Here is a 144,179-nt window from a genome sequence, read left to right as displayed (position 1 = left end):
GCAAACATATGTCAGATATTTTTTCTTGCATATTCTACCATATTCCATTATACTTTAAATTCTTTATCTTTATTTTCAATGAAAATTAATATCATTACAACCATAACTACTTTCTTACAACGGCGTATGAATTACAACTTCATTCATAACGGTAAAATGACGTCATCCTAATCCTGCCATTGTACAGCACGCGACTCATCTGGAACCCCCCATGCCAGATGAAATTTCCGGCATGGGTAAAACTCACGGAAACGCCAGTCTGATATGCAAGAAATATAGTTCTGCTGCACTACTTTCTTGGTCGCATTAACTACTTATTTTCTATTGAGCTTAAACAGAATTCAATTAGGTGTTGTTCGTTCTTTTTCAATATAGGCAGACCGATACTATAGAAAGGAAATTTTTTTTTGAAAAAATTTCCTTCCAATTATTGATAGGTATGCTTAGAGGGGTAAAAGTGTTTCTGTTAAGTTACAATTATAGGAGACATTGTCTTCTTTGTCTTTATCGAAAAGTATCTATAGTTGGGTGATAGTAACCTCTAATCTCACGAAAGCATTTCCTAATAAAAGATTAAAAAAATCAGACTGTGGCCTTAGGACGTATCCGTACAGAATTGAAAATAAAACGTACATCTTGATCAATTCATTTCAATCAACATTGTTCTTCCTATCTTACATCACAAGGCCACGGTTTGGAATTTATATGGTATTAAATTAGCGTTATATCTTACACAATTATTTTCCTCCCACGAAATACACAACTTTAAAAAATGGCTGCCGCTTACATTTTACAAAGCCAGGTCTAATATAAATTCGCAGTAAGTAACAGAAATATGGATGGATGGTTGGACTTTTTCTCCTACAAGAATTGTTTGTTTTTATTATTAAAACAAGCGATCATTCATATTTTTTTAATAAAAATGAATAAATATCACCGTCATTTAACCTTGATTGGCGGACTTATTTTTCAGCTCAAGACTTCTTGTTTTTAATGTGAAATTCCGTCTAAATGGGGCTCTCAATGGGGGAAACAAATTTTAATATTAACGTTAAAATTATTGAAATTTCGTTTTAACTTGTTTTTAAGCATAAAATAAAAAGAAATTTTGTCTGTTTGTTGTGTAAGATGTAATTTTATTTCATCTCGTGAGAATACTGTTTTTAAAGCCCACTCGATGAAAAAAAATTTCATCTTACACACAAACAAACAAATATCCTCTATAAATTGGCATTATAATGCGTTTTAATTTGCGTTAGTACGCCTTTTGGTTCGCGTAACTACGCCTTTAATCGCGTTACTACGCCTTTTGATTTGCGTTATTACGCCTTTTATTTCGCGTTATAACGCCTTTATTCGCGTTATTACGCCTTTTGATTCGCGTTATTACGCCTTTTGATTCGCGTTATTACGCCTTTTGATTCGCGTTATTTCGCCTTTTGATTCGCGTTACTTCGCCTTTATTTGCGTTGCTACGCCTTTTTTCGCGTTATTACGCCTTTTGATTTGCGTAATTACGCCTTTTGATTCGCGTTATAACGCCTTTATTCGCGTTATTACGCCTTTTGATTCGCGTAATAACGCCTTTATTCGCGTTATAACGCCTTTGTATTTTTATTTTTTATTTCATTTGACACTATAAGGCTTTCGTAGAATGGGATATGTATGCTATTTATTAACTCCCTGATTTAAGTCAATCGTTAACGATAATGAATTGTGGGTTTACATGTGTAAAGTTACGATGAATAAAACATAAAGGGAAAAAAGCGGAGAGATAAAAGGGAAGTATATTCTAATATATATTCTAATAAGGGCGATAACTTTTTGAAATATATATACATGTATCATATGCGATTATACAACATTAAATTGGCCAGAACTAGTAACGCATAATGCCTTTTGAAATGAAGTGATATACTTTACGGTTGTAACAACATTGTTATCTGCCAATTGCAGACATAGAAATAACAAACATATATATAATTGGTTGAGCTTTATTAAGCATTTGGTTGAACTAAATGTCAAAGAAAACAAAATATGATATAACTAGAAATGTGTCCATAGGACACAGATGTCCCAAACTCCACTGTCTACTGACGTACAGAAGAACAATATGACAGAGGTTGACAAAAGGAAATTATGCATGACTTTCCCTACCCCTAATTGGTTGTGGCATAAATTCAACATCCAATGTTAACATTCGCATTTTCTCAACAGTCGATGCAAAGCTACACATCACATGCTGACCAACAGTCCCGTAAACTTTTATGACTAAAGTAACATCGCACTTTGGGGTCCAACGCACTTTGGGTCCGACAGTAATGCAGTACCAGTTCAAATACCAGTGGTAGGAACATTTTGTAAGAGTAATTCAGTATCAGTACCATTACTTGCAAAATCCTTGCAGTACGTACTGCAGTACCAGTAATGCAGCTCTGATAAAAAATACTTTTGAGCAATGCACGACACAAGTATTAATTGCAAATTGTTGCTAAATAAAGGGCAATAACTCTGACAAAACTGAATTAGTCCACATGTACACAACTTCATTGCTGGCCAACACTTGTGTAGAGTTTCATGACTCTGGGTTAAATATTTTTTGAGCGATTTGTATTGCAAATTTTTAATATGTCAAGGGCAATAACCGTAATAAATATATCAACAAGCAAACGACCAAGTACACACTTACACATACTGACCAATATTCCTGTGAGGTTTCATGACTCAGGGTTAAATACTTTTGAGCTACGCACGACACAAATTAAAAATTGCCTATTTTTATTAAGTCGAGGGCAATAACTCTAACAAAACATGCAAATCCCAAGGTGCACAACTTCACATACTGATCATTATTCTTGTACATTTTGTTGACTCTAGCTCAAGCACTTTTAGAGCTACTTGCGACACAACAGGATAGCACACGGACAGACGGACAACGGCAAATCTTAATGACATCACCCAGTTGGGGCACAAAAGTGTAATGATAAAATATGAAAGACAGCTCCCATCGAAAATGTTTGAACATCTACATAGCAACGCAATGATGCTGTAAACTATGATAATAAGCATTGAATATACTGAATTATATTGGAGGAAATGTACAATACGGTCTGGGAAATGCAGTCGTATGGCATCGAAAATCCATTAGCAACATATTCAGAGTCAAAGAGAAAACGTCGCGAAGGAGTTTTCCAGTATACAATGAGATGATGTTGATGGACAGCATTAATTGCACCGAAATGCACATAACGTATGCATATTGTGGATAATTACACAAATACTACGAAAGTTTAGAAAGTCACTTATTACGATGCCTTTTTATAGTAATATTTAAATGTTATCGAATAAACAAAGGTAGTAAGCACAACAAAGAGACGGGCGGATTGGTAGTAGCCCCTCAGCTACTTTATTGTGTCGCCTTTAAAAGGCGACATATAGGGATTACTTTTGTCGGCGCGTCGGCGGTGTCGGCGTCGGTGTCGGCGTCGTTGTCGGCGTCGTTGTCGGCGTCGGCGTGCCCTAAAGCTTGTCCAGAGCATAACTCAGTCACTTTAAGTTGGATTGACTTCAAACTTGGTATGCATGCTTCTTTCAATAACATGAAGTGCAGTGCACAAGGACCGGTACTCTGCACTTTTTAATTTTTGAGTTATTGCCCTTTGTAAATTTTCATACTTTAATTTTGTCCGGACCATTTCTCTTCAACTATAAAAGCTATGGACATGAAACTTCATATGATGATAGATCTCATAAAGAAGAAGTGCAGTGCACAAGAATCGGTACTCTGCATTTCCTAATTTTTGAGTTATTTCCCTTTGTTAATTTTCGTACTTTATTTTTGTCCGGGCCATTTCTCCTAATGTATAACAGCTATGGACTTGAAACTTCATAGGATGATAGATCTCATTAAGAAGAAGTGCAGTGCACAGGAACAGGTACTCTGCATTTCTTATTTTTTGAGTTATTGCCCTTTGTTAATTTTCATACTTTATTTTTGTCCGGGCCATTTCTCCGAAAGTATATAAGCTATGGACTTAAAACTTCATAGGATGATAGATCTCATTAAGAAGAAGTGCAGTGCACAAGAACCGGTACTCTGTATTTCTTATTTTTTGAGTTATTGCCCTTTGTTAATTTTCATACTTTATTTTTGTCCGGGCCATTTCTCCGAAAGTATATAAGCTATGGACTTAAAACTTCATAGGATGATAGATCTCATTAAGAAAAAGTGCAGTGCACAAGAACCGGTACTCTGTATTTCTTATTTTTTGAGTTATTGCCCTTTGTTAATTTTCATACTTTATTTTTGTCCGGGCCATTTCTCCGAAAGTATATAAGCTATGGACTTAAAACTTCATAGGATGATAGATCTCATTAAGAAGAAGTGCAGTGCACAAGAACCGGTACTCTGTATTTCTTATTTTTTGAGTTATTGCCCTTTGTTAATTTTCATACTTTATTTTGTCCGGGCCATTTCTCCTAATGTATAACAGCTATGGACTTGAAACTTCATAGGATGATAGATCTCATTAAGAAGAAGTGCAGTGCACAAGAACCGGTACTCTGTATTTCTTATTTTTTGAGTTATTGCCCTTTGTTAATTTTCATACTTTATTTTTGTCCGGGCCATTTCTCCGAAAGTATATAAGCTATGGACTTAAAACTTCATAGGATGATAGATCTCATTAAGAAGAAGTGCAGTGCACAAGAACCGGTACTCTGTATTTCTTATTTTTTGAGTTATTGCCCTTTGTTAATTTTCATACTTTATTTTTGTCCGGGCCATTTCTCCGAAAGTATATAAGCTATGGACTTAAAACTTCATAGGATGATAGATCTCATTAAGAAGAAGTGCAGTGCACAAGAACCGGTACTCTGCATTTCTTATTTTTTGAGTTATTGCCCTTTGTTAATTTTCATACTTTATTTTTGTCCAGGTCATTTCTCCTCGAGTATGAAAGCTATGGATATGAAACTTCATAGGATGATAGATCTCATTAAAAAAGTGCAGTGTGCAAGAACCGGTACTCTGCATTTCTAATTTTTGAGTTATTACCCTTTATATATTTTCACATTTTATTCTGTCCAGGCCATTTCTCATAAATTATAAAAGATATGGACTTGAAACTTCATAGAATGATAGATCTTATTGATAAGAAGTGCAATGCATAGAAACTGCTGCTCTGCACTTATTATTTTTTGAGCTATTGCTCTTTGTTAGTTTTCGTATTTCATTTTTGTCCTGGCCATTTCTCCTAAACTATATTGTTCACAAGGCGACACATCCGACTCGCGGAGTTCTAGTTAAAATGTAACCATCCAAGAGAATGTCTGTTTCAACATACCCGTTTTGTTAGAGGTTTGTAGCAAGGGCATTTTTTATTATTATTTATTTATAGTCTTTTATATTCTATTACATGTATTATTATGATTATTATTATTATTATTAATAATAATTTAAATATGTACGAACCTACACGTACATACTTTTTCAGCTTTATATCCACATTTTTGAGCAAAGGATGAGCGTACTACATTTCATAAAGATTTACAACCTTATTGAATAATAAAAAACGCTAAAACGTGCCGTGATTTAGCGCAAGAAACACACTGGCAGTAAGAAAAGTTATAATAAGAACTCCAGGACATATGAAAAATCAGGCATAAATTTGTTAGCCCGTTCTTTGTTTTGCAATTTTACATTATAATAAGGTAATTCTGTATGGCAAGGATGAAGACCAGAAATAAACAGGTCAATACGTTCGAATTGGCAAATAATTTGGAAATTTTACTCAAAACTACCAGATTTTAAACAAGAGGCGATGAAAACAGGACTATGAATTAGTTTTGACACATTATACAAGATGTAAGACAAGCTAAATCATTAAAGTTTAACTTAGCACATAAAACTCACTTTTTAAAGATGAAAATTAGCATTTTTGACGAGTGTATCATAAGAACTCCATCCCTCGTGTAACTGTTCCTCCCCCGTGGATGGGAAGCGTGTTAGAACTAATAATGTATTTTTCGATGCTAAATTTCAAATCTTAACGAATGGATATTGGTTATCAGTAATTTTAATAAATATTGAAATTCACTAAGTGCTCCAAAGAAAGACACCTGTATGCTGCTGATAATTAATTCTACTGGTAAAAAATGAAAGCTTACAAGTTATCGTATGATTTATTAAAAAATATGTAGGCTTTTTTATTTTAGTAAATTTGAAGGACGTCGATTATTACAAACAACTTCAACAATTGAGATGATATGGGAGTATGACGATTATACTTGCAGACTATAGACATATTCCGATGAGCGTCGAATTCAAGTGTTCTTGTTAAAAATAACGCTTATACCTGATATGTATTACGTTCCAATTATGAGCATTCTGTAGCCAAAAGAGTTTCAGTAAATAGGACAAGAAATCCAGTCAGTAACGCACACATTCCCGCAATATTTGATCAAAACACTTTGAGTATGCTAGAACGACTATGAATGAGGCCAGTGACTATCTTTTTTCATTTAAGCAAATTGCTATTAACACATCTTATGGACAGTATTGGATATGACGAGTATAAAATGAGTGAAAAGTAATTAGAGTTCAAATAAACAATTTATATAACACCGGTCAACATGGTATCTCTCCCACGTGTAGAAATGTCCTTCAAGATGAAATTATAAGTATTTAGAGTACTGTGTGGTGTTTAGCCTGGACACTAAATTATAAAAATGACATCCTTATCACTGTGTATGTCCAGTAACGCCGGAATGTGAAAATAACGCACGATTCGTGCAATAAGTAACGCAGAATTGTGCAATAAATGGCGGATATCCAACGCGCCAAGAAAACGTGCCAATATATTTTTTATTTAACCGGACTGAAAAAAATCAATAGCCGCATACGGCTGCAAAGACATAACTCATCAAGATAATTTCCACGAAATTGTATACTTTTCAAGATCATTCGTGAAAATGACGGCTTGACCACCGTTTTGAGCGAGATTTTGGCTTTTTGTCGGCTCTCATAAGTACAACAATGCATATTATTCCGTATAATATAGATTTTCAGTAGGCAAGTGACATAAACTTGTCTGTATATTTATGCCTGAAATAATGCACCAGTAAAGCTTGAAAGTCTCCATATGTCCTTTATTGTTTCGGCGTGATGTGGAACCCAACCAAAACAAATATTTGGCTGTAGCAATTTGCCTGGTAACTTCTGTGAAAATGGATTATTTATTTATTTTTGATCTTATATAAGGAAGTAACCTGTATTCAAAAGATATTTTACTTAGAAACTATAATGACCAAAGCTTGTAAAAGCATAACCTTATTGTCCTCTAAAATTATAAATTATAACCTTTGGGGTAAAGTTTTACCCTACTCTTATGGTTTCTTATTATATGTTAACTTGTATGGAAAAATCATATGAATCTACAGTAAGAGTTTATGCTAGGCATTACTATAGACGTTTACAAAACTAAAAGGACTAATGACCCTAAAAAACACCAGTGCAGAGCCAGGTCACATCCATACAGGTAGTTCATTTCTACAAATACATTCAATATCTAATACCAATCTCTCAGACTTTAAATGAACTGTTCTAAATTCACAGCTGAGCAAAATCATTTCATAAATTTACCAGGTAATGGGTGACATAGACTAAAGATAGGTTGAATATATTTTGGTTTCTTAACTCAATGTTCATGTATATGAAGGCCTACTAGAGAAGTGTTTGTGGAAGATTTCATTTTCACGAATGATCTTGAAAAGTAATAGACAGGACTGATTTTGAGAATTTGTCTCCATATATAGATGCTAGAGGCATTAGTACAAGTGGTATCTTGGTGTATTTTAAGGTTTGCTGAATCCGATAAAGGTGGATACCAAATTGAAAAACTTGATCTTGACCATTGAAATGGCCATTTAAAATGACCACTAAAATGGCCGCCAAATTTCTTTATCATTAATGGATGATATAGCAAATAAAACTTTTAAGGAATGGAAAAGCCTGAAATTTGTCACAAAGCATGTTCAGGTAAAAGCAAATTAGACACCAAAGCATAATTAAAACAAACAATCCAATATTGCCGAAAAATCCAAGACATTTTTTATAGGCCAATATAATAGTAATAAAGATAGTACTGAAAAATTTAAGGCATTTACGCACTCTTCCCTGCCCTATCTGCTAGATATAGAGCTTTCATGTATTACTCTATGCAAGTATATAGAGTGGCTACTCAGATTCCTCTGATTACTCTTGGGTGTTGGTGTTCGTTTTCCTGTTATCGGTCGTCGTCTTCGTTCTTCTGTTATCGGTCCTCGTCGCAGTTCTTTTGTTGTGAGTCCTTCTGTTATTGGTCGTTATCTTCGTTCTTCTGTAATCGGTCCTGGTCTCAGGTCTTTTGTTGTCAGATGTTTTGTTATCGATCCTCGTTTCTGTTGTCTTGTTGTCAGTTCTTCTGTTATCGGTTCTCGTCTCTTTTCTTCTGTAAGAAGTCCTGGTCTCCATTTCCTTGTTGTCAATTCTTCTGTCATCTGTTCCCGTCTCTGTTATACTATTATCGGTCCTCGTCTCTATTTTTCTGTTATCAATCATTGTCTCAATTGTCTTGTTGTCAGTTCTGTTATCGGTCCGTCTCCTGTTCTTCTGTTAGCGGTCCTCGTCTCTGTTCGCTTGTTGTCAGTTCTTCTGTTATCGGTCCCTGTTTGTGTTGTCAGTTCTTCTGTTATCGGTCCCTGTCCTGTTCTTCTGTAAGCGGTGCTCGGCTCTGTTCGCTTGTTGTCAGTTTTTCTGTTCTTCTGTTAGCGATACTCGTGTCTGTACGTTTGTTGTCAGTGTTCGTGTTATCGGTCTCTGTCCTGTTCTTCTTTTATCGGTCGACGTTTCTGTTCGTTTATTGTCAGTTCTACTGTTATCGGTCCCTGTCTCTGTTCTTCTGTTATCGGTCATCGTCTCTGTTCGCTTGTTGTCAGTTCTTGTCTCCGTTCTTCCGTCTGTTATCGTTTGTCGTCTTGGGTCTTGTTTCCTGGTCCGTTAAGGTTTTCTCTTGTATCTATCGTTGACGTCATTCTGTGTCGATGTCCTGGTTTTGTCAGTCTTGTTATCATTTATTCGTTCAGTGGAGTAGCGGGGGATCGAACTCACGACCCCTTGATTTGTAGGCAGACAGTGTTACCACTGTACCATAGCGCCCGCTCTGAATAATAACCATTTTTGAAAGTCCTTTATACATTAAATACTATTTCAATGGCTAACAAAGGGTGTATTACAATTATATTTTAACACCTCTACTATGTAGCCAACCCACGTGACTTTTATATATGGTCAAAGAAAATATTACTCGATTTATTACAAGTAATATTTTTATAGATAACTTTCTGATTCTTTAAGATATACTGGAAATTTATTGGAGGGTACCCGGAATTCTAACATTTGTCTAATGTATATCAAATGATGTGATAATCTTCTTGTAGAATTTTCTCAAAACCGTGACTAAATTCCAAAATTTTCGAGAGCTGCCATGGTATAGCAAGCACACGTAGCAATCTCCCGGTTTCAGACATTTTATGACTTGATGGAAATATGGTGTTGTTGTTGTTGTTTTTGACTTTAACTTTAAATTTCAAATTAAATCGCCACTTATTTTTAAACAAGATTGTAAACATTTGTTGTTTTCTGTATTTTAGTTAAGAATGTGATAAAGTATACACTTTTAAGTTTAAGACGACATTTTAATATCATCGATTATCCATCGTATACCTAATTGCAGTTATAGAACAGAACAGAACAGATACTTTATTTTTGACTTGTACAATTATACATCGTCATACATAAATAAACAATTTTACAATACATACTAACATAAATCACAAGATCGGATCTAAACATGTCTCTTTCATATCAATATAGAGGATGAATTATTAATATATTAAGTTGTATCTACTATATCTAAATTATTTCTATGAGACATCGCATCTCGTACATACAAGGATAAATTTAAAAGTATACTTCTATTGTTTGATTTTAACATATCAGTGAATTTAAGCATACTAGGTCTTATATAATAGTATCTTTTTATATATTTTTTCTTATATCAATATAACAAGGACAAATTAGAATGAAATGGTATTCATCTTCGACGTCATGTAGATTACAATATAAACAATATCTTTCATTTCTAACAATTCTATTTCTATGAAACCTACCAGTTTGCACATGTAATGAATGCGAAGATATTCTAATTCTTTAAAGTACTTGGTATATATCAAGATAATTTCCATATACAAAAGAATCTTTAACATGATTATACAGATACAAAACAGGACTGCTCTCTTTACCAGAAAGCCAACTTTGTAAAAAAACAATCAATTAACCTTTGCTTAAATATTGGTAAAAATATTTTACTATTTACGGAATCTGGAAAATCCCAAATATCACTAAAACCATGATTACATAATAACAATTTAAGATTTGATAACGCTATCAAGTACATAATTAAAAATATCACAAATATGCGAGGATAAAATATCAATACATTCAATAAAATATTCATTTAACAGGCAATCAATACCAGGTGATTTATTTGTTTTTAAAGTTTTGATTGCTTCCAAAATTTCATTTACAGTAATACGTTTATCTAAAATATCATCCGATCCATTTAAATTTTCAAAATCATTGTTGCGTGAAAAATCTTCGGACTCCGTGTTACTTGCTTGGAATATATCATTACCTAATTCTGAGAAATACTTAAAAAATTCATCTAATGAAATGTCATGATTTACCTTATTATTACATTTAAATAATTTCCAAAAGTCTTTCGGCTTAGAAAATCGTAAGCTCTCAATTTTTTCAACTTTTTTCAATTTAAACAAACGTCTCTTTTTCTTAACCAAATTCTTATATTTAGCTTTATAAAAACACAACTGCTCCCTATTTACAACACTATTATCTACTTTAAAATTATTTAATGCGTTTATATACAACTTTTTAGCTTGTAAACAATCATTATCAAACCACTCCTTATCCTTAACAATACATTTATCAATAAATGTAGGCTGATTATGTATACTATAATTCTTACAAAATAACGGTTTCGCAATTTCTTGTATCACATTGTTAAAGCCTAATAAAAGAGAGTCTATCGCAGAACGATCAGTTAAATCTACATTATGACATAATTCGTTTAATACTGGTAATTTTCCAATAAGATTCGATCTGGTTCGGGGGACCATACATATGGGACCATAAAAATTAATTGAATAAAAAAATGAATTATGCAGATATTATTTTCGGCAGAAAACAGCAAATACAAACAAAACAATACACAAAAAACTTACATGCAGCATACATGTGTAATGTTCACAGTGTGCTGAAAAACGGCTCTTTATTAATTTCAACATTTCAGCAAGTGACACATTTTATAAAAGAATGGGACAGAAATGTTGTTGTAACCATTTAAAAAGTAGGATTTGTAAATTTGTAAGTTGGATATTTTTTACCTAGTTTGCTCAACACTCAATTAATACATTTTTATATATAAACCTGAGGTACAGAAAATAGACAGAAAACAACTTTCATAGATTGAGATAGAGCCATAATGTCTTAGATATTTGGGTTACAAAAGGAGTTTTTGATCCTGATAATGTTTTAAGTAGGATAAACATAATACAAGCTTATATTCTTAAAATTTTGTACTGCCTTAATTCAATTTTTTTAAATACGTGCAATTATGTAATTATTATGTTTTAAGTTAGTTTCTGGAGAAAAGGCTTTACAAAGGTGCTATCTATATATGTCATCTATGCAAATGTCATCAAGAGATGTTTTGCATGTGGAAGAAATGTATTTTTCAGACTGTAAAAATGAAACAAAAAATTAAGAGACGATTTTTGCTGATTGGTAGTTTGGATATAGTAAGTTTTCTTCTTTTTATTACTTTTGACATTTAAGTTATTTATCAATTTCAGCTTTACTTTTCTCTAAACAGCCTCACATTTTCAGAATTGTCAGCAAAAATAAAATTGAGGTACCACATGGGGAAAATCTTAAGAAAGTAGTTTCGTCATTGAAAAATGTGAAATTATATTTTGATAATTTTCACTGTGAAATTATCGAATATAATTTTCACGGATAAATCAGTAATCCACTGAAATGCATAAAATAAAAACTATAAAACTAATATCATAGATAGAAAGATAGAAAGTCATATCTGCTAAAAATGTAAACGCTATCGTTACTTCGGCAGTAGCACAGTCGGTTAAGTGATTGAATGATGTGTTAGAGGTCTATGGTTCGATTCCTACTTTTGCCTATTTTTAAGACCTACTGTTGTTTCTTGTTGTTTTTTTTGGGGGGGCGGGGGGAGGGTTTGCAATATATATTTTAAAACACTTTTTGTCTCGGTTTCTGTAGTATTTATGGCATTGAAATGACATTTTTTGACATTTCAAAATAATTTTTTAATATTTATTTAAACCATAAATACCATAATAAGTGCAAAATATATGAAAACAAAATGAACAACTTAAAAAAAAATCATAGCATCAAATAATGTTGAAAATTACTGAATTCGTTTTTACGAGATAATAATTCCCAATTAGAAATATTATTTTTTAACGAAATATAAAATCTAAATTACGAAATATTGATTTGTTATTAGGAAATATTATTCCGTAATTACGAAATATTAGTTTGTTATTTCGAAATATTTATTATTTCATTATATTTATAAAGACGGATTTAAAACTAAGTTTATTGTTAAATATAAGTCAAGTAAACAAAACATAAATTTAAAATGATTTTTGTCAATCTAAGTCATATACCTTAACGCGCTAGTAAAACAGTACTGTAAATAACTGTTAATTGAGCCATTAGGCTTATAATCGTTATATTTGGTGGCCAATCTCATTAAAATCTGATCATATTGAATAATCATTTGATTTTGACAAGAATAATTAATTGCACCATACTGTATCATAGTTTTAATGACCTATTTTAGTATTATTAAGCGGCCATTTTGAATTGACATTTTGAAGTCAAGGTCAATTTTATTTTCTTGGTATCCTCAGCATACCCATATTAGGTTAAAACACTCAAGATATTACTTGTACTATAAAATGCCTCTAGCATTCATATTTTCTTAAAATCAGTCCTGTCTATAAACAATTTCGTTGAAATAATCTTGATGAGGGATGAAGAGTAATGTCTTTGCAGCCGTATGCATTTTTTTTCAGTTCGATTAAATAAATAAATATATTGGCCAGTTTACTTTCCGCGTTGGAAATCCTGTCAGGTATCCGCCATTAATTGCACAATTCTGGGTTACTTATTGCACGAATCGTGCGTGAAATTCACATTCCGGCGTTACTGGATATACACGGTGCTTTTGTGAACAAATTAATCAAATGTATCCAACAATGGATATTTCTTACAGGTTTCCAAAGAAGATATTTTTTTATTATTATCGTTATTATTTGTGTGTGTGTGTGTTTAATGGTGGGAGGGGTTGTAAATATCCAGGATCTGCACTCTAACATAACAAAACATGTCGTTTTGAAATTAAAAGCCGAGTTTTAAAAGAAATTAAGAAAAGCAATTTTAGCTATGCAATTGGAAGATTGATGTGTTGTTCAAATGTTTTTATTCAAATAATGGTTATGCATAAAAATGTTACTAAAATCACATTTGCGTTAAAAAAAATTATTATTTACATATAACGACCATTAAATTATTTATCAAATATGTTAATGAGCTATTTATAAGTTAATTATGATAAATTGACTGAGACATATACATGTATTGCCTTGATGTTTAAGTCAGTGTGTTTTTGTGTATGCGTGTGTTTGTGTGAAATCAAAACAAACAAGTATTTTAATAATGACGTTTTAAATAAAATATCGCTAAAGAAAAAAAGAACAAATGATTTTTAAAGGATATTATTTAAGTAATTATTTAACATATTATATTGACGATATGATTTAGCACGAATTCATGTTGATACATGCAAATAAAATTAACAAATATATAAATATGGATTTACATAATAAATACAAGTCAAAAATGAAATGCATACCTTGACTAAATACTTGCACTAGCAGTGTCAGTCCTTTAGTCTATTTTTTGTATAGACAGTAATGATTTAATACATGATAATTGAGCCGTGTCACGACAAAACCAAATAATGGGTTTGCGACCAGCATGGATCCAGACCAGCCTGCGCATCCGCGCAGTCTGATCAGGATCCATGCTGTTCGCTATCAGTTTCTTTACTTGGTATAGGGTCTGTAATACCCCGGTCACATATTCACGGAATACGCCCACGGAAGAGCCACGGATTAATTCCGGCATCGTCCGTAGCTACCCGTACTGGTCAGTAGCTCTCCGTATTGTAACCGTAATCAATCGTAGTAGTCCTTGTATATCCGTAGCGATCCTTGACAATTTTTGAACATGCACAAAAATTTGCTACGGAAAAATCAACCGTAGCGTATCCCTACTAGTCCGTATTAATCCGTACTGATACGCACTGGTCCGTACGAAATCCGTAATTGTCCGTACTGGTTCGTAGTCCACAAACTTGTCAAGGATTTCCACGGTTTGGTACGGAGAACTACGTATTTGTACGGTTACCCTACGTATAAGCTACGGTTTTAATACGGATTAATACGGCATTGTCACGGAAAGCCACGATCGTAATACGTTGTACTACGGAGAGGCAAGGATTAGCACGGTCTTATACGGTTTATTGCGTTGCAACACGAAACGGTACGGAGTGGTACGGCCCACCACTGTTTAGTACGGATGAATTAAGTATCATTTACTTTTTCAAGGGTATTAATACTACCTTCTTGTTAAAAACAGACATAATATATTTGCAGGAACATTTAATAAATGATAATTGCCATTTACTGGCTGCAACTTTATATTGAAATGGCTCAGAATGCGAAGGAAATGGTCGAGCTGCTTGATGCCATGCATAGAAGTAAATTTATATCAATATCGTACTACAATTCATAAGAAATAGAATAACATTTAATGTTACATATTTTACAAACATTGGATCGTGAAAATGGAGTAAATATGTACATAAAACGAAGTGTCTCATAAGCCTCGGACACTGGCCCTTGAGTGATAATAAGATTAATTAACAAGCTTTTTACGTATTTTTAAAACATAAACATCACGATAATTAATGAAATTGTAAGATGAACAGCAAATCTTAAAATTAAAAGAGAAGCAGTATTTATCAACATTAGTCCATATCTAATCAGGTGAGAGAAGGCAGACGAGATAGTGGACCAGAGATGGGCTTTTACGAAGACCGCTTCATGTTTAGTATGAGGCTCTCATGGCCGAACTTGTTGAGGATCCAGCGTCACTCAAGAAATTTACTTTAATTGGACCTGATGTGTCTCGGGGTTCGGACGCGATTAGGCTGAATCCTCTCCGCCAAAACCATTGAATTTGAAATTCGTTTTCTAGGTGTTCTTTTCTTTTAAGGCATTTTGAAAATGAGCAAGCAAGAGGTTGTGGACGGATGTATTAGGTCCGTATAGATCCGTGGCAATTCGTTCTTCTCCGTATCAAAACGTTCTTCTCCGTATCAGACCGTACTCATTCGTATTAACCCGTGCTTATACCGTAGCAGACCGTAGTGTATCCGTAGTGCGTCCGTCCTGATTCGTGTCGCTCCGTATCAAACCGTGTCGGTCCGTAATAATCCGTGTCTCTCCGGGGGCTTTTGGCGGTAAATCCGTCGGACTCCGTACTCATACCGTTGTGAGTCCGTACTGGAACCGTAGCGGACTACGGAATTTCACATTTCCGTAGTAATCCGTGAACGATCTAACCGTAGCTCTTCCGTGGCATTATCCGTGAATATGTGACCGGGGCATAAGCGAACAGCATGGATCCTGATCAGACTGCGCGGATGCGCAGGCTGGTCTGGATCCATGCTGGTCGCAAACACATTATGTTGGTTTTGTCGTGACACGGCTTATATTATAATTGGTATAGTTGAATTAAGGCACCTCTTACACATCTGATCTGATTATTATTCGTTAAAATCGCTTTTATTCTTATTTGCATTTTAAACAATGTAACATAATTAAAATGACGTAGCAATTTCTTCAACTGATACCTATATCACTACCAGATTATTAAATAACGTAGACAATCAACACGTGTCTAGATTATTAGTAGATTAGTCTATGAGGAACCATACATATGATGTTTTTGGTATCAATAATTAATGTTTAGAACTGTGTCCAATGGCTTACATCTGTATATTGATATCTGAAACATAAAAGAAATAAACAAATATTTTATATAATTTTCATAGATGTGTTTGTGTGTTTAGAACAAAATATATGTTGATTGTCACTACATGTCAAATATAAATGGTAATAGTTTTGGACTATAGTAGTATATTGATATAATAAACGCGCTCGGTATGTCTTGTTAAAAAATACGACCATGGCACACTTTTTAACTTCCTGAAAACAAAGTTTTTTTGTACCTAAATACGATCTTTTCATACTGAAAGAAATAATAATTTTAAACTTCATTATTATTTTCTAAGATGATTTTAAAATACATACATCATCAATAAGACCGACAAAACCAGCAAGTCCAGGTGCAGCTCCAATCTGGAATCCACAATTAGTCTCCTTTAACTTTCCAGTACACCAGTCATTAAAACCAGCCCCACATACTCGTCCGTGAAGTTTGAAATCATCTTTGATATAAACGACCTCTTTCCACGGCTTGTTCTAAACAAAGAGCACGTATAGTTTACTTATTTATATTTATTCAGGAAAAGTTAACATCAATAAAATTATTTGTATATATACATGAAGTATCCATATATATATTCATGAATATTTTTCAAATTTTCAAAGTATGTGTCTATAAACACATGTCAAACTTTTTAAATGATTATATTGCTATTAAGTATTGTTGTCAATAACATAAAAACATCAGAAGCTGTATATAACATGCGTGTGAACATATTTTAAAGGTTGTAGCGTGATAGCTTGATTATATATAACTATTTTAAAACATTACTCCGGAACTTACCACAATAGGAAGGGGAAAAGAACGGGATATATTGGCTTCTGCACCAAGGAGGATTGAGTTCGGTAACTTGGCTATGACAACGGAAGGTTGTTTCCCACAATGACCATTTGTTACCAGGCCTTGAAGTCCACGAGAGCGCCTTCTTCTGTTATCCTCGCTGTAAGTAAACTCACAATCATAATCAAAGTATTCCTTATAAAGCTTTAAATGACCAGGAGTGACAGTTAAATTTGTTTCTGCCTATAAAAAAAATAACCGTTTCACTCGATCGTTCTTTTCTTGACAAACCAGATGCATTGAAATTTACACTATTTTGCTAAAAGGAGATGTTTTCCATGAAGTAAACTGACAGATCTAGTTAAAACTAGAATCTCTAAAATCAAATCATTTTGTCTACATGATAAAGTGCGTCGCAGAGGTTTCCTGGCCACATCAATTAATCTTTCGAACAGACATTGAAACACTATATAAAACATTTATTGCTCTTACAATGAGTTATATACTGATTTTGTCTGAAGAACATGCGCGATGTTCGATAAATAATCATTCAGTCAGACAAAGCCGGCGGTTACGAAATATGAATTCATAGCATTTTAATATATGATCTTACCTGAACTTTAGCTTTATGATAAGTACACCCTCGTCATATTTACTAGGTCGGAGTCGGTCTATGACAAGACGGGAATGTCCCCGGAAATAAGCAGCCCCACGGTACATGCTCACTCCTTCAGCGTGAATTTTGTTGTTATTCCCCGAAACATCTTCAGGAACACCTTTGTCAAAATTGATGACAACATCCGGTTTGCACCCTATAAATAATAAACATTGAGCCCTATAATTATATAGACATACTTTCAAATAGAGCACTAATTTGTTGTCGTATCTCCTCGCGGATCTCTATCCGAATAGTGCTTAAAATTTGACAAAGAACTGTATTCGTAGCAACTGTTGCTTTTTACACCCCAATTTATGGGGAGCAAGTCACCAAAAAGAGCCCAACTTCTATCTACTCTATTCGAAAGGTGTGACAGTGCTTTATGGTGTGATAGTGTTAATATCTCCTCGGCGTACAGCAACAACAGACAGCGGATAAATGGATCGTTTGTGTTCAGCTGCCACTTATTAGATCATTTGAAATATAGTGTCAAAACAGGAAGATATGTACATATTTGGCTAACAAAGGGCCTTCTACATGTTCTATGCCTTTATTAATTTTAGAATAGAAACATAATGATCAAAACAAAATGTTAAAAATGTAGTGTAAACATAAAAAAAATGTATTATGTTTAAAGCTAAAAATGAGTAAGACAGATAAGTGACTTATATAGAAAAAACAACAACGTAAAGATACATGTTTATCCTTACATTGACTTTTGCTAGTAGTTTTATATGCAAATAAAAAAATCACAGAGCACATGTCTTTCTTACTGGTATATCATTGCTATATCATGAATTTGATAAACATATTTTTTGCTATAGTGGACCTCAAAAGTGCATAACGCACTATTGGGTCGGACCCTAAAGTGCGTTGATCCCCAAAGTAAGAGGTTACATAGCATATCTACTTTGTGTGAAGTCAAAACATGTTTATTTTATACTTACAAAGGGACAACTGTGTAACAATTATCAATATTTTCTCATATAAAATTTGAGCATAGTATATCTTTAAAAGATCAGATTTGTTATAGATGGTATTTTTAGACTGCTGCATTAAATGTGTTATTTTAGTGATGGAATGTAAAATTGTTAATGAGACCCCAATTTAAATCTTAAATTGATTTTCAATTCAATGTCCTTATTTTGTAAAAACTAGAAACTGAAAAAAAGGTTGATAGAAACATGATGTACAATTATGTTTGTTGACGTATCTTACTGCACAATATTTACGGAAACGCTCGATGTATTCTTAACTTTATATAAAGCTACTAAGATTATACTTGTACTTACTTCTACCTGGTACAATAAGACCTTCTAGCGAACAACGACAGTCAGCTGGGTCATAGGCGGCACCGGGCGGGCACTCCTCTCTCTGCCATATACCGTTGTCGGTATACTGCTCATACTTTGTCGGCGCTCCAGATATTGGTCTCCTAGGACACCCTATTGGTAAACAAACAAAGCCATTTCTTTTTCATGTCAAATCAGAAATTTTAGAATTTGATTAAATACATACTTTCAAATATTGACTTTTACCTGAATTCTTATATCTTTTTTTATTATATAACATTGCACATTATGATTACAAACTGACTGACGTTATCTTGTGGTTAAGAGTTGAGACTGACACCTGGTCTTGTTAAAACTAGCAAATGTATAATAAATTTTCTAATAGTCTACTCTAGTAGGCCCTCTAATAACTCATTGTACACATCATAAATGTTGGAAAGAGACCTGAATTGTATAATAATGTAGAAATCATTGTTCAATTTTTTAATTCAAAGTACGATTTTTGATGTGGCAGCTTTCTAAAACATAGGACTGCAACTCATTTCTATATAAGAATATTCCTGCCAACATTAGTGTACGAGATAGGAACTTTAACCGTGCAGGAGGCAAAAATATGTACAGTTGTCGTGATTACTTATTGACGAAAATGAAGAAAGATATATATTTTTTTACCTGGAACACGATCTTTGAGTGGACACATGTCTGTACAAGATGGATCCGGTACACAGCCAAGCTCCTGGACAAACCTTTCACCTTGTGGACAACATTGACCAAATGCCTTGCCATTCACACATTTCCAATACGCATTACATTTGTTTGTATCTGTATGTTTGTAAAACTTTGATCCTGGTATTTGACACTTGTCTGTAGATAAATACAGGCAAAAATCACAATCAACCAATGTCACCGACTAACAATTGATAAAAAGGTCGAACATTTATTTTTACAGGTTGCTCATTTATTAATTATACAAAGTATATGTAGTGTTAGAAATACATTTAATTTTCAGATCTGTGTATCTAATTGACTTTCTTATAAATTTAGAATTAATTCTACATTGATCACTACTTAGCTCCGCAACTGTAATGGATGCAAATAATGTCATTACATATATTCATAATTGTCTACAACTGTACATTGCAAAATTTTGAGAGAAAGATAAAACAAGGATACCATATACCAGAATTAACCTGTTTGACAGCAAGTATTAATGGAACTAAATATAATTGTTATGCCCCAGTTTTTAGCATATGTAAGTCACGATTACATTAATCGGTCGTACCATTATGATAGAATGGGTTGCTCAAGTTCTTCAATTATTACATTTTGCATTTTTATTGCAATATAGAAGTGGAAAGTGGAAATAAAGTAGCGTAGTGGTTAGAGAGTTCAGATAGATAATGAAGATCTTAGGTTATGAACATGTTTTTTTTTCGAGTTCAAATCTGCAACTGTGCACATTTCTTGAGTATGCTTTTTTTTACTTTCAGAATATATTTTTATAGTGTGTCACATACTTTTTCATTTTCTCTATTATAATGTCTTGCATAATTTAAAGTTAAACTTATGACTTTTCAGCATAACTGAATGTATTTGATTTTTAATTGTCAATAAACAGCTTAAATAGTATTATCAATTTTATTTTATAAATGAGAATATATGTATACCTAAATGCTCTCATATTATATAGCATTGAGTGAATGAAATTCACGTGAAACTAAAATACAGTTCTTTGTTAAAAAATGTACTAAAAACAAAAAAAAGAAGGAATTTTAAGAAAAAAAATGTCTTTTCCAGGACTCGAACCAGGGTCTCTACACTCACAGAACGAACACTCTACCACTACACTATTATGCTAAACGCATGAGTGGTTGATTAGGTGGTAAACGATCTAGGCGATAAATAGTATGCTTTAATAAAAAATTATCGACACCCCTATTTGTCAATGTTGATGTTAACAGATAATGAAAGGAATATCGAATTCGATCTGTACCAATGTAGGCAGCAGCGGAGAAGAAAAAAACATTAAACATAGTATTGTCTACCACGAAAGAAAAATTATGTGCAAAATAAAGATTTTATAAGCCTAACGTTATATCTAGTAAGCATATCACCGCAAAAGATGCTATTAAATACTACCTGTATGTAAAATAAAAACATTTCTTACCAAATGGACAGCTGACATATTTTGCCGGGAAACATCCAATTTTTGATTGGTCCCAAAATTGTCCAAATTCACAGTTTCTGTAAACGGGTTCCACACGCCGGCCAGGGAGGTAAAAGCATTGCACAAACTGTGTACAGTCAAATGGATGCGGGTTATAACCAAATCCGTGTCTCTTAACGGCGTTATCGCAAACACCTGTTAATAAATTTTAAATTGAATTTAATGAAAAAATTGTAATAATGCATTAATTGGAACTACATGTAAATTTGATATGTTAGTAGAGTTTTAGTTTACAAGTGAGCGGCATCCTCGTATTTAAGATGTTGTCGCTTGATCCAGGTATCGCCTGTTGTCGCTTGATCCAGGTATCGCCTGTTGTCGCTTGATCCAGGTATCGCCTGTTGTCGCTTGATCCAGTTATTGCCTGTTGTCGCTTGACCCAGGTATCGCCCTGTTGTCGTTTGTTCCAGGTATTGTCTGTAGTCGCTTGTTCCAGTAATCGCCTGTTGTCGCTTGTTCCAGGTATTGCTTGTTTGTCGCTTGTTCCAGGTATCGCCTGTTGTCGTTTGTTCCAGGTATTGCCTGTTGTCGTTTGTTCCAGGTATTGCCTGTTGTCGTTTGTTCCAGGTATTGCCTGTTGTCGCTTGTTCCAGGTATCGCCTGTTGTCGTTTGTTCCAGTTATTGCCTGTTGTCGTTTGTTCCAGGTATTGCCTGTTGTCGTTTGTGTTCCAGGTTTTGCCTGTTGTCGCTTGTTCCAGGTATCGCCTGTTGTCGCTTGTTCCAGGTATTGCCTGTTGTCGTTTGTTCCAGGTATTGCCTGTTGTCGTTTGTTTTGTCGCTTGTTCCAGGTATCGCCTGTTGTCGCTTGTTCCAGGTATCGCCTGTTGTCGTTTGTTCCAGGTATTGCCTGTTGTCGTTTGTTCCAGGTATTGCTTGTTGTCGCTTGTTTTGTCGCTTGTTCCAGGGATCGCCTCCAGTAATCGTGGGTTGTAGCTTTATCAAGAGGTCGTATGTTGTAGTTTTACCTGAGGATCGCGGGTTGTAACTTTATCTAGTAATCTAGGGTTGTAGGTTTATTCAGTGACTGTGTGTAATAGCCTTATCCGTAAATCATGGGTTGTAGTTTTATTCGTAAATCTCATGGATTGTAGCTTTATCAGTAAATCATTGATTGTAGCTTTTTCCGTAAATCATGGATTGTAGCTTTATCCGAAAAGCTCATGGATTGTAGCTGTATATCCGGAATCATGGATTGTAGTTGTATCCGGAAATCATGGATTGTAGCTTTATCAGTTAATCTCGTGGATTGAAGCTTTATCCGTAAATCATGGATTGAAGCTTTATCCGTAAATCATGGATTGTAGTTTTATCCGGAAATCATGGATTGTAGATTTATCCGGAAATCATGGATTGTAGAGTTATCCGTAAATCATGGATTGAAGCTTTATCCGTAAATCATGGATTGTAGCTTTATTCGCAAATCATTGATTGTAGCTTTATCTGGATTCGTGGATTGTAGTTCTTTCCATAAATCATGGGTGGTAGCTTTATCCGTAAATCTCATGGGTTGTAGCTTTATCCGTAAATCATTGATTGTAGCTTTATTCGTAAATCTCATGGATTGTACATAGCTTGATCCGTAAATCATGGATTGTACCTTTATTCGTAAATCTCATGGATTGTAGCTTTATCCGGAATCGTGGATTGTAGTTTTATCCGGAAATCATGAATTGTATCTTTATCCAGAAATCATGGATGTAGCTTTATCTGTAAATCTCATGGATTGTAGCTTTATCCAGAAACGTGGATTGAAGTTTTATCCGTAAATCATGGATTGTAGCTTTATCCAGAAATCATGGATGTAGCTTTAATCCGTAAATCTCATGGATTGTAAGCTTTATCCAGAAACGTGGATTGAAGTTTTATCCGGAAATCATGGATTGTAGCTTTATCCAGAAATCATGGATGTAGCTTTATCCGTAAATCTCATGGATTGTAGCTTTATCCAGAATCGTGGCTTGAAGTTTTATCCGGAAATGATGGATTGTAGCTTTATCCAGAAATCATGGATGTAGCTTTATCCGTAAATCTCATGGATTGTAGCTTTATCCGGAATCATGGATTGTAGTTTTATCCGGAAATCGTTAATTGAAGCTTTATCCTGAAATCATGGATGTAGCTATATCGTAAATCTCATGGATTGTAGCTTTATCCGGAATCGTAAATTGTAGTTTTATCAGAAAATCATGGATTGTAGCTTTATCCGTAAATTTCATCGATTGTAGCTTTATCCATAAATCATGGATTGTATCTTTATCCGTAAATCTAATGGATTTTGTAGCTTTATCCGGAATCGTGGATTGTAGTTTTATCCGGAAATCGTGGATTGTAGCTTTATCCGGAAATCATGGATTGTACCCTTATCCATAAATCATGGATTGTAGCTTTATCCGTAAATTATATGGATTGTAGATTTATTCTGAATCATGAGTTGTAGCTTTATCCGTAAATCTCCTGGATTTTAGCTTTATCCGTAAATCATGGATTGTTGTTTTATCCGGAAATCATGGATTGTAGTTTTATCCGGAAATCATGGATTGTAGTTTTATCCGGAAATCATGGATTGTAGTTTTATCCGGAAATCATGGATTGTAGTTTTATCCGGAAATCATGGATTGTAGATTTATCCGGAAATCATGGATTGTAGTTTTATCCGGAAATCATGGATTGTAGATTTATTCGGAAATCATGGATTGTAGTTTTATTCGTAAATCATGAATTGTAGATTTTATCCGGAAATCATGGATTGTAGCTTTATCCGGAATCGTGGATTGTAGCTTCATTCGTAAATCTCATGGATTGTAGGTTTATCCATAAATCTCATGAATTGTAGTTCTATCCGGCAATCATGGATTGTAGTTTTTCCGGAAATCATGGATTGTAGCTTTATCCGTAAATCATGGATTGTAGCCTTATCCATAAATCATGGATTGTAGCTTTATCCGTAAATCATGGATTGTAGCTTTATCCGTAAATCATGGATTGTAGCTTTATCCGTAAATCATGGATTGTAGCTTTATCCGTAAATCATGGATTGTAGCTTTATCCGGAAATCATGGATTGTAGCTTTATCCTGAAATCATGGATTGTAGCTTTATCCGTAAATCATGGATTGTAGTTTTATCCGGAAATCATGGATTGTAGTTTTATCCGGAAATCATGGATTGTAGATTTATCCGGAAATCATGGATTGTAGTTTTATCCGGAAATCATGGATTGTAGATTTATTCGGAAATCATGGATTGTAGTTTTATTCGTAAATCATGAATTGTAGATTTATCCGGAAATCATGGATTGTAGTTTTATCCGGAAATCATGGATTGTAGTTTTATCCGGAAATCATGGATTGTAGTTTTATCCGGAAATCATGGATTGTAGTTTTATCCGGAAATCATGGATTGTAGATTTATCCGGAAATCATGGATTGTAGATTTATCCGGAAATCATGGATTGAACCTTTATCCTGAAATCATGGATTGTAGCTTTATCCGGAAATCATGGATTGTAGTTTTATCCGGAAATCATGGATTGTAGATTTATCCGGAAATCATGGATTGTAGATTTATCCGGAAATCATGGATTGAAGCTTTATTCGTAAATCATGTTATGTTGTTTTATCCGGAAATCATGGATTGTAGTTTTATCCGGAAATCATGGATTGTAGATTTATCCGGAAATCAAATGGATTGTAGTTTTATCCGGAAATCATGGATTGTAGATTTATTCGGAAATCATGGATTGTAGTTTTATTCGTAAATCATGAAATTGTAGATTTATCCGGAAATCATGGATTGTAGTTTTATCCGGAAATCATGGATTGTAGATTTATCCGGAAATCATGGATTGGTAGCTTTATTCGTAAATCATGTTATGTTGTTTTATCCGAAAATCATGGATTGTAGATTTATTCGTGAATTATGGACTATAGCTTTATCCGTAAATCATGAATTGTAGCTTTATCAAGGGTCGTTGGTTGTAGCTTGATTATATTAATTTTTTTACAAATGTCAGTTTTGGTTAATACCTAAATAATATACATGTATACATAAATAATGACAAAGCCGTTAATGGAAGAACAGAACTATATCAATTTGATTCCTGGTAAATTTTCCTTTGATTTGCTTTAATGTATTTTAATATATCTTTATAAATTCGGTGGAAACATAAGTTATTACTTTATCTAATTAAACACAAAATGTGTTATCAATGGTAATCAAACAAACAAACAAAAACACAAGATATTTATGATATATACGAGAAAATAATATTCTTACTAGGTTCGTTTACTTGTCGCCCTCTCTGTGTGTAGACAAGCTCCAAAAATTGTACAGAAATCACGAGTATCAGTACAGTCCTCATCTCCTTAAAACACATTAAAATATATTCATTATAAAATCAAAAACAAAAATCCATTCTCATATGATGTATGTCTGCTTTATAAAATATTCAATGAATATTGTGAGAAAACACATAAGTAAAAAGTTGATTTATCAATATTCATTTTTAACTCGGGAAAGAGTGGTGACATATTATATTTAAAGTATCAAGTATCAAATCTCTAATAAAGGCCCCGAACTGCATGTAGTTTTATTTTATAGCGGATTGGACATATCCGCCAAAGGAACTGGACATGAAGGTACAAATAAGACATATTTCACGCTTGTCTCCACTACTATCCGTATATTGTTGTTCATACAAGACTTAAATAATAATTGACAGAAACACAATGCTGACTATCCACACAAAAACTATGTTAATTAAATTCTAACACATCATATTTTAAATTATACATCTTCTTTTTTCTATATTTTTTCAAATCATTGCTATGAGTTGTATAATATGATCTGAAAATTATAAAGTTTAGATTGAAGTATATGCATGTACTTGTTTGTTATAATCAAATGCTAAAATATTTTAATATAATGTCTTAAGTTCACAAAATATTAAAGAATAAGAATTAGCATTAGCAAAACATACGATTAAAATCCAAACGTGTAATATCACAAAATACCAGTTAAGTAATTAAACTCACAACAAAAGTAACTAAATATATATGTTAGTAAATTTATTCATGATTGACTACAATCGTACATAATGATGTAAAAACCCATCCGGTCGAGACCATTAACGTTAACAACGTTACGTCAAACAAGATTATACGTTCAATCATTTCTGTGCACAACAACGGAAATAAAATTTGCATTATTAATTGGTTTTAATAAACGGAGATTGTGGTTGATACACGTCCAAATGACTTCGCAGCAAATGAACTGTATTTCTATTTCTGGAGTTCATGTCACTATAAACAAAAGTACATCAACCAGGGTGTGGTAAAGCAAGTATAGAGGATTTTCAAAATTAACAAAATCATGACTGTTGGTTAACTACAAGTCTTAAACTAAGTTAACAGAACATAAGGCATATACAATGAGTTATGTGCACATGTAATATATTTCAAAAGAATATCATTCTTGCCTGCCATTATCACATTAGATAAAAAAAATTATAGAATGCATGTACTCATACAAACATAATTTAAACGAAATTCAGTGAAACCTTTCTAACTTATAATCCAGTTATTCAATTTATTTATTTATTAAACAATTCCACACATTTGACAAAGAAGCCACTTAAAAACGAGATACCATAACACCAGCGACAGACATTGTTGCGAACATTGGCTTATTAAAGATTTACAGAATTTGCTCATGGTTTATATAGAATTTATTCTTGTTTGATTTTGTGTAAGCTTATATCCATTCTTCGGACCAAGCAGAACTTAGCAATGAGTGTAAAGTTTCAATGTCTTATACTTACACCAGACTGAGGTCAGCTATCCTATAATGTTCAAGTTTCAATGTCTTATACTTACACCAGACTGAGGTCAGCTATCCTATAATGTTCAAGTTTCAATGTCTTATACTTACACCAGACTGAGGTCAGCTATCCTATAATGTTCACATGTATATTACTAGTTGGATTATGACACGCCTCCACTTATTTTCTCATGCATTGTTCTACAAACTTAAATGTTCATCTCTATGCATTTAAGATCGGGTATTTTAGATAAATTCATTATTTACCAATTACAGAGAAAGTAACGCTATTTTTTCACAATTCACAATATGATTACAATTTACATTTGAATAAAATGTTTCCACTTTGAGTGTCATTTGAGTAGCTAATTAATGCGTGTTATTTGCATAATTTACTGTTAAAAAAGAAATAATATTTTTTTAAGTAAAGTCATTTAGACATTTTACCGACTGAAAAATCTTATATTTTGCTAGTTTGAAAGAATGCATTAGTCCGTGTGAAATCCCTAAAACCGAACAAAAAGCTTGTGTTGAGAGAAGTTTCACTGTAATTTAGATAAATTCTGAAAAGAAATTCGGGGATGTTCCACTGAAGATGTGTGGGAGGTTTTACTGTAGATTTACAAAGATGATGTTTATTCCAAGAAAACAAGGTGAGTCTTTGAAAGAGAATATAGAATCTAGTAACAAATTATAAGGTAATAATGTAATTAGGGAAAAGTTTATGTTAACTAATAACTTATATACAATCATACAGCGGCCAGAAGTAAACTGTATAAGAAGGAAAATATCTGCTATATAGCTCTGTAAATATAACCGTAGATATGTTTAATCGCTGTATGAAACATATTACAAATCAAGTATTAAAATTGAGTCAGTGTCTTTTTTTAAATTTAAAACAAAAATGCCTATTCATTACATTTGTTAATAATTAAACATGTATACACTCAACATGTTCAGTGAGCCGTGAGTTTAATATGTACGTCATTTAAAACGTCTGACAGTTGAACTTACGTACAGTTATTTTTCAACAATAAAAGGAAACACCAATGGGATGACAAAGATTTCGCGGTTCTATTATATCATGATTATATATAAGAGCACCAAGCTGTGTAGACCACAAATAATTTTCCTTGTAGTTTTGTAACATCTATTTTTCTTTCACTATTCATTATCATTGTTTTAAATATTTTTGAAACTTTATACATATATATTTGCAAGACTGGTCTTCACTAGGTACGTTTACAAAGTTATATTTCTATCTTCTTTTAAAACTGGTTCTTTCTTGAGATTTGAATATATTTATAAAACATACATGTTATAAATAATATTAATATATATAATTGAGTATATAAGCATTTTACTGCGTTCACTATAGCTAAAATTGTTAAACAATGTTTTACGTGCGATAATAATATTCAATATCTTTTTAAATGATGTAATTTGTTAAATACTAGTATTTCATTCTTACTTTGGTTAAATTAAATTTCTTTTTCTTTTAATCAGTTTTTCGCCAATCTCGTAATTTTTAACATGTTGTTCCTTTTCAGGTTGTAATGTTGCTAAAACAAAGCGTGTTTACCATCACGTGCGCGTTCATATTACACGTGACACTCTGTATTCATACTCCAGCAGCGAGAATCAACCCAGCAGGTAGAAACAGGGAAACAATTAATGTGATTTTGATCATTTGTTAAATAAGTACAGTAAAAAGGAGCTATTTCTATTTTAAAAAATTTTGGTAACTAAGAATACCGGTACTAGAAACAGATGTTTGTAGAACTTGCAAATTTGAAAAATTATGTCTTGTAGATATCCGAGAACTGCTATTGTAAAAACTGTTATGTTAGTTTGTATGCAACAATTTTGATATTGGTATGATACTTATACACGATACCTAATTATTTCAGAATGTCGTTCATTAATTGACCTATATGTTGTGATAGATGGATCAGATAGTATTTCATATCATGATTTCGGACTGTTGAAGACCGCTGTTGAAAATCTGATCCCGGAAATAGATCTTGGACACAATAAAGCTCGAATTGGCATGTTAGTGTACAGTTCACATGTGCCTGTAATGAGTGAACATGATTTTTCCTACAACCAGCACTACCTCATAAATGCCGCGAAAACTTTACAACACCCACGTGATGGGACAGATACAGCACTTGGTATCAAGGTCAGTAATATATCCTATATTAAACATAACCTGCTAGCAATACCTACTTTAACCATCTTCTTGAACCTATTCTCAATTTGACTTTAGATATACATTATTGTAAAGGCAATATAAAGTTTTTTTCAATACCAAGTCACTTCACTTTCTCATTACAGCATATGAAAAAATTCTTCAAGAAAAATGGTCGTAAAAATGTTCCTTGGGTTTGTGTTGTTATCACAGACGGAATCAGCAAAAATGCGACGGAAACTATAAAACAAGCAAAGCAGGCAGATAAAATGGGTATAAGCATGTTTGCTGTTGGTATTGGACACAGGATCGCACTACGAGAGTTGGAAAACATAGCATCAACACCGAATCAAGTTATGGCAATCGACGATTTTAGTCAACTCCAAAATATGCTCAAACAAATGATGTTTACAATTTGCCGTAAGTAATTGATTTCTAAGCAGTTGAACAGTTATATAATACACCAGAATTCAGATATTTGCCACAAGTTACGTATGGTTAAATTTTGTTTAAATACAAATGACTCTATTCACTGCTTATATAATTATCCTTTCTACAATAGTGACTTCTCATTCATTAATTAACAACTACAATACATTAATTACCATATTTCACTAACTGTATAACAAAACATATGCTTTATGGGAATTTATTGGAACTGCATATGAAGCGTCGAATTATAAAAATGCCTTTTATAATCCGCTTTACGTATAAACGATTAGAATTTATTAGTGCTGAAATACTAACATATTTGAAAGTCAGTCAATCAACCAAGACTATCAAATATGTTATAAGATAAGAATTTTATTTCATTAATAAGTCATGAAACCTTGGACAATTTCAGAAGTGTTGTAACTATCAAAATTAATGCTTAGTTTAATCATTCGTCATACAGCTTGTCCGGTACCACCGACTGTACCACACGCAAAGTGCAACGATGGTGCTCGAGCCATTGGAACTGTTCGTACATACACATGTGAAAGTGGTTATTTACAGCGTGGAAAGTCAACCATTCAGTGTCAAAGGGACTTCACATGGACACCGTTGTCTCTAGATTTTGAATGTGTTTGTAAGTATACTAGATTTTATGATTTACTTTACTAGAGTAACATATATTTTATATATAAATTGATATCAAATTTTAATAAGAAATTTTGTCAATTAAAACATAAAAAGAACCTGAAGAACTATTGTCATAATTGGGAATTTTATCATCTTTACTTGAAGCTTGTAGAAAGGAGACCCCAGTTGTGAAAAACGGCATATGCAGCGGAGGGGAATTCACAATAGGAACAACGCGTACATATACTTGCAAAAAGGGTTACCGTCCTGTTGGGGACCAGAGTATCAAATGTCTGAACGATGCCACGTGGAGCAAACCGAATTTTGAATGTGTTCCATGTGGACCAACTCCCGTCATTGAGAATGGGCTTTGTGGCGAGGGAAAATTTACAATTGGAACCCACAGAAAACTTTCATGTCTTCCCGGATATCGTGCTATCGGTACAGCAGATATAGAATGCCTTGATAATATGTCATGGGCAAGTCCTCAGTGGAGTCAACCTGACTTCCAGTGTGTTCCATGTGGTCCAACACCGGTAATTGAGAATGGACTTTGTGGTGACGGAAAATTTACAATTGGAACCCACAGAAAACTTTCATGTCTTCCTGGATATCGTGCTATCGGCACAGCAGATATAGAATGCCTTGATAATATGGCATGGGCGAGTCCTCAGTGGAGCCAACCTGATTTCCAGTGTGTTCCATGTGGTCAAACACCGGTAATTGAGAATGGACTTTGTGGTGACGGAAAGTTTACAATTGGAACCCACAGAAAACTGTCATGTCTTCCTGGATATCGTGCTATCGGCACAGCAGATATAGAATGCCTTGATAATGTGTCATGGGCCAGTCCTCAGTGGAGTCAACCTGACTTCCAGTGTGTTCCATGCGGTCCAACACCGGTGATTGAGAATGGACTTTGTGGTGACGGAAAGTTTACAATTGGAACCCACAGAAAACTTTCATGTCTTTCTGGATATCGTGCTATCGGCACAGCAGATATAGAATGCCTTGATAATGTGTCATGGGCCAGTCCTCAGTGGAGTCAACCTGACTTCCAGTGTGTTCCATGCGGTCCAACACCGGTAATTGAGAATGGAATTTGTGGTGACGGAAAATTTACAATTGGAACCAACAGAAAACTTTCATGTCTTCCTGGATATCGTGCTATCGGTACAGCAGATATAGAATGCATTGATAATGTGTCATGGGCCAGTCCTCAGTGGAGTCAACCTGACTTCCAGTGTGTTCCATGTGGTCCAACACCGGTAATTGAAAATGGACTTTGTGGTGACGGAAAATTTACAATTGGAACCCACAGAAAACTTTCATGTCTTCCCGGATATCGTGCTATCGGTACAGCAGATATAGAATGCCTTGATAATGTGTCATGGGCCAGTCCTCAGTGGAGTCAACCTGACTTCCAGTGTGTTCCATGTGGTCAAACACCGGTAATTGAGAATGGACTTTGTGGCAAGGGAAAATTTACAATTGGAACCCACAGAAAACTTTCATGTCTTCCCGGATATCGTGCTATCGGCACAGCAGATATAGAATGCCTTGATAATGTGTCATGGGCCAGTCCTCAGTGGAGTCAACCTGACTTCCAGTGTGTTCCATGCGGTCCAACACCGGTAATTGAGAATGGACTTTGTGGTGACGGAAAATTTACAATTGGAACCCACAGAAAACTTTCATGTCTTCCTGGATATCGTGCTATCGGCACAGCAGATATAGAATGCCTTGATAATATGGCATGGACGAGTCCCCAGTGGAGCAAATCTGATTTCCAGTGTGTACCATGTGGTCAAACACCGGTAATTGAGAATGGACTTTGTGGTGACGGAAAATATACAATTGGAACCCACAGAAAACTTTCATGTCTTCCCGGATATCGTGCTATCGGTACAGCAGATATAGAATGCCTTGATAATATGTCATGGGCCAGTCCTCAGTGGAGTCAACCTGACTTCCAGTGTGTTCCATGCGGTTCAACACCGGTAATTGAGAATGGACTTTGTGGTGACGGAAAATTTACAATTGGAACCCACAGAAAACTTTCATGTCTTCCCGGATATCGTGCTATCGGCACAGCAGATATAGAATGCATTGATAATGTGTCATGGGCAAGTCCTCAGTGGAGTCAACCTGACTTCCAGTGTGTTCCATGCGGTCCAACACCGGTAATTGAGAATGGACTTTGTGGTGACGGAAAATTTACAATTGGAACCCACAGAAAACTTTCATGTCTTCCTGGATATCGTGCTATCGGCACAGCAGATATAGAATGCCTTGATAATATGTCATGGGCCAGTCCTCAGTGGAGTCAACCTGACTTCCAGTGTGTTCCATGCGGTCCAACACCGGTAATTGAGAATGGACTTTGTGGTGACGGAAAGTTTACAATTGGAACCCACAGAAAACTGTCATGTCTTCCCGGATATCGTGCTATCGGCACAGCAGATATAGAATGCCTTGATAATATGTCATGGGCCAGTCCTCAGTGGAGTCAACCTGACTTCCAGTGTGTTTCATGTGGTCCGACACCGGTAATTGAGAATGGACTTTGTGGTGACGGAAAATTTACAATTGGAACCCACAGAAAACTTTCATGTCTTCCTGGATATCGTGCTATCGGCACAGCAGATATAGAATGCCTTGATAATATGTCATGGGCCAGTCCTCAGTGGAGTCAACCTGACTTCCAGTGTGTTCCATGTGGTCCGACACCAGTTATTGAGAATGCAATTTGTAAAGATGGTGTGAGCATTTTAGGCACACAAAGAACCTACACATGCATGATTGGTTATGTGTTAAAAGGAAATCCCACTACGACCTGCCAAGATGATGCCACTTGGTCGAATCCTTCTTTTACTTGTCATGGTAAGTTTTCAAATTTGATATATAACTACATTAGCCCTTTCGCTGCCAGAGGGTTATTGTTTTATTGTTCACCTATTTGCCAGAGGATTTTCTAAGAAATTACTATATTATTAATTAATATAATTATTATTATTTGTTATTAGTATTATAATAATTATATATGTTTCCAAATCTGTTAGTATAATAATAATTATTGTCAATGGTATAATTTTCTTTATATTTATTATTATCTTTATTATTATTATTATAAATATATTATTATTACTATTATTATTATTATAGAAACGGCTAAAGCCGTCCATATGGCAAATACGCCGAAAATAACAGGGACGGCTTAAGCCGTCCCTATGGCAGTGAAAGGGTTAAAAAAGTGATAAGAAATTATTAAAAGTAGAATTATAAATTAAGAAGTTGTAAGTAAGAAATTATAGAACTATAATAATTATATTCTTAATTTATTAATATAAACCTTAAAATGCATAAGAATTAATGAAAATATAAATAGTTATCATTATCTTATGTCTTATGTCAGTACAAGAAAATTTTACATTTGCGCTTGTTATTCCATGGATCTCATATGAACATTTTGGGAAAATTTTCCTTGTAGTTATCTAACTTTGTAAGTTTCTTTTTATTATTTCTATGAAGTACTTTAATATCTTATGTAAATTCCTGCGTGCAGTGACTGACAACTTGCAGAATAAGTTGGTAAAATTATTTTGTAAATAAGAAAATAAGAAGATAAATACCTGACATAGGGCAATGCACCTTTCGAAACATAGCAATTGATTTATCTGCATGAAGTCATGGAAGAAATATTACGTGATTCATTTATAGATTGTGGAGATCCCCCTATGGTAGCAAACGCGTACACCGGGACGGGACCCAGTACTGTAGGTGCTAAACGTGTATATTTCTGTGAGGACGGATTTAAGATGGTTGGTAAAGGTGTGGTCAAGTGTAAGGGGAGCGGTAAATGGGAAAAACCAAAGTTTTCTTGTGAGGGCATTACAACCAACATGACAACGGGAGAGCCAAGTGAGTTAAAAATATTAAAATATTAAATTCCATTTGTAAAATTATAGTTTGCCTCAAACATTAAATAGATTATATCTATTGAAAACATTTCATAAAAATAAAGCTATGTGTACTTGGTATGGAAATCTATTGTGGCCGATTTTCGTCATATCGCACTTTTGTATTTTTAAACTTTTCGCCATTTTTGCACTCTGTAGACGAAAAGTGTAAGGGCGACAAGAGAAATGTGACAATATGACAATTAAAATGTGTACATCTTTCGAGACGAAATTACATTGGTGCATTTTCGCTTTGTCGCATTCTCGCGTTCCACTTGTACAAGCGCATGTGCACATCAAATGCAACGGAGGGAGTTTACAAAATCTTTTGTAAGATGCGAAAAAGCATCAATGCGACAAAGCTAAAATGCAACGATGCAAAAATGTGACAGTGCAACAATGCAATAAAATATACAATATATTAATGTGAAAAATCGAAAATACAATATATATAAATATATAAGATACATGTATATGAAAATCAAATACAAAGCAAATAACAGGCGTAAACACTACACATTTCATATATGCCTTATTTTGGCTAATTGTGTCTTCTTTTCGCTTGTTTCGCCTTTAAGAATGCGAAAATACAAATATACGTTGTCGTATCTTCGCGTTTTTGCATATATTTTTTTTTTTTGCATTTACGTGGCGAAAAGGGGGGAAACGGATGTGGGGGCATACTACAGAAATTAGTACACAATTAATGATGCCAGTGAAATTTGTGGGTTTTTTTTAGGTGTATGCGACAGTTGCAGATTTATAAATGGTGTAGGATACAACAATCATCCATATGACTGCAATCAGTTTGTCCAATGTTTTAAAGGAAATAGAGGCTTGGAACCAGCCTATCGGAAGTGTCCATTTGGTTTGTTTTGGGATCAGAACGCTCTAACATGCAAACCATCGCATGAAGTGGACTGCCCAAATGGTATGTCTATTTAATAAGTTCTTACTATTTCCCCTCAAGTTTTACTTTAAAGTGATGTAATATAAAAAAATCTTAACGAAGTAAATTTAAACAACCGAATGTAGTCTACAACACATTCAAGTTCAAATAGTGGAAAGAAAGCAGATCAGCTACATGTATAAAACACAGACACTTGTGATGCATTAGAATCCAAATAAAATATATATTTGTTTATCTAATCACATACACTTACTTTAAGCTGTTTGGGGAAAAATCCTATTACAACGTCTATCTAAGTAAACGTCTATGCATTTTGTTTGGATTTTAAGGCGTTTGGAGCTCCTCACCCAAAGTGACTTTGTATAAAATATATTAATTTTACATATATTTGAGAGACCATTATAAAATTTTAAACATACATTTTACCCACTTTTGCCTGAACTATGTTAATCGTTTTTATTTAATTATAGATCAGTGCAAAAATCCTTTAGTTCAGTCTTATCAGCACAAAGATCCAAACAAATGCTGTGCCTACTGGAAATGCAAGAATGGGCGTGCATATGGAGAGTGTTGTGGTGAGGGTTCGTCATTTAGCCGCCTTCAAAACCAATGTGTTCCTGACGCCGAATGTTTAGATACTTGTCCCTTCCATGATGAAATACCAGGTGACCACTTTATTGTGTTGCAGAAAATGTATTATAAAATAATATCTTAAAATAAACCAAAAAGAAATCGTATGATCAACTTTAATATACTTTTATTAAAACTGACTTGAGCAGTTCAATTGAATCTTAAACTTTTTTTTATATTTTTAGTTTGTGATAAGAGACCGACTGGGAAAGACACAATGTTCGAGCAGCATATAGGCAACAATCATTGGGTCACTATGCATTGTGCTCCAGGTACAGCATTTAATCCTGTGGATTGCAAATGTTCACTTTTCATCATGAACGTACCCGGAAGAAATAGACAACAACTGTGCAAACCTGAGATATTCCTCCCTTTTACAAATAGCTTTCAAGATCGGTCTGGAAAAAATGTTTTCGTTAAACCAGAAAACGTGACAATACATAGAGGGGCAGCTCTTTTCAACGGGAATTCCCGAATCATAATAAATCGCTTTGCTAACACGGAATTTTACGGCGATCTTGTGATCAAGTTCCGTTATAATGAGTTTAAACGTGGTTCATATTTCAACAAGTTACAAGCTCTCGTTACCAATGGTGATTGTGGTTCAGATCCTTCTATATTATAGCTAAGATGCCCGGCTATGTTTTACTTGGAGCAAAGACAGATACATCGAGGAGCTTTGCATTGCCCACCCTGGTAATATGCTTTTTTATATGTTACCTACCTTTCTTGAAAAGAAACCTTAAACCGTTTTTAAAAAGAAATTATGATAATATCGAAAAAGGTATCAGCAATTTTAGTAACACAAAAATGTAATATTTTAGCAAAGACTTCTGTAAAGTAAATACCTATACTCTCACATGTATCGAATATCCGTCCCTGTTCGTTATAAACTTCACTCATACTAACATTTTTAACATTTTTAATGCATTACTATACACTTTACTTCAGGATAAAGATTGGAAGGAGGTCATTTACATACACAATATGAAAAAGTTAGAGGGTAGAGTTTGTGGTGCCTCGAAAGCGAGATGGTCGTATGGACATATACAAGCAAATCATTGCGCCTTACAAGTTGGCTATGGCAGTGGACTACAGTCATATGTTGGACTGATAGATGATGTAAGTACAATTATTATCCTTCATTTATTTAAATGATCATTATCGAAAAAATATTCATGGTTATCTTTGTTAGTATCATATAATGAAGTATAATGAAGTATCTGTTTCTCATTCTTCAATATAAGAATATGATTGTTTGACCCAGCAAACTGTGCCGTCTTATACGTACGTTATTTTTTCGTGTTAAAATGAAACGCATGTGTTTGGTTTGTAATGCATTTAATTATTCCATCATGTTAATTGATACACACATATTGTTCACTTAAATGTTTTGCCAATAATATTAACTGGCATAGGTGTTCGAGTATGAAGTAACAGAATTGACGTGCTGAACTCATTTGAACGAGTAGTACAAATGCATTACCGTTTATAAATCATACGTACGATATGATCACATTAAATTACAGCCATGGTTTTCTAATTTTATTTCAGTTGTACGTGTACCAGTGCCGACCACGAAACGGAGAACTGAACATTGGCTACTAGATACAGTCATCAGTGCCGACCACGAAACAGTAGCTACATGTAACTGTATTGCTGTGATATCTAATCGAAACATGTCAATTTTACATTATGTATTCAAACAAAAAGTGCAGTTTATTTCGCAGGAATTTATTTTTGAAATACATATTAATTCCATGTTTTGGTGAATACTATCAAGTGTCTACATTAAATGAGACGATAAACCAGCAACAAGTCGGATATTTCAATGTTACATTCATCATCTACGGGAAAGCCAAAACAATATTTAATCTTTATGTGACCATTTATCTACTTGCATTTATTTATTTATTTGTTTATTTATTTCATAGATATTCATTATTTCATTCATGTCATTTTGAGTCGAAATGTATTTCCAACTGGGAAGAACATCTGCTCTTGTTTCCATTGTAAATTGGACATATGTTAGGTATTTTTACACAAGTCAAATGTATAGAAAATGTCCTATTAAAACGTCACAAAAATAATACTACCCGTATTCATAAAAAATCACAAAAATAATATGTATCCAAAAAACTCCAAAAAAAAACCCGTTACATAAACTCACAATAAACATCGTGTTTACATAAAATCACAAAAAATAAAGTATCACATAACATCAAATAATAAATGTATAATAAAAGTCACAAAAATACATTGTATCAATAAAATCCATAAAGACCCTGTTCACATAACGTAAAAAAAATACATTCTGTATACTAAAATACAATAATGCACCTGTAAAATAAAGTCACAAAAAAGAAACTTTTATATAAAGTACAAAAATAAACCTGTAAAATTTAAAAAACTCACAAAATAGAAAATGATATATAAACCCAAAAATATAAATGTATAATAAAACCAAATGTAATACCCGTATACATAATCACAATTATAAACCGTATTCATAAACGTCCATATTAACCTGATTACAAAATCAAATAAAAAGACCCTTATTACATAAACGTTACAATAATGCGTATGTATACATAAAGTAAATTAACTACTATATTAATAAAAAGCATTTTGTAACTTTTATCACAAATCAACAATTTTTTAGTTTATTTATAAGGTATTTATTAATTTGAGTGATTAACAATTATTATTGTGACGGATGCGAACGGTAACATTTTTTTTCAAATTCAAGAGAAAAATTTGGGAAAAAATTTAAAGAATTAAATTCTGTTTTTGTGTTTTTAATTAATTTGAGTTGATGTAAAAACCATTGGGGTGATGAAAAAGGAAACGGAACAATTTTATTTTTTCAAATTAAAATAAATTTGGGGGAAATAACGGAAATGAAAACTGTTTTTTTTTTGTTTTTTTTCAAATGAAAAAAATCTTGAACCCCTGACAAAAATTAAAAAAGACCCTTTTGCATTCTTTACGTTTTGAGTTAAAAGTTGGGAGATAAGAATAAAAAATTTCCTTTTTAAGTTAAAGGAGACTCGGAAAAATCATCAAAAAATACCAATTTTTTATTGACCCATTCTTACATATCATAAAATTAATTTGAGTTGAATGTGTATGTTGGAAAATGAACGAAAATGATTTTTTTTTTAAATTAAGGGATCCTGTAAAAAACATCGAACCTAGAAATTGAACTTAACACATTTTTATGATATCAAATTAAAAAAATTGAATTGTAAACGTTTAGATAATGAAGAAACTGATTTTTTTTTTCGGAAAGGGGCAAAAGTTTTAAAAAGGTTTCCTGCGGGGAAAATTTTTGAATAAAATTTTCATTTAACTTTTTAAAAAATTTTTTTTTTTTTGGGGGGGGGGGGGTAAATAAACGTTGTTATCAAGAAAATTAGTGACAATAATAAACGTCAATATAGAAGAACTGGTCGGAAAATAACCCCTTAAGAAGGAGAAGGCCCAACATAAAACAATTATTTCTTTTTAAAAAATTTAAAAAAGACCCCAAAAAAAAAAATCTATAGGGGTCATCTACTAGTTATGACCAATCAATATGTGAAATATGAAGACTTTGTGTTGAATATTTTTCAAGATAATCAGCGGAAACCATTCTGACATTTAAGGCCCCTGTGACCTAGACCTTTGACCTAGTGACCCCAAAGTCAATAGGGATCATCTACTAGTTATGACCAATCACTATATGAAACATGTAGACTTTGTGATGAATACTTTTCAAGATAATCAGCTGAAACCATTCAGACATTTAAGGCCCCTCTGATCTTGACCTTTGACCTAGTGAACCTTTAATCAGTAGGGGTTATCTACTAGTTATGACCAATCAATATGTGAACTATGAAGACTTTGAGATACTAGTAAACAGTTTTCAAGAAAATAATGCGAAACCATATTACCATTCAAGGCCCCTCTGACCCTGACCTTTGACCTAGTGACAGCAAAATTGATAGGAGTCATCTACTAGTTATGACCAATCAATATGTGAAATATGAAGACTTTTCAATGAATTGTAACCAAGATAATGAGCAGAAACCATTCTGACATTTGAGGCTCCTGTGACCTTGACCTTTAACCCCAATATCAATAGGGGTCATCTACTGGTTATGACCATTTAACATGTGAAATATGAAGACTTTGTGATGAATACTTTTCAAGATAACAAGCTGAAACCCTTCTGACATTTAAGGCCCCTATGACCATGACCTTTGACCCTAAAATCAATAGCGGTTATTTACTAGTTATGCCAAATCACTATGTGAAATATGAAGTCTGTGATAAATAGTTTTCAAGATAATCAGTGGAAACCATGTGGTCTATCGACGGACAGACCGACAGACAGACCGACATTAGCAAAACAATATACCCCTTCTTCTAATAATAATTTGACCTTGACAGTCAAGGTCAATTAAAGTTCAATGTCATATCAGAATAATTAAACATGTCTGTTTTGTCTTATGTGCTCCTTTGTCCAAGTATGTTTTTAAAAAAAGTTATGACAATTTAAAGGGACATAATAATGCCCATCCGAGGATATATATAGTGAGTGAACTGGTGAAAGTGAAAATAAGTTTACACTTTCCAATAATTCCTTTCGATTATATAATTAAGAAAAAACTCTCATGACTTTAGGAAATTTCTGTAAATATCCATTTACCTGTAACATTCAAGTTATCAAAAAAAGTCACAGGGGCAATCTTTTTATATTTAAGGCAGATTTACATCTTATCCCTAACATTTTCCGTCATTCACCATACACCATAATAATGGTAAATCTTTTGAAATATATAGTCAATTCGACTAAACTTGACACAAACTAAATGAGCACAACATAACTGTAAGCAAATTTCAATAATTTGACCTTGATGGTCAAGGTCAAATAAAGGTCAAGGTCACACTTAAAATATTCAACATATTGGTTTTGTCATAAGTGTTCTTGTCCAAGTACGATTCAAATCTGTTAAAACATAACAAACAAAGTTGTGACAATTTAATCAGAATTTATACATTTATATGGCTTATACAGAATTTATTTTCGTTTGATTGTGTAGCAAGCTATAAGCTTATAGACACATTTTCGAATCCATTCCTGGAACTAACCAGTACTGAGCAATGAGTGTAGTTTCTTGCTCAAGAAAACAACAACTTGCTCGGGACGTCATTGATCAGCAAAGGTTATATACAATTTGATGTACTTAAAGATTTTGTTAAAAAGGATCATTGTGTCCATTAGTATGAAGACATTCTGTTTATAAATAACAAAATTATACCTAGTTATAACAAAAATCAAGCAAATTTCATTAATTTGACCTTCAAGGTTTTTGATGAGTGATGGCCATAATCAATTTGGTTTACTTGAAAGTCTTGTCCAATTAAAAAATTGTAGTAATGAAGTATGAACACAATCAATTTTATAAATAACAAGCAAATTCGTTGAATTTATATCCCCCGCCGAGTACTGGTTATTACTAACACAACAACTGAAGACATAAGGCTTTATTTATACATTTATCATGGCATAAACAGTAATATTCTTTGAACTTGATAAATATTCAGGGCAATAACAGAGCCATAACTCTGTGTTAAATAGTAATATTTGGAAATGCCTATGAGATGTATGCATACTGCACAACTAATCAAGGGCCATAAATCTGAGTTATAAGTGTCTGACCGGAACAAGGCGACTATATGCACATCTCCTCTTCGTATCCCATAAAGTTTCATTGAATTCCAGCCAGTAGTTACAGAGAAGTAGCATGGAAACGATTATTGCTCTGGTTGTATACTGCATAAGTTATCAAGGGCCAAAACTCTAAGTTAAAATGTCTGACCCGAACAAGGCGATGATATGCCCATCTCCTCTTGGTATTGAAGGTTCCAATAAAGTTTCATTGAATTCCAGCCAGTAGTTGCAGAGAAGTAGCGCAGAAACGAATATTTTTCTATATGCATACTGCATAACTAATCAAGGGCCATAACTCTGAGTTAAAGTGTCTGACCATAACAAGGCAATGATATGCGCATCTTCTCTTGGTATTGAAGGTTCCCATAAAGTTTTGTTGAATTCCAGCCAGTAGTTGCAGAGAAGTAGCACAGAAACGATTTTTGCTCTATATGCATACTGAATAACTAATCAAGAGCCATAACTCTGAGTTAAAGTGTCTGACCCTAACAAGGTGACGATATGCGCATCTCCTCTTAGTATTGAAGGTACCCATAAAGTTTTGTTGAATTCCAGCCAGTAGTTGCAGAGAAGTAGTGAGGAAACGATTTTTGCTCTATATGCATACTGCATAACTAATCAAGAGCCATAACTCTGAGTTAAAGTGTCTGACCCGAACAAGGTGACGATATGCACATCTCTTCTTGGTATTGAAGGTTCCCATAAAGTTTTGTTGAATTCCAACCAGTAGTTGCAGAGAAGTAGCGTGAAAATGATTTTTGCTCTATATGCATACTGCATATCTAATCAAGGGCCATAACTCTGAGTTAAAGTGTCTGACCCGAACAAGCCGACGATATGCGCATCCCCTCTTGATATTGAAGGTTCCCATAAAGTTTCGTTGAATTCCAGCCAGTAGTTGCAGAGAAGTAGTGCGGAAACGATTTTTTCTCTATATGCATACTGCATATCTAATCAAGGGCCATAACTCTGAGTTAAAGTGTCTGACCCGAACAAGCAGACGATATGCGCATCCCCTCTTGATATTGAAGGTTCCCATAAAGTTTCGTTGAATTCCAGCCAGTAGTTGCAGAGAGGTAGTGCCGAAACGATTTTTTCTCTATATGCATACTGCATAACTAATCAAGGGCCATAACTCTGAGTTAAAGTGTCGGACCGGAACAAGCCGAGGATATGCCCATCTCCTAACGCCAAAACTATATCCCCCTCCCGATTCCATCGGCGGGGGATAACAAAGTAATAGCCAATTATGGCAAAAATATGCAAAGTTCAAACATTTGACCTTGAAGGTCAAGGTCATTTATGAGTCAAGGTCAAGTTCAGTTTGGTATTCAGAAAAGGGTTGTTGTGATGAAGACTTTCCATTACGAAATAAAAAATAATGGTCAGTTTCTGATGGCAACGGGAATGACAAACTGATTGTACAACAGCTCGAAATTCTCTTCAAAAATGTTGAGCTAATAATGGTATTCTTGGCTTAATAAGTTAGTTTATAATTTTAGTAGTGTTGGCTTTATAACTTTTGTGTTATAATGATAGTATTTGCTTAATTACTTAACGAGTTATATAGTATCTCTTGGCTAAATAACTTTGAGTTATAATGATAGTCTCATCTTAATTACTTTACGAGTCATATGGCTTCTTACCTATTCGCAATAATGCCTAATTAATTTCAGCAGTTTCAATGGAAAGGGAGTTAATCAAAATTTTGAGGGTGGAATTTTTTTTAATGCTTTGTCCTTTGCAAATCTTGGACAGGATGTAAATTCAAACTTATTTGATTCCATACCATTCAGAGAAATACATATTCTTGAAATAATGGTATTTTTGGCTTGATAACTTATAGGTTATATATTTGTATTTTTGACTGAATAACTTATGAGTTATAATGGTTGTCTTTGCTAAATTACTTTATATATTATATTGGTAGTCTTGGCTTAATTACTTAATGTCATCAGATTAAATGGGTTTTTTTACCGTTTTATTTGGCTTAATTACTTATAGATATATAGTTGTATTCTTGGTTTAATAACTTAATATATATTATAATGGAAGTCTTGCTTAATTACTTTATGACTTTTATGTTTATATTTTATTATCTTTGAATTTTCATATTTTGTCATCACTTTTATATGTTAAATAATAATGATGTTTCCTTTATATGTAGGAAAAGTAATCAGATGTGTGAAACTTTAAACGTTTGCGAAAGTCAATTTATCCACTAAACCACTAAAATCCATCCAGCTTCATCATTCGAAGTTCGGAAATTGGATTTAAATAAACTAAATAGTTGTATTTATTTTTCAACTCTTGATTCCAGGTATGTACAAGTATGTACAATTACTTACATATATTTCTTTCTTGTTACATTATAAACATTGTGTTTTTCATTTTCATATAGAATTTGTAAATTGTATTTTTGAAAATATTGTGTAAAGCATTCTTAAAATTTTTAGTAGCAAATGTCATTGCAAGTCATTTTTATAATGATTTTAAAGTCAAACATGAACTTTTAATTTATGTCATTCATTTTAATATTTTATATTTTCAAGACAAATTATGTTGTACATAAATTTCATTTACTGTACATTAATTTTTTTATTTATAAAGTAAATTTTTTCATAGGCAAAGTCTAGTAAAAGTAACCTTTGTTATAATTATAATTTGAATACTTAAATGATCAACTGTACATGTTTAATGATCAAGTATTAATGATTGTGTACTTTGTAGTTTCATTTCATTCTATAGTTTAACTCCCTTTAAAGCGTTAGTTCTAAAGTAATTTTAATGTTTATATCATACACTATTTTGAATAATTAAATGATTTACTGTACATGTATAACTAGAACTGCCACTGTCATGGTGTGAATACCCCCGCAATTACCAACTTTGTCAGAATCAACAGTGGCCATTTAGAAAATTACTTTACGAGTTAAAAATTAAATGGTAACTACTTTACAAAATAAAATGGTATTTTTGGCTTAATTACTTTACAAAATATAATGGTATTCTTGGTTTAATAACTTATTGGTTATATTTGTATTTTTGGCTTAATAATTTATGTATTATAATGGTATTCTTGGCTTATTAACATAGAGGGTAATATTTGCATCATCATTTGGTCTTACTACCATTACATAGACAACCTGATTCATTAGCCTTTAAATGTTTTATATTAAAGTATCATCTGTTTTCCCACTGTTCAAAAATGTTCAAGCCCCTTATTACATATTATATAGTCTACAAGGTTTTCAAACATAACAACATATCTTAATTTGACAATTTTAATTTGCATAATACTTGTGACTTCATAGTAGGAACTATGTACATTAAATCAAACAGCAATTAATTTATATGCATGACTAGCTTTAGGATTTCCATAAAAATTAAAAATATTTCACATATTGCTAAGCTATTATACAATCTATAATATATGCAAACACAAAGGTTCAACATTTTGGGAATTATCTTTAAAAATAGGCCATATTTTAAGAAAATAACCATAGCTTAGAAAAAAACAAAACAAACTTCTTACCAATTCCTTAAATTTTGTACAATCAGAAAAGGTAAGGTCTTGTTAACCTTGATTATGAATGACCTGCCCTTGAATAAAGCAAAATGATCAAATATGAATATATATCCAACATGACAGCATAACAACTATGATAAACATTCAATATTCATGATAATGCTACCTTAAAAGGTCAGAAGTTGAAAGAAGACAACCCAGAATTTGCTCATCTAAATATAACAAGAGCTATCGGAGGACAGCAAGGCTAGACAACTAGGAAAGTTGTCACAAGGGTGTTTCATTGAGTATAATAATGCTTACCTATATGAACACATAAAATTGTCCAAAAAGGTACAAAGGCTTGTTCTTCAGATGTTTTATCGGGTTTGATAATTATGAATGCATAAATTTGTCACAAAAAAATGACACAAACCCTTCAGTAGTTATGGAAATACCAACTTACATGCAAAAAACTAATTTCTAAGTTGAAAAAGGGGCTTAATGATGCAAACAAATGGCCCTGAAGGCCCTTATATTGATCATGAAGGTCGAGTCCCAATTACCAGGATATTTGGACTGGGACAGTGTCCCCAAAAGTGTTAACAAGGGTTTTCCATATTGGGGCTGTGTGATCTTTTTGACCCCAGGTAAGCCATATTCAAACGTGACCTAGAAATCATCAATACTACCTTTCTGGCCAATTTCCATATTTGGATCAAAGCAGTAGCCTCTGGAGTGTAAACAAGGTTTATTCCCTAATTTGGCTGTGTGACCTAGTTTTTGACCCCAAGTTCAACCCATATTTGAACTTGACTTAGAAATCATGAAAACAACCTTTCTGACCAATTTCCAGGACATCTGGACTGAAAATAAATCCTTAGAGTTCTAACAAAGATTTACAATATTTGGACTGTGTGACCTAGTTTCTGATCCAAGGTGACCCATACTTAAACTTGATCTTGAAATCATCATAATCTTTCTGACCAATTTCCAGGAAATTTGGACTGAAACAATAGTTCCAAGGTGACCCATATTCAAAGTTGACCTAGAAAATCACACAAACAACTTTTCTGACCAATTTCCAGGATATTTGGATCAAAACAGTAGCCCCTTGATTGTAAACAAGGATTTTCCATATTTGGACTGTGTGACTTAGTTTTTGACCCCATGTGATCCATATTCAAACTTGATCTAGAAATCATCAAAACAGCCCTCCTCACCAATTTCCAGGATATTTGGATCAAAACACCTGTGACCTACTTTTTGACCACAGATAACCATTGTATTCGAACTTGACCTGTATTTCATTTAAACAAACATTCTGACAAAGCTTGATTCTGATCCAACAAAAGCTGTGACTGCTAGAGTGTTAACAACATATAAATGTTGAATATAGCCCCATCACTATACTTCACCTTGACCAAATCAGAGTTATGGTACTTGTACCAATCATGCAAGATAATCACAGAGAAGGAACATAAAAAGTTTCAATTCATTCCCTTCTGTAGTTATAGAGATACCAACTTACATGCAAAAACTTGACCAAGAATTTCTAAGTCAAAAAAGGGGCATAAATATGCAAACTAGAAATCCGCAAGTTGGATGTGTCACCTTGTGAACAGCATAGCTTCTTAAATATAGGTTATTTATAAAAACTGCTCTTACAATGTACATGTACCTTTAACTTAAGTTGAATCTGAACTGATTGCAACAATGTGACATCAGGATTAATGAAATTGTTTTATCAAAAATAAAAATACCATGGAAAAGTTTTACATTGACAGATCAAATGGAGGACTCTGTGATGGATTCTTAAGCACTGCACTTCAGGTCAATAAAGAAAGCTTACATTATCAAATTTGGAGTCAATCAAACTTAAAGTGACCAAGTTATGCTTTGGACAAGCCTATTAAGTAAGAAAATTAACAAGAGGCCCTGAAATTGCTCACCTGTATATTTAAACCCAGGGGCTTTTATTTAAACAAACTTGGCAGCAAACTATTTTTCACACAATAAGGTGTGTTTCTTTTGTAAATTTTTTGGAATATATGGTGAAAAAAGTCCTACTGACACAAATATTGGAGCACTGCACAACACTGTATTCTAACCCAGCATTTTTATTCCGTAAGACAGCATTTTTATTCTGTAAGACTGATAATTACTGGCATTGAATTTTTGCACCATACTTTATAAGTTACTGTGGAATTATAGATCTACTTACAAATATGGTTTATTTGATGGAAGACTGTCCACTTTCTTTTTTATTAATTTAATGCTACTTTATGGCAGACTTGAAGATCAAATCTAAGTCAAAAATACTAGTTAGATAAGTGCAATGGTCTCAAAAGATAAGTTAATTTTTTTTTTTTGAATTTCTTCAAAAGACTAAACTCCACATGGAAAGATTTTTTTTTGACCAATAAACAACAAAATAAATGCAGTGACTTAAGGACAAATAACATGGTGTCCACATGCTATTATTGAGCAAGTTGTAGTGTCGAAAGTACACACATGAAAACATGATAATCATATCAAATATAACAAGAGCTACATAGTTTCATGTTGATACCTCTTGTTGATTCAAAGTTCTGTCCCAGACAAGAATAGCGGACTGACAGATAGACCACTTAAATGGACTAAGGGGCCATTTCTTTTGTTATTTTCTTTTGTTTAATAGAGGGCCATGGCCCCTTATTCTATTGTAACAGAATGAACTTCACTGTTCTCTTTTGTTCTGTTTACAGTTACATGGCCCCCAACTTTTTTTAAATAGCACAGACTGACAAAGCAGCGACTATACGCTCACCCTTCAGGGAGCATAAAAACAAACAGGTTATTAAAATGGTGTAACTTGTTAAAATGTCAATAATGTAAATACTTATATTGCATTTCGATCAGTCGTATGAACTAAACGGACTAGAAAGTTGTTATATTTCGTAGTCAAAGCAATGTTTTCACAGTATGCCCAAACTGTTTTCACTATCTTGAATTAGTGAAACATTTTGCATGAAGTAAAAAGTAGTAAGCTTCAAATTAAACTAGAACTATCATTAAATGTGATAAATACCCCCACAAGACTGCTTTAGAGATGAGGAATGTACTATTAACAGAATACCTTGTAAAAGAATTGAACTGGAGTTATGGTTTTGGGCAATTAAAGATACATGTAGTTGTAGTTCTTGTATGTTGCATTTTCTTTAATTGTGGTTGATCATTGATGAAGTTTTTTTTTGAATTACTCTGTAATAAGTCCAGAAAAAGTTGCACTTCTTGAGCACTGCAATTCCTCTCATTGTGCTTGACCATTGTATGAAGTTGCACTGAATTCCAAACATCCGTTTTTAAGTTATGCACCGGACAAGGAAAAGGAACAAAGGGCAATTACTCTGCAAATACTGAAGATGGAGTTATGGTTTCTGTGCAATGCGCTTCCTCTCCATATACTTGACCATTGTATGAAATTGTATTGAATTCCAACCAGTAGATTTCATGTTACACTTTGCAACAAGGAAAAGTGACAAAGGGCAATCACTCTTTAATTACTCTGTATAGAGTTATGGTTCTTGTGCACTGCACTTCCTCTTACTGTGCTTGACCATTATATAAAGTTGTTTTGAATTTAAACCATTAATTTTCAAGTTATGCTCCGGACAAGGAAAAATATCAAAGGGCAATAACTCTGTAATTAGTCAAGATGGAGTTATGGTTCTTGTGCAATGCACTTCCTCTCAATGTGCTTGAACATTGTATTAAGTTGTATTGAATTCCAACAAGTGGTTTTTCAAGTTATGCTCTGGACAAGAAAAAAGAAATGGAAAAGTAACAAAGGGCTATAACTCTATAATTAATCTGAATAGAGTTATGGTTATTGTGCACTGCACTTCCTCTTATTGTGCTTGACCATTGTATGAAGTTGTTTTGAATTCCAAGCAGTATGTTTTAAGTTATGCTCAGAGCAAGGAAAAGTATCAAAGGGCAATAACTCTATAATTAATCTGAATAGAGTTATGGTTATTGTGCACTGCACTTCCTCTTATTGTACTTGACCACTGTATGAAGTTGTTTTGAATTCCAACCTGTACTTTTCAGTTATGCTCCAGACAAGGAAAAGTATCAAAGGGCAATAATTTTGTAATTTGTCAAAATGGAAATATGGTTCATGTGCCCTGCACTTCCACTTAATGTACTTGACCATTGTATGAAGTTGTTTTGAATTCCAACCAGTACTTTTCAAGTTATGCTCCAGACAAGGAAAAGTAACAAAGGGCAATAAGTCTGTAATAAGTCAAGATAGAGTTACAGTTTTTGTGCACTGCACTTCCTTTCAATGTGCTTGACCATTGTATAAAGTTGTATTGAATTCCAAATAGTAGTTTTCAAGATATGGACATGGAAACAGTAACAAAGGGCAATAACTCTGTCAAAGGAACATTCCTGTGAAGTTTGGATGACATTGACTTAGCAGTTATGAGGAGGTTTTTTAAAGTAAAAGAACGCTGGACAAAAAGCAATCACAAAAGCTTTCCCATGTCACTTTGTGACAGGTGAGCTAAAAAGAAATATCATCAAGAAATAAACTTAAAATACAGAACATTTATTCTCATTCTGCGTTCACTATAAAATGGAATGTTTAAAGAAATGGCACTTTATGAATATAATTAAAAATAAAAGCATCTTTTCTCTAAAATTTTATCAACATACAACTTATCATAACAGGAGCTGTCAGACAGCAAGCTCTACTTATTTAACAAACAGTAAAGAAAGACAAATCTATGAAACATAAAATTAATTACAAAATAAACATATTTATTTATCAATACAAAGACAGCACTCAAATGTTCATTTTTTTCATTACATTACATGCAACTGACCAGTATAAACAGAAATGTCTATACTATAATGGAAAAGACAACAATCTAAAATCATTAACCCCTTCAGTACCAACAATGGTAAGAGTAAAATGAAATCTATTCAAAGTAAAACATCAACAAGAACAGATAACACTCACGCACACACATACAGAGGTGAATTGCTATATAAAACAAGAGCTGTCGGTAGGACAGCACGCTCGACTATTCTAAGTCCTTGATAGTAAAAGAGCCTTGATAATGTTAAATTTTTTAAGTTCTCAAAAGGGCTAATTTTTTTTTATAAATTCATGTTATAGGCCTTAGAGAGAGTTTAATTATACAGTATTGGCTTGGTTATTCGGAAGGTAATGTCACAAGGGTGTTTTATTGAGTATAATAATACTAATTACCTATGAATACATAAATTTGACAGAAAAGGTACAAAGGCTTGTTATTAAGATGTTTTATCAAGTAAATCACTGCTTTAATAAAATTGTTCCAAAAAAGGCACAAACCCTTCAGTAGTTATTGAGATAACAGCTTACAAGCAAAACTTTACCATGAATTTCTAAGTTGAAAAAGGGAAGAAAAATCAGCCTAAATGCAAGATAGAATTATGGATCTTTGTGAGTGACCCACAATTATGACCCTAAATGCATATGTGAAGTTTTAAATAAGTATCTTTAATAGTTATTGAGATATGTAAAACTTGCATGCAAACATTAACCAAGAGACTTAAAGTAGAAAAGGGGATATAGAATCAGCCTTAATGCAAGATAGAGTTGTGGAACTTGGTCAGTGACATACAATTATGACCCTCCAATTATGACCCTAAGTGCAAGTGTAAAGTTTCAAGTAAATATCTTTGAAGACCTTTAACCTTTAACCAAAATTTCTAAGTTTCAAAGGGGCAAATAATTCTGCAAATATTGCAGGCAGAGTTATGCAATTTTGCAAACTGATGTACATTGTTACTATAAAAAAGTATTTTAAATTTCAATTGAATATCTCAAGCAATAATTGAGATATTTGACTTTACAAAAAACTTTAACCAAAATTTCTAAAATAAAAAAGAGGCATAATTCTGTCAATATTGTAGGCAGAGTTATCCAACTTGTGAATCTGATGTACCTTGTTACTATAAATAAGTATTGCAAGTTTCAATTGAATATCTCAAGCAATAATTGAGATATTTGACTTTACAAAAAACTTTAACCAAAATTTCTAAAATAAAAAGGGGCATAATTCTGTCAATATTGTAGGCAGAGTTATCCAACTTGTGAATCTGATGTACCTTGTTACTATAAATAAGTATTGTAAGTTTCAATTGAATATCTCAAGCAATATTGAGATATTTGACTTTACAAAAAACTTTAACCAAAATTTCTAAGTTAAAAAGGGGCATAATTCTGTCAATATTGTAGGCAGAGTTATCCAACTTGTGAATCTGATGTACCTTGTTACTATAAATAAGTATTGTAAGTTTCAATTGAATATCTCAAGCAATAATTGAGATATTTGACTTTACAAAAAACTTTAACCAACGCAGACGCCGACGCGGACGCTGACGCCGAGGCGACTACAATAGCTCTCATATTCTTCGAATAGTCGAGCTAACAAAAGCTGTCACCCAAGTGACGAATGCCCTCAAAAAAGGTTTCTCAAGCATGCAGGTATAATGAAAAGAAAAGAGAATGAAAGTAACTAATTGCTCAATATTGACCTTTGTATTAGTGTACCTGTAATGTCTAACAAAAATGAAAATAGAAACACTGCAATGTACCTGTTCTACGCATTAGATAAAAGACAAAGTTACTTAGATATTTTTTCAATGAATACTGAAATACTGTTATTTTTGTATGTAATCATGTCTGTATCACTCACTGTCTATGTACTTATATCATATATATGTTGTAAATGTTTATGGGCGGGAGGCCTAAAGACTTTTCAATAAAATGTTGAAAATCTTGAATTCTCTAATTGTGATAGCGTGAACCTTCAAAAAAATATAAGTGTGACCTTGACCTTTGAAAAAGGCAAGTGGTTCCTGGACGCGACACATTGTCTTGATGTGGTAGACATTTGTGCCAAGTTACTTTAAAATCCTTCCATGCATGACAAAGTTACAGTCCGGACATGAATATGTATCTTCAAACTCTTCTTGAGAGAATGAGTACCTTCAAACTAAAAGTGTGACCTTGACCTTGAAGGAAGGGACATGGGTTTTAGTCGCCACATGTCGTCTTGATGTGGTAGACATTTATTCTTAGTTATATTGGAATGTGCCAGTGATGTCCACAACTAGGGATGGTACTGATCACTCCTGTAATTTAGTTTGGTTGAAATCCCATTAGTGGTTTGACCTGTGAAGGCCGGACAAGATCTTCCTATTTTTAGCTCTGGCGGCTATTTTGTGCAGCGAAGTGAAACGTGCCAGTGATGTGCACAACTAGGGTCGGTACTGATCACTCCTGTAAAGGTTGGTTGAAATCCAGTAGTTTGACCTGTGAAGGTCGGACAAGATTTTTCTATTTTTAGCGCTGGCTGCCATTTTGTACAGCAAAGCAGAACGTGCTGGTGATGTGCACAACTAGGGATGGTGCTGATCACTTCTGTAAAGTTTGGTTGAAATTCCACCAGCAGTTTGACCTGTGAAGAGCGGACAAGCTTAATGCAGGCGGATGGACAGGGGCCATTTCTAAATCTAATTTTAAATCATATTCTTGTTAATGTATTATCTTATCAACAGTATAATACAAACTTGGGTTAAAAAAACATGTTTTGTCACATAATAATTAATAGCAATGGTAGAGTTATATAAAACAAACAAAATTCAAAAGATAAATAGTAAAACATCAAAACTATTTACAGTAAATTTCAAAACTATTTACTTCATTTTTTATAATAAATTCTATCAAAAACAAAAGTAACAAAAACAGTCATAATAAATGACATCTGAATAATAATAATAACAATAATAAAGTAACATATTATAATTTACTAGCTATAAACTGCTAAAATATTTTAGATACTCAGATTCTAAATGGGAGTATCTCCTGAAGCAAAAAAATTAAAAAACATGATATTTTTTCCCTAATGTTTAATCACCTATGTTTTTACTGTTTAGTCTAAAAATGACATCTAGGATATATTGCATCTAAGACCATGGTTAATTCAAGAAAGATTTTGCACATTGCATGTTTTCATGGAATATGTATACAGCATGTTATATATATCATTTGGAGTGTTTACATTTTGAGAAAAATGCAATTCCTCATATACTCATAACAAGATCTGCCCATGTAGTATTCACATTTTTGTTCTTATAATATTACATTGTAATTAAGGTGGTAGCTAAAATAACATGAAAGATATATTGTCAACTTTAAGGCCGATTGCTGCCTAGCTGGAAATGTCAATGTCCTCTTTGGGTGACCCTGACAAACACATTCAATACAAGAGTTTAGGATATTTTAGCTAAATAAGCATATAAATCTGTTACTGTTACATAATATATACTAACAATGAATATTTATATAAGCAGATTTTAAACAAGGATCTCTGGTTTTGATACATATCATTGATGTTTTATCCCAAGTAGTGATAAATAAATGTATACTGATGGTTATGTCTTGAGTGGAAATAAAATTCTTGTTGTTTTGGTCGACAAAAAAAATCTTTATTTAATAATACATAAGGATGAATTGGTCAAGCAACATTTTATATTTCATTAGGGGTGTCAAGGTTAGCAAAAATGATAAACATTTGAAAGACCTCCTAATCACCGTGTTAAACATCATAACGACTAGTAATATAATTTTTAGATTTTCAATATTAACTTTTTTTAGATTTTCAATATTAACTTTGTTTCTTTAATGACAAGATACAACATTTTGTTTTTATTTTGGTCTCAACAATGATTACAAAAGAAGTCCGATTATAAAGTGACAACTTTCCGTTAGGACAGGTAACCGTACTCTATCAAATAGCAATCTGAGAAAACAACTGAAATACAAATCAAATGTCATATCTTGTTATTAAAAACTTAGGTAATGTTTAGAATTTTAATTTTTTTTTTAAATCGGCACTTTGTCTTATACTTACTACGATTACCTAATTGTTTGTTTCATTTTACGCCTTTTCCCCAACAGTATTTCAGTCATATAGGCGGACGATTACCTGTTTGTTTGTTTGTTTGTTTCATTTTACGCCTTTTCTCAACAGTATTTCAGTCATATAGGCGGGTAGTTTCCTAACCATCGTTCCTGGAGAGTTACACCAGTACTAGACTACCTTCCTCCGTGCTAAACTACCAAAGCATCTCCCAGGGATCAAACCCACGCCAGAGAGGTAACTGGATTAGAAGTCATCGACTCTAACCCCTCAACCATAGAGGCGGTGCACTTCAGTTACCAGTTATAGTTTTCTTACAGTGTTTACATAAAAAATAAATAATCTCATCATGCCACGGATGCCCCCGCATGCAGCCAAAATTTCAGATGGTGCAATAATTATTTTTTTCATTTTAAGTTCAAAGCCCTTAAAACTTTTCAATGTTAACACAAACCATTTCCATACAATGTTCAAGGCACTGAAATTATTCAGTCTTAACCTTTTAGAAATAGCATATTGCATATTTGTAGCCAAAATAATGGCTAAAAGAATGAGTGGTGAAACTGAAAGTTCAAAATTTTTCCAACATTCAGGAAAGATAAGTTTGTCTAAAATCATTGAACCATGACCAAATTCCAACTTAAACTGCTTATTCCTAAGATGTATCTATATTATTTTCAAAGTGAAAGGGACATAACTCTGCCAAAAAATCATCAAACCATGACCAAATTCCAACTTGACCTGCCCATTCCTTTGACATATCCATATGTCAAATTAAAGTTGAATATGTGACACTGTTGGGTAGATAATGAACAGAAACTGTAAATTTCATATTATTTTCAAAGTGAAAGGGGCATTAGTCTGCCAAAAATCATTAAACCATGACCAAATATGAACTTGACCTGCGCATTCCAAAATCATATCCATGTGTCAAATTTGAGTTGAATGTGTTGTACCATTGGGGAGATAATAAACGGAAACTGAAAATTTCATATTACTTTCAAAGTGAAAGGGGCATAACTCTGCCAAAAATCATTAAACCATGACCAAATATGAACTTGACCTGCGCATTCCTTTGACGCATCCATATGTCACGTTTGAGTTGAATGTGTTGTACCTTAAGGGAGATAATGAACGGAAACTGAAAATTTCATATTATTTTCAAAGTAAAAGGGGCATAACTCTGCCAAAAATCATCGAACCATGACCAAATTCGAGCTTGACCTGTATTTTTTCATGACATATCAATATGTCAAGTTTGAGTTGATTGTGTTGTACCATTGGGGAGATAATGAACGGAAACTGAAAATTTCATATTTTTTCAAAGTAAAAGGGGCATAACTCTGCCAAAAATCATCGAACCATAACCAAATTCGAACTTGACCTGTATTTTCCCATGACATATCCATATGTCAAGTTTGAATTGAATGTGTCCAACCGTTCTTAAGATAATGAACGGAAACTGAAATTTCATATTTTTTCAAAGTAAAAGGGGCATAACTCTGCCAAAAATCATCGAACCATGACCAAATTCGAACTTGACTTGTATTTTCTCATGACATATCCATAAGTGAAATTTGAGTTGAATATGTCCAACCGTTCTTAAGATAATGAATGGAAACTGATGATGACGGAATGACAGAATGACGGAAGGACGGAAGGATGGAAGGACCGAAGGACGGAAGGACGGAATGACGGAACAGGGTAACACTATATGCCCAGGCCATTACATGGCGGGGGCATAAAAATTGGATAAATGTGACACCCCTATATTTCATTATTCTTACTACCTTCAAAGAACTAACTGTATCATAATAATTCTATAATATGTGGATATTAAATGAACTGGTATTAATTGGAAAATGAATGTTCTTCAGTAAAAACAGTTTATTAAATCTATAAAAGCTTCTAACAATAGCCCTACGAGCAGTGTTATCTTTCTTCTGTTGAAATAATCACTTTTCACAAAAAATAATCATTAGGGGCATTACTCCAAAAATACAGCTTTCAGAATTATGCCCCTTGTCTAACAACTACACATTGTCAAGATAAACAAGTACTCCAAGATTCATGTTAATAACTTTTAAAATGTTTGAATAATGGGCTACATTGGTTTTTGCATGACAATAATGCAGCAATCATTATTGCTTGACTTTTTTTCAAAACAGACAAACTGAAAATGAACATGTCCAAGTGGCCTTGACCTAGTGATCTTGACCTGTGACCCTGTGACCATTAAGGGTGTCATGCAGGAAGATTCTAGCCACCTATGTAGGTGAAAGGATTTCTGTGTTATGGTCAAGACAAACACAAAGATCACAACAATATGCTTTCCCAATCTGGAGGCATAAAACAGGAAACAGTGAAGTAAAATACTTATTTATGACAAAGAGTTGTTCTAACATTTCTAACACAAAACAGGTATGAGGTAGCAATCACTGCATTAATGCCAAATAAATTAAAAACCAAGGAAAAAATTATATCACAATGATTTATGTCAATGTATTTTAACGTGAGCTTAAGTAAATATTGGTCTCTGTTTATAACAACTGGTTACAAAATATACTAGTCAATAATTTTCCTCAGTAATATTATTGTAATATTCAATGTAATATAGAATTGGCATGTAATCAAAATTTATTAATACAGTTGTATATAATCATCATGTGACCAATATAAGTTAACAGCCAAGAACCAAAAAAGTCCAAAATCATAACCCCTAGCAGAACACAAGAATGTGCAAAAGCTGATCAGTTATGACTTCACATTTCATGTTATCAAAACAAGGTAGCTGGAAGCAGAAAATCGGAGGATTAATACAGAACTACAAATAGCTTTCTCTGCCTATAATTAATATCAGGTAACTCTTCATTTTAATGGTATTATGGAAAGTACCATAAACATTCTATTTCAGATGGAGAAATTACATTTTGTTTTCCATTTCCATCAAATCATTTGGGTGAATTTCTGTTGGGTCATACTTTGGTTTGGGTCCATTCAATCCCCAATCATATTCGTTATACTTAATGTCAATTGGTTTGATTTTGTCTAATTTGAACAAGAGTATTTCTGCACGTTCCTGCACTTTTTTGTCGAGGTATGGCACTATCCACCTGCAATGTATAAAAATGTTTTAGTTACACCAATAACAAAATAACATGCCTGCAATCTCATCATTACATACTTAATGACCAAGAATGTCTATAACTTTGTCCACAGTAATTGTAACTAGAAATGTGTCCATAGGACACTGAGGTGCCCCAACATTCCACTGCTTTGTCAATATTATGACTCTAGGTCAAATATATTTTGGGGTACATGTTGAAAACTAAAAATCTTTTACAAAGTAAAGGGCAAGAACTTTTCAAATACTGAATAAATCCACAAGCGAACCCCAAGATGCAAAAGTACACATGCTGACCAAAATTCTTGTAAACTTTCAGGCCTACAAGTAAAATACTTTTAGAGCTATGCATGAACAGGTTGAAAATTGCAAATGTATACAAAGTTAAGGGCGATAACTCTGACAAAACAGAATAAATCCACAAGCAAAACCCCTAGGTGCACAACTTTAAATGTTGACCTACATTCCTGTTAAGTTTCAATGACTCTAGGTTAAATATATTTTCAGCTATGCACAACACAAATTGAAAATTGCAAATTTTCAGTAAGGCAAGGGTAATAACTCAGACAAAACAGAATAAATCCACAAGCAAAACCCCTAGGTGCACAACTTTAAATGTTGACCTACATTCCTGTTAAGTTTCAATGACTCTAGGTTAAATATATTTTCAACTATGCACAACACAAATTGAAAATTGCAAATTTTCAGTAAGGCAAGGGTAATAACTCAGACAAAACAGTATAAATCCACAAGCAAAACCCCAAAAGCACAACTTCACATGCTGAGCAACATTCCTGTAAAGTTTCATGACTCTAGGTCGAAATACTTTTTGAGCTAAATGCGACACAAGTTGAAAATTGTGAAATTTTAAGTCAAGGGCAATAACTCAAAAGTACTAAAAAATCCACATAAAAATACCCACATGCACAACTACAGATACTGATCAACATTCCTGTAAAGTTTCATGATTCTAGGTCAAATACTTTATGAGCTACATGTGACACAAAATGAGGACAGACAGATGGACGGACAAGGGCTAATCTAATGCCCCCCCCCCCCCCCCCAAAGTGGGGGCACAAAAATAGATGAGGACTTTTCTTATTACTGAGCCTTAATTCAAGTTGTACAGGCCTTCAAGACAATGATATATATAACAAGAGGGCCATGATGGCCCTAGATCGCTCATCTGACCCATCAAACTCAACCAAATAATAACCTAGACAAGCATTCTGACCAAGTTTCATGACAGGTGAGTCAAAAATGTGACCACTAGAGTGTTAACAAGGATTATCCATATTTGAGCAGTGTGACGTAGTTTTTAAGCCGAGGTGACCCATATTCAAACTTGACCTAGAAATCATAAAAACAAACTTTCAGACCAATTTCAAGGATACTTGGATCAAAACAGTAGCCACTAGAGTGTTAACAAGATTTTTCTATTTTTAGCTCCTGTGACCTAATTTTTTATATCTGAGATGACCCATGTTTGAACTTATCCCAGCAATTACCTAGACAAGCATCCTGACCAAGTTTGATAATAATTGAGTCAAAAATGTGACCACTAGAGTGTTAAGGTTTTTCCATATTTGGGCGGTGTGACCTAGTTTTTGACCTCACTGACCCATATTAAACCTTGACCTAGAAATCATAAAAACAAACGTTCAGAACAATTTCCAGAATAGTTGGATCAAAACAGTAGCCACTAGAATGTTAACAAGATTTTTCTTTTTTTAGCAGCTCCTGTGACCTATTTTTTCATCTGAATTGACCCATGTTTGAACTCATTCGAGCAATTACCTAGACAAGCATCCTGACTAAGTTTGATGATGATCGAGTCAAAAATGTGACCACTTGAGTGTTAACAAGGTTTTTCTATTTTTAGCTCCTGTGACCTAAATTTTCATCCGAGATGACCCATGATGATGACGCTATTACCTCGACACTAAGCATCCTGACAAAGTTTGATGATGATCGAGTCAACAAGAGCCACCGCCGGGCGGGGGCAACGCTCGACTTTTTACTTTTTCTAAACGCAAACATAGAAAGGTTTGAACATATCTTCACGTTTCCTTTTTATAAATTTAGTTGGTCTGTCTTGTCACATTAGTTTTGTTTATATATTTTGTATATGAATATGAATAGAAACATTACGCAATTTCTAAAAATAGCAACATGACGCAATTTCTAAAAAAAGCAACAATGACGCAATTTCTAACAAGAGCACCGCTAGGCGGAGCATTATATGCCGGAAAGTGTTTTGTTTTTTTTTTCAGTAAAGATGAAGCATTTGTAAGACATGGGACTAAAATAAAGTATTACCTCCTTCAAATAACAATCCTCCTTTGAAGTTTCAATATTGTGGTCCAAATGGAACTTTAAGTTCTGCCCCAGAAACTCTTTTCAATTCTAAGGTAAAAGTGACCTTGACCTTTGACCTTGTGACCCCAAAATCATTAGGGGTCTTTTACCCAATATGGACAATCATACTATGAAGCTTATACACAGTAGGCCAAATGATACTTAAGTTATATTCCGAAAACTGTTTTCAGTTTTAAGGTAATAGTGACCTTGACCTTGTGACCCCAAAATCAATAGGGGTCATCTACCCAATATGGACAATCATCCTATGAAGTTTGAATATTGTGGGCTAAATGGAACTAAAGTCATGCTCAAGAAACTGTTTTCAATTTCTAAGTAATAGTGACCTTGACCTTTGACCTTGTGACCCCAAAATCAATAGGGGTCTTCTACCCAATATGGACAATCATCCTATGAAGTTTGAACACTGTGGGCCAAATAGAACTTAAGTTATGCTCCGGAAACTGTTTTCAGTTCTAAGGTAATAGTGACCTTGACCTTTGACCTTGTGACCCCAAAATCAATAGGGGTCTTCTACCCAATATGGACAATCCTCCTATGAAGTTTGAACACTGTGGGCCAAATGGAACTAAAGTTATGCTCCGGAAACTGTTTTCAGTTTTAAGGTCATAGTGACCTTGACCTTTGACCTGTGACCCCAAAATATATCAGGGTCTTCTACCAAATAAGGACAATCATCCTATGAAGTTTGAACACTGTAGGACAAATGGAACTTAAGTTATGCTCCGGAAACTGTTTTCAGTTTTAAGGTCATAGTGACCTTGACCTATTGACCTTGTGACCCCAAAATCAATAGGGGTCTTTTACCCAATATGGACAATCATTCTATGAAGTTTGAACACTGTAGGCCAAATGGAACTTTAGTTATGCTCCGGAAACCAAATTGCTAACCTTTTCAGTTTTAAGGTCATAGTGACCTTGACCTTTGACCTTATGACCCCAAAATCAATAGGGGTCTTCTACCCAATATGGACAATCATCCTATGAAGTTTGAATATTATGGGCCAAATGGAACTTAAGTTATACTCCGGAAACCAAATTGCTAACGGACGGACGGACAGACGGACGGACGGACAGACGGACGCCAGGGGGTATAACTTAATATGTCCGAAATTCTTTCGGGCATATAAAAAAATAGAAACAATGACGCAATTTCTAAAAATAAAACAATGACGCAATTTCTAAAAATAGCAACAATGACGCAATTTCTAAAAATAGCAACAATGACGCAATTTCTAAAAATAGAAACTATGATGCAATTTCTAAAAATAGCAACAATGACGCAATTTCTAAAAATAGCAACAATGACGCAATTTCTAAAAATAGCAACTATGACCTAATTTCTAAAAATAGCAACAATGATGCAATTTCTAAAAATAGAAACTATTACGCATTTTCAAAAAAGCAACAATGACGCAATTTCAAAAAAGCAACAATGACGCAATTTCTAAAAATAGCAACAATGACGCAATTTCTAAAAATAGAAACAATGACACAATTTCTAAAAATAGCAACAATGACGCAATTTCTAAAAATAGAAACAATGACGCAATTTCTAAAAATAGAAACTATGACGCAATTTCTAAAAATAGCAACAATGACGCAATTTCTAAAAATAGCAACTATGATGCAATTTCTAAAAATAGAAACTATGACCAATTTAAAAAAAGCAACAATGACGCAATTTCTAAAAGTAGCAGCAATGACGCAATTTCTAAAAATAGCAACAATGACGCAATTTCTAAAAATAGAAACTATGACGCAATTTCTAAAAATAGAAACAATGACGCAATTTCTAAAAATAGAAACAATGACACAATTTCTAAAAATAGCAACAATGACGCAATTTCTAAAAATAAGCAATTTCTAAAAATAGAAACTATGACGCAATTTCTAAAAATAGCAACAATGATGCAATTTCTGAAAATAGAAACTATGACGCAATTTCTAAAAATAGAAACAATGATGCAATTTCTAAAAATAGAAACAATGACGCAATTCTGTTATTGTTGTTGTTGTAAATATATTCATATACACACACACACCCCAATAAATATATAATTATGGTCATTTAATGCACAAATCTGAGAAAATTCAGTAATTTAACCTTCAAGGTCAAGGTCATTAAAGAGCCCAAGCAAATTTGGGTTTGATAAACAACGAGGTCTGGTCCTTAAGAATGTTCTGTTATAATATGAAGTTGATCCCTTCAATAATAGCAAAGTTACAGTCAGTTACCGCCAAAACAATGAAAATTTCAATAATTTGACCTTCAAAGACAATGTCATTAATGAGTGAAGGTCAAGGTCTTTCGGTATATTTTTAACAGTTATCGTTGAAGATTATTATGTTCAAATTTCAAGACAATCCATTCAAAAATAACAAAGTTACAGCCAATAATAGCCAAAAAAATGAAAATTTCAATAATTTGACCTTCAAAGTCAAGGTCATTTATGAGTGAAGGTCAAGGTCTGTCTAGTTATTTTTAAGGGATATCCCTGAAGATAATTATGTTCAAGTTTGAAGACAATCCATTCAAAAATAACAAAGTTACAGCCAATAATAGCCAAAAAAATGAAAATTTCAATAATTTGACCTTCAAAGTCAAGGTCATTTATGAGTGAAGGTCAAGGTCTGGCAGGTTATTTTTAAGGGATATCCTTGAAGATTATTATGTTCAAGTTTGAAGACAATCCATTCAAAAATAACAAAGTTACAGCCAATAACAGCATGAACAAGCAAAAATTGGACTTTCAACCTTGAAGGTCAAGGTCATTTATGGATGAAAGTCAAGGTTAGTGGGGTCTACTGAAAGGTCTTGTCCCAAGGGTTGTTGTGGCCAAGTATGAAGACAATACACCAAGAAATAAACAAGAGGGCCATGATGGCCCTAGATCGCTCACCTGAATTATCAAACTCATCCAAACAATTACCTAGACAAGCATTCTGACCAAGTCTCATGACAGGTGAGTCAAAAATGTGACCACTACAGTGTTAACAAGGATTATCCATATTTGAGCAGTGCGACCTAGTTTTTTACCCAGGTGACACATATTCAAACTTGACCTAGAAATCATCAAAACAAACTTTCAGACCAATTTCCAGGATACTTGGATCAAAACAGTAGCAACTAGAGTGTTAACAAGATTTTTCTATTTTTAGCTCCGGTGACCTAGTTTCACATGCGATTTCGAACTCATCCAAGCAATTACCTAGACAAACATCCTGACCAAGTTTGATGATAATTGAGTCGAAAATGTGACCACTAGAATGTTAACAAGGTTTTTCCATATTTGGGCGGTGTGACCTAGTTTTTCATCCAAGATGACCCATGTTCGATCTTGACTTAGAAATCATCAAAACAAACTTTCAGACCAATTAACAGAATATTTGGATCACAACAGTAGCCACTAGAGTGTTAACAAGATTTTTTCTATTTTTAGCTCCTGTGACCTAGTTTTTCATCCGAAATGTCCCATGTTGGATTTATTCCCAGCAATGACCTAGACAAGTTTCCTGACCAAGTTTGATGACAATTGAGTCAAAATTGTGACCACTAGAGTGTTAACAAGGTTTTTCTATTTTTAGCTCCTGTGACCTAGTTTTTCATCCGAGATGACCCATGTTCGAACTCATCCGAGCTATCACCTAGACAAGCATCTTGATCAAGTTTGATGATGATTGATGCAAAAATGTGACCGCTAAAGTGTTAACAAGGTTTTTCTATTTTTAGCTCTGGTGACCTACTTTTTCATCCGAGATGACCCATGTTCGAACTCATCCAAGCTATCAACTAGATAAGCATCCTGACCAAGTTTGATGATGATTGATGCAAAAATGTGACCACTAGAGTGTTCACAAGGTTTTTCTATTTATAGCTCCGGTGACCTAGTTTTTCATCCGAGATGACCCATATTCGAACTCATCCGAGCTATTATCTAAACAAGCATCCTGACAAAGTTTGATGATGATTGGGTCAAAAATGTGACCACTAGAGTGTTCACAAGGTTTTTCTATTTTTAGCTCCTGTGACCTAGTTTTTCATCAGAGATGACCCATGTTCGAACTCATCCAAGCAATTGACTAGACAAGCATTCTGACCAAGTTTGATGATGATTGGTTCAAAAATGTGACCACTAGAGTGTTCACAAGGTTTTTCTATTTATAGCTCCTGTGACCTACTTTTTCATCCGAGATGACCCATGTTCGAACTCATCCAAGCTATCACCTAGACAAACATCCTGACCAAGTTTGATGATGATTGGGTCAAAAATGTGACCTCTAGAGTGTTCACAAGGTTTTTCTATTTTTAGCTCTTGTGACCTAGTTTTTCATCAGAGATGACCCATGTTCGAACTCATCCGAGCTTTCAACTAGATAAGCATCCTGACCAAGTTTGATGATGATTGAGGCAAAAATGCGACCGCTAGAGTGTTCACAAGCAATTGTGGACGGCCGGACGGACGACGGAGGACAGACATTCACCGATCCTAAAAGCTCACCCTGAGCAAGCTCAGGTGAGCTAAAAAGTTATGATCCAGGTACAAGTTTGCGGACGGCAACGGCAACGCCGACCTGACTATAACAATACCTCTACTTTTTTTTTCAAAAAAAAAAAAGTTGAGCTAAAAATGTGACCGCTAGAGTGTTAACAAGGTTTTTCTACTTTAAGCTCCTGTGACCTAAATTTTCATCTGAGATGACCCATGTTTGAACTCATCCAAGCTTTTACCTAGACACTAAGCATCCTGACCAAGTTTGATGATGATTGAAGCAAAAATGTGATCCCTAGAGTGTGAACAAAGTTTTTCTAGTTTTAGCTCCTGTGACTTAGTTTTTAATCCAAGATGACCCATGTTCGAACTCATCCGAGCTATTACCTAGATAAGCATCCTGACCAAGTTTGATAATGATTGAGTCAAAAATGTGACCGCTAGAGTGTTAAGAAGGCTTTTCCATTTTTAGCTCATGTTACCTAATTTTTCATCTGAGATGACCCATGTTTGAACTCATCCGAGCTATTACCTAGATAAACATCCTGACCAAGTTTGATAATGATTGAGTCAAAAATGTAACCCCTAGAGTGTTAAGAAGGTTTCTCCATTTTTAGCTCATGTGACCTAGTTTTTCATCTGAGATGACCCATGATCGAACTCATCAGATGAGAAATCCCGACAAAGTTTAATGATGACTGAGTAAAAAGTGTGACCGCTAGAGTGTTAAAAAGGTTTTTCTTTTTTTAGCTCCTGTGACCTAGTTTTTCATCTGAGATGACCCATGTTCCAACTGATCCGAGCTATTATCTAGATAAGCATCCTGACCAAGTTTGATGATGATTGAGGCAAAAATGTGACCTTTAGAGTGTTAACATGGTTTTTCTATTTTTAGCTCCTGTTACCTAGTTTTTCATCCGAGATGATCCATGTTTGAACTCATCCGAGCTATCAACTAGATAAGCATCCTGACAAAGTTTGGTGATGATTGAGGCAAAAATGTGACTGTTAAAGTGTTAACAAACAAGTGTGGACAGACAACGGACATTCAACGATCCTAAAAGTTCACGGATATATGGAACTTCCGATTACCCTCATTGATGCCTAAACAGGGGGTGAAGCGTCATCGATAATTGACAGGTTACGCTCATAGCAGATGAAAATTGTATAGGTACCATTTTAAAACGTTTAAAAACATAGTTTCTTGCCTAACTACTTCCAAAATTAAATCACGAATGTGTTCAGAAAAGATTGATATATATATACTAAGCTAAAAATCTCATTTTTGGTATTTTTAGTGATAATTGACTATGTTGTCACCTTAAACTAATATAACAAAGTTCATATTTTAATCTGAAATAGTGCATGTGTAAAAACATTACTGGTTGCTATTGCTAAGGGAAAACAACAGTTCCAAAAGATTGTACATATAAAGATGAACAAACTTGGTCGACACTCACTAGAAGATGTTTAATGCTAAATATCTAAGCGCTATCTATTTGGATTTTTCAAAAGAAGACTTCTAAGTTTTTACAACATATACATATTATGAATCTGTGCCAATGTTAGCCATTGTCTGATTGCAGGATGACCTACTCACTTGATGACATCCAGGTCTGTGTTACCAAAGTCTTGAGAATACCATTGAAAAATTCTTGACAACCAGATTTCATCTACCTCAGTGAACATGGACACTTCCTGTGCACAGAAACTACGGGTAGCTCCATCTAGTGCTTTATCTATATTTCCGCCAGAATAAACATTTATTGCTGGACAAGACTGAAAAAGAAATTGACAAGTTAAAATGGATTCCTGCGGGGGAAATTTTTTAATAATTTACAGATATTTCATGTAACTCTTTTCTAATTTGTTTGAAAACAAAACAACGGAAAAAAATAAACAAGAACCGGTTGAACCAGGTGATGCTCCCCGAGAAAGTTTTGGACACAAGAAAGTATAAAACAAGAGGGCCGACATTGCACACCTGTATATAGGCCCTTGGGGCGAGGCTAATTTTAACCCAGGGGCTTTTTTTTTTTAACCAACTTGGTAGACACCGGCATTAGAAGATGATTTATGATAAATATCTAAGCTGTAGCTCTTTTAGGTTTTTAAAAGAAGATCTTTCAAGTTTTTACTATAGACATATAAGGAAAATCAGACCCCCGGGGCTTTTATTTGAACAAATTTGGTAGACACTCATTAAAAGATGTTTCATGCTTAAGATATGGGTTATTTAAAAGAAGATTTTTGATGTTTTTACTACAGACATATATGGAAAATCAGTACCCCTGGGGGTCAATTTTGATCCCAGGGTTTTTATTTGAACAAACTTGATAGACATTCACTAGAAGATGTTACATGCCAAATGTTTAAGCTCTAGCTCTTTCGTGTTTTTAAAGAAGATTTTTTAAGTTTTTACTATATACATATAAGGAAAATCAATGACCCCTACTTGGGCTGGGCCAATTTTGACCCCAGGGTTTTTATTTTAACAAACTTGGTAGACACTCATCAGACAATGTTTCATGCCAAATATTAAAGCTCTAGCTCTTTCAGGTTTTTTAAAAGAAGATTTTTTAAGTTTTTACTATATACATATAAGGAAAAGCAATGACCCCCCGGGGCATGGCCAATTTTCACCCAAGGGCTTTTATTTTAACAAACTTGATAGACACTCACTAGCAGATATTTCATGCCAATATCTAAGCTCTACCTCTTTTGGTTTTTTGAAAGAAGATTTTTTAAGTTTTTTCTTTTGGCAACCAGAGGTCTGCATGGAATTAAATTCTTTGAACAATTTTTAAGATGACCACCAAAGGACCATTCCTGTGAAGTTTGGATGAACTGGCTAAGCAGTTTATGAGGAGATGTCGTTTGAAGTAAAAGTTTAAGGATGCTGGAGGGAAGACAGATGGACCGGGGACGAAAAGTGATCCCAAAAGCTCACCATGTCACTTTGTGTCATGAACAAAGGGCAAAAACTCCAAAATTAGACAAGGCAGATTTATGTTTTTTTTGCACTGCACTTCTATTCAATTAGATCTATCTATCTATAAAGTTTCGTGATGATATCTCTTATAGTTTCAGAGTTATGTCCCGGGTAAAATTCAAAATGTAGAAATGAACCAAGAGCAATAACTCTAAAATTAGACAAGGCTGTGTTTAAATTCTTTAGCATTGCAGTTCTATCCAATGAGATCCATCTACCTACAAAGTTTCATGTTGATATCTCTAATAATTTAAGAACTATGTCCCGGACAAAAGTCAAAAAGTAAAAATAAACAAAGGGCAATAACTTCAAAATGAGGCAAGGCAGAGTTATGGTTCTTTAGCACACTGCATTTCTACCCAACGAGACTTATCTACCTACAAAGTTTCATGTTGATATCTCTTATAATTTTAGAGTAATGTCCCGGACAAAGTTCAAAGTGTCAAAATGAACAAAGGGCAATTACTCCAAAATTAGGCAAGACAGAGTTATGGTTCTTCAACAATGCACTTTTAATCAATGAGATCTATCTACCTACAAAGTTTCATGTTGATATCTCTAATAATTTAAGAGTTATGTCCCATTCAAAGTGTAAAATAAACAAAGGGCAATAATTCAAAAATTAGGCAAGGCAGAGTTACAGTTCTTGTGCACAGCACACCTACTTAATGAGATCTATCTATCTACAAAGTTTCATGTTGATACCTCTTGTTGTTTCAAAGTTATCTCCCAGACAAGAAAAGCGGACGGATGGACATACATACGAAATGGTACTTATGTGACTTTTCCTTTGATCTTTTAAACCGATTTTAGTCACACAAGACTTTAAAAAAGACACACAAGCAAAAACAGAATGAATAGGATCAAAGACAATTTACTGTTACCTATTGTTCTCCAAATCACACAAGTACCTCTGGGTTTGTATGAATGGGCATAGACTAATGGACAGACGGACGGACAGAAGTTCTAACGGGAGAGTAATAATGTGGCTACTCTATTGTTCTCTCTATTGTTCTTTTTAGCCACATAAAAGAAAATAGCCATTTAAAAGCATTATGGAATGAATGACATCTAAGAGAAAGAACAGTTACCTATTGTCTCTCTAGCCACATTATAACTGTCCCATGAGAGCGTCAATTTAATGGACTAAGGGGCCATTTTTTTGGTTATTTTCTTTTGTTTAATAGCCCCTTTTTCTATTGTTATGGAATGAACTCTTTTGTTCTCTTTTGTTCTGTTTACAGTTAGATGACCCCCTTCTCGTCTTAAATAGCCCAGACAGATGGATGGACTGAGAGATAAAGCGGCGACTATATGCTCACTCTTCGGGAAGCATAATAAATAAAATAAAAACCTAAAAAATAAATATATAAATAAGATAAATTTAAAAAAAAGAAAACATGTTTTTATTGAAAATACAGTTGACAAGGATAGATCAACAAAAGAAAGTTTTTGGAGACCTGTCACCGAGTATTGTCACCTGTATGTATTATTCATTTATGGTGTGTTCTTTGGTATTTTTTGGATTTAAGTGAAATAAAACAATTATTTCTTTTTAAGAAAATGATAAAATACCTGAATAATTCTGTGCAAGAAATAAAGTAAACACATAAATTTAGGCAGAAAATATCTCTCTTTACCAAGGCTGGCAGATGCCACTATGAGTGTTTTAATTTTATAGAAAATCATTATAAACAATTCATTTTTTGTAAAATTTGAGAAAGATATTAAAGGAACATTGAAAATTATCAAACACAGCGAGCTATTTCACTTCAAACAGTAAAATAATAATAGAAAACTAGAAATATTAAGTAATAGTGTTTTGTACTTAATTAGGTGTAATGCCCCAGAGCTAAATCTGTAACATGCCGGAAAATGGTGTTCTAAGCTAGGTTTTTCGCAAAGGTCAATTAACCAATCATGTACAACTTACAGATCACTTGCTCCTCCATGTACCGAAAGCAGGTCACATGCTCCTCCATGCCTCAAACATTAATCGCGTACCAATACCCTGCGGGCTGGAGCCCAAAGGGAATTATTTGCTTTTCAAACACTGCAATTTCTTGAGCTTTAAATTTCATTAAAAATTTAGTTAAAATTCTTAGGTACTATAATCCTGCAACAATCAGCATTAAATTATGTAGACATAATTATGTTATTTCTACAAATGATTCATTTGCTTAAAAGTAGGAAGAAAATGTTAGAGGGAGATGTTTTTTATTCTTTTTTACTTAAAAAAAAATGCATAAATGATCTGATACTTCTCCAAAGGAACTTACGGCTATTTAATTCAAGTCACACTTATAGTTGTCCAAATTGCCAATTATCAAACAAAAGGGCCATCATGACAATAATTGTACACATTAATTATTGGAAAACATTGTTAAGCAAGATTGCATTTGTGAAAAATGCTATGCCACCGCATTATTAATATACTCAATACGGAAGACGGACAAAACCCCACCAGTTAAAACCCCACCACTAAATTTTATAGAGTGGACAAAACCCAACCACTAAATTTTACAGAGTGGACAAAACCCCACCGCTTCAGTTTATAGAGTGGACAAAACACCACCAACTTTATTTTTTTTAGACTGACTTTCATGAAATGTATTTAAATTTATTTGACACGAACTTAATTTGAATTAATGTTTTTTCATTTGAATGATTTATTTATTAATTTATTTTTTATGTTCATATACATGTATGTACATTTATTTAAAAGGAATATTCCTTAATAGTGCCAGATATCCTTGTTTAAAAATGTATAATTGAAATCAAAGAGTTTTCTTGTCTTGTTTTCTTTATTATTAATGTATCTGCTTAATAAATATATATATTTTAATTCATAAAATCTTGCCCAATAATTGGTAAGTGTGGGGTTTTGTCCACTCTATAAAACTGCAGTGGTGGGGTTTTGTCCACTCTGTAAAATTTAGTGGTGGGGTTTTGTCCACTGTATAAAATTTAGTGGTGGGGTTTTGTCCACTCTATAAAATTTTGAGTGGTGGGGTTTTAACTGGTGGGGTTTTGTCCTACATTCACTAAATACTAGTGTCGGAACAGAAATGTTTGTTTTTTTCTATACAATTGAACATTGCCATAATGCACTGATCCCTGACCTATCTAATACTGATTATCAGATTAGGAGATACAATAACAATTTCACCACAACCTATTTGTTAACAAAAGAGCACATGTCAATGTTTGTAGTTAAATCTATTGTTATTCAAATAAAAGATCAGAGTAGAGATCTATCAATGCAGTTGAGTCTAGTGAATTTGGTGGTAAAAGGTTATATTTCAGATGGCCTAAATTTCATGACTATACATCAAAGTACAACACAGTAAGACACTTTGTCAAAATCTAGGTCAGTTGATATTGAAGTTAAATTTACATTTTAATCAGAGCACATGGTTCAAATTTCATAGTTGCACATCACAGGACAAAAAAGTAGGTCATATCATCAAAATCTAGGTCACCTGATATCAAAGATCAATTTTACAACTAAAACTGTGCACAAGGTCCAAATTTTATGCCTGTACATCAAAGGACAAGACAGTATGTCAATTGGGCAGGGCAAAATTTTGACACAAGGGTTTAATTGAAACAATCTTGATACAGGTCCACCACACAATGTTTCATGTCAAATTTAGCTGCAGCTTTCGCCTATTCAGAAAACATTTGTTTTAGTTTCTGTTTTTACAATGTGTACAAAATGAAAATCAATGCCCCTTGGGTAGGGCCAATTTTGACACAAGGGGCAACATTTGACAAACTCTGGTAGAGGACCTATAGATGATATTATATAGCAAATATCAAAGCTCTAAGCATTGTACCTTCAGACAAGAAGGCCACTGTCAATTCGGGAAGATTTTTCAAGTTTTTACTATATTCATATTGGGAAAACCTATCGCCCTTAGAGCAGGGCAATTTTGACACTATGGGCCAAATTTAAACAACTTTGGTAGAGGACCTATTGATGATATTATATACCAAATATCAAAGCTCAAAGCCTTGAACCTTCAGACAAGAACATTTTTTAATTTTTTACTTTATGTACATAGTAAAAATCAATGACCCCTGGGGTGGGGCAAATTTGACCCCAGGGCTTTAATTTGAACAATCATGGTAGAGGTTCACTACATAATGTTTCATGCAAAATATCTAACTTGTAGCCTTTGTCAATTTAGAAAAGATTTTTTTACTATATACATACAAGGAAAACCTATGAGCACTGGGATGGAGTTAACTTTGACACTAGAGGCAAAATTTGAACAATTTTGATTGAGTACCTATAGATGATATCATATACCAAATATCAAAACTCTTAGCTTTGTACATTCAGGCAAGTGATATTTTAAGTTTTTACTATATGTCCATAGTGAAAATCAATGACCCTGGGGCAGGGCCAATTCTGACCCCAGGTCTATAATTTGAACAATCCTGGTAGAGGTCTACTAGACAATGCCTTAGGAAAAATATCTTACGCTCTAGGCCTTGTGGATCTTTACAAGAAGATTTTTTTTAATTTATTCTTATTATTCCTTTTGGTTGCCATGGCAACCAGATTTTTGCATGGAATGAAATTCTTTAAACAACTTTGGAAGCTCCAAGGATCAATCCTGACAAGTTTGGTTGAAATTGGACACGTGGTTTTTCACAAGAAAATTTTTAAGTTCACTATAGAATCTATATAACACACATACATGTACACACAAACACAAAGGTGAATCTCTATATGCCACTGCATCGCAGATGCTGCAGTTGCATAAAAAGTTTCTAATTTGGAAGTGATAGCTTTAAATTTCAAAAGTAGGTTACTTGGTCAAAGTCTTCCAATTATCATAAAGACATTCTTCCACAAGTGGTTTAAATCTATAGCTTGAAAAGTACAAAAGTAAGTCATTATGTCATAGACATTTAATGATATTTACATCTGTGTAGCTTTGTATGAACCATCTGTTCTCGATAATTTAGCAATTTGTATTATACAATAATTTAGATCCCCACCTGGTCAACAATGCCACATTTATATATCAAACCACATTTATATATCAAACCTTTAAGCCAAATAACTTTTGAAAGGTATTTTGATTGATGATTTTTTAATACATCATTATTCACGCATGACTTTGGCTACCTACGTTTGCTTTAAATTTCTTACCATAGAGACTAGACGAATTTTGACACCAAAATCATACTTCGAACTAACTTTGTAGAGGTCCATTTGACAATGCTACACTAGAAATACCGGCATGCTAGCTTGCAGTTTCTGAGAAGTTTTTTTCTCCATTTATAAGCTCCTATAAACATGATTAGCAACTCACCAAAACCATTTATAACATTTCCAGTGGAGTTTCATATAAGGAACATCCTGCCATAATTCCAGGCATGTTTCATAAAAGTGTGATGATTGGTTTTAGAGGAGACATCATCATTGAAATAACTGTGGCCAAAGCAACAAAGAATAATCAATTTAAAGACAATTTGAATCACTAAAAACCACAGAATGCCCTAGCATTACTGTTCAATGACCTAAAATAAAGACCCAAAAGAAATGTTTATAGATTTTCTTAAAATGCTCAAGACATAGAACAAAACTTTAAACATTAACTGTTTCACTTCAGGAAGGGAAACAATTCACTAAATATCCAAGCCTTGGAGAGTGACCTACAATAATGATCTAAAAGACATATGTAATTTGAATACCAATGCAATTAAGACTTACATCAACAGTCTGAACAACTCACCTTGGCACCACAAACAAGAGCAAAATGTATCCTTGGATCCAGTTCATTGACAACATACTTGAGTCTTGGATCACCAGCTTTAAATTGCGGGTTTATTGAAGCAGGATGACCTCTATTACCTAAATCATAATAAGAAGGCCATATTGAACATTTATCACTCACCTGAATGAAGATTGACTCTTATATCTCAGGTAGATATTCTCTTAAAATTTTATTTGACTGTTCATACCTACATATCAAGTATATCTTAAATATCGGTAAATAACAAAACGTTCTATATAATGATTTCTGCATAAAATGCTATTCTTTTAGGACTCCATGTTATTGCCTTAGTGGTAACATCGATTTACTGTTTTCAATATACAGTAAGTAGTTTTACAGGTCACTCTGGCACTTTCTGAAATATATCCCATTAACAAGATTGCATTTGTGAAAAAAAAGCTAATTTTGACACCAAAGCTATAATTTGAATAATATTGATAGAGGTTCACTAGACAATGTTTTATGCTAATTATCTAAGCCCTAGCCATTGTAGATTTGAAGAAAAAGATTTTTAAATTTTTTACTATATACATATTTGGAAAACACAGTACTGGTGGAAACACCAGCAATTATGTTGAAACATCTTAGAGTAGACTGATAATTTAGTAATAAACAAATCAAAATAAGATTCCTATAGAAATAATGAATACATAATGAATAATGCTGCTCAAACACTTAAAAAGTATAGAGTATCGGTATCGATAAAATATACAACTTACAAAATTCCTAAGTACTAAAAGTAGACAAAAGCTCCGAAAAGAGCAATACTCACCTCTAAGTATACCATGTTCTATGTCATCTAGACTGTAATTTAATCCTCCAATGTTGTACTGCGTAGTTTTCCAAAAATGTTGAACTTTAAGTACTGACTGTGGTAACTCAGACTGTTCAACAAGGCCATGGATAGTTAAAGCATTGTACACATCTTATGTCAGTGAAGGATAAAAATAAATAAGTTTTAACAACCCACATATTGCATGTTTTCAGTGCTTCATAGTGAACTAAGACTTGTGCAGGAAATTCCTCAGTGCTTGATAGTAAAAATAGAGTCATGCAGGATAATTCCTTGACCTTAACCATTAACCTAGAGACTTGGTTCATGTACTTGACACTTATGACCTCTATGTGTGACCTTGAACTTAGCCGCAGGGACCAAACTTTAGCATGCAACACTCCGCCTCACAATGGTGAGCATTTGTGCCAAAGTTATATTGAAATCCCTCTTTTTTCTGTAGAAGTTTTGCTCCGGACAAGCTTTGTCAATTACCTTTAAGTGTGACCTTGACCTTTGACCTGGAGACCTCCTTCAAAAAGCAATCCTCCTTTATAGCTGAAGAACATTCATGTATATATATACAGTTGCTGTTTTCAATGCAACCACCATCAAGTTGTTATCTTGTAAGTAAAAATGCTACAACTGATGGACGGAAAGACGTCAGGGGTATAAAGCTGTTAATCCTATAAAATTTTAACCGCTGTAGGTTGATTAATACTTGAGTTATTGAACGAAAACTGTTTCCTGGAGTTTAAAGGTGATAGTAACCTTGATCTTTGACCTTGTGACCCAAAAGTCAATAGGGGTCTTCTACCCAATATGGACAATCATCCTATGAAGTTTGAATATTGTGGGCCAAATGGAACTTAAGTCATGCTCCGGAAACTGTTTTCAGTTTTAAAAGATAATAGTGACCTTGACCTTTGACCTTGTGACCCAAAAGTCAATAGGGGTCTTCTACCCAATATGGACAATCATCCTATGAAGTTTGAATATTGTGGGACAAATGGAACTTAAGTTATGGTCCGAAAACCAAATTGCTAACGAACAGATGGACGTCCGTTCCAATTAAATGGACAAGGGGGCCATTTCTTTTGTTATTTTCTTTTGTTTAATAGAGGGCCATGGCACCATATTCTATTGTTATGGAATGAACTCTATTGTTTTCTTATGTTCTGTTTACAGTTACTTGGCCCCCTACTTCTATCAAATGCACAGACAGACGGACAGGCATATAAAAAGAAAATCAAAATCAAATGAGACATGCTTTTAAATTTATCATTTCTTACAGGAATAATTGGAATGTCATTAACTGTATTTAATTTAAATACGCAATACAGTTAAATACTTTTATTAGTGTGATTACACTGTGCTTGTTATACTCGTGTATAAAAATCACTGATGTGCTATCTTCGTCTTCATCCAATTTTTCAAAATATCAAAATTGAAACTTTTCAATATACATCAAAACAAAACTTGACAAACATCAAAATTGCTACTTTGAATAGCTTTATATACTTTTTCTATCTTATACTGGTTATATAAAAGGATAGGTTAGAGTGTTGAGAAAAATCAATAGACATTTTGCCCTGTTTACTCTGTTGCCCCAAAAATCTCTGTTGCGTATTTTAGACAAACCCCATGAATTGTGGGTAACTTCTGTACATGTGTGGGAAAACCAACTTTCATTTTTGCATCAAAACCTAACGTGATAAGTGCATTTACGCGCATAATTGTTTTTAAAGGGGTGGTTAAAATGTAAGTTATTGTTATCTTAGTTATAATATTGTGTGGAAATTTGTTACACCAAATTACCTGTCAGACCTCAGTGGATCTCCTTTAAGTCCTCATTAACTTTAAACAAGAAGGATACTTATAAAGAAAGCCTTTTTCTCATCCCCAGAGATGTCATCAAGAGAAACATTTTGAAGCTGGGGAGCCAAACTATCCTTATAATCATGAAACAGTTGACTCCCTTTCATCCTCACATAGTCAACACCTTTCCCATCTTCCAGTATAAACTCGCCTTTCAATCTGAAAATAAATAAGATGGCATTTGTTACAAGATGCTATGTCACTGCATTATACAACATTAAACAGTAATAACAGAACTTACAGAAGTAGTACATTTCTTCTTTCTAAACAATCAAACTTTGTTATAATGCAGTAGATTGTACTGAATTTGGAAGTAGGTCACTGGGTCAAAATACACAACAACTATTATAGCAATATATTCTTTATCTGAAACTGTACACATGTTTAAATATACTAGCTGAATATAACTAGAAATGTGTCCACACGCCACGGATGCCCCCACATGCAGCCAAATTTTCAAATGATATAATAATATTTAGGTCCAAGTTTGTTTGCACAAACTATTTTTTTATTCATTCCAAGTTTTTATTTTTCAATGTTAACGCAAAGCATTTTTCTACAAAGTTCAAGGTCATGAAAGTATTCAGTGTTAACATTTTGTGCATATTTGAAGCCAAGATCATTTGACTACATACATTTCCGCAAATTAAGAGTGCGAAAACTGAAAAATTTAAAACATATTCCAACATTCAAATGAGATAACTTTGTCCAAAATCATTGAAACATGACTAAATTCAAACTTGGCTTGCTGATTCCTATGATGTGTCTATATGTCAAATTTGAGTTGAAAGTGTATAACTGTTGGGGGGGATAATGAATGGAAACTAAATATTTCAATTTTTTTCAAAGTTCTAGAGGGATAACTCTGTCAGAGATCATCAAATAGGGCTGGGGTGAGTATCCGAGTACTCAGATAATCATGAACCAAAATGAAAAATCAGGTATGAATATTCATCAGTCCACAGATCATGGATCTTGATTTTATTTGAACGATAAAGTGATTCCTTTTTTCGAAACCAATTACTTCCTAGCTCAGCATCCTCAGGTACCTGTTTAATTCCCGTCTTTAATCGACTTATTTGTATTTAAGTATAATTTATACTCAAATTGTAAATACTTTTAGAGTGTGAGAAACACTGAATGTATATAAACAAATAACTAACACTTTAGTTTATGCTTTTTTCAAGGTTTAACAAAAAAATTATTTATAGCGTATATTGCTAATAGCCGTAAGTAATATCAAAGATTTTTCAACTTATGGTTTGATATTAATTTCTTGATAATATATATGCTCTGATTGAAAATCTATCTCTTTTATTGTAAAAATGTTTGTTTTATATATTAAAAATGTCTGTTTACAAAGTATTGTTTGTTTTATCTTATAATTCTTTAACTGTTATGACTGATGTATTGTATTGATAAAAACTCGTCACTTACTATATTAATTTAATAGTGGTTAATAATAAATGTTTGTTGTTCTGTGTCTTGCTTTTTAATCATTCAAATTTGAAAAAGAACTTGTTGATAATAACCAGATAAAATATGTTTCAGTGTTCGTGTACTAGGTTTTGTTTAATAAAGTTATGTTCTGTTCAGTTTGTATTATAATTTATTGCGGACTAAACAGTTCTCAAACCTCTAAGCATTCAAGAGGTTTTTTAATGTAGATAAAATATATCTTTATATAAATTCTTTACATAATATGTACACATTAATCTTTATGTAAAATTTCTGTAAAATTTGACTGAAATTCAACTATTAAACAAGAGGGCCATGATGGCCCTGAAGTCGCTCACCTGTATATAGGCCCCCGGAGCGGGGCCAGTTTAAACCCCAGGGCTTTTATTTGAACAAACTTGGTAGACACCCATTAGAAGATATTTCATGCTTAACATCTAAGGTCTTGCTGGTCAAGTTTTTTTCTTTACACATATAGTTAAAAACAAGGACACACCTGGGGCAGGGCCAGTTTTGACCCAAGGGCTTTTATTTGAACAATCTTTGTAGACACTTACTAGAAAATGTTTCATGCTTAATATCTAAACTCTAGCTATTTGGGTTTTTTCAAAGAAGACTTTTAAGTTTTTGCTATACACATATAAGGGAAATCAATGTCAGCCCGGGCGGGGCAATTTTGACCCCAGGGCTTTTATTTGAACAAACTTGGTAGACATACATTGAACATGACATACATTAGAAGAAGAGACATTTTTCTATATGTTAGGGAAAATCATGCTAAATTTGACCATCTTGTAAGATTAGAAGATTTTCTCTAGCTCTTTTTGGGTTTTTTAAAAGAAATTTTTTTAAGTTTTTACTACTTTATGCATATAGGGAAAATCAATGACCCCCTGGGGCGGGGCCAATTTTGACCCCAGGGCTTTTATTTGAACAAACTTGGTAGACACGATTTTTAAGATGTTTACAAATGCTAAAAATCTTACCTCTGGGAGCTTTTTGGGGATTTTATTTGACTTTGGTAAAACTAGAAATTTTTTTTAAGCTTTTTTTGGGTAAGAAGATGTTTAAAGTTTTTTCTTTTGGTTGCCATGGCAACCAGAGTTCTGCATGGAATGGAATTCTTTGAACAACTTTGTTAAGGCTTCACACAAGGAACATCCCTGTGAAGTTTCATTATGATTTGCCTTATGGTTTCAGAAGAGATGTCGTTTGAAAAGTGTGAACGGACAACGTACGACAGACGACGGACGAAGAGTGATCCTAATAGCTCAACCTGAGCATATGCTCAGGTGAGCTAAAAAGGTCTATTTCCATCTTGGAAAAGCACAACCCTCTGTTTTAAAACTAACATGGCCTCTTAAAATAAAGAACCTAATCTCAAACCCCTTCAAGTATCTCTAAAATTCCACAGACGCTTGGGGGTCAGATCCTGCCCCCCCCCCCCCAACGTGATACGCCCCTGTAAACACTCTACCAAAACTATTTTAATATTTAAACATGAATTGTACATCTGTTACAACGATAAAAATGGTTTTCAAACAATTTTTACGTATATGAAAAAATACCGTATACCATCAAGTCTCAAAAAAGTACTTTAGTACTGAGTCACGTACGACTAGCCAGGACACACTGTATTGGCTAGCCGTACGGCACTTTTCAAAATTATATGGAAGTCGAAAATGTATATGTTATTTTATGACTTTAAGTGAGGATTTTAAACAAGAAACAGCAAATGTCTTCGTATGTTTACTCTAACATATGGCACCAAAATTTACTCTTGAGGAATTAATCACATTGTTGGCTATTGATCTTTGTCATCTGGTTGCATGTAAACAATTGAAATAGTTTACAAAGTTTTGATAATAATCCTTTTTTGTTTCATTAAGTTTAATTTTTGACACCTTTAAAATGGAAAAAAAGAAAAATAACACTGAAAATAATTGTTGTTGGGCTCTGATAATTGCGTCTATTAAGTATTTCTGACGGTTTAGAAGCTTGTCAATCATTAAGGAATTAAAGTTTGCATGTTCCGTGAAACGCATTGACACTTTTATCAAGATAGATTATACAATGCTTGTTCGTATTCATTTTTTACAAAATGACGTATCATCTTTTTTAAAGTGAACACACGAGGACAAATGCAGGGACTAGTGATTAAAATCCTCGTTTAACGACACTAAATAACATATGCATATAATTTTGAAAAGTGCCGTACGGCTACACAATATAGTGCGTCCTGGCTAGTCGTACGTGACTCACGTACCGCTAGAACTTTTGTCTAGCCGTACGGGTCCGTACAGCTAGCCGTTTCCTTGAGAATAGGTTGCGTGTGAGATTACGTACTTATACGATATAATTATTCAATTAACTCTCTCATTCCTATAATTCTTTCATTTATTTACACTATCAAAATTCTGGTAAAAAGTACGACTACGTTTAAGGTATTGTAAGACGTATTCTTAACTAAATATGTGGCCGATTTGGTAAAGGGCCGAAACGTCCTGGGTAATTAGCGGCCGATACGTCTTAGGGCCGAAATGACTCGAAATCTTTAAAAATTGTGCCGAGTCCCTGTGGGGATACTCACTGTAGCATAGTTTTCTGCATTTTCTTTGACAATTCAACAGCCGGTATTCTCGACGTATCTGCTAATTGCTTAATGTTTAAAATTCGAACGTTTTCTTCGGATGCCATCTCACTGGTATTTTTTAAACGGTGAATTTCTGTCACGATGAATCCGGATAAATCCTGTGGAGTGAGACTAGTACATAGTCACGTGAGAATCCGGGTCAGCTCGGCCCTAAAACGTACTCGGCCCCCGAGTCAGCTCGGCCCTATTCCAACTCGGCACGGGTCAACTCGGCCCACTTTTCAATTAATAATATTTAGGTTTGTGTTATCACTATTTATTGTAATTATTGTAATAATTTATAATCCATGGATTGACAGTTTCCGAACTAGCAGCAGACAGGCTTTCTTATCAGTAGAATAGTGATTAAAGATAACTGTACCTCACTGTATTTCTGACTCGTGGTAGGTTTAACCGTAAATTTAAATACCTTCAGTGTCCAAATTTTCAAAGCCATTTTTGCTCACACTGCTTTAATTGGCTTAATATTTAAAATTGAACATTTTTTGGTTCTATTTTTCATAGGGATTTTTAAAACATGATTGGGAAAATTTTCATTAATCTATTTTTGAATCCAGAAAAAAATAACTTTTTTATAGATATACATGTCACGTGAGAAGCTGTCTACAAATGAAAATAATAATAACAAGCATATTTTCACATGTTTGTACCTTAACCATGCTTTAGCAAAGTTAACAGTTAAACTATTTTGTAATGGGCAATTCGGCGAGTTGACCGGCCGGTTTATGGCATATTTTCGTAGTGTACAGATGCCATAATGCGGAACAACAACTATTAATTCATGTCGGAAATTTTTAGTCTTGCCTAATTAGACTTGTCAAAGAACAGAGAAGTTTTGACGGGAATGTATTTCGCAATATTTGAAAAGGTTTGACAGTAATTTTATAATAGTGCAATGGGTCAAACGTTCACGCCAAATTAATTAGGCTAGATTAAATTTATCTACTGTATTTTATAATTTTTAGGTCTAATTTTTAATTCATCTTTCATACAAATCAATTAACAAATTATAAGCATGAAAAACAATGACGTTATTATATAACATAAACTATTTATTATTTCATCATAAATATAACTTTGCATACACATAATGATATACAATGAACTTTGTATAATGCGTCATGTAGCTGTGATACTTCAAGACAGTGATTTTTGTGCCCCCACTTTGGGATGGGGGGGGCATTTAGATTTACCCTTGTCTGTCCATCCTTTCTCATTTTGTGTCGCACATAGTTCAAAAAGTATTAGAGTTATTACCCTTGACTTAGTAAAAATTTGCAATTTTCAACTTGTGTCACAGGTTTAGCATGTGTAGTTGTACACCTGGGAATTTGACTTGACTTAGAAAACTTTTGCAATTTTCAACTTATGTTGCATGTCACTCAAAAGGACTTGACATAGAGTCATGAAACCTTAAGGGAATGTTGCTCAGTATATGTAGTTGTGAACATTGGGTTTCGCTTGTAGATTTATCAAGCATTTGTAGAGTTATTGCCCTTGACTTAGTAAAAACTGTTTCATAATGCTGTGTTATTTGTTCCGTGAGTCATACATGCCATATCCCCCGCCGGGGGACAAAAAACCCCGATTTTCGACCATGTCTCCCGATCTCCCGCCGTGGGATCGAAATCCCCCGATTTTCAAAAATTCAACCAACAAAAAAATTAAAGCATCATTTTTACCAATAAACATAATTAAACAATAGACTTAAACAACTTTTACCTGCCTGATATATATGCCTGAAGTAATATTTCCCCATTAAACAGCACGGGTCTAACGGATAACTGTATTGTTAGTTACTCCGACACTCTTCAGATGTCAAGGAATAACAAATCTATGTATGACAATTCTCCTTTGATAAACCTGTCAATCAGTGTCAGTATTGCAGGTGCTTAACCAATGACAGCGTCCGATACTGAATGTGTGACGTATCAATTTTTGTTGGGATATGTAACCCCGCCTTGAGTTTGTTGTCGGCATTGGGTCTTTGAAGTTGATAAGTGCAGATAAAAAAATAATGATCAGGCAATAGAAACTCAAAGAATCACAGATTAGCACCGTGCTTGAGTTAGAATCAACCAACTTTACAGGAATAATGATCAACATCACTAAATTACAGTAAAAATTATCAACATCACTGTAAAGCTATGCACCTGGGACTTTGCATTGGATTTCTTCAGTTTTTTTAGAATTATTGCTCTTGACTTACAGTCGCATAAATTTGCAATTTTCAACTTGTTCATGTATAGCTGAAAAAGTATTTCTTGTAGGCCTGAAAGTTTACAAGAATGTTGGTCAGCATGTGTACTTATGCACCTTGGTGTTTGCTTGTGGATTTATGCAGTATTTGTAAAGTTCTTTCCCTTTACTTAGTAAAAGATTTACAACTTGTGGCACATGTAGTCCAAAATATATTTGACCTACAGTTATGAGATTGACAAGTCAATGGCGTCCTATGGACACATTTCTAGTTTTTTCTCATTTTCAATTTGTATATTATTTTTATGGCCATAGCAACCCTATGCCATACGAACGCTGCAGCTTAATAAAGTTATACTTACAATTTTAAAATATTTAAAAATTGTCCTTATTTTCGCAGCACTCTTTATAATATGTAAATGACATCAACTTTCTTTCATAACGTTTATAGAACATTTTAAAAACAAGCGTTGCTACGATTCATTTAGTTTGTTAGAGATGTCAATGGAGACAGGAATGTGTACGCCAGAGAGGAATGCGACATTGTTTGAGCAGAGGGCAGTAATTTAAAGTTCTGTGTAAATCTTGGTATGACGCCACAGCAGACTTAAAAGAAAACGTGGAAATTGCATCTGGAACAAAACACTTGTCTCGTTCGTTAGTTTATATGTGGGCACAAAAGCTTCCTTGAGGGTAGAGAAGAACTTCAGGATGATAAGAGATGCAACAGACCAACTAAAACTTGTTGTGATGCAAACACTTTGTGAGTAAGATAGAAGGAGAACAATACCAGAAATGAGCAATATGCTGTGTTTAAGTTATGGATCTGCTCAGAAGATATTGACTGTGTAGCTATGCGACAACTGAGTGTGAGATGGGTACCGCGTTTATTAACGGAGAACTAGATGGCAACAAGAGTTGCTCACAGCAAGTGGTTCTTGAAACGGTACAGACGGCAAGGACAGCAATTCCTTGATAGAATAATAACGACAAGGGCTACAGATAACATTTTGTGTATATTGAGTCATTACCCTTTGTTTTGTGATCTATTGGGTTTTTTTTATTTTCATAGGGTTATTTCTGTATTTTTTTACCCTACCCTCTCTAACCAATTTGGGTTATAAAGCATGAGTTCATGTATTCTACCCAAAATTTCTGACCTTCATTGTAGACTGTTGTAGGTTTTGTATGGTAATAAAAAAGCTACTTACTTCGATGCTTTATGGTTTATTGGCCTTGGAGATTTCCAAGCTGCCTGATACAATTTAAAGGTTAAAACAGTCTGAAACAGTATGATCTGCCTGATGTAGTGTTACGTATAATTTACATCATTACGCACCAGTTCAAATATAGTTTGCATAAATAAGAATTTATTTACTTTTTCTTACCCTTAGTTATTATTTCTATTGCGTTTTTTGACATTTTAATTGGGTAATAACGCAAATACACTTGTTATCTGCAGCCCAGTGAACGACTGAAGAAACTTGGCTTTATTACTACGATCCAGAAACGAAACAACAGAGTAGCCAGTGGAAGAACACAGATTTCCCACCGCTGAAGAAAGCTCCTGCCAGTAGATAGATGGGCAAACACATGTTTATTGCGTTTTTTGACAGCAAGGTCTTCTGCTGTGCCTTGCTGTACCTTTAGAAGTGACGGTCAATGCAAATTATTACTCGAAGGTAAGAAGAAAAAATAAATATATTTTTATAAAATATAACATAATAATAACAATATAAATGTTATATATAATGTATATGAATAATGAAATAAATATTAAAGTAGTAATGCAAATCACACAACATTTGTGTAAACAATTGGTCTTTGCTATTTCAGATTATCCGCCGGAACCTACTCAAGGCGATACGGAAAAAAGGCCCGGATGTGTACGTGAACTTGGAAAATATAATTCTTCACCAAAATAATGTTCCAAGCCATGGAGACCCAGATCCCCATCACCATCCAGCTAGGGGCCGAGGTCTTGAACATCTGCCTTACTTTCAGGATCTTGCCACTTGCGACTTTGCGTTGTTTCCCAAATAAAAGGCAGAGTTAAAAGGACACAAGTTTACAGAGTTTCATGATTTACAGTCCAGGGCATTGTCTGTGTTGCGTTCATTTGATAATTCATTTCATAAAAACATTTTCAGTCAGTGGGTGCACAGACATGAACAATGTGTAGAAGTTGGTAGTGCGTTTTTGATACGCCAATTTGAAAAATGAGTTGTATTAAAGTTCCCATCCTGGCGGGCAGCGTCCAATATATGTCAAGAGCATATCTCCTAAACCCATGAAGAATTTTTAATGAAACTTCATAGAAATGTTCACCACTATGAGAAGCCATGTCACGCGCATGAACCAGGTCTATAGGTAAAAGGTCAAGGTCAAACTGAGAGGTCATTGGAAAGCATTTGTCTCTCGCAAAACTTCTGCATGCATAGAGGGATTTCAATATAATTTGGCAAAAATATTCACTATTGTGAGGTAGAGTGTGGCATGCAAAATTTATGTCCCTGCAGTTAAAGTCAAGGTCACACATAGGGGTCAAAGTTCAGATAAAAATATGAAAACGAGTATTGGGACCATTTAGTCATCATTTATTGAGGGATTGAAAAACAAATGGTCAGTACCATGACTGCTGGTGTGAAACTTGTAATTAAGGTTAATATATGCAAGGTCAAGGTCACTAAAGAGGATTGTCAAGGTCACTATAGATGATAAAATTGAGAGATTTTAGAGCATATCTCCTTCACATATGCTGTGTCCAGGGCATGAACCAGGTCTCTAAGTCAAAGGTCATGGTCAAACTGAGAGGTCATTGAAAAACCATTGTCCAGAGCAAAACTTGTACATGCATAGAGGGATTTCAATATAACTTCGCACAAATGTTCACTATTATGAGGCAGTGTGAAAATTTAGGTCCCTGCAGATAAGGTCAAGGTCACACATAGGGGTCAAAGTTCAGATAAAAAAATCACTAGAGGTGATAATAAGATATATCCAGATATTGCCAGAGCATACATTGTATCATATATGCTATTCTATAATGCCCACATCTCTCTCAAAAGCTTCTGTGACAGGTGTATATTGCGGCAATGTTGCCCTTGTTCAGAAGATGTTGAACGCTGATGTCACGATGTAAAGAAAGTTGCGAGTGAACTTCAGTGATCAGCTATATATATATTTTTGAAAATTGTTATTTCAGATGAAATATACTGATTATTTATCTTAAACTTACACATCAAATTGATTTATCATTGAATAAATGTCAAATATTATTATATTTATTTTTCTTCCCCGAAAAACTAATTCATGGAGTGTGACCACGAATATATTTATCAACCCTCGTAGTTTTATAGGAATTCAATAAGACTAGTTTTGTTTGATGCAGAAAGACTGCTTGTTTAGTTGTTAAGTTTACTAACTTAAACCTCTCTAAGGTTGTTTTTAGGGAAATTATTCCTCTTTCAATACAACCAAGGTTATTATGCATAGCTTTTATTACTAATGCACACTTTATTGCTTATTTCAGCATCAACTTTATGAACTGCAAAAATGGCTGATGAAAGGAATTTTAGAAGCTATTATTATGAGAAAGTTGGATTCAGGGCAGTGGAAGAGAAAAAGTCCATAGAGTTACTTCTTAAAGATAAACCTCTGGATCGTGAGAAGCTAAGACTATTCTGTCTACGTTTTCCAGTGTCAGCTCGATATAGAGTTTATCTTTGGAAAATCATTCTAGGTAATAACAATTAGGAGATTTTAATTTGTTTATTTTCAATCAAAGTATTTTTATTGTTGCATTTTTAACTCAGCAGTACTCAGCATGGCTAAGGTGAGCTATTGTGATCACATATCATTGAACATTTGTCCATCACTTCCATGACATTGTTGAAAGACATCAAATCAAATGAATAATCATAAAATAGAGGTCAAAATATTTAAATGCAAAATGGTACTTTTATTAAACATTAGTACTAAACATTTCCTCCTATATTTTAAGTCCCCTACCAGTTTTACTAGGAGGAGACAGGAGTTTACCCACTGTCTGTCTGACATTCTGTCAGGAGAAATCTAGATCCTGTAAAGTACAATTTTAAGCTAGGTTGATCATTAAAAATGTACTTTTAGTACAATTAAAACATACTTAGAAATACACATAAAACGAACAAAAGAAATGTACTTAAAAATACACTTAAGCTTAGTGTATTAAAAACATACTTGTTGAAAAATTCACTTTAAATGCAGAAAAAACACAGTGCCAATACCACAAACTTTTAGCACACACTTAAGTGCATTTTCAATAAGTTCATTTTTATTATGAAAAAATAAACTTTTAAAGTACATTTTGCGCACTTACAGGGCAGTTAATATCTTTTAAAAAAGGTTGTTAAAGTGTGTTTTTTATTTGCAAAAAGTAAATATAAAAAACGCAGTGCCAATACCAAACATGTTAAATGAACATTTAACAAACACTTTGATGTCGCAATTTATATGTTTAACCTGCGTTATGTGCACTTATTTTGGCAAGGGCCAGGGTACTTGGTATCTATAGATATGGAAATAATCCTCACCTAGCTCTGGTTAGCCTTTAAGTTAGGTTGGTTTATTTTTCTCAGTAACTATCAAAGTAATTATGACCCCCACCCCCCACTTCAAAGAAGTGGGGGTATATTGCTTTACATTTGTCTGACCGTCGGTTTGTCAGTCCGTATACCAAATGGTTTCCGGGTGATAACTACAGAAATCTTAGGCCTAGTTACTTCAAACTTGGTATGATGATTGAACATGACCAGTAGATGACCCCTATTGATTTGGGGTTCAAGGTCAAGGTCACATTGACCTTTTTGGAAAAAAAACGGTTTCCGAGTGATAACTAAAAAACGCTTAGTTGGTACTTGGTATGATTATTGTTAATGACTAGCAGATGACCCCTACAGATTTTGGGGTTAAAAGGTCATGGTCATAGTGACTTTGCAGGTAAAAATGGTTTCAAATCAATAACTGAAGAACGCTTAAGCTTAGGAACTTCAAACTTGGTATAATAATTGTTTATGACCAGCAGATGACCTCTATTGATTTTGGGGCAATGGGTCAAAGATCAAGGTCACATTGACCTCGTAGGTAAAAATGGTTATTGATCAATAACTTAAGAACACTTAGGCCTAAGAACTTCAAACTTGGTGTGATGATTGTTTATGACCAGCAAATAACCTCTATTGATTTTTTGTTTAATGGGTCAAAGGTCATGGTCACATTGACCTTGTAGGTAAAAACAGTTTCCGATCAATAACTGAAAAACGCTTAGGACTAGGAACTTCAAACTTGTTCATGACCAGCAGATGACCCCTATTGATTTTGGGGTCATGGGGTAAAGTTCAAGGTCTCATTGACCTTGTAGGTAAAATTAATTTCTGATCAATAACTGAAGAACGCTTAGGCCTAGGAACTTCAAACCTGGTTTGACGATTGTTCATGATCAGCAGATGATCCCTATTGATTTTGGGGTCAAGGGGTCAAATATCAAGATTGAATTTACCTTGTAGGTCAAAACAGTTTCTGATCAATGAATTGACTAGCTATGGGCTGTTGGCCCTCAAATTTTGTAGGTGGCATTGGTCTTGGCCAGTAGATGACACCTATTGATTTTGGGGTCAGAGATACAAAAGTCAAGGTTGCATTGACCTTGTTTTTCAAAATTATTTTCTATCAATATTTGGACAACCCATATAACCTTGACCTTCAAGCTTTACAGATGCGTTTCTTTTGGTCAGAAGATGACCTTAATGGATTTTTGCAATAAGGGGTCAGAGGTCAAGATCACATTGACCTCATAGGTAACAATGCTTTCTGATCAATATCCCATCTTATGGGCCTTTTACCTTCAAACTTCACAGGTGTATCGGTCTTGGCCTGTAGATAACCTCTATCGATTTAGGGGTCAAAGGTCAATGTCATATTGAGCTTGTATGTAAAGACTGTTTCTGACCAATAACTCAACAACTCAAGTTGCCATGGTTGATATTTTGTTATCAAACTAAAAATCCTTTTGGTATACACATTTCAAGGTCTTATGTAATGTAACAACTTGGCTGTTATTGATGAGGCCTACATGATTCATAAAATTTATGCATATATTATTTGTTAAGATTTAAATAACTTTGTCATAAAATTGCTACACACAACATTTGCGGTCACAATTACCTAGTGACTAGTCATGACCATTAATTAACCCTTATTAATTTTTTGGTCACTAGGTCAAAAGTCAGTCATAATAACCCATCACATGACTAATTGGCTGCCGACAGGGGGCATACATGTTTAACAAACATGTCTTGTTTTCTTTAAACTTAATATACATGTTAACTTTCAAAATATGACACCATTTCAGAAGGGCTGAGATAATCCTCAAATTCAGTTTTGGAATGTTATGTCTGTTTTTATACGCCCGTTTGAAAAACGGGACGTATTATGTGAACGCCCCTGGCGGGCGGGCGGCGTCCAATTTTGTCCGGAGCATATCTCGTACATGTATGGAGGGATTTTAATGAAACTTCATAGAAATGTTCACCACTATGAGGAGCAGTGTCGCGCACATGAACCAGGTCTCTAGGTCAAAGGTCAAGGTCACACTTAGAGCTCATTGAAAAATGCTTGTCCGAAGCAAAACTTCCACATGTATAGAGGGATTTCAATATTACTTGGCACAAATGTTCACCATTGTGAGGTGGAGTGTCGCGCGCAAGATTCAGGTCCTTGCGGCCAAGGTCAAGGTCACACATAGAGGTCAAAGTTTAGATAAAAATATGAAGATGTGTATATGGACCATTTAGTCATCATTTATTGAGGGATTGTAACACAAATGGTCATTATCAAGACTTTGGCTGTGATACATATAATTTAGGTCAATATATACAAGGTCAAGGCCACTGAAGATAATGAAATATCCAGATTTTGTCCAGAGCATATCTCCCACACGTCTGAAGTGATTGTAATGAAACATCATAGAAATGTTCACCACTATGAAGAGCAGTGTCGCGCACATGAACTAGGTCTCTAGGTCAAAGGTCAAGGTCACACTTAGAGCTCATTGAAAAATGCTTTTCCAGAGCAAAACTTCCACATGTATAGAGGGATTTCAATATTACTTGGCACAAATGTTCAACATTGTAAGGCGGAGTGTCGCGCGCAAGATTCAGGTCCTTGTGGCCAAGGTCAAGGTCACACATAGAGGTCAAAGTTTAGATAAAAATATGAAGATGTGTATATGGACCATTTAGTCATCATTTATTGAGGGATTGTAACACAAATGGTCATTATCAAGACTATGGCTGTGATACATATAATTAATGTCAATATATACAAGGTCAAGGTCACTAAAGATGATGAAATATCTAGATTTTGTCCAGAGCATATCTCCTACATGCATGGAGGGATTTTAATGAAATTTCATAGAAATGTTCACCATTATGAGAAGCCATGTCACGCACATGAACTAGGTCTCTAGGTCAAAGGTCAAGGTCACACTTAGAGCTCATTGAAAAACGCTTGTCCGGCGCAAAACTTCTACATTCATAGGGGGATTTCAATATAACTAACTTGGCACAAATGTTCACCATTGTGAGGCTGAGTGTTGCATGCAAAATTCAGATCCCTGCGACCAAAGTCAAGGTTACACATAGAAGTCAAAGTTCAAATAAAAATTTGAAGATGTGTATAGGGACCATTTAGTCATCATTTATTGATGGATTGTAGCACAAATGGTAACTATCATGACTACAGGTGTGACACATTTAATTTAGGTTAATATTTGCAAGGTCAAGGTCACTGGAGATGATTTAATATCCAGATGTTGTCCGGAGCATATTTTCTACATGCATGGAGGAATTTTAATGTTACTTTATAGAATTCTTCACCACCATGAGACGTAGTGCCCTGCACATGAACTAAGTCTCTAGGTCAATGGTGAAGGTCATAGTTAGAGCTCATAGCAAAACACTTGTCTGGAGCAAAACTTCTACATGCATAGAGGGATTTATTGGCACAAATGTTCATCATTGTGAGGCTGAGTGCTGTGCATAAAATTCAGGTCCCTGCGACCAAGGTCAAGGTCACACATCCTGTGCATATCTTCCATACTGATTTGTTTTAAGGTTCATTTAACAACACAGTGCCAAGGATAAAAACTTGCTTGCTAGATAACACTTATCCATAATGCCCCCATCTCCATCTAAAGCTTTCGTAAACGGGCGTATTTTGTGACTAATTGGCACCCTTGTTTATTGATTACTTTTATGATCACAATTTGTCCAGCATCCCAAGGGGGTCATTGATTTTCCTGATATGTATATATAGTAAAAACTTAAAAATCTTCTTGTGACAATCAAAATGCACTATGAATTAGATATTTGGCATGAAACATCTTTTAGTGGATGTCTACCAAGTTTGTTCATATAAATGTCCTAGGGGGTTATTGATTTTCCTTATATATACATGTATATAGTTAATATTAGTACCCATTTATGGCTAGTTTCTATATCAAAATTACCAATAGTATGAGTCAAGGGTTAGAAAGGGCATGTGTTGTTCAACATTTTTTGTAAACATTTGCTCTAATTCAGGTGCAGATATAAATTTTATGATATCGGTTTAAGTTTATCAATTATTTCTGCCTAAAATTCATTCATTGCTAACAATATTGATTGAGAACCTCAATAATCGGGTAAGAGATATAAGGGCCATCTGATGGCCCTCTTGTTTTCCTAACTTTTATGCCATAAAATAGTCGGGGCATATAGTGTATCACAGTTCTGTCATTCTGTCGTTACGTCATCATCAGTTTCCATTCATTATCATACCAACATTTGCACGCATTTAACTCAAATTTAATATATGGATAAACTGTAAGATATAATGCAGGTCTAGTTTGAATTTGGTTATGGTTTGTTGATTTTTGACAGATTTATGTCCCTTTTACTTTAAAAAAAAAGAAAGAAATTTTTAGTTTCCATTCATTATCTTCCCAACAGATGTACACATTCATCTCAGATTTGATATACTGGTCGAAGACCATCAACTGGACACTTTTGGAACATTTTTCCGTACAGATTTCATAATTTTTAACATGGAGACCAAAAAATATGACACAGTTCAGCTAGGTTCTTCCACTAACAAACTAGTTTGTTCATTTCTGATTTTATTGACACTTATATCTGAGGCTCGACAAGGAGGGTATCAAAATTACCTAAATTGTCTACACTACAGTACCATGTGTCCGGACAGATATGTACATGACGTGATTTAATTCAGATAAAAGCTTGGGTGTTTTGATTTTTGATTTTTAACATGATATACAATATGTCAGCAACAAATGGTAAAGTTTTGTTTATTCTATTATTCACTCTGCAAATGATTATAGCTTATATATGAGGTCAGGCATTGCTTTCTTAACCCCCAAATTTCAACATCAACATTCTTGAAATAGACATTAGAATATCACCATTTACGGAGGTTGAAATGAATTTATTTACTTAATTTTACAATAAACATGCACTTATTGTTGATAAAGAAGTGACTGACAACCACTGAACAAAGGAAATTCTAAATTAAGCATTTTCAGGGCCGTCTTGGTTTGGTGGTTGTCCTGTTTGTGGTGGTCCCCAACCAGTATGGATACTTAAAAGAAATGTGCATGTCAAATTCAAATTTGGTCATAGTTCAATGATTTTGGCAGAGTTATGCCCCTTTGACTTTGAAAAAAAAAGAAATGCACAGTTTCTGTTCATGATCTCACAAACAATTGTACACAAGCAACTCAAACTTAACATATAGATACATCTTAGGAATAAGCAGGTAAAGTTTGAATTTAGTCTTGGTTTCATGATTTTGGACAAAGTTATCTTTCTTGAACATTGAAAAAAATTTGAAATTTTCATTTTCCACATTCTCACTTTCGTGGAAATTCATGTATAAATGTGCAATATGCAATTTGCTAAAGGTTAGCTCTGAATAGTTTCATGGCCTTGAACTTTGTATAAAAATGCTTTGTGTTAACAAAGAATAGATAAAGCACATAAAAAAAGTAGTTTGTGCAAACAAATTTGGAACTAAGTATTATTATAACTTCTGCAATTCTGGCTGCTAGCGTGGGCATCCCTAAATAATGACACATTTCTAATTTAAAATTGAAATGCATTTCTAAAAGGCAGGTACTTTTGTATTTATTTAGTTATGCCTCTTTTTGATTGAATTTTTTGTTAACTTTTTTTTAATAAGGTACTTTTCTCAAAAGAATCAAAGATATTCCCTTTAAACTTGGAGTATTTTTTTGAAATGTAATTTGTAGGGGGAAGATAATCCTGAAAGTCTGTTTTAAGTTATTATTTCCCTTTGTTAACTTAGAATTTTTTACTATTTCTCAAAAACTGTTGAATGTGTTATCTTCAAATTTAAAGTATTTGTAGCCTATTAAGGGCATGTAAGTCTGATAAGCATACTTTCAGAGTTATGCCCTCTTTTCTTTGACCATTCAGAAAAGAGAAAAAGTTATGTGCCATCCAGACAGCCAATTCCAATTTTTCAAAGTCAGTATCACAGGGTAATTAAGAGTATATGAGTTGGCGGTAGGGAATGACAGAATCTTGTCATTTTACAATTGATCTTAAATGCTAGGGTTTAAATTAAGAAGAAAAGTTCTTTTTACAAGCAAATTGGAAGGATCATCTATAAACCTTATGATAGTTCTTTTAACAAGCAACTTGGAAGTATCATGATACTATAGACCTCATGTAACTGTTATTAGATGCTAACCCTCCGTAATCTACCCCAACAATAAACTTTCTTTGATAAATTTAAGAACATGATTTAAAGACACACCTTGATTTACATTCATCTGACATTATTACAGGCATTTTACCAGCTACACGCCCTGATTTACATTCATCTGACATTATTACATGCATTTTACCAGCTACACGCCCTGATTTACATTCATCTGACATTATTACATGCATTTTACCAGCTACACGCCCTGATTTACATTCATCTGACATTATTACAGGCATTTTACCAGCTACACGCCCTGATTTACATTCATCTGACATTATTACAGGCATTTTACCAGCTACACGCCTTGATTTACATTCATCTGACATTATTACAGGCATTTTACCAGCTACACGCCTTGATTTACATTCATCTGACATTATTACAGGCATTTTTCCAGCTTAACACACCTTGATTTACATTCATCTGACATTATTACAGGCAATTTACCAGCTTCACGCCCTGATTTACATTCATCTGACATTATTACAGGCATTTTACCAGCTACATGCCCTGATTTACATTCATCTGACATTATTACAGGCATTTTACCAGCTAATCAAGACTCTCATGACTTTGTTTTGAAGAACAGAACAGAACAGTACAACAATCTACGTCATGCCTTGGATGTGATGAGAAAAGTGAACAATACAACACCTAATTCTGTCATCTTCTTGAAGATGTTCTTAATTGAAGAAGGGCTTCTGCCTTTTCAGGATAGTGACCTTGTAATACATTCTTTTTTAACTCGACTATTCGATAAGAATAAGTAGAGCTATTGCAGTCACCCGAGCGTCGGCGTCAGTGTCGGCGTCCGCGTCGGCGTAACCACTTATGTTAAAGTTTTTGTAATAGTTCAAATTTTTTCAAAGTCAATTGACATATGGCTTTGAAACTTTGCACACTTGTTCACCATCATGACCCCAACCTGTAAACAGGAGGAGGTAACTCTATCAAGCATTTTGACAGAATTATGCCCCTTTTTCGACTTAGAATTTATGTTAAAAGTTTTGTAATAGTTCAAATATTTTCAAAGTCCATTGCTAATGGCCTTGAAACTTTGCACACTTGTTCACCATCATTATCCCAACCTGTAAACAGGAGGAGGTAACTGTATCAAGCATTTGTTTTTACTATCAAGCGCTAAGAATAGTCGAGCGTTGCTGTCCTACCGACAGCTCTTGTTAATCTCATTAAGTATTGTTTGTTTGACTTACTTAAATGTTTTGATGAACAAAAGATTTGCAATGCTTTGTAAAATATATTACACCATGTTTATATGCCCGTTTCAATAATAGGTTGTATTATAGTTTCACCCTGGATGGGCAAGCGGGCATGGTCCAATTTTGTCCGGAGCATTCTCCTACACACATGGAGGAATTTTAATGAAACTTCATAAAAATGTTCAGGACTCTGAGAAGCTGTGTCATATGCATAAAATAGTTCTCTAGGTCAAAGATCAAGGTCACACTTCATTGGAATACAAAAATTTCTACATGCATAGAGGGATTTCAATATAACTTGGCACAAATGTTCACCATTGTGAGGCGCAGTGTTGCATGCAAAATTTAGGTCCCTGTGGCCAAGGTCAAGGTATTTGGACTATTTAGTCATCATTTATTGAGGCATTGAAACACAAATGGTCATTATCATGACGAGGGATGTGAAACATTTAATTAGGTTGATCTAATAGACTATTCAAGGTCTTTAAAGATGATGAAAATATGATTTTGTCCAGTGCATATCTCTTACATGCAAGGTAGGATTCTAATGAAACTTCATAGAAATGTTCACATGTATTAGAAGCTAATAATGTCAGGTGCAATACCAGGTCTGTAGGTCAAAAATCAAGGTCACATTAAGAGGTCATTGAAAAATGCTTGTCGGGAATAAGTTTCTACATGCATAGAGAGATTTCAATATAACTAGGCACTAATGTACACCATTGCAGAGTGTTGCATGTAAAATTTAGGTCCCAGCAGCAAAGCTGTAGGTCACACATAGGGGTTGGGGTTAAAGTTCAGATAAAAATATGAATGTGTATTGAGACCATTTAGTCATATCATTTATTGAGAAATTGAAAAAGGAATGGTCATTATTATGACTTTGTGTGAAACTTTAATTTAAGTTCCTCTTCACTGCACAAAATGGCTGCAAGAGCTAAAATTGAAAAATCTTGTCTGCCCTTCACAGGTAATACTAATGGTGGGATTTCAACCAAACTTTTCAGGAGTTACCAGTACCATGTCTTGTTGTGCATCAGGCACATTCCCATTGTTCACATCACTGGCATGTTTCGCTTCGCTGCATCAATGGCCCCTAGAGCTAAAAATAGAAAAATCTTGTCCACCTTTCATAAGTCAACTACTGGTGGCATTTCAACCAAACTTTACAGGAGTGAGCAGTACCATCTCTAGTTGTGCACAACACTGGCATGTTCTGCTTGGCTGCACAGAATGGCCAACAGAGCTAAAAATATAAAATTCTTGTCCAGCCTTCACAGGTCAAACTACTGGTGGGATTTCAATCAAACTTTAAGGAGTGATCAGTAACATCCCTAGTTGTGCACATCACCGGCACATTCCGCTTTGGGTGACCATAAAATCGCCACTTTGTCTGTCTGTCCATCCGCACTACCGAATAAAATATAGGGGGGGGGGGGGGCATTTGACTGTTAACAGAACAAAAGAAACCAATGGAATTCATTCTGTAACAATAGAATAAGGGGTCATGACCCTCTATTAAACAAAAGAAAATAATAATATAAATGGCCCTTTATCCCAATTTGATCGTATGTGTGTCTGTCTGTCCGCTATTCTTGGCCGGGACATAACTTTGAAACAACTAAAGGTATCATCATGAAACTTTGTAGGAAGATAGATCTCATTCAGTAGATGTGCAATGCACAAGAACCGTAACTCTGCCTTGCCTAATTTTGGAATTATTGCCCTTTGTTTATTTTTCACTTTAAACTAACTCTAAATTATAAGAAATGTCAACATGAAACTTTGTAGGTAGATAGATCTCATTAAGTAGAAGTGCATTGCAAAAGAACCATACTCTGTGTTGCCTCTTTTTTGAGTTATTGTCGTTTGTTTATTTTTACACTGTGAACTTTATCTGGGACATAACTCTAAAATTATAAGAGATATCAACATGAAACTTTGTAGGTAGATAGATCTCATTGGGTGGAAGTGAAGTGCTAAAGAACCATAACTCTTTCTTGCCCTCTTCAGTTATTGCCCTTTGTTTATATATACACTTTGAACTTGAACCAAAAAAAGGTCAAAATGTGGGAAAATAGTCTCTACTGCGTTAATAACGCAGTAGATTTAATATTCTGAATCTTTTTACTTTTCTTAAAGTCTTAGTATATATTATTCAAGTTTCATTTTCTTGATATATTTTGGCTCATCTGGAGGCATGCTGCTTTAAATGACCTTGACCATCAAATGATTAAATTTTTATCATATTTTCTTAACTTTGTCATTTATTTATAAATAATAAGTGTGACTAGACAGCACTCTTAAATCAAAAAAGGAAAAACTTAATTTTTTGTTTCTTTCATTTTCTTTTTAAAGATTTGTTTAAGGTGTTTATTTGTTTGCTTTTAGAAAAAGTAAAAATGTTGAGTGTTAATTGTCCACGCCTGATATGGTGGCTCTAATTTCTAGAGATTTTTATTATGATAACAAATTATACTTAGAGTTTGGTGAAAGACAAGTAATGTGTAGCTGAACAAAATAAGTAATGTTATATGATTCTAGGCTTTAAGTGAATTAATGCCATTGCATTCCAAATCTTCTTTACAAAGACTAAATAGTTAGTTTTATTCATATACTCAAAATTTAAAGCCATTTCAGTTTTGGTTATTTTCTTACCATATTTTTAGTTATCCAACCGAGCATATGAGGCATATGTTCACATAGCAAAGGCTATCTCTGGTATGGCAGAAAATCAAGTAGATGCATACTGGATAACAAATGGATTTTACAGACACTTCTGTAAACACTACCAAGATTGTATTCCATTACTGGTAAGATTGATATAAATGACTTTACACTGTTTGCTATAATGACAGTTTAAAGATCCATGTTTAGAAATAATGTACAGTAATTGAACAAAAATATCAATGCTGTCCAAGGTGAAAATGATTCATTTTATTGGAACCATAATTTAAATTATGAAAAAAGCAATTTGTGCAATATTTATGCCACCGCAGCATCTGCAATGCAGTGACATATAGCGATTCACCTCTGTGTATGATGTACATATGTTTACATGTATGTGTGTTATATAGAGTATATAGTGAATTTAAAAATCTTCTTGTGAAAAACAGCTAGTCCTATTTTTAACCAAACTTGGCAGAATTGATCCTTGGGTGAAGGGCTTCCAAAGGTTTTCCCATGCAGAAATCTGGTTACCATGGCAACCAAATGGCAAAAGGGATTTGAAGAATAATTATTGGCCCACCCTGGGGGTCATTGATTTCACTATGTACATATATTTTCATTTGTACATACAGTAAAAACAGAAACTAAAACAAATGTTTCTGAATAGGAGAAAGCTACAGCTTAGATATTTTGGCATAAAGCATTGTTTGGTGGACCTGTATTAAGATAGTTTGAATTAAACCCTTGGGTCAAAATTGTGCCCAAGGGGACACAGTGACCTTATTTCTTGTCCTTTGATGTACAGCCATCATATTTAGACCATGTGGACAGTTTGAGATGTAAAATTAAACTTTAATATAAGCTGACCTAGATTCTAATGATGTATCAGACTTTCTTGTCCTTTGATGTACAGCTATGAAATTTGGACCATGTGCACGGTTTGAGATGTAAATTAAACTTTGATATCAGCTGACCTAGCTTTTGATAAAGTGACTTACTGTCTTGTCTTTTGATGTACAGTCATGAAATTTAGGCCATATGAAATATGACCATGACTGCCAGATTCACTAGACTCAACTGCATTATGACAAATTTCAATTGTATAGAAACAAAAACAAAAAATCTTCTGTTCCTAGACTACTATTCATGATGTATTAATGCGGTGGCATATCATTTTTAGCTTGACTATTCGATAAGAATAAGTAGAGCTATTGTAGTCACCCGAGCGTCGGCGTCAGTGTCGGCGTAACCACTTATGTTAAAGTTTTTGTAATACCTAAAATATTTTCAAAGTCCATTCACATATAGCTTTGAAACTTTGCCACTTGTTCACCATCATGACCCCAACCTGTAGACAGGAGGTGGTAACTGTATCAAGCATTTTGACAGAATTATGCCCCTTTTTCGACTTAGTATTTACGTTAAAGTGCGGAGGAAGGTAGTCTAGTACTGGTGTAACTCTCCAGGAACAATGGTTAGGAAACTACCCGCCTATTTGACTGAAATACTGTTGGGAAAAGGCGTAAAATGAAACAAACAAACAAAACAAACGTTAAAGTTTTTGTTTGTAATACCTCACATATTTTCAAAGTCCATTGACATATGGCTTTGAAACTTTTCACACTTTTTCACCATCATGACCCCAACCTGTAGACAGGAGGAGGTAACTGTATCAAGCATTTTGACAGAATTATGGCCACTTTTTAGCTCGACTATTCGATAAGAATAAGTAGAGCTATTGCAGTCACCCGAGCGTCGGCGTCTGCGTCGGCGTAACCACTTATGTTAAAGTTTTTGTAATAGTTCAAATATTTTAAAAGTCCATTGACATATGGCTTTGAAACTTTGCACACTTGTTCACCATCATGACCCCAACCTGTAGACAGGAGGAGGTAACTCTATCAAGCATTTTGACAGAATTATGCCCCTTTTGCGACTTAGAATTTATGTTAAAGTTTTTGTAATAGTTCAAATATTTTCAAAGTCCATTGACATATGGCGGGAGGTAACTCTATCAACCATTTTGACAGAATTATGCCCCTTTTTCGACTTAGAATTTATGTTAAAGTTTTTGTAATCCCGGGTGTAAAAAGTCCATGCTTTTCCAGGGATTTCCATGGAAAATAAGAGGCTGGAGTATTGGAACAAAATTTTCCAGCCTTTTCCAGCCTGAAGCTGAGAAAAATTGGGCTGGAAAAACAGGGAAAAAACATGGAACATTTTCCATGCTGCATGGAATATTTTCCATGTTTTCCATGGAAAAGCATGGAATTTATTCCATGCTTTTCCATGTACATGGAGTATTGGAACAAAAGTATGGATTTTTTTCCAGGGTATTCCATGTGTCTGCCAACCATAGAGGCTGGACTTTTTACCATGGAAAATAGTCCAGCCTTGATGGAATAACATGGAAAAAAATCCAGCCTAATTCCAGCATCCCTGAATGTTCTTAAAATGTAAAATTCTCTGACGGAATTCAGCACAGGAATGTTTGGGGTGGAATTTTTATTAGTTTAACATGATCACATATTTCTTTCACAAAATTTAATACATATCCTTTAGTCCAAATACAGAATAGAACAGAATGTGTTTCCTAGAACTTCTTGTGGTTGTGCTCACCTTTAAAGATAAAATTCATAATAAATTTAACACAGATGTGGTAATGACTTATGTTGTAATGCATATAAATATTAGGCAGTTATATTTCGTATCTTTTGATAACATCAAATCTTAAATGTTTCAACAGTATTAACTATTAAATATTAACTATGCTTATGCATATTCAAAAATACTAAAACAATGCAGCATATCTTATTTCAAAGTGCACAAGTGTTTAAGAATTTCTCTGTACATGTATAAGAATTAAGTAAATTTGTGACAAAATTTATCACCCAGTATGTATTTTTTCAAGAAAAGACATGGAATAAAAAAGTATTGAGATTTAAAAATATACCTTTTCAGGATTAATACTGCACATCATTATTAAACACTGTTGGTAATTCTCACAGTCAGCACTTTATGTCCCAGCCTGCAAGTTATGTAATTGTATATTTAGATTGTTCCATTGAAAACACAACACATACATGTAAAATTACAAATGATTATGATGACCCTGTTCAGTTGTACAAAACTATTGATTGTACCATTTAGTCCTATTTAATCAAATTGATTTAATTTGTTTTATTTGTAGGAAATGAAAAAGATCTGTACTAACAAATGTCTTTTTAACAATATACATTATAAAAAAATCATTGAGTAATTTATATTTTACAGATTATACATATAATAATTATAGATTAAAAACAATTATCAGAAAAACAAATGCATGAAGTTGAAAATATAAAATCAACCTTGATCTTTTGTTACAAATGTTGATAGTTTGATATATACTGTATGTGTAGAAATATTCGCGGGCTTCAAATTTTCGCGATCTTCGCGGTGACATTCGATCCGCGAATTCATGTTTAGCGCGAATATTTCTACACCAATAATTTCTTAATAGTCATATTTTCGCGCTTCTATAGAATAATGTATATCAGTGTGTGATATGCTTTCACATTTTTCATTTAAATCTTTATGAGTAATTGTGTTTTGTTTTCCAAGTTATTCATTATTTAAAATCGTTTATGTTTGTGTTTTTAATTGTTTGGTCAGAAAAACCAAAACATGATCTGGTCAGATGTCAAGACGTTTATGACGCAAACTGTGAAAAATTATGCACGTTAACGGGCATTCTTTTGTTTGCTATAATCTGTCCGTTAGACAATGTCTTTGTTTCTATACAATAGAGTATTGTTTGACACCTGGTATTGAAAATAATCGGAACTCCCACGATGATAACAGTTATTTTCCTTTTTTTAACCTGAGTGGTCTACGCGAATTTATGATTTTCGGTTGTCAACTCCGCGAATTCAAAATAGCGCGAATATTTGTATAGACCCCCAAAGTGGACCTTTCCGCGAAAATTTGCTTCCGCGAATTTAAATACACATACAGTAACCTGTTTCTGCATTGTTGTAACTTAAGGTTTATAAATACCTGATTCTGTTGTATATCTCTTTGTCCCAGGTGATTCTGATTGTTATCATACCAATACTTAAACACTTTAAAGTCTTAAAAAACAATATCTCCAAAACTGCTAAAATATCAAGTACATCCTCTGTAAATTTGCACTCCTTGCTGACCCAGATATCTTAGAATTCAAAATTTACAACAGTTACTGGACAGGTCTATCATTATGTAAAGCAGGGTTTAAATCTACTCATCATTTTAACTTTTATTCTTTGAGCATAAAAGAAAATATCAAATAGCTAATAGATATAGATTTTAAATATCATTACAAATTTTTGTACAAAAAAGATTGCAATGTCCTTCTAGACACATTCTGCATATGAAATTTATAATGTTATCTCTCCCCAAAATAATCACATGGAACAGCCTGATCTGTTGGAATGACCAGTGGAGTAAATTAGTCATGCCCAGATGGTGAGAAAATGCTGGTCAATGAGTTTTATCAGAGCTCTGATCTGTGTAGCGTAAAATCTCAGTGGTTGTAGTATTTATTTTTCCTAAATATTGATCAATTTAATATAGAATATATATGAGATTCTTTGTTTTGTTTATTTATTTATTCATTGTTATCCAAAAACATGAATTCTTAGAATTTGAAAATGGCAAGCAATGCAATCCCATCTTGATTATTATAGTGTCTGAATGATTTAATCACAGACTTTAATTAATTTATAGTTCAAACTTATAGCCTGTAATTAAATGGATATTATTTCATTGTACATAACTTCATGTAGATTTATTTAAATAATAATATGTATTTTGAACAATCAATTCATTTATGTCTTTAGCATAGACATTTTTTTCTGAGATACCCTTTTTCAACTACATAAAAAGTATAAACTGTCAAATTTCAAATCATTTACAGTAACTTGCATTAAAATAAATGATGATTGTATATTTTCTTCGTAAATTCACAATATTGTGCTGAATATATAAAGTAAGATTTCTTGTTGTAATTTTTACAAGTTTTTTCCAGCATACTTAGAGAAAATTTAACACATTTCCAGCATCAAAAAAATCTAAGTTCCACTTTCCATGCTACATGGAAGTAAAGTCCATGGTTTTCCAGGCTTTTACCACAAATGTCCAGCCAATTTCCAGCCTATTCCAGCAATGCTGGAAAAGGCTGGATAAAAAAAGTCCACATAGCATGGAAAAAATACCAATTTTCCATGAATTTCCATGGAATTCCATGCTTTTCCATAGTTTTCCAGGGTTTACCAGCCTCTCTTCCAGGCTTACCCTGGAAAATCTACACCCGGGATACCTTAAATATTTTCCAAGTCCATTGACATATGGCTTTGAAACTTTGCACACTTGTTCACCATCATGACCCCAACTTGTAGACAGGAGGAGGTAACTCTATCAAGCATTTTGACAGAATTATGCCCCTTTTTCGACTTAGAATTTATGTTAAAGTTTTTGTAATACCTCAAATATTTTCAAAGTTCATTGACATATGGCTTTGAAACTTTGCACACTTGTTCACCATCATTACCCCAACCTGTAAACAGGAGGAGGTAACTGTATCAAGCATTTTTTTTTACTATCAAGCACTAAGAATAGTCGAGCGTTGCTGTCCTACCGACAGCTCTTGTTTGACTTAGAATTTACGTTAAAGTTTTTGTACGACCTCAAATATTTTCAAAGTCCATTGAAATAATGGCTTTGAAATTTTGCACACTTGTTCACCATCATGACCCAAACCTGTAGACAGGAGAAGGTAACTGTATCAAGCATTTTGACAGAATTATACCCCATTTTCAACTTATTTTAAGTATTTACGTTTAAGTTTTTGTAATACCTCAAATATTTCATTGAATCAATTTGTATTATGGTTTGCATATCTGTCACCTCGGATATGTTCATATTCTATGGAAACAAGTTGAAATTTAATATACTCTTCTTTGAGAGCATAACAGGACTCTCTCCAAGGCCTATAACTGTAACATGGAATTATACAAAAATGTTGTCCTTTTGTTATTAACTCAGGAAATTTACATTATCAAGGCTGAGACTTTTACTATTCAAGCACTAGAATAGTCGAGCGGTGCTGTCCTACAGACATCTACTGTTCACAAACACAATCTTATTCAACTTTGATTTTTATAAGAAATAATTTCCTATTAGATTGTGTAAAAGCCAAGTCTATAAGTAACCCAATGTTTATAATAAGGTGCACATTTACAATTGCATTGTTGATTTCATTCACTCATAGAAATTTCATGATTGTGAACAAAACATTTCAATTGTTTACAGTTCTTTAGATACTGTTGCTTATTAATCTGGATAGGTCAACAATGGGCACATTTTCCATTTTCAAATATTGATACAACGATAGAAATGTATCATTTAGATAGTTTTATAAAATGATGCTTGAAAAAAATGTTGATAAAGTTCTGTATGATTTAGAATGACCAATTTTTGTGATGAGTAATAATATTTTGTTCTACAACACTTTATTATCTGCTATATTAATATATGTAATAATGGATCATGTATCACACACTTGACAACAACTCCTTCATGGAAATTGTTGTTATGTCTAACACTAAATACTATCAACATAATTATTCATTGTATTATAGACCTTACATTATAGACCAATTCACTTTATACTTGTGGTTAACAAATGAAAATCAATTCAATTTAAAGTGCATTAATTAAAAGGATGATGAATCTTGATTTAATTAGAATAAACATTATACATGTACAATATGTTGAATATTTTGAAATCAATATATATGCAGTATATAAGCAGTATGGTTGATCAATGACACATGCTATTTGACCACAAATCCAGGGCTTTCTCAAATGTCAAAGTAAACGACATCATATGTTAAAAGTTCATTTACTAGAGCTTGACTGGATCATTTCTCTATAGTTAAAAGGAGGAATTTGACATGACTTGACATAAATGTTCATTAATATAATGAGGTGGTCACTTATGGTGTGTTGTTCAAGTGACACTGTAAAAAATTAGTCTAAGATCAACACTGTTTACTTATAATATTAAAACATACCAAAGTGGATTTTACATGATGTGTATTTTTATGGCTTTGAAAACTGTATGTTTAAAAGTACTGACAAAAGGCAGATTTTGGGTTGTTACTTTTATTTGTTCCACTTTGTATCATTACAACATGTATAACATTAATAACATAAACAATATGATTTTCTCTTTTTAACTCACCTATCACAGAGTGACAAGGTGAGCTTTTGTGATTACAATTCAATCAGCATCTGGCCATTGTCCGTCTGTAAACTTTTACTTTAAGCGACCTCTCCTCATTAACTGCTAATGAGATTATATCCAAACTTCACATGAATGTTCCTTTGATGATCACCTTTAATAATTGATCAAAGAATTTAATTACATGCAGAACACTGGTTGCCAATTCGCAGTCGAAAGAAAAAACTTAAAAATCTTCTTTGATAAAAAACCAAAGAGCAAGAGCTTAGGTATTTGGCATGAAACATCTTCTAGTGTCTTTCAAGTTTAATCAAATAAAAGGCCTTGGGTCAAAATTGGTGCTGCCTTGATTGGGTTATTGATATTTCTTAATATATATAGTAAAATCTTTAAAAAAAAAAATCTTCTTTTAAAAACCCAAAAGAGCTAGAGCTTAGAAATAAGCATGAAATATCTTCTAATGGGTGTCTTAACCAAGTTTGTTCAAATAAAGGTTATGGGGTCAAAATTGTACCCCCTACCCCCTGGGGGGTCATTGATTTTCCATAAATGTATATTGTTAAAACTCAAAGAATCTTCTTTTAAAAAACCCAAATATCTAGAGCTTATATATTAAGCATGAAACATCTTCTAGTGAGTGTCTGCCAAGTTTGTTTAAATTAAAGCCCTGGGGTCAAAGTTGGCATATAGATTTTGGGGTCACAAGGTTAAAGGTCAAGGTCACTATTACCTTAAAACTGTTTCCGAAGCATAACTTAAGTTGCATTTGGCCCACAATATTGAAACTTCATAGGATAATTGTTCACTTTGGGTAGAAGACCCCTATTTATTTTTGGGTCACAAGGTCAAAGGTCAAGGTCACTATTACTTTAAAACTGAAAACAGTTTCCGCTCAATAACTTAAGTATTAATCAACCTACAGCTGTAAAATTTGATAGGATGAATAACCATGTCTAATACATGACCGCTAATGATTTTAGGGTCATTAGGTCAAAGGCAGGGTCACAATGATCTTTACACTTAAAATTGTGCTTTCTGGAGCATAACTTAAGTTCCATTTGGCCCACAGTGTTCAAACTTCATAGATGAGTGTCAATATTGAGTAGAAGACCCCTATTAATTTTTAGGTCACAATGTCAAAGGTCAAGGTCACTATTACTTTAAAACTGAAAACGGTTTTCGCTCAATAACTTAAGTATTAATCAACCTACAGCTGTAAAATTTATAGGATTAACAGCCATGCCCAATACATGATCCCTATTGATTTTAGAGTCATAAGATTAAAGGTCAGGGTCACAATGACCTTAACACTGAAAATTGTGCTTTCTGAAGCTTAACACAAGTTCCATTTGGCTTACAGTGTTCAAACTTAATAGGATGATTGCCTATATTGAATGAAAGATCCATATCTGTATTGGAGTCACAAGGTCAAAGGTCAATATCAAATGACCTTAATAATGTTAACAGTTTTACAACTGTCAAACTTCATAGGATGATCACTTATATTGAGTACATTAATTATATGCCCTAAAAAATGTGCTTATATTATGCTATACCCCTGGTGTCTTTCCGTCCATCCGTCATAGCATTTTAACTTACAAGATAACAACTTGATGGTGGTGCTATGGAAACAGCAACTTTATATATATGAAGGTTCTTCAGCTGTAAAGGAGGATTACTTTTTGAAGGAGGTAATACTTTATTTAATTCCCATGTCTTACAAATGCTTCATCCTTACTAAAAAAAACTCTATTGGGCATATAATGCTCCACCTAGCTCTTGTTATTATATCTACATATCTTTTGGAACTGTTTTGGAACTGTTGTTTCCCATATCAAAAGCAACCAGTATAACAAAGATATTACACAGTCTTGCACTATTTCAGATACAAATATGAACTTTGTGATATCAGTTTAAGATTTAGATTTTATATCTGCCTTTGTTTATAGTTTACATTTTCACTTGTTCCTTGTCATGGAGAGTATTTTATGTTAAGGTGAGCCATTTCAGCACCTCTTGTTTACCATATCCTGCTTAATTTCTTCAATTGACTTGACCAACTCACATTTTTATGCCCCCACAATGTGGGAGCATATAGCGTTGCACTTGTCCGTCCGTCCGTCCGTCAGTCCGTCCGTCAGTTCGTACGTCCCGAAATCTTGTGAACGCAACTCCTCTTAAACCGGATGGCAGATTTTGCTTTAACTTACAGGGATGAACAACCTTAATGTGTAGATGGTAGTAAAGGAAGGAATTTTCGCTGCGACAAAATTTAACAGAATTATGGCCCTTTGTTGATTTTTTCACTAGATACTATGTAGAAATTTTGTGTACGCAACTCCTCTTAAACCGGATGGCAGATTTTGCTTAAACCTACAGGGATGAACAACTTTCAGGTGTAGATGGTAGTAAAGGAAGGAATTTTCGCTGCGACCAAATTTTACAGAATTATGGCCCTTTGTTGATTTTTACACTATATACTATGTAGAAATTTTGTGAATGCAACTCCTCTTAAACCGGATGGCAGATTTTGCTTTAACTTCCAGGGATTAACAACCTTAATGTGTAGATGGTAGTAAAGAAAGGAATTTTTGCTGCGACCAAATTTAACAGAATTATGGCCCTTTGTTGATTTTTAGTTTTCAACTTTTGGCACATGTAGTCCAAAAAATATTTGACCTAGAGTCATAATATTGAGAGAACAGTGGCGTGTGGGGGCATCCGTGTCCTATGGACACATTTCTAGTTTTAACTGTCCATTATCAAATTTGGGTATATCAAGATGGATATTAAAAGTTAGACTGTCACCTGTAGAGACTGCATAGATGTGCTGCGTAGCCGGGCTCTATAATTGCCAGCAAAAGTTGCTCACTTTCGGTTTAAGCTAGTAAAGATTTAAGTTCTGTGCTAGGACAGTATGTTTATTTTGAAGGTAGAGAAAGTAAAAGCATCACTGAAGAAGGAAGATGGTGACCAGAAATTGATAGCACACTTTGATAAGCATGACATGTGGAAAGCTTTACCTCTAACAGACTGGCTCTATTGTGGATTTGCTTCTATTTTACCTGAATCTTCTTTTGAAAGGTAGTTGTCAAATAGAAATAGGATATTAACATGTATGTATTTATGGAGCTTATTATCCCTGGTGAACTGGCAGACATATACTTTTTGGTTGATCTGTCTCAGTCAGGGGCTTTGCCTTATAATTTTTGACAGTTTGGCTCGTCTGAACTTGTTGTACTTAAATGTGTTCTTTTGGTTGGCATCATGTCTCTCATCCTCAAAATACAAACAAGAAAAAAAGAAGAAGAAAAACACTAAAATAAACAACAAGACCAAACTGAGATATTTGAAAAGATTCCAGATTTGCTGAGGCATAAAGAGAGATAATGATGGCATTTGACTGTATTTACAAACACAAAAAGCATCTAAATGCAAGGCAAAGGCAACGCACATATTACTTGCACATTTATTATTTTTGGCAGAGTTGTGGTCCTTCATTAAAAAGGTGTTAATAAAGTTTGTCTGGAATACTCCTCTTTTACCACTGATGCAATTTCATTGAAACTTAACAGGATTTATAAGTAGGTCAAGTACTTGCGCATATAACACAGGTTTTCCGGTTGAATGATTTTTGGCAGAGTTATGGCACTTCAATAAAAAAGGTGTTTTTTGTGTCGCCTCTACGGAGTAGTGGCGACATATAGGGATCACTTCTCCGTCGTCTGTCTGTCCGTCTGTCCGTCTGTCCGTCTGTCTGTCTGTCTGTCTGTCCGTCTGTCCGTCCGTCCGTCACAAAACTTGTCCGGACTACTCCTCATAACCTACTGGTGCAATTTCATCCAAACTTTAAAGGAATGATCAGTACCAAGTCTAGTTGTGCATATTGTCAGCATTTTTGGGTTCAATGATTTTTGTCAGAGTTATGGCCCTTTAATAATTTATGTTTAAAGTTTGTCTGGACTACACTTATACCACTTATGCAATTTCAATGAAACTTTACAAGATTGATCTGTAGCTCAAGTCCTTGCGCATATTGCACGGATTTTTAGGGTTGAATGATTTTTGGCCGAGTTATGGCCCTTTGATAAAAAGGTTTCTTTTTTTGTGTGTTTGCCAGATACGCAAAAGCTTGTCCGGACTACTCCTCATAAACTACTGGTGCAATTTTATCCAAACTTTACAGGAATGATCAGTACCAAGTCTAGTTGTGCATATTGTCAGCATTTTCCGGTTCAATGATTTTTGTTTGAGTTATGGCTCTTTTATAATTTTTATTTTTAAAGTTTGTCCAGACTACTTCTCTTATACCACTTATGCAATTTCAATGAAACTTTACAGGATTGATCTGTAGCTCAAGTCCTTGCGCATATTGCACGGGTTTTCCGGTTGAATGATTTTTGGCCGAGTTATGGCCCTTTGATAAAAAGGTGTTTTTTTCTGTGTGTTGCCAGATACGCAAAAGCTTGTCCGGACAATTCTCATAAGCTACTGGTGCAATTTTATCCAAACTTTACATGATTGATCAGTACTTAGTCTAGTTGTGCACTGTCCGTCTGTCTGTCCGTCTGTCACAAAATTTGTCCCAACATGAAATTGGCCATTATGAGGCGACACATGTGATTACTGATCGCTCTTGTTTGTGTTGCCAGCTACTTGTTTGGATACTCAGAAACAACTGGTGCATTTTCATCAAAACAATGTCTAGTGGTGCATCTCATCAACACTCTTTTCGATTCAATGGTTATTGTCAGAGTAATGTCCCTTTAATGAATTTTATTGGCAGGGTTGCACACCTGGGTTAAAGTATGGTGAACATTGGGCAGCGGGCAGGTGAGGGAAACAATTTTGTAACAGTTTTCTAAGCAACTACTTATCACAGCCTCTTGATATTTGGTATACAGCAGTAACATGTGGTCCCATACAGTGGGATTCAATTTCAGGTCTGTTGCTTATCCACTTCCTGATTGCAGACTTACTTAAATTTTCGACATTATGGTCAGTGGAAGGAAATTTTCGTAACAGTTTTCTCAGCAACTACTTATTACAGCTTCTTGATACTTGGTATACACCAGTAACATGTGATCCCAAAAGGTGGGATTTAATTTCAGGTCTGTAGCTTATCCACTTCCTGTTTGCCGACTTAGTTAAATTTTCGACTTAATGTATAATGGTAGGAAATTTTCGCAACAGTTTTCTCAGTAACTACCTATCATAGCCTCTTGATATTTTTTCAGGAGTTATGCCCCTTTTTATCTTGGAATTTTGTCTGAATTGTCTTTGAAGTAGGATTATCAAAGCTATCAACATGAAACTTGGGACACTTGTCATGACAAGGCACTGTTTTTAGACAACGGATATTATTCTAAAGGCAATATTTTTAGGAGTTATGTCTCTTTGACATCGAAGATTTATAAATAATGTTAAATAGACTAGTATTATCACTGCATGCAATGCTCTATTTCTGTCTCCAATCTAGTGTTGAAAATTAAGATACTTGATATGTTATGAAATACTAGTAATGGTGAATAATGATTATTTGTTAATAAAATATTTCTGTTAAATAATTCTGTAATATTTTCAGGATTGGAGATATACTAATTGGTGGTTCAGTTATGATATTGATCTATATAGCAGTGGCTTTGTTTATCACTCTTAGAAGACCTTTACTGAGTATGAAATCTCGAGAAGAAATGCTCAAATATCTTGCTGAGGTAATAACTTCTAGTTTATCAAATTATGTATTTGATAGAGTGATTTGTTTTTTTATTAATTGCACCAATTTAATTTCAGCAACATAGTTACTCATTTATTTTCCCCTTCATTGTGGAAAGTGGGGTTGGGGAACCATGCACCACTTCCACTCACAATATCATACATCTATCCCAATTAAGGAACATACAAAGTTATGTTAGTGTTTTCAACATAACAACTACAAAGAAGACATACGTAATCATAAACACAATATATAATGTTGAAAAAGAAAGAAAAAACATTCCATGGGAGCAGATTTATATAGTATTCAAAAATGGGATTTTTATATATAAAAAAATTATGTTTTACAAATCTTAAAAAATATTTTCTACCCAAAGCTAACTGCCATGTTTTGCAAATTATATTATTTTGACTGTACATTATTTTGACTGTACAATTCACATATTTAGTGTATACATTCAATAATAATAAATGTATAACTAGTTCACAGACAAAGCAGCAGCTAAATATAGCAAAGCAATTTAATAGTAGTGTGAATTGCACCAGTTATGGTTCTACATGCATGGAACGATTTTTGTCTTACTTGATACAAATGTTCACTGCTATGAGACTTTGTGTTGCACACATGATAGGAGGCACATAGGGGTCAAAGGTCAGGGCAATTTTGTAGTCTTAACTTGTGGAATAGTATCAAAAATATTGTAAGACCAAGTCATACTAATCTAGGTCAATTTATGTAAGGTCCAAGTAACCACCACCATAATACTTTTTGTTGCAAGCACCAAATCTCTAGGTCATAGGTCACACTTAAATCAAGAGAGCAAAATGGTTTTCTGGATCAAAAGTTCTTCTGTTTTACATACTTGGCACAAACGTCAACCATTGTTGGTCAGTGTCACATACAAAATATATGTCCCTATGGTCAAGGCTGTACACACATAAATGTCAAAAGTCATTAAAAAACATGAAATTGTGTGTATCAACAACATTGTAGTCTTGAATTAAGAAAGTCATTAAAAAAACATGAAATTGTGTGTATCAACAACATTGTAGTCTTGAATTAAGGGATTATATCACAAATTCTCACAATTATGAGACTGAGTATTGTAAACATAATGCAAGCTCAAGGTCATCAGAGGTGACTGAATTTAAAGACTTTGTCCACAGAATACATATCTACTTCATGCATGGAGGGATCTTAGTATTAACTGACACTGACATGAGATGTAGTGTTGTACATACAATCAAGGTCTTTAGATGAAGGTCAAGGTCAAAGTAAGAGGTCAGACAAAACGATTTGTCAATTGTGCAATTTCTACATGCATTGAGATAGTGTTATTAGTGTTATATAACTTTGCAAAAATGTTCATCATTGTGAGGTAATTGTTACCCCTGGCTTTCGGGTCAGTGTTACCACTCAAGTTCCATTCAATGTATTACCAACCTTTTATAAACTCAAAGAGCTTTACCATCCTTTTAACATTTTACCCACATGTACATGTTTATAAAAAAAATTTAATACTTTACCCACATGTAAACACCCACATAACTTCATCAACCTTTTAGTACATTACCCACAAGTAAACACCTAAAGAACTTCATCAACCTTTTAGTAAATTACCCACATGTAAACACCCACATAACTTCATCAACCTTTTAGTACATTACCCACAAGTAAACACCTAAAGAACTTCATCAACCTTTTAGTAAATTACCCACATGTTAACACCCACATAACTTCATCAACCTTTTAGTACATTACCCACAAGTAAACACTCACAGAAATTAAATTTATCCACATGTTATCACCCACAGAACTTCATCATGTGTTATGTGTGCTTTTTTATGATATGGCAATATATGACAAATTGTTTATATCTACATTATAATTGGTCACAATAAACTTTTATAATTTATGTGCCTGGTATGTAGCACTACCTGGTGGTAAATAAAGATTCTCTACTGTTTCAGATACCAGAGGATAGTGGTGATGTGTTAGTAGGGAAAGCTATTGACATGTGGGAAAAACATGGACATCATCTTACAAAATCTGACTCTCCTGGACCTGTAAATAAATCACCTACATTGTAACATAGTTATAACAAGTGGGTGACACCATCATGGGTCTTATAAAGGACAATATTTTAATGTGATTTAGTGAATCCACTAATCTTATAATTAGAATAAGACAGGTTAGGGATTCATTGTGTAGCAGGAATAAGAAGTTCATGGAAACATAAAATTTTCACAGAATGCAGTGGTAATAGAAAAGTATCTAGTCAGATAGCATGTGATATAATAAACATACAAAAATTAAGGATCTTGTTATTGTTACATGAACCTGGTCAGATATAATCATAAACCAATGTTTTTTTCTCAATTTTCAAAATAACCTGTGGCTTTCTGAAGGTAAAAATATAGTGTGTGTAATCAGAAAAAGGAAAAATCAAATTCCAACAACTGAGAACGAAATTTACCCACACATTTTATAAAATTTTCAATTTCAGTTAAATTTAACATGCATGGTACATAGCAGAGGCTATCTGTAAGGACAGCTTTTTGTCTTCTACATGTGTAGCTGGTATAAGTCTGCTGCTCTCGTGAAGAATGTGCACAGGGCATTTTAGCGGAAAATATTAGCATATTTAGGGGAAAATATACCTATTTTGGGCTAGGGGAAACACCCTTTATTCGGCTGTAAAATACAGGGGAAAAATCACTATTAACATATACAAAATACGACTAAAACAGGTGTAAATCTATGGAAGAGTTTTTAAACCTGTTACATACATGTAACTGGGAAATTGACTTGTGATACAACAGACAGTGGTGGAAAACACAAACCTAGTTATTGTTTAAAGATCTGTTAACTTTATGAATTCATTTATGATCATATGAAATACAATATATTGCTTTATAAGACTTTGTTCTCTTCATTTAGATAAAGAAGATGATTACTAGTATATCATTATATATCACAAAATTAAATGTAAAATGTACTGAAAATTATTGGAATTCCACTTATATTTTGCACTTATAGCTCACATAGTGCTCAAGGGTGAGCTTTTGTGATCACTCCATAGTCTGTTTTGCATCAGTTTGTTGTGCGTCCTTCAAAAAATGGGGTCAAACTTTTTCTTAAAACAATATCTCCTATACCAGTAAGCCAATATTGTTAAACTGAGCTGGCATGTTCCTGGCATAAAGTTCTTTAAAAATTGTTCAGTGAATTCCATTCCATGCTAAATTCTGGTTGCCATGGCAACCAAAAGAAAAACCTTAACAAATCTGCTTGTTAAAAACCCAGGTCAAAATTGGCCCGCCCCAGGGAGTCATTGATTTTCCTCATATGTATATAGTATAAACAAAAAAAATCTTCTTGTAAAAATCCGAAAGATCTAGGGCTTAGATATTTAGCATGAAACATCTTCTAGTTGGTGTCTACTAAGTTTGTTCAAATAAAAGCCCAGGAGCCAAAATTGGCCGTTGATTTTCCTTATGTGTATATACATGCAGTACAAACAAACAAAACTTATTCTTGCATAGCAGACTGGCGTTTCCGTTAGTTTTACCCATGCCGGGAATTTCATCTGGCATGGGGGGTGCCAGATGAGTCGCGTGCTGTAAAATGACACGCTTAGGATGACGTCATTTTACCGTTATGAATGAAGTTGCAATTTCATACGCTGTTGTAAAAAAGTAGTTACGGTTGTCATGATATAAATTTCCATTGAAAATAAAGATAAAGAATTTAAAACATAATGGAATATGGTAGAATATGCAAGAAAAAATATCTGACATATGTTTGCGGTTCGGATCGGAATATCCGTCCCTCGGTCACCCGCCCATGGGCGGTAACTCGGCAAGCCTCGTTACCGCCCAATGGGCGGGTCACCTCGGGACGGATATTCCGATCCGAACCGCAACATATGACAGATATTATTATTCTATTATACTACAGAGGCTTAATTAAGCTTAGATATTTGGTATGAAACATTGTCTAGTGGACCTTTACCAATTTTGTTCAATTGTAGCTTTAGAGTAAAAATTGGCCCGACCCCAGGGGTCACTTAGTTTAGAAGAATTTCCTTGTGGATCCTCTACTTCAGTTATGTAATTGATGACCCTTGGATAAAAAATGGCCCTCTGGGTTCACTCATTTTACACAGGCTTATATACATTTATGCATTTTATTCTGGCTAAATGATCTCCCTTTAGTAAGATGAAATAAAGTTTTGCTTTCAAGAAAATAAATATTTTAATTATTATCTTTGAATTTATAATGACTATATATATATATCCAGAAAACATTTATATAAATAAACATGACTGTCTAAATCTGCTTTAGGGTCTTTGCCTCGGTACTTGCATATTGTCGAGAAGGCTCAGGACATCGGCAGATAGAAGAACCAATGCTACGTGTAAGACGGCAAGTTCTCATGTTTTCTTCAGCTCGTTCTCATGTTTTCTTCAGCTCGGAGTTACGTTTAAGGCAGCATGACTTAGCTTGCATGAAGTTAAGTGCCGGTGTCCTGGCTAAAGCCGAGGGGAGTGGCCCTACAGAGTAGGCAGAGTCAACCAGGATGGTGTGCTAGGGTGCATGAGCCTGAATGACGACTTGTAAGGCAGGTCCTTTGCTTGGCACCAAGAAATTGTTCAAGTTATAGCAGCAGGTCATTGATTTTCCTTATATGTATATGTTAAAAACAAAAAGAACTTCTTTTATTATACTATAAAGGCTTTTGCTCATACATTTGATATGAAACATTGTCTGCTGATCCTCAATAAAAATTGTTCAAATTACAACCACTGGGTCAAATATGAACTTTATGTCAGTTTATGATTCAGATTTTATGACTGCTTTCGTTTATAGTTTACAATATTACTTTTTTTATCATGGAAAGTATTAATATTCAGGTGAGCGATATTAGGGACATAATGATCCTCTTGTTTTTAAAAAATATTCCTGCATATAACCGCTTATTTTAGCGGTCCAAACTTAAAAGTGCCCGCTCATGCATTTTTGTTGGACAGGACCACTGAATATTATACTTTTTAAATGTTCGCTGACACTAATATGAACAAAGAAGGAACCTTTTTAATGTAAGGTATAATATATAAAAACATTTTCTCAGAAACTAGATCTACATAGATCTGTTTAAATATGGCATTTTAGTCGGCCTTTACAAAAGTTATATATAACATGGTCCTTGGTTTAAAAAGGATCCATTCTTTATTATGTTTCCCTTGAACTTCGATTTTTTTTCTATTGTTATTTTTTTACTTCTTAGCGGATCTACTTCAAATTGTCACATCATATTAATATGATAACGTCCATATAATATATTTTCCTTATTAAGCAGGGGAAACTTAACACATTTATTAAAACAGACAAACTAAGAACTCAAAAGTTCATTCATGTCCACCACAATGGCATAAATGAATGATCATGGCCCTTCAAAATGTTGCTGACCTACTTCTTGTGAGATTCTAACCGGTATGGGGACCTTTGTCTTGTTTGCAACATTTTGATAATTGTGTGTTAATATAGGAAAAGCTTTAAAATTCTTCTTATCCCAAACTCCAATGCCTATCTCATAGATATTTGGTGTGTAGCATTATCTTCAGAGTTTCTTGGGTCGTCCCTTGTATCACTTGATTTCACATACAATCTTATGGGAAAATCTTTTAATATTTTTATCAACTAAAGACGGCCAAATAAGCATGTTCATGGGTTCTTCTTTCAAAGACTTTTTCTTCAAATTGCATGGCATTTATTCAATATAATACAATAATCAGTATTATGGCAAACCATCAACTGCATGGGTTGAAACTTGGTGCCTATGATTTAAGATACCATAAACTAAACGTCTACCTTTACATTCGTTCAACGATTCAATCACAAAATGATCATATTATAGAGGAAGGTCTTACAACTGTTTATTACTAGAATGACAGCTTTGCTAATTACCAAAACAAAACACTACGTGATTGTTGGCGATACGAAGTTCAGCATGTCAATTTATTAGTCAATTTATAAGACAAAACGACTGTATATGACACAAATATGGTAACGCGATGGGGATAAATTATTAGACCACGTGACATGAACTGACAAGGTAAATGTAGATATAATCAATTAGTGAAGTCATGATAAATTTTCGGTCCTTTTACCACTAATTGTCACAATGAATATATTTCATTTTTAGTTGTTGTATGAGAAAATGGTTTAGCTTGTAAGTGATGTGAACTTGCAGTTCAAGCATGTAAAACTACACGATTTGACTTGTTGACTAACATAACGGACAAATACTAGGAACATTTAGTAAAAAGACGCGAACGGAACTTTTAGAGTTGAAAATGAAAACGTACATGAAGGAGTAAAAATTGTAAATTCCACTGATAATGAAAATGTATTATTGTATAAACTTATAATTAAGTGCGTTTTGAATTTGTATATCACTATTGAGTATATTTTAAAGAAAAAAAAAGTACAACTAAATAATTTTAGAATCGATTATCAAAATATTTTAACAGGGCTATTTGCTTGTCAAAAAATGAAAGACAATAAATTGCTGTATAAGAATAAGAAAATTTTCAATCGATTTTATTTGACGATAATTTTATTTACAACTTTCACTGATAACGGATATTGTCAACCCGAAGGTAAGTTTTTTTTCTTATTTAAGTGTTGATACCGTCCACATGTTTTTTGGTTTATTGTGTCTTATTAGTCTTTATTATTAGATTTTAAAGGTGAAACTTGAACAGACAAACAAACACGTGTCATGTGACATTATGTTAGTAGTATGTTAGATTTTTCTGTGTATAATTTCCCGCTCATGACTTTTCTTTCTTATATTTATATTTAAACAGTATAAGATATAAAAACCTGTGTATTCTAGAATGAAACTTGTCCAGAATATAATTCACAGGACGGTGGCTGATCATGATTAAATGTATTTTTAGATCAAAACATGTGATAAGGTAACATGTTCTTGTAGTTTGATATATACACAATTAATTTAGATAAACAATATTATGTTAAATTAAATGCTGTATGTGATTTTCTTTTCATTTTTTCAAGTGGTATGGTCAATTATAGGCAATTTTCAATAAGAATTTCAAAAACTCATAAAACAATTGAAATGTATTATTTGGATATTCCTATAAAATATTCCGTAAAATAAGTTATGTAATTTCTAAGTGTTTTAGTATGTACATTTATATTGTGACTAATAATATTTTGTTTTAAATATTATCTGCTATAAATATTTGTAAGATCAGATGATGTATGTTAGATATAATTTCGTGGTGTGTTGTTATGCCTGATACTAAATACTATATATACCAACATATTTATTTATTGTATTGCACGTCCTACCATAGACCAATTCACTTTAAGTTGATATGCAAATCGAGATCTTGCAATGCTATATTCTGCATTAGCTGTGCTGTATATAAAGTTGTATGAAAACATATATATTTGCAGCATATAAAGGACACGATGGAGTTGGTGTTATATTTACTAACGCTACTGATCAATTACTCCAGTGCAGATATCCGGACTATTTCAATATACGTATGGCATTGTCTGGACAAGATGAAATGATCGTTTATTTAAGGAAGCAACCCCCAGCTTTAAACAGATTTCCACCAGCATATTTACTCAGTAGACTTCCAAGAAAGGACGACTATACAGAAACCAGGAAACAGGTATTTCTCTGCATGTTTAAGAAAAACAACAACACTAGCTATAGTCATGTTAAGACAGCAGTTGATATGATTTATTCAAATGTTTTTAGTTATGTGTGATGTGTGAGTTTGTCAAGAGGGGGGGGGAGTGGCTTGATAGAATAATAACTTATATAAGTAATCAATATATATATATATAGAAACTGTATAACTATTTAAAATGTGAAATAGAATTGTAAAAAAACAAGTCCCTGTGTTTTATTGATTATACAGAAGTTCGGATTTTGACCATCCTTCATACATAGCCAATTCGTGTTAACCATTAACGAAATAAATATGTGTATTATACTTTCATTATTGTCACGACGTGACAAGTTTATGTACTGTTACACTGAGGGATCATTTTTTATTGAACTGTAAAATATGCCACACATGTAGCGTACGGCCTTATATATAATCTACCTCCTCGGTAGCCCGTTTTGTCATTTATTTTGTCAATATTTTGTGATATCCAATGCAATACCACAAATGCTTTAATGCTTGAACCCTAATTTACAGCAATAATTTGCTCGCATAATCAATACAATATGTTATGTGTGTACAGGTAAATGAAAAAAAGATATTACTAATTCGTCACATGAAACACTGATGAATGATAGCGCAGTGAATGATAAAGATAACGTTCTAACAATATTTTCTGTATTTCATTGAGTTTGAAACAATGTAATGCTTAACATACTTGTAACATTATTCAATGCCAAAATTTCTAACCCTATCATCGTTACTACACACACATATATACGGAAGAGCATTAGTGCCAGGTGTATGTTTTTTATTAACTCGAAATTTCGAGTTACTAACTAGAAATTTCGAGTTACTAACTCGAAATTTCGAGTTACTAACTCGAAATTTCGACTTACTTATCTCGAAATTTCGAGTTACTAACTCGAAATTTCGACTTACTAACTCGAAATTTCGACTTACTTATCTCGAAATTTCGACTTACTAACTCGAAATTTCGACTTACTAACTCGAAATTTCGACTTACTAACTCGAAATTTCGACATACTAACTCGAAATTTCGACTTACTAACTCGAAATTTCGACTTACTAACTCGAAATTTCGAGTTACTTATCTCGAAATTTCGACTTACTAACTCGAAATTTCGAATTATTAACATTACAAGAATGGCCAAAGTTATTAGTTAGATGGTATAAGATATAGTAGGCAGTGCCTTTGAACGATGGCGATGGAGAAACGGGTGCCTGGACAAAAACTATTGAAATTTAACTTAAACTTAGTAATGGCATGTACACACCCGACCTAAAAAAAACAAGGCTTCCTTTAATTTGTACGTTCAGGCGTTCTTCAGACGTTGTATTGTATCCCATCTGTTCGAACATATCTTTTCACTAATCATATTCTTCTCATCCCTGTAAAAAACCGATCCTATACTTCACGTGTGGGACATCTGAGGAAAGTATCGCGGCGTGGCCAAAATTGGGCGTGCTGAGGCCTTTGTCAAAATTGTTGGACTGACTATATTTCTTGTAAAATCGGATGCTTTTATATTATTCCCAACATATATATAACAACAAGTATCACTTTTATCAACTTTTATCAACACAATATCAAAGTATTAGTAAATAATGAATAATGTTACAAAAACATTACTAGTATAAAGAAACGTGACAGACTAACTGGCCAATTAAAAATTATTTAACACATGATATTGCACAGTTTACAATAGGGTGGGTTTTGGACTTGTTGTTTCTCCACATGATGGTTGTATGTGTGCTTAAGAAAAAGAAACACCCGGTTAACACAGAAATGTGGAAAGTGTGATTTACAACCCCCCCCCCCCTCCACAAAAAAGCGAAGGATATGTTCAGTATGTGTGGACAATTTGACCCTATAAAATTGTTCTGTTAAATAAATGTTAAAGGTGCTCTGTCAATGTGCAACAGCTACACACGAAAGAAAGTATCTTGAATTCAATCCTTGCTTTCACCGGCAACCAATGAAAGTCGTGCAATGTAAGTCGAAATTTCGAGTTACTAACTCGAAATTTCGTGATAAGTAAGTCGAAATTTCGAGTTAGTAACTCGAAATTTCGAGTTAATAAGTCGAAATTTCGAGTTAGTAAGTCGAAATTTCGAGTTAGTAACTCGAAATTTCGAGATAAGTAACTCGAAATTTCGAGTTAGTAACTCGAAATTTCGAATAAAAAACATACACCTGGCACTAATGCTCTTCCGTACATATATGTATATATAACATATATATAATATTATATTGGTATTTTCAGAATATTATCAGGTACATGAGTACTTCTCCAGACAGTCATTTCATAGTTCAGTGTGATCATGATAAGAAATCCACAGACTTTCATCTTGTAAGTCGATAATTATATATGTATTTATTGAACGAATAAGTAATGATTCAAGAACTTTTTTGATTTTTATAATAACCCAGTACTTAATAACCTTAATTTTGACAATTACATTCACGGAATATTTTGCAAGCACACAATACCTGTGACAATACAAATCAATATCTTATATTTTCCTTATACTGTCACGTACTATCAGATATCAGGGTTATTTTTTTGTGTGAGATTATTCGAGTATGATCTCTAGTGAGACAGTATTATATTGCATGTACACGTATTTATCTTTTCAGTCTGGTGTTATTTTATACAAAGGTAGTGAATTTGTCATACAGACAATAAAACAGTCATCAAAATTTGGTATAATACTTACACGATGGCATCAGATTAAAGATATCCCTCGCACACATGACTACATAATATCAGGTAGATAGCCGCGCTCACATGACTATATTATATCAGGTAGGTAGCCACGCACTCATAACTATATTATATCAGGTAGGTAGCCACACACACATGACTATATTATATCATGTAGGTAGCCACACACTCTTTACTTTATTATATCAGGTAGGTAGCCACACACACACATGACTACATAATCACACTGGCCATAGCTTTCGCAGAAGCGGTGGGTCTACCGGTGCGGCGATGGAGAATTCGTCGCAGAAGCGGTGGAAAAACATGGCTGTCGGATAGTTTTTTGCTGGTGTCGGTAAGTTTATGACTTATTTGTACGTTATGTTTTTATGTTTAACTGATTACACCTAGTGAGACTGGAGCCCACATATGTACTCTTCCAACTTATTACACGCATGGGGTGCAAATCATGACCAGTTATGCAAACACTTCTGTACAGTTTGACGAGGGGACGCCACTTTTGCCTAATTTTGTTTATAACACTATAAATGTACTCAAAACTACCCCTAGATACACTGGCATCGCATCGTATGTATGATAATTACACAAAACAACCATATTTTGGAACTTTTGGAAATTGATATTACCATTTTCATATAAGAATTTACAAAAAATGATTACAACGCAGACGGCGGTGGATTCGATTGCAACGCAGTGCGGTGGGCTCGATATCATTTATGTCTTTTTTTAACGTTAAAGTCACCGACACTTAGGAGTTAAGCTCCAAACGCCTAAAAATACAAATGAAATATATATTTGTTAATCCTAACACATATAGTTGTTATATATATATATCAATGAAAGTAAATATACGCTTTTTTGAAAACAAAATGACTCTCAGATATGCTGTATATAAATGCGCTTTGAACCAGCCTTGCTATAATCGGAGTCATTCGGGATAATGCGGGTTCTCACATTCATAGCGCACCGTATTTAAATACGACAGAACTGAGTACCACGAAATATTTTGTAAATAAATAAAACGGCGATAGTTTAAATTTTTTCACATAGTGTGTTTGTATATTGAAGATGAAGTTTGATATTGTTGAAAAAGAAAAATATGATAAAAATATATAATTAGTACCAGTAATATACGTTTAATGGATGACTCGTGTCGCCTGTTGACAAAATGATAATGTGAAAATATTGGAAATAGAATCAATTGCAAGGTGATTTGGAGGATGTGCGATTTTTTTCTAACACATTTTTTTTTATCTTGTGTATATTTTTGACGTATAAATATTTACTTTTTCTTCAAAACAGCATGCATATATGTAAGTTTTATTGAAATATATGATAAGTATATGGGCTGGAATTTATAAATATATAATTATTAGGATTTTAAAGCAGCATGCCTCAATATTCATGTTTATTTTCATGAAAAGTTTGGAAATGTATATAAAATAATGTTTTTTTCTTTTACCACGATACATGTTCCTCCTTGTTAATTTGTGCAATCCTCAGTAGAGTTAAAATACAAACATAGAAATTTGATTGATAATGTCTGGCAGAGCCAGACGTCTTTATTGTCTAGGAATAGATTATGATATAATCAAAAGATTAACCAGAAACTTCAAATACGCTTTCATATAGAAAACAATTGTAGCAAACGTTATAAATAGATGACACACAAGTTGGACAACAAAAACCACCAAACTGTCCAACCAAAGGAGGAACGACAGACCGTGAAAAGCAACGAAAACGAAAGAGCGACAAATTTAAATTGTGACTTAAAGATTACAATTACAATTTACAAACAAAAATATACGATAATTTGAACGCGTGCAGTGCAATTCGCTCATAGGCCAATAAACAACATTTCGTCTACCTTTTTGTCAGGTATTTTGTAATATTTATTTCAAAATGCATTCTATAATTTTTATATTACATACAGCCTATTTATACTTTGTACATGTTAAATAAAAATTTGATATAATTTAATGTTAACATGTTAAGTTATATTAAAAAAATGAAATAAATAAATAAAAAATAGATAAAACAATAAAGCTATAATTAGTGTCACTATCAACAGATCTTATCTCATCTCATCTCATCTTATCAATGTATTAAAATTTTATCACAAACCGTTCATAAGTAAAAATAAAGTTCAAAATAAATTTATGACCAATGTGTTAGTAATACATAGTTAATGATGACTCTTGTGTGTTAAACTACAAAAACATTTTGATTTGTTAAATTGATAGATTAAATTCAATATACGAGTTTAAGCTATAATTAACATTTCAGCGATACATAGTTAACATATTTGTTGAACTAGTGTCCAAACTAGAATTTAATTTATCAAGACATTTTATAAGTTAAATGAATGCATAGTCTGTAAAGAAAATACAAACTTTAAGTATTTCTTAATTCAATTTATAAGTTAAAATTACCATTTAAGCACTACAAAGTTAACATACATCCCAATATTTTAAACTAGAATCAAAAACAGGGATTGTTTTATAAAAACATATTGATAAGGTACATGATGCATAGATTGAAAATAGAAAAAAGAATACAAGATAATTTTATAATTAATGTATACATTATAATTACTTTTTAAACAACCTATACATAGAGGATATTGAATAAGTGTAAGTTCATTACTGAATTTATTGCACGAGTTGAATAAAATTATATTATGCGAGCCTCTGGCGAGCATAATATTAATTTATTCAACGAGTGCAATAAATTCAGTAATGAACTTACACGAATTTAATATTCTATTTATCACATACCCAAAATAGAGACCGTTTAAAGTGAAATAAGAGTCATTTTTCATTGACGCGCCTATAGTATAACGCTAACATTTAGCGCGTCTTTACACTATGTTAGCATAACGCTAATGACGTCACGTCAAAATATATGCACGGCCGTGCCATACCATATTTACGGAGTCGCAAAATCGGGACGGGTGTGTGATAAATGTAGTTAACAAACACCACTAGTATCTAAAACAGGGATTGTTTTATAAAAACATATTTATAATGTACATGATGCAAAAAAGCGTATATTTACTTTCATTGATATATATAACAACTATATGTGTTAGGATTAACAAATATATATTTCATTTGTATTTTTAGGTGTTTGGAGCTCAACTCCTAAGTGTCGGTGACTTTAACGTGAAAAAAAAAAGACATAAATGATATCGGGCCCACCGCACTGCGTTGCAATCGAATCCACCGCCGTCTGCGTTGTAATCAATTTTTGTCAATTCTTTTATTAAAATGGTAATATCAATTTCCAAAAGTTCCAAAATATGGTTGGTTTGTGTAATTATAATACATACGATGCGATGCTAGTGTATCTAGGGGTAGTTTTGAGTACATTTGTAGTGGTATAAACAAAATTAGGCAAAAGTGGCGTCCCCTCGTCAAACTGTACATAAGTGTTTGCATAACTGGTCATGATTTGCACCCCATGCGTGTAATAAGTTGGAAGAGTACATATGTGGGCTCCAGTCTCACTAGGTGTTATCAGTTAAACATAAAAACATAACGTACAAATAAGTCATAAACTTACCGACACCAGCAAAAAAACTATCCGACAGCCATGTTTTTCCACCGCTTCTGCGACGAATTCTCCATCGCCGCACCGGTAGACCCACCGCTTCTGCGAAAGCTATGGCCAGTGTGATAATATCAGGTAGGTAGCCACACACACGTGACTATATTATATCAGGTAGGTAGCCACACACACATGACTATATTATATCATGTAGGTAGCCACAAACTCTTTACTTTATTATATCAGGTAGGTAGCCACACACACACATGACTACATAATATCATGTAGGTAGACACGCACACGTGACTATATTTTTATCAGGTATGACGCCACACACACATGACTACATAATATCAGGTAGGTAGCCACGCACACGTGACTATATTTTATCAGGTATGACGCCACACACACATGTCTATATTATATCAGGAAGGTAGCCAAGCACACATGCCTATAGTATATCAGGTAGGTAGCCACACACTCATGACAACATAATATCAGGTAGGTAGCCACGCACTCATGACAACATAATATCAGGTAGGTAGCCACGCACACATGACTTTATCATATCAGGTAGGTAGCCACGCACTCATAACTTTATTATATCAGGAAGGTAGTCACGCACACATGTCTATAGTATATCAGGTAGGTAGCCACACACACATGACTACATAATATCAGGTAGGTAGACATTAATTCATACAAAAATCGTTCACGAGGATCTGTATAAAGTTTGTGCAATAGATACGTGATTACATTTGTTAAATAATTATGCTTTTAAATATACTTATTTATATTGCGAATGTAAAGTTGAGCAAATAAAATGATAGTATAATAAAGTTTTCCAAATTGTTACATGGTAAGATTTTTTTTGTGGAAAGCTTAGTCCATTACCAATGGTTACCAAAATGATTATTTTCTGAATCGCGTGCAAGAGTGTGTTATTTAATATAACTATTACTTGTGATAATATTTAGTTATCTCACTTATAACGTCATAAGAAAGTACATATCTACACTTTAATTTAAAAGTATAAGGTGTATATTACGATCAAAGGTACGTTAGAAAAAGAATAACTAGCGAGTTATTGTAGTTATTTGCTGGTGTTACATGTAGTTATGCCACTGGTTGTTAACAATGCGTAGATTTGATGGACAGCCTCTAATTATTTATGTCATTTAACCGCAAAATTGTAATAAAACAGTCTTGTTATTTTGACGGCTGATTTGCAACTGAAATGTGTCAGTAAGCTTGTTTGTATTACTTAATTAGAGAGTATTTAATGGGCACTATAAGAAACATAAAAATTGACAACATACCTAAAAGGACACCTGTTTGCAAAACTGTAACAAAATTTACCATACGATTTACGAGTTATGAACACTTCTAAACTTAAGTTTGGTTATTAGAATTAGGGCACTTTTTCAAAAATGACGAAACTAAATTATCTTTAATAGCGTATTATCAAAAATGTTTTCCTTTTGTTTATTGTAAAGAAACAAATAATAACATTCAGATAACAATTCGAACAAGCAACTTTTGTAAAGTTTTTTTGAAACTTCACACACACGCTTCTCTATGATTATCTGAAGCGTGCTGTCTTAGGTTTGTTTTTGAGTTCATATTCCCCGTGGCTTTAAGTGCCTTTTTTGTAAAAAAGTATATCAAAGACAAATCTATAAAACAAATATTATATACTTATTTGACTTGTTTTTTTTAACGTTATTGATAGAAAGTCCTTTTTTTTACTTTGTTTACTTTGTTGCAGAGAAATCCAGGTTTCCCGCTGTCCAGGAAACAGTACATTTGTCACGTGATCGTCGCGAGGTGATGCGCGTGCATGATGTGCTCACGTTTACTATAGACGTTTTAGTCGTTGTTGATTTCAATATTTATACGAAGTAAGTGCATCAGTATATCGTTATAAACAGAGTTTTTATTTTGTTTTTTAATGGTGACATTTGTGGGAATATAAATGTTACATCATATTACCACGAATTTATATTGATCCGTGATATTACTAAGGAGAAAGCCTTTGCATCCTGAATACATTAAAGCCAAGCATGCATTTTATTTTAGCATTTGAGATCTAGTTAATCTACAATCTTGTATGTTTCTCAGTAACATGCATATATTTTTTATCTTAGTGATGAATGGAAAAAACTAAATGTCTTCAATTTCAATAATTTAGATGGATGTCGAACGCTGCTGGTCGTAATTTGAAGGAAAAATCTCTCCATGCAAAGTCAGAAATCCAGAAATACTACCTTCATGTGATAAATGGGGTAAGACAGTTGATACCTTTTTCTACTTATTTAGGTTATTTCTTAGTTTTGACTAACAAGTGTACAGAAGAAACACCAATTATATATGTAAGATGATTAAAACAAATACTTTAACTATGAGATGAAATTCGATATCCACAAGATATTATAACATACAGATATAATATTGTACTATATTGGACATAATATTTTATTCCGAATATCTCAAAATATTAACCTTGTTTGACATTTAAAGTATTTTCCAATTCTTGTTTTAGATTGATCTTCGGTATCAAAGTATAGGATTTGAAGATTTCCAAATTAGAATCAGTGTGTCAGGAATTGTTATTATTGACGTAAGTCTGTGTTAGTCAATCACACGCTGTTATATAACAGAGGACATGCACACTCGCATACTTCTTTAATTAATATGATTTTTTTTATCTAAATTAATATTATTTCTGCAAATATGAAAAACTGAGTTTTTATAAGAGAAGTTATTTTTATCTACTTATTACTTTATTTGTATAGAAATCCCTGGATGATTGGATATTTCAATGTGTATTATCGTATTATCATAATTGTGCGTACATTTATCATGTTGGTAAATTTACCATGCACCAATACAACAGTTAATTTTCTACAATGTATTATATTTAAACATCCTTTCATCCAATACAGATTTGGAACAATGCATTTACTCTTACACAAATAAATATATCTTTTCATTTCGAGGCAAATTATCTTATAACGATTTTTCTAAGGATTACCCAAATTAAAAGTTTTGCAATCCATCTCAAATTTTGAAAGACTACTTTTTTGCATTCCCAACACATTATCACTTTTACAAAAAAGATCATTTTCCATCAGTGTGGTTTTGTTTCTAGAAACATACGTCAGTGAATGGCTCCACATTTAATCCTCCACCTACCAGCAACACTTCACTGAATGGGACACTTGAAATGGATGCTGATACGGCCTTAAAAATGTTTCGAACATGGGTGAATGAAACAAAGGGACTTCCCGACCATAGTCATGCTATTCTGTTTACAGGGTGAGTAGAATATATCAATATAGAAGATACCTCTTTAAATCATACAATATATATAAATGTAGAAGATACCTCTTTAAATCATACAATATATATAAATGTAGAAGATACCTCTTTAAATCATACAATATATATAAATGTAGAAGATACCTCTTTAAATCATACAATATATATAAATGTAGAAGATACCTCTATAAATCATACAATATATATAAATGTAGAAGATACCTCTGTAAATCATACAATACATATAAATGTAGAAGATACCTCTTTAAATCATACAATATATATAAATGTAGAAGATACCTCTGTAAATCATACAATACATATAAATGTAGAAGATACCTCTTTAAATCATACAATATATATAAATGTAGAAGATACATCTTTAAATCATACAATATATATAAATGTAGAAGATACCTCTTTAAATCATACAATATATATAAATGTAGAAGATACCTCTATAAATCATACAATATATATAAATGTAGAAGATACCTCTGTAAATCATACAATACATATAAATGTAGAAGATACCTCTTTAAATCATACAATATATATAAATATAGAAGATACCTCTATAAATCATACAATTCTACAATACGTTCTATCTCAAATATAATAAAATTGTGATGTAAAATTTATCGGTTCATATATATATGTATATAAAACAGTTATTTTCTCAGTTTGTAATAAAGTCGTTATGACAAATGATGAGCGAAAAATGATGAGCGAACACGAATACTACAATGCGATGTGTGTAAGAACCTTAGCATATGAAGCGCTTTGATACCTGTATTTTATTTATTTATTACATTTTATAGGTATGATTTGTACAGCTTGAAGACTAGTGAGGATAAACAGAAACAATCACATACTTCAGGTAAGTTTCTATAATCCTACTACAGACAAGGCGGAGGAATTTTATTGGCTTTGTCCGTCTGAACGTTCGGCATTCTTTCCGTCCATCCGTCTGTCTGTCTGTTTGTTTGGGAAAACATCCAATGATTTATGAAATTTATTTCGTCAATGACTTTAGTTAAAAACAAGAGAGAAGAAAACTACAAAACTGTCGGTTTAAGTGGTCTTTTTACTGGTTTAAGTTTAAAGAAAGGAAAAGGCCCATACCCCAAAATGTTGTTGCCCTATATTTTAATTTAAACTTTTATTCTGCGTATAACTAAAAGTACCAGATTCAATTAAATTAAAAACTTCACAAATGGGTAAATCTTATGGAGGAAAATTGTAGTGCATCAAAACAATATTTCTCTATTGAATAATGTTGGATTAGGTGCCCTTTAAAAATTTTTTAAGAAATACAATGTTAAAGAACTGCATCTCTCCGGATTGATCCTATTAATAAAAAAATACTGAATTCTTTTTTAATGTTTCTATAACTTTTTTCTAATGATTTTTTTCAAACCAGTTATTGCAGGTTGTAATTTTTCATAATCAATTTCTATCTAGTGCTTATCTTAAAGTCAAGTAGTATATGTAATTGTACTTAATGTTTTATATTTTAGGATCTTAAAAGTAATTGCAAGAATTATTTTACTAAATTCTGTAATCAATTGGTAAATGTATGTCTCACAATCAGTATAGCTAAATAAATCAGCGTTTATATTTAAATTAATATGTTTATTCCTGGTCTAATTCAATTACAGAGAATTTGATAATCTAGCATTAACATGCTTTATCTTAAAAGGCAGTCGTTTTGTTTGTTTACTGCTGCAGATTGTATAATGACAATGGTCTGATGTATATATAAACTCAAATGATTTGTAACATTCGGCGGATGAGAACATCATTTCAACGAATTTGCTTGTTTTTATTAGGCCTAGTATTTTTGAAATAACTTTTTCAAGTCATATTTATACTACCATTTTACGCCCAAATATATAATGTATTTTGAAGCCATAATATATTGTCACCACGTTTATAAATGCGTTTCCAGCAGTAAGATCAAACTTTTCCTTTTTTTTGATTTCTTAGTACTTTCTCTGTAGTTTATTTAGTTCTTTGTGTTGTATTTTTTGCCACATACATATTGCAGGACTAGCTTTTATTGGAACACTGTGTGAACCGGGTGATAGCGTTTCTATTGTTGAGGAACAGGGAGGGTTTCAAAGTATTGGAACAGCAGCTCATGAACTTGGACACAGGTATAGTAGGATAACACTAATAGTAATTTATAATTCTGTATCATTGATAAAATGTAAAAACAACATAACTAACTAATGGAATATGCATTAAGTCATTCTAAGTTTAGTAAAACGTTGATTTTTTTTATATATTTTTTTTGGGAGGGGGAGGCATACAGAAGTCTGGAAAGGATATTCTGTTCTGAACTTTTACAACTTCTTTGATTACGTTATTATTTGCTTTTAAAAGAACGGTATATAACTTCAACTCTGTGATAAAATGGATAAATTAATTGTTGTAAATTTAGTCTTGGGGCACTCCATGACGGAGAGAACAATACATGTCACTCTGTGGATCGATACATTATGGCTGCATCAGGTTTCGGACCAGTTCCAAACAACAAAAAATATCATCCGTGGATATTCTCCCGTTGCTCTGTAGACTACTTCAAAGAATTTATTACTTCTTTATTATTGTAAGTATATTTTATTTACTTAGGTTAACACCACATTGTAAATTCTTACGTGATACAGTATAATAGTTTTATATACATAGAGTGATCGCTTATTTGTCTGCATTTTGCTTGTCATGTACATATTGATTTACCTATATGGACTACACAATACTAAGCTGAAGCCAGCTAAAATACGTTAGTGATAACATCAATTTAGATCTAAACAGTCCCAGTATTCTCTGAGAGACTGACGGTGCTGGCACTATAAATCTATCTCTGCTTTCATGTTTTAACTTTGCATACTTATCTTTTACTTTATTATACTTCACTACTGTAACATCATTCACTTTTAACAAAATGTTCTCCAACTATTAGCGTCATGCAGTTATAATCGACAATTGATTGTAATATCATTTTTTTCAATTTAGAATTGACCTGATTAGGACTACTATTCTAAAATTGTAAAATGTGTAAAATTTAACAAAAGCCAAGATTCTTTTCCTCCTTATTTACATTAGAGAAGGATCAACATGTTTGACTTCTAAAAGGCCAAATGTTACTGATATATTAGAAGTGGTAAACAGCACACTAGATCTACCAGGACAAGATTATACACCAGATGATCAATGTAGAATGATTTGGGGACCAACCTCTTACTTATGTCGGGTATGTTATCAACTATTTCTAATCTTGGTTTATAATGATTAGATGTACTTGTGTGTCAACAAGTAAGTTTACAGTAGCTTATTTCTGTGAAGTAGGTCAGTTTCATCTAGGTTTCTCTAATTTTCTGTTATTGGTTTAGCAATGATTATATTCATAACTTCTCATCTACTACTCCATGTTGTTGCACATATGTTCTTTAAAGTGATGTAGCTATGGTAGTTTCGATACAGGTTAAATAAAAGTTAAGTCATTTTAGTGAATACCAGCGTTCACTAGAATGATGTTATATTCTCCATTAGATGGAAACTGTAAACTTAATAAACTTTAAATAACTTTAGTTATTATCATTGATTGTTTTGTTTTATTTTGTACGAGTAATATCATATCACATTTATTTATCGCACTTTTGTTACAATTAACAGACTAATGACATATATAATAAGACAAAACATTTTTCAGCTAGAATATTCTTGTGTTTTTATACTTAGGTTTTCTCGGATCAAGATCTAAAAATGTGTCAGCTATGGCCATGCTGAAACTAAATTCACGTCTACTAAAGCCTTTAAGTATGATACAATGTAGTATTTCGTTAGTGCGGTTTTTTTGTCTTACGCAAGATGTGCATGAGCGAAATGCAATATTCGTTACTATTGAAAAATCGTATTGTAAAAAGGTCTATAATATATATATTCTAAAGACCTATATATATTTTGCTACGTCATAAACATACAAAGTTTATTTCGCTATTATAAATAAGTGATTATCAATAAACCGATACTCGTAATATGTTAACAAGATATGTTGTGTATTTTCCTGCCTATAATAATTCATCATTTTCTTAACATGTACAGGGTTCCGAGTTTGGTAACGCCAGTACAATATGTACAGCCATGTATTGTAGAGACCCCTCTACAGAGAGTGATTGTGTCCTCCATGTTGCTGCACGAGGAACCACATGCGGCAATAAACAGGTACACATTATCTAAAGAACAATGCACAGTTTAATATATACCGTGCATGGCAATATTTTTCTGACTCTATAACTATTTATATTGATCCACATTTCATATTTACACAACAAGAAGTTTATTAATATGTCATAGTAGCACTTTATGTATATACCTCACAAATTGCTCTAACATTTGTGTTTCAGTGCAAATTGCAAATAGCTTGATATTATATTCTCATGTATAAACGGAATCTGAAGGAAAGGTCTTTTGAAAACTGAGGGCCAGTTCACGTGCGAATTAGCAACGTGATATCTTGTGTTTGTGTACGCCTCTTGTAAAGGGATGATTTCCTTCGTGTTGGTTTGGTAATTGATGTTTACTCGTTGAATCTTGAGACCGTCATGTACTTTAAACATTTTGTATCAAGAACAGTGGTAAATTGGAATGATATTGTGTTTATATGAAGCAGAAATAAATAATGGAATTTTGAGTCGACCAATAAAACCTAAACACTTGCACATATAAATATTTCATATTTCCATCTTAAGATTAATATCCATACATCTTACGACGCAACATCCTTCCCTTTTTCTTTTTTGCAGTAGTGTATGGAATGTTATTAGAATTGTAATATTTCATGTCAGATAATAGTTTTGTTTTTGTTTTTTAGTGGTGTATGGACGGTCATTGTGTGTATTCCCCAAAAGCCCCGGACAAACAAGGTGAGATCAAAATTTGTGATATAACTCTTTATGTATTTTTATGAAATCATATGGTTGGTCTTATCAAATTAACAATCTTCAAACGAAGCTCACCTAAATTCCAATTATGATTATAAGGCTTTTTCATAACAATTCATAAATTAAAAAAAAATATCTTATGAAACTCGAGCCTATTTTCAAATATAAGCAGTAGATTTTTACCTTGACGCCGGGAACGAAAAATTCCTAATTTCATCGCAAATCTATAAAATTGTTACTTTTTAAAATAAAAGCTGATAATGTAATGCAGCCAGGATTAGTTTACAGTATTTTTTTTATCAATTTAACAAAACATGATCTTATAATTTGATTTTTTAACGGTGATACACAAAGGTCACGGTGGGTAGATAACCTAATCACGTGACCCAGCGAGACATCTTTTTTCATAAAATTTGCCCAACTCCAAACCACCCTGGATTATACTACATAATGATATTTTCTGGAGTTTTCATTTGAATTTTGATTTGATATTTTAAATAAAGATATCTTGTAATTTTTTCTCCAACAGTGACGTGGAATATTTTTAGCCTATTAAATTCCAATGGTAACCATATCCTGTTGTTTTATAAAACTTTATGCCACTTATAATGTCTATATATTTTCCCTCGGAGCCGTTGTAACATGAGATATAGACACCTAAATGTGTACGTGTCGCTGTACTGTACACACTTCTACAGAAAAAAAACATCTCCCATACTATGTCAATTATGAAACGTGTTTTCTTTGTCACGTTATCAATTTCAAATAACTTTCCATATGAAAATGAAGTACTCAATACTTTTTTACATTGAAAAGGTCGATGACTTACAACTTGTAATCAGTAATATTTTGTTTCCATCGATTTAGTTTTTATGTCGATGGCGGCCTCAGTGATACTTATCACATAACTATCCTTTAACAAGTATACACATACAGTATGTTGTCTTCTTCCTTTTAAATTCCTTACGGGTAGTTTTGTATACATTGATCAGTATTTACTATCTCCTTAGTGTATTCATACAACTTTTTAAGCATAAATGGTTTAACTGTCATTACTTAGTGAAGTCATTATGACCTTAGATTTTGAAATAGTCTTTATTGAGTGTAAGATAATATTCAGTATTATCTATATAAATCTATATATAATTAATTATTGCATTTCGAGTTATTCACCAGAAAAAAAACTCTGACGTTAAGCTATTAAGAGAAGAGTGTGAAGCATCAATTCTTTAATATAATATATTAATTCATGCAGTGAAGTACAAGTTCAACCATATATTCATATACAAAGACCAACAAATTCCTCCAATTTGAAATTGAACATGTAAGTAAATTTAGTAAATTAGTCTGAGTATAAAGAATCTTGGGTATATTGATATGCAGACTTGTGGTATTGCAGTATTAATAAATGTTGTATCTGTATATTTAAGGACCATGTCTTCTTGGTGATCAGCCCGGGGCAGCATTTAATTCTATGACATGCGAACAGTTGATAGCCAAATCTTCATCTTACTGCTACCAGGAGAAAGTCAGATCCAGATGTTGTAACTCTTGCTGGTCAAAGTTTACTTACAAGAAAGGTAGATTTAATAAGTGCACATGTACTTACTTTCTTAACTCCTTACCATTTTAATGCCGCTGTCTATAAGTTCTCAAAAATTGATAACTTTATGAAGAATAAACAGATGTGTTATTAACTTACACAAGTTGGGAAGGGGATTCGTTGCTCTCAACGTGGTGGGTTCGATTTCCGCCAGAGACTTTGGATTCTTTAATGTTAGGAAGCTATCCAGCTAGCTTACGGAACGTCGGTGATTCTACTCGGATGCCCGCTCGTGCCTGAAATAATGGGACACATGAGGTCTTCCGTCACCAGTACATCTAGTCGCCATATGACCTATGACCTGTACAAAATGTCGTTGTGACTTATCTCCCCCACCCCCAGAAATAAAAAGGGAACAAAAGAGAGAATAATGTGACAACTGAGTGTATTATTTAAAGTACCTATATTTGTTTAACATACGTTACATTGTAATTGTGTTTTATATAGACCATTTATCACTTGTATTATTTGATGACATCAATAGTGCCAACATTGTACTAGTGAAAATGTAAATATTGATCATAAGGTTGGACTGATGGTTCAGTTTAAAGGTTGTTTACTGAATAGGGAAAACGAAGAGAGGAGCATTATGTTACAGCTTTAACATTTCTACATACAAAAAGTGTCAAACTACTTAATTCTTATTTGTTTATAATTGTGGTAATCTTATATTGGACAGGGCATTTAGATTTGCCCTTGTCCGCCCGTTCCAAAATATTGTGTCACGTATAGCTCTAAATATGCTTGAGCTGAGGACACCAAACTTTACAGGAATGTTGATAGTTATTGCCCTTGTAAACTGACAAAACAGTGGAATTTTGGGGCATCCTCGTCTTATGGACACATTTCTAGTTCTACTTTGCCGAGTTAAATCCCGTTTTTATTGAATATTTTGACATATTTCTCAAAAAAATGATGAAATGCCACTACGTTTCAGGTAGATATGTGATTACAATATAACTATATGATCGTGTAATGTTCTTCTGGAGCTAAACAATCATAAAAATCATAAAAAATGTTATACACATGTAATCAGACTTTTCTGAACTTGTAAATACCAAAGGAAGATGGATAATCGCTAGCCTCAATGAAAATGAAAATAAAAAGATTATAGGTACACTACATGTAGCTCAAACTAAATAATGACCAGAATTTTTTATTATATTTTCAAAAACAATGTATTAATAAATGATTCTTTATTCATTTCTCTATGAAATGACGTTCTGCATACAGTTATCACTTTTGGGTATATTAAGATAAGAATGTGTTGGTCGTCGAACGGTATAAAGCCTGGTCAGACTGCACGGATGCACGAATCTTCGTGCACGACCCATTTTTTTTCAAAATCCTTGTTACGGTTCTGGCCGAGAACAGCCAGTTCTCAACATACAGTTCTACAGTAGATTACCCCTTGTATTTCAGTTTATATATTTAAAGGATGATAAGTGTCAAACACGGATTGTTAAATTGAATATTTTATAAATATCGACAAACATCGATAATTGTGCGAATATCGTTTTAGTACAATTCTATGATTACAATTAATGGCATATATTTGTATTGCTCTCTGACTTACTATCCGATAAGAGCATGGTCACTCTATATCATGTCTGCAAAATAGTATAAAATATCCATATTTCACTCATTCATATGACAAAACGTCATTTAATGGCAATACACACTTTCAATCAGGGGTAACTTTTGCTGTATGCAGATAAAGAAAAGGAAATTTTATGTTCAAGTTGCCATAGTCAGAAAATGTGTTTATATAATAGAGCTGTCGATTTTCAGTTATAAAGGACGGGTTTAAGTTGAATGATAAAACATTGCAGGCTGCGAGTATGGTAACAGAATACAAGGATGTCGGTCTTGGCATTGCTCACATTTTTTCGAATCACGTGATATACAGACAGAGTGCTGTGGAACTTGCAACATAGGTCAGCATTAAGATTAATTTACAGAACATATAGTAACTTCTGTTGTTGATTTTTTTTGTAATTTGTGCAATGTGGTATAAATGATGTTTGCAGAATGTATTTTATGTGAATTTGTAAGTATTTGACTTTATTTATCTCTATTCCTTTGTATGAAGAATTGTGACGTGTGGCAACACAGTGTAAAATGGAAGTAAAGATAATTTTTATTTCATGTTGTTATTCTACATGTAAAAAATGCGTATTGCTATTTACAATCGTGCATCATTATTGTTTAAGAGTTTAAGGTTAGCACATACCTCACTAGTATTTACTATTCTACTATTGTAGGTGAAGTGATAACGTCTACGGACACTCAGGCACAATTACCAATAGAAGAACACCGTCCTGTCACAACGGCCAAATGGAATTCACATACATGCACAGATTCATCTGCATTTTCATGTCCGGATTATATTAGGTCACGTGGTTCGTTTGTTTGCTACAGTAACGTTACCTCTGCTAAGTGTTGTCAAAGCTGCAAGATGATTAAATCGCAGACTGAGGGTAATTATCACCAGTAAAGTAGATCTTTTTATGGAACGTATAAACATTACAGGAGAAACAACTATATAAATATCAATCACGGTCTACAACGACTATTGATAAATGATTGTGTTGGAAGACATTGTTTAGTTCTCGCGATTATTCAACAAATAATGCAACTGGGCATCACTAATGCAATATGCATTTAAATAAGGGAGACAATTTAGATTCAAATTCTCTTATCTTCCTGTCTGTTCACGTGCTCGCTAAACAATTTACAAAAATAATACTTTTCTAGCACATGACATAGATTACATTCAGACAGTGAATATTGCTAAAACGTTATAAACAAGAAATAAGAGCTCGTAAATAAAATAAGGTCAAGGTTCTTGATTCTTTATAGCTTGTCTTTACCTAAAATAATAATGTTTAATCGCAAAAGATATTCAACAGATAATACAATATGAAAAAAGTGTACATTTTACAAGCTTGTGCAGTCAGTATACACAACCTGCTGAATGTGTATTATAATTATGCCAACTTTTTAATTCAAAGTTTAAAAGGATTTCATACAAAAAAATGAGTTACCAACAGTATCCTGAACATATATAATCTGGCCTCTATACTTCTCTCAAAGGCTATCACTTTTGTTTGTTTTGTTTATTAATTTTTCTAGACGCAATGCAGACGCAGCGTTCATCTAATAAACTCATAAAATATAAAGTTTACTTTTAATTAAAAAAATTATAGATATACGAACGCACAGACACATTTATGCTTTTATATACTTCGCTGAATTTAAAATAAAATAAAGACGTTGGTTGTATCAATGTTATTATTTCCTGGAATATTTAAATATATGTCCCAAAGTAATCAATCCTGACTCAAAACGTGTCATTGAGAGCACGTGTTCGAGTCAAAACATGAATGCGTCTTGTAAACATACAAACTGGGATATATACCAAATAAAATATGAACATGGTGAAATATAATAAGTGAGTCCATATATGAAAAAGGCAAAACTTCGTAAATTAGTCAAATTATAAATTTGTAGAACATTGACATTTCAATACTAGAACCAGTAAAAACGTGATCAAAGATAAACGTGAACGAGTCCAATCGTTATCAAAGATAAACGTGAACGAGTCAAAACGTGATCAAAGATAAACGTGAACGAGTCAAAACGTGATCAAAGATAAACGTGAACGAGTCCAATCGTTATCAAAGATAAACGTGAACGAGTCAAAACGTGAACGAGTCAACCCGTATTAACTGAATTATTTGTTTTAATTTGTTAAAACTTGAACGAGTCAAAATTAAAAAACGATTCAAATGGTGATCAATTCAATTAATTAGTTATTAAGGGAAGTTGGATTAAAACGCGAAGAAGTTATGATAACAACGAGTTTAAACGTGTGAACACGGAAAAAAAGCGTGCGAGTGAAAACGTAAATTAATAAAAATAAAAACGAGTCAAAATGTGAACGAGTCAAAGCATGAATTAGTAAGCTCTTAAAAAACGTGAACAATAAAAATGTGAACAAGTCAATGTTTGAAGACGCCTTCTCGAATATTGTGTAAAACGTGTCAAATTTTGCAACGCAAACACATCAATATGTATTGTACAGGTACTTTTAGTGCATGTATTGATAAACTTATTTTAATGATTGTAGGCTGCGATTATGGTGACAAAGTTCCCTCCCTTTGTGCTGAAATGAAGACTGTTACGGAGTTGGATTGTGATGTGTATGGCACGCTGTGTTGCAAATCTTGTATTAGAAAAATCAAGACGTTGTCATCTTGTAGTAATTGTTTATACTCACTAAATGTACTTTTTATTAATTTTATTTTGATTCTAGTTTTCAAAGATCCTTGACAATCATTTGCTTAAAGTTTAAAGTAGACGATAACGTGCATTTTCTTTTTTAATTCTATGCATTTATGCCTTTTATTTACAGTTTTTGTTAGAGGTACTTTAATCATGATAATGATATGTATGATACATGGCTGCTGGTCGGCGATAACTTTGCTGTAAAATTTGTTGTCTTATATTAAAATTGAGAAAGATTGTTTTTGTTCTTTTGCTAGTGAACAGTAAATTAATGTATCAACAAAACAGATAATGTGATGAATATTAACACCGAGAATATTGTGGTTGTATTTACTGTTTATGGAAAATGTCCTTTGCCACTCTCTCAGTGTCTGTCTGTCAGAATATTAGGATAGTCACGTTGCGCCTGCACAGAAGAGGTCATATGGCGACTTTCCGGCTTTAACAGGTGGAGGAAGACCGCAGGGTACCCAAGTGCATTTATTATTTCCGGCAGGAAGGGGCAGCTGAGTAGAAATACCGAAACATCGACGTAACGTTCTGTTAGCTGGCTGGAGAGCTTCCTCACATGAAATAATCCAAAGTCACTGTCGGGATTCGAACTCACAGCATAGTTTGAGACTTTTTATGTTAGCTTGATTTAAAAGATGAAAGTTTGTATCTTATTTGGAGAGGCAGACACCTTAACTATTCGGCCACCTGTCACATATAAGTGGAGATTTGTAAAGGAAAATTACACCTGACCCAGACCGTTTGTAGGATGGTTGTACTAATTTTAAACTTTTCTGAAAATTGATGTTAGTGTCAATTAAGTATTGATGTTCACTTTTCTGAAAGTGTTCAGTGTTTTAATTGCACCTTTCTGTTGAAAACATGTCAGAGTTAAACCGTATACATATACATGCACAGTATTAGTTACCCGCACTCCATAGCATGCCTAGTGATTGGCTCATATTTGCTGGGGTTTACTTATTGTGACTGCAGAGAAAGAGGGGGCGATAGAAATTTCATATTCAGATGCTCATTCATTGGTTACTTTTTCTGGGGTTTTATTTTATGACAACATGGAGGGTGTTTGTTTGTTTGTTTGTTTGTTTGTTTGACTATGATACAAAAGAGAAAGAACATCAAAACACTCGACAATCTGTTTAACACTCGGGGGCTACGCCCCCTCGTACAAATCAGATAGTCTCGTGTTTCCATGCTCTTTCTATTACTTATTTATTGTTATGTAAACTTATTCTGGTTATTACTACCTTGTTATACCGTAATCATTAACCTGAGCTGTTCTATCCAGTGACGTCTTTATTATGCCAGTAAGCTCATCGAAAGCTGTATTCGTTTAGGCTTTTGAAAATACAGTTCCCAGTCATGGCAAGAGTGACAAACACTGATGAAAGGCAACACCGACAACATGATAAAAATAATATTAACTGCCAAATTTATACACCATATTGGATTAAGAAGCTTCATCCAAACTGTAACGACTAGATTTGACTTACAAACTTTTCATTGTCGAATAAATGTGAGCAAGTGGTTGTGGTCCGTTTCGTACTCCGTGATCACTCGTGATTGTCATAACATGTTTTGACATCATTATCAAATTTGAACACATTGAAAACTCACTGACTATTTCGTTACATTTTTCCCATCGAAACAATGTCTTGTAACTTGGCTTCTTTAAAGATTTACCACTTTGAAAATAGTGGTTACTGAATAATTGTTATTTATTACTAAATGTTTTGAACGATAATCATATTATGTGAGCATAATAAATCTAGCATTGCATCTAAACGAATAAAAAAATTTATTTGTCACATGTCCAAAAAAATGGTAAAAAATCAATGAAGACCCAACATATCGTCATGAACATTGTTCATTGTGCACTAATCATAACACCACGATGACTGTTGACTGTTCACAAAGCACTTATCACATCTCTAAGAACTTTGTTTATCGAGGACTTAATATCATATCACAAGAACCTAAATACTGAGTAATTATCATATCACCAAGATTATTGATCACTTAAAACTTATAAATCATATAGCCAAAAACATTTTTTTTTGTATATTGAGTATTTATCGCGAATAATATTTTCATTGAACACTTATCAAATCGCTAAAAACTGAGCACATATTGTTCCCTACAGCATTAATCATGTCACGGATACATAATTCACGGAACATTTATCATACCGTCATCAATATGCTTAACTGTACTTTAATCACATCGTCATGAATTTTGTTCACTTATCATATCACCAATAACTATATTCACTGCAAACCAATCATATCACCAATAATTATATGCCGGAGAAATGGACATTTTCTTTACGCATCATGGAAATTTTTTCTAGAAAGGGAACAATTTATGTTATGTTATCAAACTGCATGCCTCCCACCACACTATTTCAAGAAAATCAAACTGTGCCATTTTTGCCAAAAAATCTCCGTTGCGTTATTTAGTCATTCCTGTTCAAAAGTTAAAGGGGCAGCAAAATTTCGGTCACTCAGTCATGTAATAGAGCATAGTGATATTGTAGCTATAATGTGACGTTTTTTCGGAACATGAAATACTAAAACGCTATTCAGAAATATTTATAGAGGATTAAAATTGCAATGAACCATTGCTCGTAGTGTTTAGCAACGTAATTTTCCTCCTAAATGTTCATTTTTCTTTTAAGTTAAGTCGTATTTTGAAGCGGAGCATGTGCATAACTTTTTTTTTTGTAGACAGGGTAAGTTTTCAACTTTTTAACATTTATATAAATTTCAAAGGTTTTTCTTTTAAAGAAACTCAAAATGTGATTCTACCCTCCTGACTTTTCTCTATAATTACCAATCTTTGTTCCGGATTTTTAGGAAGTTTTCGTGAAGATATTGGTGAATAGAAGTAACGTGTTATACTGGTTGATATTCTGTTTCCGTTTTAGTTTCAGTTTTGTAAATGGTATCCGCGTAATATTCTATAAAATAAAGGTACACTTTGACGACAACGATCCATGCCACATATTAACATTGTACTAACAGGCGAAATATTTCGATGTTCGTGAAGTTGGCAGCCTAGCAGCCTGGCAGCCTAGCAGCCTGAAGTTGGCAGCCTAGCAGCCCAGCAGCCTGGCAGCCTGGCAGCCTAGCAGCCTGGCAGCCTGGCAGCCTGGCAGCCTAGCAGCCTAAAGAATACTAAGAATAGTACAAACATGAAATCTTCGGAAATACATTAGTAGTACTTCTTTAGATCATTTCACGCCTTTTTCAATATTGTGATCTTTATTTTTTTAAGATGTTGAACTTTATCTTAACATAATTTTTTCATTCTGACGCTTCGAAATTTTTTGAAGTTAGCAGCCTAGCAGGATAGTACAAACATAAAAACCGTCGGAAATGAATTGGTAGCAAATACTTAGACCATTCCACGTCTTATTTCAGTATCGCATACTTCATTTTTTTTTAAATAATTAAATTAGTTAAATTTAAATATTGAACTTTGTTTTTTTGTTGATTTTTGTTGTTGTTTTTTTGACACTTTGTTGATTTTTTTGTTTTGATTTTTTTGTTTTGTTTTTTTGACACTTCGAAATTTGTGAAGTTAGCAGCCTAGCAGCCTGGCAGCCAAACATGAAAACCGTCGGAAATGAATCGGTAGCACATACTTAGACCATTCCAAGTCTTTTTTAATATCACGATCTTTATTTTTTTAAATATTGAACTTTTTTTTTTTGACACTTCGAAATTTGTGAAGTTACTTCATTTTTTTTAAATAATTAAATTAGTTAAATTTAAATATTGAACTTTGTTTTTTGTTGTTTTTTTTGTTGTTTTTTTTGACACTTCGAAATTTGTGAAGTTAGCAGCCTAGCAGCCTGGCAGCCTAGCAGCCTAAAGAAAACTAAGGATAATACAAACATGAAAACCGTCGGATATGAATTGGTAGCACATACTTAGACCATTCCACGTCTTATTTCAGTATCGCGATCTTTATTTTTCAAATATTGAACTAGCAGCCTAGCAGCCTGGCAGCCTAGCAGCCTAAAGAAAACTAAGGATAATACAAACATGCCAGGCTGTTAGGCTGCTAACAAATTTCGAAGTGTCAAAAAAAAACACAGTTCAATATTTAAAAAAATAAAGATCGCGATACTGAAATAAGACGTGGAATAAACTAAATGTGTGCTTCCGATTCATTTCCGAAAGTTTTCATGTTTGTATTAGCCTTAGTTTTCTTAAGGCTGCTAGGCTGCCAGGCTGCTAGGCTGCTAACTTCACAAATTTCGAAGTGTCAAAAAAACAACAACAAAAACAACAAAAAACAAAGTTCAATATTTAAATTTAACTAATTTAATTATTTAAAAAAAATGAAGTATGCGATACTGAAATAAGACGTGGAATGGTCTAAGTATTTGCTACCAATTCATTTCCGACGGTTTTCATGTTTGTACTATCCTGCTAGGCTGCTAACTTAAAAAAATTTAGAAGCGTCAGAATGAAAAAGTTATGTTAAGATAAAGTTCAACATCTTAAAAAAATAAAGATCACAATATTGAAAAGGCGTGGAATGATCTAAAGAAGTGCTACTAATGTATTTCCGAAGATTTCATGTTTGTACTATTCTTAGTATTCTTTAGGCTGCTAGGCTGCTAGGCTGCCAACTTCAGGCTGCTAGGCTGCTGGGCTGCTAGGCTGCCAACTTCAGGCTGCTAGGCTGCTAGGCTGCTGGGCTGCCAACTTCACGAACATAATATTTCGAAATGATTTTAATGAAACAAGTGATAAGGGCGATTCTTTACTTCCTCAAACGTAAGTGACAATATTGAAGCTACCATAAAAAATTATGTGTACGTTTGAAATAGTAACGGACTTCCAAACATAGCTATAATCAATGCCTTTAGTATATCTAATGTTTTGGGGTTTTTTTGGGTTTTTTTTTTGGATAATGTTATTCAAGCTCGACTTAGGATTCGAATATTAATACACAAAATAATAAAACACTTATTGCTTTATATGAATGATCCGTTATTATGTTGATGATTTTTATATCATGCACCTATGGATCTTTTCAGCACATATGGAGCTCAGATGAAATTTTGACCAGCAATTCCTTTAATTTGAACTAAATCTCAATAAATGTTTCAATAAGGGTATGTTTGTATGTTAAACATCATTTGGTAGTAAGATTTTGTGAAAACTGTATTTTGAGTCCGTTCAGCGGCATGTTTTGTGCACACCAGAACCCACGACGGAAAGAATATCTCGATGAAGACTGCATAAAAATCCGGAACAAAAATGGGTAAATACATGTATAGAGGAAAGTCATGAGGGTAGAGTCACATTTCGATTTTCTTAAAAAAACCTTTGATTTTTATATAAATGTTTAAAAAGTTGAAAACTAACCCTGTGGATTACCTATTTTTTCCTTCACATATCGAGTTATAGCGCACATCTGGATGAGCGGAAATTAACATATATTTTTTACCGATGCTCAATTTTGAGATCCTTATGGGATTCCACTCCCGTGATGTATGTGAAGGTCATTTAGTAAAAATATAGATCCCAGACGAATCCATTTCCTTGCTAAAACGTGTTCGATTCAAAATTTGAACGAGTGAAAACAAGAACATGATTTTATGAACATGGTAAACAAGTATAAAAAGGCCAAAATGATTTAACCACGGGGAAGGAACTGTTACACGAGGATGGAGTTCTTATGATAACTTGTCAGGAGTTCTTATGATAACTGTCACGGAGTTCCTAGAAAACGTTACGGATATGGTAGTTTTTAACTTTGAATGGGGAGTTTGAGATGCTACATTAAACTTTGATGATTAAACTTGCCTTGCATATTGTATTATGTGTCCGTCAAAGCTTTATAGTCCATTTTTCACCGCCTCTTGTTTAAAATCTGATGATGTCCTAGATTTCTTATGATAACTTTTGTTACTGCCAGTGTATAACTATAAATTATATTAGTCTGGGATTTACGTTTGCGACTTTCCATTATAATTAGGTAATCATGATCTTTGTTCACCGAGTACTTATCATTCCGCCAATATATCTTTGTTCACCTAGCATTAATCATTCCACCGAAATCTTTGTTCACCGAGACCTAACCATCCCGCCAAGATATCTTTGTTCACCGAGACCTAACCATCCCGCCAAGATATCTTTCTTCACCGAGTATTAATCATTCCACCAAAATCTTAGTTCACCGAGACCTAACCATCCCGCCAAGATATCTTTGTTCACCTAGCATTAATCATTCCACCGAAATCTTTGTTCACCGAGACCTAACCATCCCGCCAAGATATCTTTCTTCACCGAGTACTAATCATCCCACCAAAATCTTTGTTCACCGAGACCTAACCATCCCGCCAAGATATCTTTCTTCACCGAGACCTAACCATCCCGCTAAGATATCTTTCTTCACCGAGTACTAATCATTCCACCAAAATCTTTGTTCACCGAGACCTAACCATCCCGCTAAGATATCTTTCTTCACCGAGTACTAATCATTCCACCAAAATCTTTGTTCACCGAGACCTAACCA

General features: G+C 33.5%; 5 protein-coding genes across 5 annotated transcripts; 3 read left to right on the top strand and 2 right to left on the bottom strand.

Annotated features, from left to right (window-relative positions):
• Window positions 1-16,047: 16,047 nt before the first annotated feature.
• LOC132743306 (protein PIF-like) lies at window positions 16,048-26,355 on the bottom strand. The gene is made up of 9 exons (XM_060731845.1): window positions 26,233-26,355; window positions 25,530-25,617; window positions 21,195-21,389; window positions 19,700-19,891; window positions 19,028-19,180; window positions 17,691-17,889; window positions 17,081-17,237; window positions 16,603-16,773; window positions 16,048-16,297 (listed from the first exon to the last, which is right to left on the bottom strand). Exons 2-9 carry the CDS (start codon window positions 25,612-25,614, stop codon window positions 16,244-16,246), a joined length of 1,206 nt encoding a protein of 401 aa, XP_060587828.1. The 5' UTR covers window positions 25,615-25,617; window positions 26,233-26,355; the 3' UTR covers window positions 16,048-16,243.
• A 1,831-nt stretch (window positions 26,356-28,186) lies between these two features.
• LOC132743300 (sushi, von Willebrand factor type A, EGF and pentraxin domain-containing protein 1-like) lies at window positions 28,187-37,518 on the top strand. Its single transcript, XM_060731839.1, has 13 exons — window positions 28,187-28,307; window positions 28,622-28,724; window positions 28,982-29,253; window positions 29,409-29,682; window positions 30,158-30,331; window positions 30,490-33,207; window positions 34,045-34,245; window positions 35,023-35,214; window positions 35,664-35,858; window positions 36,009-36,447; window positions 36,648-36,663; window positions 36,775-36,945; window positions 37,378-37,518. Exons 2-13 carry the CDS (start codon window positions 28,628-28,630, stop codon window positions 37,429-37,431), a joined length of 4,803 nt encoding a protein of 1,600 aa, XP_060587822.1. The 5' UTR covers window positions 28,187-28,307; window positions 28,622-28,627; the 3' UTR covers window positions 37,432-37,518.
• An 18,222-nt stretch (window positions 37,519-55,740) lies between these two features.
• Window positions 55,741-79,674, bottom strand: LOC132743304 (uncharacterized). Its single transcript, XM_060731844.1, has 6 exons — window positions 79,498-79,674; window positions 75,448-75,608; window positions 73,572-73,724; window positions 72,758-72,876; window positions 65,613-65,791; window positions 55,741-57,129 (listed from the first exon to the last, which is right to left on the bottom strand). Exons 1-6 carry the CDS (start codon window positions 79,602-79,604, stop codon window positions 56,940-56,942), a joined length of 909 nt encoding a protein of 302 aa, XP_060587827.1. The 5' UTR covers window positions 79,605-79,674; the 3' UTR covers window positions 55,741-56,939.
• Window positions 79,675-85,291: 5,617 nt separating this feature from the next.
• Window positions 85,292-112,464, top strand: LOC132743303 (TBC1 domain family member 7-like). The gene is made up of 6 exons (XM_060731843.1): window positions 85,292-85,501; window positions 93,127-93,311; window positions 96,476-96,619; window positions 106,673-106,824; window positions 109,325-109,454; window positions 111,427-112,464. Exons 1-6 carry the CDS (start codon window positions 85,315-85,317, stop codon window positions 111,544-111,546), a joined length of 918 nt encoding a protein of 305 aa, XP_060587826.1. The 5' UTR covers window positions 85,292-85,314; the 3' UTR covers window positions 111,547-112,464.
• A 2,264-nt stretch (window positions 112,465-114,728) lies between these two features.
• On the top strand, window positions 114,729-137,864 carry LOC132743302 (A disintegrin and metalloproteinase with thrombospondin motifs 19-like). Its single transcript, XM_060731842.1, has 18 exons — window positions 114,729-116,121; window positions 116,948-117,171; window positions 119,460-119,546; window positions 119,834-119,966; window positions 125,239-125,371; window positions 125,662-125,755; window positions 126,013-126,090; window positions 126,622-126,788; window positions 127,613-127,671; window positions 128,842-128,950; window positions 129,238-129,405; window positions 129,903-130,050; window positions 130,902-131,021; window positions 131,671-131,722; window positions 133,171-133,320; window positions 135,176-135,280; window positions 135,608-135,823; window positions 137,476-137,864. Exons 1-18 carry the CDS (start codon window positions 116,013-116,015, stop codon window positions 137,676-137,678), a joined length of 2,355 nt encoding a protein of 784 aa, XP_060587825.1. The 5' UTR covers window positions 114,729-116,012; the 3' UTR covers window positions 137,679-137,864.
• The last annotated feature ends 6,315 nt before the right edge of the window (window positions 137,865-144,179 follow it).

This window comes from Ruditapes philippinarum, unplaced genomic scaffold (genome assembly GCF_026571515.1).
Source record: "Ruditapes philippinarum isolate M1 unplaced genomic scaffold, ASM2657151v2 ctg547_1_1_1_1, whole genome shotgun sequence".
Classification (NCBI taxonomy): domain Eukaryota; kingdom Metazoa; phylum Mollusca; class Bivalvia; order Venerida; family Veneridae; genus Ruditapes; species Ruditapes philippinarum.
The sequence above is the reverse complement of the archived record's forward strand: the minus strand, read 5'-3'. Positions and strand labels throughout refer to the sequence as shown.

Bases quoted from the DNA above. Each gene is read 5' to 3' on its own strand.
- LOC132743300 (XM_060731839.1), top strand. From the start codon at position 28,628: ATGTTGCTAAAACAAAGCGTGTTTACCATCACGTGCGCGTTCATATTA. The intron at 33,208-34,044 runs GTAAGTTTTCAA...ATTCATTTATAG, and splicing joins TCCTTCTTTTACTTGTCATG to ATTGTGGAGATCCCCCTATG. The intron at 34,246-35,022 runs GTGAGTTAAAAA...GGTTTTTTTTAG, and splicing joins CATGACAACGGGAGAGCCAA to GTGTATGCGACAGTTGCAGA.
- LOC132743304 (XM_060731844.1), bottom strand. From the start codon at position 79,604: ATGGCATCCGAAGAAAACGTTCGAATTTTAAACATTAAGCAATTAGCA. The intron at 75,609-79,497 runs GTGAGTATCCCC...ATTTATTTTCAG, and splicing joins ATGCAGAAAACTATGCTACA to ATTGAAAGGCGAGTTTATAC. The intron at 72,877-73,571 runs GTGAGTATTGCT...ATTATGATTTAG, and splicing joins AGAACATGGTATACTTAGAG to GTAATAGAGGTCATCCTGCT.
- LOC132743306 (XM_060731845.1), bottom strand. From the start codon at position 25,614: ATGAGGACTGTACTGATACTCGTGATTTCTGTACAATTTTTGGAGCTT. The intron at 19,181-19,699 runs GTAAAAAAATAT...GTTTACCAATAG, and splicing joins ACTCAAAGATCGTGTTCCAG to GGTGTCCTAGGAGACCAATA. The intron at 16,298-16,602 runs GTATGTATTTTA...TTTATGTTTCAG, and splicing joins TTGTCGGTCTTATTGATGAT to ATATCAATATACAGATGTAA.
- LOC132743302 (XM_060731842.1), top strand. From the start codon at position 116,013: ATGAAAGACAATAAATTGCTGTATAAGAATAAGAAAATTTTCAATCGA. The intron at 119,547-119,833 runs GTAAGTCGATAA...TTATCTTTTCAG, and splicing joins AATCCACAGACTTTCATCTT to TCTGGTGTTATTTTATACAA. The intron at 126,091-126,621 runs GTAAGTCTGTGT...TTTTGTTTCTAG, and splicing joins CAGGAATTGTTATTATTGAC to AAACATACGTCAGTGAATGG.
- LOC132743303 (XM_060731843.1), top strand. From the start codon at position 85,315: ATGGCTGATGAAAGGAATTTTAGAAGCTATTATTATGAGAAAGTTGGA. The intron at 106,825-109,324 runs GTAGTTGTCAAA...TAATATTTTCAG, and splicing joins CCTGAATCTTCTTTTGAAAG to GATTGGAGATATACTAATTG. The intron at 109,455-111,426 runs GTAATAACTTCT...CTACTGTTTCAG, and splicing joins TGCTCAAATATCTTGCTGAG to ATACCAGAGGATAGTGGTGA.